This window comes from Ovis aries, chromosome 6 (assembly GCF_016772045.2).
Source record: "Ovis aries strain OAR_USU_Benz2616 breed Rambouillet chromosome 6, ARS-UI_Ramb_v3.0, whole genome shotgun sequence".
NCBI classification, from domain to species: domain Eukaryota; kingdom Metazoa; phylum Chordata; class Mammalia; order Artiodactyla; family Bovidae; genus Ovis; species Ovis aries.
The window spans coordinates 9,793,749-9,937,927 of record NC_056059.1 but is presented as its reverse complement, the minus strand read 5'-3'; positions in this window follow the sequence as shown (position 1 = coordinate 9,937,927).

The window sequence follows — 144,179 nt, the reverse complement described above, 5'->3', positions numbered from 1 at the left end:
CAGTATAGCTGGTATTATTTCACAGGTATTTCCAAAATAGTTCTCCTAATATTTGAGTAAATAAGATGGTTTAAATTAATGATAGTATTGATTATTTTATTCTCACTGATAATTAGCATTCCCTTTAGTTATTAATATTATGTATTTCCTTTTTATAATCAATATAATGTCCTTTGTATGAAACAATGCAATTATTTCTGTAACTTTGTATTTTCCAATGTGTATGTGGATGAGATTTATCCTGGGATATATAAAGAATGATTAATTTAATATATGCATACTTATGCAAATGTTAAATTTTAGTACATATTATATTTTCACGTTTACAGGTATTAAGTTTTGCCAGTTTTATAACTATAAGCTACATTTTACTTTTGCTTTAATTTTAATTTACTTTTACATGAGTGTCAACATATATTCAAAGTTAGTATTCAACTAAATATTTTATTACTTATTGCTTATTCATGGCTTCTCAGTCGTGTCTGACTCTGTGATCCCATGGGCTGTGGAGCATCAGGCTCCTCTGTCTGTGGGATTCTCCAGGCAAGAATACTGGAGTGAGTTACCATGCCCTCCTCCAGGGGATCTTCCCACCCCAGGGATCCAACCCAGGTCTCCAGTATTGCAGGCATTTCAGTTCAGTTCATTCACTCAGTTGTGTCCAAATCTCTGCAACTCCATGGACTTGTGGCATGCCAAACCTCCCTGTCCATCACTAACTCCCAGGGATTATTCAAACTCAAGTCCATCGACTTGTGATGATATCCAACTATCTCATCTTCTGCCATCCCCTTCGCCTCCCGCTTTCAGTCTTCTCCTGCCGGCATCAGGATCTTTTCCAATGAGTCAGTCGTTGCATCAAGTGGCCAAAGTATTTGAGTTTCAGCTTCAGCACCAGTTCTTCCAATGAATATTCAGGACTAATCTCCTTTAGAATGGACTAGTTGGATTTCCTTGCAGTCTAAGGGACTCTCAAGAGTCTTCTCCAACGCCATAGTTCAAAAGCATCAATTCTTCAGCGCTCAGCTTTCTTTATAGTTCAGCTCTCACATCCATACATGACTACTGGAAAAACAATACTTTTGACTAGATAGACCTTTGTTGGCAAGGTAATGTCTCTGCTTTTTAATATACTGTCTGAGTTGGTCATAGCTTTTCTTCCAAGGAGCAAGCATCTTTTAATTTTGTGGCTGCAATCACCATCTGCAGTGATTTTGGAGACCCCAAAGTAAAGTATCTCACTGGTTCCATCATTTCCTCCATCTATTGCCATGAAGTGTTGGGACAGGATGCCATGATCTTAGTCTTCTGAATGTTGAGTTTTAAGCCAACTTTTTCACTTTCCTCTTTCACTTTCATCAAAAGGCTCTTTAGTTCTTCTTTGCTTTCTGCCATAAGTGTAGTGTTATCTGCATATCTGAGGTTATTGATATTTCTCCAGGAAATCTTGATTCCAGCTTTTGCTTTATCCAGCTTGGCATTTCACATGGAAATGGAAAGATATACCCATTTGAATTCAAGTTTCCTAAGAGCAGCAAGAAGAGATAAGAAAGCCTTCCTCAGTGATCAATCCAAAGAAATAGAGGAAAACAATAGAATGGAAAAGACTAGAGATCTCTTCAGAAAATTACAGATACCAAGGGAGCTCTTCATGCAAAGATGGGCACAATAAAGGACAGAAATGGTATAGACCTAACAGAAGCAGATATTAAGAAGAGGTGGCAAAAATACACAGAAGAACTATACAAAAAAGATTTTAATGACCCAGATAACTACGATGGTGATCACTCACCTAGAGCCAGGCATCTTGGAATGTAAAATCAAGTGGGCCTTAGGATGCATCCCTATGAACAAAGCTAGTGGAGGTGATGGAATTCCAGTCGAGCTATTTAAAATCCTAAAAGCTGATGCTGTGAAAGTACTGCACTCAATATGCCAGCAAATTTGGAACACCCAGTAGTGGCCGCAGGACTGGAAAAGGTCAGTTTTCATTCCAATCCCTAGAAAGGGCAATGCCAAAGAATGTTGAAACTACCGCACATTGCACTCATCTCACACGATAGCAAAGTAATTTTGAGTCTGGCTCAAAATTCTCCAAGCCAGGCTTCAACAGTACGTGAACCATGCCTATCCCGATTGCAGGTGGATTCTTTACCATCTAAGCCACGAGGAAGCTCATTATTTATTCATAACTTTACTCTATTTTATATTTCTTTTCCTGTGTGAATTGTGGAATTGTTTTCATATACTTGTATATGTGTTGTATGTATATATATCTGTATATGCTAATATATTTGCATATTATATTTATAATGTCTGTGTTTATGTTGCAAATATCTTAACTCTGTGTTATCCTCATATGTTTTCTCTATCAGTTTTTACTAGCAAGGCATGCTACTTTATCAGTGTTCTTTATTTGTGGTTTTTGAAGTTTGTGTATTATCTACATATTTCTTTCCCCAGAACATTTTAACTTTAGTCTGCATATTTAGTTTTGTTGCTACACCATTCATTCAGTTCATTTCAGTTCAGTTGCTCAGTCGTGTCCGACTGTTTGTGACCCCATGAACCGCAGTACACCAGACCTCCCTGTCCATCACCAGCTCCCAGAGTCCACCCAAACTCATGTACATTGAATTGGTGATGACATCCAACCATCTCATCCTCTGTCATCCCCTTCTTCTGCCCTCAATCTTTCCCAGCATAAGAGTCTTTTCCAATGAGTCAGCTCTTCGCATCAGGTGGCCAAAGTAGTGGAGTTTCAGCTTCAACATCAGTCCTTCCAATGAACACCCAGGACTGATCTCTTTTAGAATGGACCGGTTGGATCTTCTTGCAGTCCAAGGAATTCTCAAGAGTCTTCTCCAATGCCACAGTTTAAAAGCACCGATTCTTCTGTGCTCGGCTTTCTTTATAGTACAACTCTCACATCCATACATGACCACTGGAAAAAACATAGACTTGACTAAATGGACTTTTGTTGGCAAAGTAATGTCTCTCCTTTTAAATATGCTATCTAGGTTGCTCATAACTCTCCTTCCAAGGAGTAAGCGTCTTTTAATTTCATGGCTGCAGTCAACATCTGCAGTGATTTTGGAGCCCCCTAAAATAAAATCTGACACTGTTTCCACTGTTTCCCCATCTATTTCCCGTGAAGTGATGGGACTGGATGCCATGATCTTAGTTTCCTGAATGTTGAGCTTTAAGCCAACTTTTTCACTCTCCTCTTTCACTTTCATCAAAAGGCTCTTTAGTTCCTCTTCACTTTCTGCCATAAGGGTGGTATCATCTGCATATCTGAGGTTATTGATATTTCTCCTAGCAATCTTGATTCCAGCTTGTGCTTCTTCCAGGCCAGTGTTTCTCATGATGTACTCTGCATATAAGTTAAATAAGTAGGGTGACAATATACAGCCTTGACATACTCCTTTTCCTATTTGGAACCAGTCTATTGTTCCATGTCCAGATATAACTGTTGCTTCCTGACCTGCAGAGAGATTTCTCAAGAGGCAGGTCAGGTGGTCGGGTATTCCCGTCTCTTTCAGAATTTTCCACAGTTGATTGTGATCCACACAGTCAAAGGCTTTGGCATAGTCAATAAAGCAGAAATAGATGTTTTTTCTGGAACTTTCTTCCTTTTTCCACGATCCAGCCGATGTTGGCAATTTGATTTCTGGTTCCTCTACCTTTTCTAAAAGCAGCTTAAAGATCTGGATGTTCACAGTTCACGTATTGCTGAAGCCTGTCTTGGAGAATTTTAAGCATTACTCTACTGATGTGTGAGATGAGTGCAACTGTGTGGTAGTTTGAGCATTCTTTGGCATTGCCTTTCTTTGGGATTGGAATGAAAACTGACCTTTCCCAGTCCTGTGGCCACTGCTGAGTTTTCCAAATTTGCTGGCATATTGAGTGCAGCACTTTCACAGCATCATCTTTCAGGATTTGAAATAGCTCCACTGGAATTCCATCACCTCCACTAGCTTTGTTCATAGTGGTGCTCTCTAAGGCCCACTTGACTTCACCTTCCAGGATGTCTGGCTCTAGGTGAGTGATCACACCATCGTGATTGTCTGGGTCGTGAAAATATTTTTTTGTACCATTTTTTCTCTGTATTCTTGCCACTTCTTCTTAATATATTCTGCTTCTGTTGGGTCCCTGCCATTTCTTTCCTTTATTGAGCCCATCTTTGCATAAAATGTTCCCTTGGTTTGTCTAATTTTCTTGAATAGATCTCTAGTCTTTCCCATTCTATTGTTTTCCTCGATTTCTTTGCATTGATTGCTGAGGAAGGCTTTCTTGTCTCTCCTTGCTATTCTTTAACCATCTGTTTTTGCTTCAGTTCAGTTCAGTTCAGTTCAATCACTCAGTTGTGTCTGACTCTTTGTGACCCCATGAATTGCAGCATGCTAGGCCTCCCTGTCCATCACCAACTCCCGGAGTTCACCCAAACTCATGTCCATTGAGTCAGTGATGCCATCCAGCCATCTCATCCTCTGTTGTCCCCTTCTTCTGCCCCCAATCCCTGCCATCATCAGAGTCTTCCCAATGAGCCAACTCTTCGCATGAGTTGACCAGAGTATTGGAGTTTCAGCTTTAGAATCGGTCCTTCCAAAGAACACCCAGGACTGACCTCCTTTAGGAAGGACTGGTTGTATCTCCTTGCAGTCCAAGGGACTTTCAAGAGTCTTCTCCAACACCACAGTTCAAAAGCATCAATTCTTTGGCACTCAGTTTTTGCTTCACTGATATTCTAATGTCCTTGTTTTATATGGTTTCTTCATAGATATTTAAATCTGCTACTGGGCTCCATCCGTGCATCTCACTTAGATATAGTAAATATCATGCTACTATTAGGATTTTTTTTTAAATATCTTCCTTTTTAGGAAAAAAGTCGCACTTATGTATGAATTTTATCATTTACTTTTTAAGTTAGTTGAATAATTATTTGGATAATTTTTTGGAATTAAATTAAATAAATGTCATATTTATTATGTAGAACTTTATTTTATTTTTATTTTTTAAGCATCATAATGCTTTTATTAAGCAACAACTTTTTAAAATTTTTATTTTTACTTCGTTTTGCTTTACAATACTTTATTATTTTTGCCATACATTGTCATGAATCCACCACGGGTGTACATGAGTTCCCAATCCTGAACCTCCCTCCCACCTCCCACCCCATATCAAATTATGTCTCTTTTGTGAAGTGATCAACTGATTCTATTTATCTCAATAGTTATTTTTCTTAAAGTCTAATATAAGTATGTTGACTTCTTTTTAGTTATTATTTCTCTTATTTCCAAATATTCCTGTTCTTATACATAGTGGTTCCTTCCTTTTTTTTTTTTTTTTTGGATCTTTTTTATTATCTAATATAGTGGGAAAAGGACATGGCAACCCACTCCAGTATTCTTGCCTGGAGAATCCCATGGACAGAGGAGCCTGGCAGGCTACAGTCTATGGGGTCGCAAGAGTTGGACACGACTTAGCGACTAAATTACCACCATAGTTGATATACAATATTGTGTTAGCTTCAGGTATGCAGAATTGTGATTTAGTTTTTTTTTTCTGATTATATTCCATTATGTTGTTACAAGATATTGAATATAATTCCCTGAGTTATACGGTAAATACGTGTTGCTTATCTATTTTATGTAGAATAGTTTGTATTTGTTAATTTCATACTCCTAGTTACCACCCTCACTCCTGACCTTTGTTAACCATAATTTCATTTTCCATGTCTGTGAGTCTGTTTCTGTTTTGTATATAGATTCATTTGTGTTCTTTTTTTATATTCCACATATAAGTGATATCATGTTTGTCTTTCTCTGACTTATTTCACTAAGTATAGTATTCTCTAGGTCAACCCATGTTGCTGCAAATTCAATATTTTATTCTTTTTTATGTGTAATATTCCATTGTGTTTGTATAGCCCACAGCTTTTTAAGCCAGTTTCCTGTTGATGGGCATTTGGGTTGTTTCCATGTCTTGGCTGTTGTAGATAGTGCTGCTATGAACACTGGGGTGCATATAGCTTTTTGAATGAGAATTTTTGTTTTCTTTCTGGACATTTATGCAAGGTTGGGCTTCCAAGATCACACAGTTGTTCTGTTTTTAGTTGTTTAAGAAAGTTTCATACTGTTTTCCATCGTGGCTATACCAATTTACATTCCCTCTAAAAGTGTAGGAGGGTTTCCTTTTCTCCACACCCGTTCCAGCACATATTTGTAGAGTTTTTGATGATAGCCATTCTGACATGTGGAGTGATATATCATTGTGGTTTTGATTTTCATTTCTCTAACATTTAAGGATATTGGATATCTTTTCTTGTGCCTGTTGGCTATTGATATGTCTTTGTGGGAAAATGTCTATTTAGGTCTTCCGTCCATTTTTTGAATAGGTTGTTATTGTTACTCTCATTGAGTTGTAGGAGATGTTTGTATATTTTGGGTATTAACACTTCGTCAGCTGTAACATTTGCAAATATTTCCTCCCATCACATAGTCTTTACATTTTGTTGATGGTTTCCTTGGTTTGAAAAACACGTTTAGCTATGATTAAGTCTCTGTCTCTGTCTCTCTCTCTTTTTTCCCTTTTATTACTGTGAGTTTAACCTAAGAAAATATTGCTACAACTTATGTCCAAGGATATTTTGCCTATGTTCTCTTAGAATTTTTATGAGGTTCTGTCTTATATTTGGGTCTTTAAACCATTTAGTTTTTTTTTCATATAATATGATGAAATGTTCTAATTTTATTCATTTACATGGGTGTTTAGTTTTCTTACACCATTGGCCAAGGAGACTGTCTTTTCTCTATTCTTTATTCTTGACTCTTTTGTCAAGATTAATTGACTGTAGGTGTTTAGACTTATTTCTGGGCTCTCTATTCTGATCTGTTGATCTATATGTCTGTATTTGTGCCAATAATGTAGTGCTGTTTTTTTTTTTTTCAGTTCCCAGGTATTTTTTTCTATGGTTATTACAATATTTTTATTACTTTTTATTGGAATATAATTGCTTTACCATATTTTGTTAGTTTCTGCTGCTGTGTGAATCACCTGTATGTATATATTTATCCCCTTCCTCTTGGGCCTCCCTCCCCCTGTACCCCTAATTCCATGCCTCTAGGTCATCACAGAGCATCAAGCTGAGCTCCTTGTGCTATACAACTTCCTGCTAGTTACTTATTTTACACATGGTAATGTTTATATGTCAATGCTTTGATTACTGTAGATGAGTAATATACTCTGAAGTCTGAAAAGGTTTTACCTTCAGCTTCATTCTTTTTCCTCAGGATTGTTTTGACAATTATGGATCTTTTGTGTTTCCATATAATTTCAGAATTATATGTTCTAGTTCTGTGAAAAGTGTCATGGATATTTTGATAGGGGTTGGTTTGGATAGTATGGCTTTTTTCTTTCTTTCTTTTTTCACTTTAATTTGCTTTACAATACTGTATTGGTTTTACCATACATCAACATGAATCCACCACGGGTGTACATGAGTTCCCAATCCTGAACCCCCCTCCCACCTACCTCCCCATACCATCTCTCTGGGTCATCCCAGTGGACCAGCCCCAAACATCCTGTATCCTGCATCGAAGCTAGACTGGCAATTCGTTTCTTACATGATATTATACATGTTTCAATGCCATTCTCCCAAATTATCCCACCCTCTCCCTCTCCCACTGAGTCCAAAAGTCTGTTCTATACATCTGTGTCTCTTGCTGTCTCGCATACAGGGTTATCATTACCATCATTCCATATATGTGTGTTAGTGTACTGTATTGGTGTTTTTCTTTCTGGCTTACTTCACTCAGTACAATCGGCTCCAGTTTCATCCACCTCATTAGAACTGATTCAAATGTATTCTTTTTAATGGCTGAGTAACATTCCATTGTGTATATGTACCACAGCTTTCTTATCCATTCATCTGCTGATGGACATCTAGGTTACTTCCATGTCCTGGCTATTATACACAGTGCTGCAATGAACATTGGGGTACACGTGTCTCTTTCAATTCTGATTTCCTCGGTGTGTATGCCCAGAAGTGGGATTGCTGGGTCATAAGGCAGTTCTATTTCCAGTTTTTTAAGGAATCTCCACACTGTTCTCCATAGTGGCTGTACTAGTTTGCATTGCCACCAACAGTGTAAGAGGGTTCCCTTTTCTCCACACCCTCTCCAGCATTTATTGCTTGTAGACTGTTGGATTGCAGCCATTCTGATTGGTGTGAAATGGTACCTCATTGTGGTTTTGATTTGCATTTCTCTGATAATGAGTGATGTTGAGCATCTTTTCATGTGTTTCCGGAACCTTCTCCAGGATAGATCACATCCTAGGCCATAAATCTAGCCTTGATAAATTCAGAAAAATTGAAATCATTCCAAGCATCTTTTCTGACCATAATGCAGTAAGATTGGATCTAAATTACAGGAGAAAAACTATTAATAATTCCAACATATGGAGGCATTTTAAGTATTAATTCTTCCAATTCAAGAGCACAGGATGTCTTTCCCATTCTTTGAAACATCTTCCTTTATCAGTGCTTTATGTTGTTTATTATGTAGTCTTTCACCTCCTTGGTTAAGTTTATTCCTATGTATTTGTTTTATATGCAGCTTTAAATGGGATTTTTTTTAACTTTCCTGATCTAATGTTTCTAATATTGAGTAAAGAAATGCAACAGAATCCTATGTATTAATCTTGTATCCTAGTACCTTGCTAAAATCATTTATTAGTTCTAATAGGTTTTGTGTAAGGAATTTAGGATTCTCTATATAGAGTATTATATCATCTTCTAATAGTGATAGTTTTACCTTTCTCCTTCCAATTAGAATACCTTTTTATTTCTTACTCTTCTCTAACTGCTGTGGCTAGAACTTCCAATATTATGTTGAATAGAAGTGATGACAGTCAGCATCCTTGCTTTATTCCAGAATTAAGTGGAAAGTCTCTCAACTTTTCTCAACTGAGTATCGTGTTGGCTGTAGGTTTATTATAAATGGCCTTTGTCATGTGGAGATATGTTCCTTCAGTATCCACTTTTTTATGTTTTTATTTAGATAATAAAAAGTATCATTTACAATGTTGTGTTGGTTTCTGCCATACAGCTACACAAATCAGCAATAATTATATGTACATCTCCTTCTTCCCCAGCCTCCCTCCCTTCCCTTCATCCCATCCCTCAGGTCATCACAGAGCACAAGACTCAGCTTCCTGTGCTACACAACTTCTCACCAGCTATCCATCTTACACCTGGTAGTGTATATACTTTGAGGCTACTTTCTCATCCAACTCTCTCCATTCCCAACTGTATCCACACGTCCATTCTCTTCATCTTCATTTCCATTCCTTCCTTGCAAATAGGTTCATCAGTATAATTTTTCTAGATTCCATGTATATGCATTAATATAGTACATATTTTTTCTCTTTCTAATTTGCTTCACTCTGTATAACAAGCTCTAGTTTCATCTACCTCACTAGAACTGACTTAAGTTCATTCTCTTTTATGGCTAATATTCCATTTTATACGTGTACTACATATTCTATACCCACTTTAATGAGAGTTTTAATCACAAATTTTGTCAAATGCTTTTTCTGCACATATTTAAAAGACCATGTGCTTATTCTCTTTCCTGTTATTGATGTGATGTATCACATTGATTGATTTGCATATGTTGAAGCATCCTTGTAACTCTGGGATGCATCCAACTTGTCATGGTTTGTGATTCTTTTGAGGTATTGTTGGACTGAGTTTGCTAATATTTTGTTGAGGATTTTTGCATCAATTTCATCAAATATATATATATTATATTGGAGACAGGAGAAGGGGATGACAGAGAATGATGTGGTATAATATATATATGTAGTGTCTTTACCTTGTTTTGGTGTCAGGGTGATGCTGATCTCATAGAATGAATTTGAGAGTTTTTGCTTCTCTTCATTTGCCTGAAATAGTGTAAGAAGGAAAGATATAAGTTCTTCTTTGTATATTTGGTAAAAATCTCCTGTGAAGTATCCCACCCTAGACTTTTGTATGTAAATAAGTCCGTCTAGTCAAGGCTATGGTTTTTCCAGTGGTCGTGTATGGATGTGAGAGTTGGACTGTGAAGAAAGCTGAGCACCGAAGAATTGATGCTTTTGAACTGTGGTGTTGGAGAAGACTCTTGAGAGTCCCTTGGACTGCAAGGAGATCCAACCAGTCCATTCTAAAGATCAGCCCTGGGTGTTCTTTGGAAGGAATGATGCTAAAGCTGAAACTCTAGTGCTTTGGCCACCTCTTGCGAAGAGTTGACTCATTGGAAAAGACTGATGCTGGGAGGGATTGGGGGCAGGAGGAGAAGGGGATGACAGAGGATGAGATGGCTGGATGGCATCACCGACTCGATGGACGTGAGTTTGAGTGAACTCCGGGAGTTAGTGATGGACAGGGAGGCCTGGCATGCTGCGATACATGGGGTCGCAAAGAGTCGGACACGACTGAGCGACTGAACTGACCTGAATTCTTTTATTACAGATTCTATTTCATTTCTAGTGACTGATCTATTTCCATTATCTGTTTCTTCTTAACTCAGTTTTAGCAGGCGGTATGTTTCTAGAAACGTGTCCATTTCTTTTAGGTTGTCCAGTTCAGTTCAGTTTAGTTGCTGAGTCATGTCTGACTCCTTGTGACCCCACGGATTGCAGCATGCCAGGCTTCCCTGTTCATCACCAACTCTCGGAACTTGCTCAAACTCATGTCATTGAGTCGGTGATGCCATGCAACCACATCGTTCTCTGTCATCCCCTTCTCCTGTCTCCAATCTTTCCTAGCATTAGGGTCTTTTCCAATGAGTCAGTTTTTTGCATCATGTGGCCAAAGTATTGGAATTTCAGCTTCAGCATCAGTCCTTCCAGTGAATATTCATAATGTTCATTGCAGTCACCATCTGCAGTGATTTTGGAGTCCAAATCAACTAGGATGTCCATTTGTTTGGCATGTAACTGTGTATATTTTTGCCTTTTTTTTTTTTTTGATAGTTCTGCACTTTTGGTTATTATTTCTTCTGTTTCACTTCTTATTTTGTTTACCTGAGTCCTCTCTTCTTTGTGAGCCTAGCTAAAGTTTTGTCAATTTTATTTATCTTAAAAAATAAAAAGCAGCTCTTTTCTACTTTTTCTTGATCTCTATTTTATTTATTTATTTCCTCTCTGATTTTTTTTATTTCCTTCCTTCTGCTGAATTTGGATTTCCTTTGTTCTTTTCCTGGTTCCTATAGGTGATAGGTTAGGGTATTTATTTGATACATTTTTTTTTTGTTTCTTGAGAAAAATATCTATTCCTATGGATTTCCCTCTTAGAACTGTTTTTGTTTCATCCCACAGATTTTGTAAAGTTGTCTTGATGTATGTATTTTTAAATTTCTTCTTTGATTCCATTGTAACTCATTTTTTTTTTCTTTTTTTGGTAACATCTTTTTTAGTCTTCATGTGATCATTCTTTTCGTGTTTTTTTTCTCTGGCTGATTTCTACTTTCATAATGTTGCAGTCAGAGAAGTTGCTTGAAATAATTTCTGTTTGCTTAAATTAGTTGAGGTTTATTTTAAATCATTTTATAATTTACATTTTAATAAATACCCTTCCAGCCTCTTCAAATATTTATTTTAAAAAATTTCTCTCTGGTACTAAATAGTATTCACGGCTATGAAAGTGAAAGTGAAGTTGCTCAGTCATGTCTGACTCTTTGTGACCTCTGTAACTATAGCCTACCAGGTTCCTCCATCCATGGGATTTTCCAGGCAAGAATGCTAGAGTTGCCATGCTGGGTTGCCATGTCCTTCTCCAGGAGATCTTCCTAACTCAGGGACTGAACCTGAGTCTCCCACATTTATGGGTATATATGTCCTTTTATTATGCTGAGGTATAATCCCTCTATACCCAATTTTTGAGAATTTTTATCATAAATGGATGTGGAATTTTATCAAATGCTTTTTTTTTTACAACTATTGAGTTGATTATATGATTTTTATCCTTAATTTTGTTAATGTGCTGTGCTAGCTTAATTGATTTTCAGTTGTTGAATCATCTTTGTATCCCTGAAATAAATCTCACTTGATGATGATGTGTGATCTTTTTATTGTATTGTTAAATTTGGTAAGCAAAGTTTTCTTGTTGAGAATATTTTACATTTATGTTTATCAGGAATATTGACCTATAATTTTCTTTTCTGGCTTTGTCATTGGTTTCAGAATCGAGTAATGCTGGCATTATGAAATTAATTTGGAAGTGCTTCGTCTTCTTGTAATTTTTTGAAGCATTTAAGAAAGAGTGGTATTATTCTTTGAGTGTAAAAACTCATCACTGGTACTGGTACTGGGCTTTTGTTAATTGGAAGATTTTTGGTAAATGATTCAGTCTCTTTACTAGCAATTGGTCTATTTTGCCTTCTTTAGATAACCTTTACTTTAGTGAGTTAACTATAGCATTTATGTTCTGCTAAATAGCTAGTATTTTAATTGTCAATATTATATTCATAGTCATTCATAAGTGGTTTACAGACAAGTTTCTTAATTTTTTAAGTGAGTAATCAGGTTTGTACAATCAGCATTTTGCTAGTTTGATTCAGTACATTATGAATTTTCTTTATTTTGGCTCTCTGAAATAATTTATGCAAGGAAGTTATAGTGTGTTTATGAATGATGAAATCATTCACACTAAAAATAATCTGTGTTTAAGGATTTTAATACAATTCTTTCATATCCTTATTTGTTCACAATTATTAGGCTATTTTATTCAAAAAGTTAGGATACATCTATTTTTCTCTAAAAACTTGTCCCTTTATCAAGATTCTCAAATTTAGACCATAGAGTTTACTTTTCTTTTTATCTGTATGTATCACTACCTCTTATTTATTTCTTATGTTCTCATATATACTTTTTCTTAGCTTATAATAGTTTTATAATTAAAAGTAATAATTTGGTTTCACATTCTCCTCTGCCTAAACACCCACAATGGTCTAACAAAATATATCCACATTTGGTGTTTGGATTCAAATTAGTTTTGGATATAAGCCAAGTTTCAGTACTCATATTCTCTCACTGTTTTTAGTTTAACCCATATAAATTGATAGTCTTTAAAAAAAATTATTTAGCTTATAACACCACTGTGATCCTGTTTAGAAAGACTTAAAATTTCACATAAATAACAAGAAAGGCAAACGAAATCAGAATACTATGAGATTAAAACAGTGCTGTTTTCAGTAAAATACAGTATCATACAGAAAATAAATGTGATTAGTAGTGACTAATATTCTTTAGAGTCTAAACAGGAGCACACATCCTTCCTTTTAAAATATCTAAGTTCAAATTACTGCATTTTAAATCATAACCATAAATGCGATAGTTTTACTTCTACATCTCTAAACTTCAGTATTAAGTTTATGCTGATGCCAACTTGTAAGTCGTTCAGGCAGAAAACTACGGCTTTTGCCTGAAATACCCAGATGCTGTAAGAAAACTTAAGTCTTTGCCCTGAATTATCAAGAAATGTAGAGCTGTGTGTACTGGACCATAAAATCAATTAACAGATGTTTTTCCTCAGCTCAATAGTTCATTCTTATTTGCATACAAAGTGTTACATATCCTGTTATATAGGATATGTCTTTTCTGATTACAGAAAAAAATGTATTTTGGGGCTGGTGCACTGGGATGAACCAGAGGGATGGTACGGGGATGGAGGAGGGAGAGGGGTTCAGGATGGGGAACACGTGTATACCTGTGGGGGATACATGTTGATGTGTGGCAAAACCAATACAATATTGTAAAGTAATTAACCTCTATTAAAATAAATAAATTTATATTTTTAAAAAATAAAAGAAAAATATTTCAGCTTTAAGTCTTTATTCATTTTGCTGCAAAATAGATCATTTCTTTTTCCACTAAAATATTTACTTTCTTCTCATATCTTCTATGATCATGAGCATCATCATAAGACTATAAGTTAAATGTTGTATCTAAATATTTTTTAATTCCAAATATATTCCAGAAAATATACTATAATTTTCACACATTTTAAAAGCAAATATTTTCATTAAAAGTTTTATTTAAAACATTATATCCAAGAGTATTACTTCAATCCAGATTCATTAATATTAATGTTTTCACATTTATCATTTCTCCCATTTTACTGTTCTTTCTCTCCATTCTTCTCTTTCTCTCTCCTTCTCTCTCTGACACACATAAACAACTCACAACACATATACAGAGTTGTTTGTGTACATATTCTCCAGTGAGAGGTACTTGCCAAACCATATTTCAAAGATGCGATATTTATCTTTGGAATGAGAATATGTAAATGTATAACTGATCATCTTTATTTTTATCAAATAAATGCTAGTTATACACCCATTTTGAGATTTGGAGGATAACTAAAGAACTTAACTTAGGAAAAACAGTAACAACAGATTGTTAACTAAAGAACAATAAACACAGATTCATGGAAATCAGTGTATATGGCTAATGCTGTGGGGACTGAATTGTACCTATTATAATGAACCAATTATTTGTAAAACATAAATGATTTTACAGCAAAAATAGGCTTGAACACACCTGATTAAACTACTTATATATATTTTATTATATATAAAATTAGTTTAATGTAACAATTAAATTACATTATAGTGGCAACCCACTCCAGCGTTCTTGCCTGGAGAATCCCAGGGATGAGGGAGCCTGGTGGGCTGCCATCTATGGGGTCACATAGAGTCTGACATGACTGAAGTGACTTAGCAGCAGCAGATATATATATATATATATAACTCTTATTTTATTTCTTTAACAAATTCAGTTTTATAAAGTTATAAAATTTTATAGTTCTCCATGTATTCAGGTCAAGGTACACTGTTCAGTTCATGATTATATTCTTGTAAGATATGCAATAGAAACTTTTGAGCTTCCTTTCAAAAATCTAAAGATGTGATTCAGTGCATTAAATGTGAAAAACTGGGGAACTCTGATAAAAATCAGAAGCCATCTGGCAAATAGTGAAATAATTGAAGAAAAGAGAGGCTTGAAGAAGTTAAAACTTCAATATGTTTACCAGCATGTACCCAAAGAAGAAACTTAAGCTTCCAATTTGTAAAGATAATAACACATAATAGATGAGGAAAACAGCTTTTTTTTTTTTAAAGGACATTATTTGATCATTCAAAAGTTTTAAAAGTATATTATTTAATTGATTTCTTTTGTTTATACAGACAATACACAATCATTGAGACTATCTATTCTCAACGTTTAGGTGACATTGACATCAAATTTTCCACATATTCTTTCAAGATTCAAGAATATACATTTAATAATACAAACTCTTTTAAAGAAATTAGATTAGTACTGGTTCTAGATCATGTTTACTGTCAATTTTCTTTCTTTCCCATTTAATAGTTTCTTTCTGTAATGTTCAGTGATTGTTCAGAACTTATGCTAATGAAAGCTGCCTCCTTGAAAACCTAGAACTGAAGAGAAGCAGAAAACATTAACAATTTACATATAAAAGCAAACAAAAAAACCCATGCTCAACCACAAGATGTCACTGTAGTTCAAGCAAGATATAGCTTTCTCTAAATTAAATAGAAAAGGGAATATATTGGACTTAATTTGTATATTTAATCTGCTTTGGTTATATTCCAGATATATTTAATAATGGGCTATAAAATGAAGATAGAGCAAAGCATAATTTGCACCTGGAGTTTTTAATTTTCATCTAATTTTCTGGAAGTTGCAGTGATAGATGTTAGAAGAAATAAGTCAGTTCTTTAAACTTTATGCAAAAATAATATAAATGAATAGTTAAAACAAGGACTAATGAGTTATAGACTTTTAGCCTTAACTTTTATATGTGTAGGGTAGTACAATATTCATGGCATGAGATCTGAATTTAGATTGCAAAGGATCATAACTTTGTGTCTTCCCAACTGCTCTTAGACCTACCTATCTCATTCAGCTGTAAAGTGTGAATAATGTTTGTGATTATCTCAGAGGGCTCCCACAGATTAAATAGAAATGGTTATATCTAGGATTTACTATACAGTTAGGTTTTAGAGATTGTTATCTTGTTCAGTTCAGTTCAGTTGCTCAGTCGTGTCCGACTCTTTGCGACCCATGAATCACAGGACGCCAGGCCTCCCTGTCCATCACTATCTCCTGGAGTTCACTCAGACTCACGTCCATTGAGTCTGTGATGCCATCCAGCCATCTCATCCTCGGTCGTCCCCTTCTACATATATACTCCAACTACTTTTTTTAAATTTACATTTTAATATTTTAGTATATTATGCCTTCAATTTTCAGGTATGTGGAATATAAAGCCCCCAGGGTTATGAACTTTATCTTCTTCTACTTCCCTCCTCCCCAAATTACCTACTAATGTGGTAAGAATCAGAAGTTATATAATGTTCAATTATGACCATGAAGTCACCATGGAATTTTGAGTAAGTTTTAACTGACCTTTGTGACAAGGAAAGTGGTAGATGAAAAAGTTTTTCAGAAGTTTTGAATAATTTTTCAGGTTGGTTTATTTCTCTCCCTTAGTTCTTATCTTGTAGTAAAGATTTGGAGTGATGGACTAATTACAGCTCTAACAGGCAAATTTCTTGGCTCTTGTCTCATAGTAGGAAAGATTTGAAACAATAGACCAGTTACAGCTCAGTTACAGCTCAAGCAGACAGAACTTATATTAAAAAACAGGAGATAGTACACTCCAGAGATGTGGGAGCAGACTAACCCCAAAGGAGTCACAGTAATACCTCTTAGCTTCCCCTTTTATACTTCCTATCTCCTCCTGTTGGTTGTGCCCTGTGCAAAAATAGGGCTTGTACCTGCCACCAATCAGGAAAGGAAATGGCAACCCGCTCCCAATTCTCTAAAGTGAAGACTACGCCCATCCTCTATCTTAAAAGCATGGAATCTCAGGTTGTGCAACTTCTTTCAAAATAACATTGGGATTGGAGAACAAAGGTACCTGAGAACAAGGTAGAAAATACATCACTTCTTATTAGCTAGCCTCAAAACTAGTGTCACTTCTGTTGCATGGTATAGGTTGAATTAGTCACAAACCTTCCCAGGTTCAAGCGGAAGGGATATAAATCCTGTTTTTCAATGGAAAGGTTGTTTTAAAAAAGTGCCATTATGTTTTAAAACCTTCATTCATGAAAAATTCTATTTGTCCATATTCCATCCAGTGTGCCCACAGAGCAGGGAAAACCTTCCATCCAGCTACCTCAATTCTCAGGGAATCCCCAGAACATTCCCATTCTTGGAGTTATTTATTTCAAAAACTTAATCTTGCATATGTTGACCATATTGTATGCCTAACCAACTTTATCTTGGGCAAACCCTGGGAGATGGTGAGAGACAGAGAGGCCTGGCATGGTGTAATCTATGGAGTCGCGAAGAGTCAGACATGACTGTCCACTGAACAAAACCAAAAAAAGCCAACTTTGTAACTTTAGAAAGTCAGCTTCCTCTGGTAGAGTCTCAAATTCTTTACCCTCTAAAATAATTAGTATTATATCTTTCACTTACTTTACAGGCTTGTTCAATAATGCAGTATTGTGAGTAAAAGTGAACTAAAATTGTAGAGTACTATATAGTCCAAGCTTTACCAAGTTACTGGGCATTTGGGGGAAATTGTGACTATGAATAATATTAATGAATTATATTTATCATCAGTAAATATGTTAATAGGATGTGATATTTTCACTGTAACAGTGTGAAATTTTTAGAAGACCAACATAATAACTGCAATATAGAAAGGAATCTGATAAGTACTCTGCATTTGATTATTTTAACAAGTTCTGAATGATAATAAGAAACTCTAGAATTATGTAATGTATAGTAATTTGAAACTAAATAATTTTCCTAAAAGTTCATGGAATTGCTATTTAAGGATACATGAGAATATATATATATATATATATATATATATATATATTTCCAAGAGATTGTCACAACCCAGGGATCTTCCCAAAAGAGGCATCTTCCCTGCACCTCCACGAGACCCAGGAGGAGGGAACCCAGGGACTGAACCCAGGACTCCCTCATTGCAGGCAGATTCTTTACCATCTGAGCCACCAGGGAAGCCCCTTAAAACTAAATAATATTCCTAAAATATCATGAAATTGCTATTTGAGGACACATGAGAATATTTGTTTATTTTCATAGGTTTTAGGCAGATCCTCAATAGAACAATTATATTCCAGTATTTTTAAATCATACATTATTTCTTTGCATGACGTTAGATTGAAAACAAAATTAAGAGAATTCATTTCCCTTGACTTCAGAGTATGTCATATGTAATCAGTAGATATACAAAAAAAAGTATTTTACTTATAGAATTTATAGACTGAAATATAACTATAGTATGCTCTTTAAGTTTGGATAAGTTCTGGCATACTTATACAGATATATATCCTAATTTATATTTCTCATTTTATGTTTAATTTCTCACTAGGGTCAAACTTAATCACTCAAGAGACAAAGTCGGGTAGAGGCTATTACACTTCTAAGCATAGTTATAACTTCAAATTTTACTCATACAATTTTTACAGCTAATATCTTGGTAAGTAGAAATAAAACCTCCAGAATTTAAATAAAAGTAATCATCATAATGTGATAATCATGCAGAACAATGATCATGGGATTCTAAAATTTTTACTGTGTGTTAACTTCCCATGGTACTATCATGTTAAAAGAGCTTGGAAAATATTTAGAACCATCCCATTAAACAAAATTAAGTTGTGCCTAAGTCCCAGTTTCACAAATCAGTTATTTTCCATTTTTAAGGAATATCAATATCAGATGCTGTTTAATTAATTTTTGCAGAAGTATAGTTGATTTACAATATTAGTATCAGGTATAGAAAATAATGATTCAGTAGTTTCAATAATATTTCTTATAAATTTATGCTCCATTTAAAGTTATTACAGAATATTGTCTATATTCCCTATGTTGCATAATATATATCCCTGTAGTTTTTTTAATTTTATGCACTGTAGTTTGTACCTCTTAATTTCCTATCCTTGCCTTTGCCCTACCCCTTTCCTATCTCTACCAGGAGCCACTAATTGATTCTCTGTAACTGTGAATCTGTTTCTATTTTGTTATATTAATTCATTTCTTTTGTGTCTTAGATACTACATATAGGTGACAACATACAGTGTTTGTCTTTCTTTGAATGAATTATTTCACTAAGCCTAATACCCTCCAGGTCCATCCATGTTGTCGGAAATGAAAAAATTTCATTTTTATGGTTGAGTAAAATTCCATTGTATATGTATGTGTATAAATATTTACTATTACATATAAATAATATATAATATATGTGTATATATAATATATAAATATATGTATATATTATTTTGTGTATATGTATATGCATATATATATATATATATACACACACATAATATGCTGCTGGGAATGTTGAAGTTCATGTGTCATTTCAAATCTGTATTTTTGTTTTCTTCCAATATTTACTCAGCAGTGGATATCAGGTCTGAGGTGGTTCTGTTTTAAGAGTATCCTATCCCCCTGCCCAGTATTGACTCCTTTGTCCCAGAGGTTAACTTTGCTGACACAAGAAGGTCAGAGAGAGCACTTTCTATGGGTCAGGGCTTGGGTTGGGGTGGTCCCAGCACCAGTCAGAGCTCTAGACCATTCCCAATCTGCTAAATGTATGAACACCAGCAAAGGCTGCCCTCACCCCATTCAGAGGCCCTGCTAGGCCTGAGCTAGTACCGTCCCCTACAACGGTGTATTTTGCTTGGCCACAACAGCCTTTGCCCTAGTGTGATGCTGCACCATGTAGCAAGAGTGGCAGGAGAGGCTCAGCTCAGACTGGGGCATGCACTGAGGTGATCGTGAGAAGTGGGCCAGAGTTCAGGGCATTTTCAATTTGCTTCTTCTGCCTTGTTTTGGGAGTAAGGAAGTGTGTACACAATGCTTACTAGCTGAGACTAGATTCACTGTCAGTCCCACAAAAGAGGGAAAGAATGAAATGACTCAGAGTTCCTCCCTGGAGAATGATTAGCTCAAACCATAATTGGGCACCCCAGCTATGGGGGCCAACACTGGAAGGACAAGTCCTCTTGTGTGTCTTCGTCCATAGGAACAGGCACTAACCTAATTGCTTCTCTTCCCTTTCTACCCAATTCCCCATGAATCTTTCTTACAACTTTGGTTATATGAGTCTGCCTGCCAGTATACAGTTTGTTTTCAATGAAAATTGCTGCTTGTATAGATGTATTTCCGATGTGTTCGTGGAAAGTATGTGAACTCTGCATCTTTCTAATTGCTGCCTTGATCTCCTTCCAAATACCATTTAAAATAGTGTAGTTCACAAAGGAAAGTAAATCTGAAATTGTTTTTACAAAGCAAACACAAACCCAGAATTCAAGATAAGAATGTACCAAAAAAAGGAAACTAAAGGCAATTGGTACTTGTGAATACCTATGAAAAGCAGCAGTGATTTTCTTATATTGTTCCTAAGAGGGTGAATTATCATCATGTGTTATAGAACACATGATCCAATTTTGGTTCATTCAAAATTTTTATTTATTACATTAATTAGACTTGTAGACATTTTCCTAAATGTCGTGCTATTTCAAAATGTTCAGGAAGTTCAGTCTAGCATTATTTGTAACTGTAAGCACAGACAACTAGAAATAACCTAATAACCATCAGTTGTGAAAATTGCATAAATATATCTCATTCATAAATTGACATTATTTTCTCCAGCTGAAATAAATTAGGTAAATCTATAAACACTCTTTTGAACAATGTTCAAGGTGGATTGGTCGTAAAGGAAAGATGTCTTTACTGGGACATGACTGAGCTCTAAGTGTATCAGTCTAAGGATATGTATTTTATGCGAGCCACATGCCAAAGAAAGACAGAAAATTACTCTTGGCCAAACTGCACCCTATTCTCTCCTCTCCTGTTTACCTTGAGAAGCAGTAAGACTTCCACATAAGACAGCTGGAGGTGAACAAATAAATGCAAAGGTAAACAGAGGTCATTGCAGGTTGTTAGAGTTGAGTATTATCTACCTGTAATGAATCTAAAGATGAGAGAGTCCTTAAAGGAGGAGAGAATGTTAAACTCCAGGAACAGTGATCTTTGATAGCAGGCATATTTCCTATCCTACTTCATCCTCCAGAGTCAAAACAACCAATTTTCAAAATCTGGTAGGTAAAGAAGACAGAAGAAAAAGAACTCTCGCTCTTCAACTATACTCTTTTTGTTTATAACAATTACAAGTTAAGGGAAATAATACAATTTAACATATCATATTGATTTTTATAATTATACAAAACTAGATATTCTGATTACTGGCCTGTTTTTCATTTAATTCTTAATTCCTAAGAATACTAAAATTTAGTGTTATCAAACCTTCATCCTGATAGTAAGATGAAAAAAGAGAAACAAACTAAGTCATAGAATATAAATTCTAAGTTACCACAAGAACAGAAATAACATTGGTCATAACGATGGCTTGCAGTTCTTGTGTGATGAAAATTTAATTTACGTGCATAATTGTGAATAATTACATGATAATATTTCAATCGATAGGTGGAGTTATAGCTATGTATTATCATTTAGCCCTAAGCCTGTATATTACTGTTAACTTTTAGAAGAATAAATATCTCCAGGGATTTGGATATGTAGCAGTATGAATGTTAAAGGGTTAGACATTGTAATTTTCTCTATATAATTCTAAACTCTTTAGTCTTTGGACTTCTTCACTATATCTTGGATGTCTCTTACACTCTTTTCAATATTGTATATTATTTATTAACAATGATAATGCCTCATTAACAAATTTGTTTTCTTCATCCGAAATACAGTCTTAATTTCTATATTTTAGCCATCTACTGCCTATTTATATTAGAATTTTGAAAACGTGCTACCCTCATAAACTGTTTTACTTTGATGCATTTATTTTATTCTAGTCTGTTTCAGTCATTCTTAAAAAGATTTTTGTTTAATCTTATTTAGGTACAGATATTGCTCATTTTTGCTTACTATTATAATATTGTAACAGTGATTGGACAGAGCTTCTCATCACAAATGCACATTCTGCCTGTTTTAGAATGTCAGTTTTCTCAGATAAAATTGTCTCTGTCATGGTCTAAACAGATTTAATATATCAACTATTTGATTCCTATCAGTTACACTATAGGAAAAGAACTGTACCACTGATGATATTGCTAATTATTAGGGAATATATTAATAATTGTAAGGAAATGCTTATACAGATTCAAATTTGTTAAGATTATTTTAAAAACTGAAATGTTGAAAATCACTACCATAAAATCAAAATGTTAATAAAATAAAAAGTAAATACTTCTTATTAATCAGAGAGTAAGTAAAACACATGTTCAATAATTAATCTACAAGGTATATTGTCAGCCTAAATGAATTCTATATCACTCCTCTGGCAGGGATTGAGCTCCGCTGAATGGCTTCCATTAAGGATGCTTTCTTGTAGGGCCTCACCAGCACCACATTCCTTAATTACAGATTCTCTGTGTTTTGCCTCAGTATTTGCTGGCCATCACCTGTTCTTCCCATTGTGTGATCCAAATCTGAGTGACGATAATAAACTAACCTGCTACAAAGGGTGGAATTGTGTTAGTAACTTTATAGTTTATAATAGAAGAACACATTAGTAAAATATCCAAAAGATGGAAGTTGAATAAAATGTATGAAACATGATGTGTATTACATTATCATTTTTATTACATTTACTTTAATTAATACCAGAATGATAGCTTAATAATATTTCTGTCATTTAAAAAAATATAGTATATTTCAAAGCCTGAATCAAAATTAGAGAATATTCTCATTAGTTTAAGAAAGTACATTGTTCCTTTGGATAATGAAATTTAATAAATTATCATTTGCCTGTAGACTTTATTGTGAATTCAGGTAGTTCTAATGGCTTTTTGAATGAATGAGCCCTAACAAGAGATTTGAATGGTAATATAATTAAAGAGGCAAAGAAAAGTCTTTTCAGTTTAGAGTGGTGTAAAATGCTGTCAAGCTGATTCATGGAGTAATATTAGAATAAGGCTCTATTCCAGACTAACAAAGATCTGTATTGTAACAAAGCCAGCTAGGTTACTGTGATCTTTCGTGCACATGATTTGCAACTTGATGTGATAATAAGAAGAGTACAATTGGTAGTATTTGAAAAAGAGCAAATAGTATGGATTGAAAATACCAGTGTACTTGAAAGTTGAAATAGTTAGTCTCACAGTCGTATCTGACTCTTTGCAATCCCGCGGACTGTAGCCTGCCTGGCTCCTCTGTCCATGGAATTCTCCTCCCAAGAGTACGGGAGAGGGTTGATATTTCCTTCTCCATTTGATCATAAAGCAACAACCACAACACAAAAACTTGCTAGGGAAAAAGACGATCATGGTCAGAATGATTAGGTATGTGAATAAATTAGATTTATGTCTTTCAAAACAATGCTTTGGAAGACATACACATCTAAAAACAATGTCTACAAGCTTCATATATATATATATACCTTCTACCCATTGAATCATTAAATAAACAGAGCACTAACTATATATTAGGAAATATGTTTGGATATTTAAAATGCACAGTCAATCTCTTTATTTAATAATTAAGTTTTCAATATGTGACTTTCTACTGTAGAAAACAGAACTTTCCAAATAGTCCTAGTTACAAAGTATCTGTTTGATCCCTGAACAAATTCTATTTTCAGCATTTCTAGTTCAGATGGTATTGTAGGTCTCCATTAGTTTTAGTTATAGAACTTGAGGTTACAAATAGTAACTTTCTGTTTCTGTTGAATAAATTTTATGTATATAACAAAAGAGTTAAAGCAGGGGAAGTTCACTTTAGAGATCAACTTAAGAAGTATATGATTTATATTTTTTTAACTTGAGGGTTCCTCAGTTTTCACCCATGAAGACTTGTAAGGAAAATAAAAATTATCACTGATTACATCATTTATATAAATATGAACATCATTTATATAAATTAAGAAAAAGTGAAGACCATTAAGGCCAATATCCTTAACAATGTTTATGCAAAGGTATTAGGTTTTATCTATTTTTCTAATGGTTTTGTCAGTGGTTTATCTTTAATAAACTCACTCACCAATTTGTACATAAACATATGCACATTTCTACACATTGCTACAGGTTTATCTTTTTAAAATTAAGCTATAATTAAATCCTATAGAAACATTTGAGGTTTCATTAGTTACAAAATTAGTTGCTTCCTGAAGTTGACTTCCACATAGTTTGGAGTGACACTGAAAGATGTTATACAAAATATAAGATCATTGACATTGATATGAAGTGTGATTTTAAAAAGGTTTTATTACCAATATATTTAAGGAAATAGAATAAAATGATCATGAGTGTGAAGTCAATTCAGTTGTGTTTGACTCTTTGCAACCCCATGCACTGTAGCCTACCAGGTTCCTCTGTCCATAAAATTCTCCATAGAATAGGTTGCCATGCCCTCTTCCAGGGGAACTTCCTGACCCAGGGATTGAACTCTCCTGTGTCTCCTGCCATGCTGTTGAGCAACAAGAAAAACTCCCTAAAATGATCATATATCATGTTAAAATGAATGTATTCCTTAAAAAAACAAGAGCTGTTACCACACCTAAATGTGAGTAGGTATATACCAACAAAATGCTTCACTGAACCAGAATTGCTCACAATCAATAGTGATGTATAGGCATAAATGTTTGTTGAAAAATGAGTTTCATCACTAAAAAACTGAAAACTTTCAGATGTGAAAGTCAGTCAACTGAATTTTAGGGATATCAGCTAATATATTTTAATTTTATAAAACATTAAGATACGAATAATGCTGAGGTGGGAGGGGGGTTCGGGATGGGGGGATACATGTATACCCATGGCTGATTCATGTATATGGATGACAAAAACCACCACAATATTGTAAAGTAATTAGCCACTAATTAAAATAAATAAATTAATTAAAAATAATCAGGTTTTCTGATAGTGCCCTATTAAAATATTTTCACTACTTTAATGATATTCATAAATTTATATATTGAATAGGTCAATGAGGAGGAGGAAATATTTAAATATATATGTATACATGTATAGCCACACACACAGCTTTATTTTATCAGTAGTTTTAATTGATGCATGGTTGACTTACAATGTATTAATTTATGTTTTATGGCAAAGTGATTCAGTTACACATATACTGTTGTTCAGTAGCTAAGTCATGTCCAACTCTGCAGCCCCATGGACTGCAACTCCCCAGGCTTCCCTGTCCGTCACTATCTCCTGGCGTTTGCTCAGACTCATGCCCCCTGAGTTGGTGATGCCATCTAACCATCTCCTCCTCTGCCACTGCCTTGTCCTCTTCCCCTCAATCTTCCCCAGTATCAGGGTGTATATGTATATATTCTTTTTTAAAAATATTCTTTTCCATTGTGGTTATCAGGCTTCCCTGGTGGTTCAGATGGTGAAACATCTGTCTGCAATATGGGAGACCCGGGCTCAATCCCTGGATTGGGAAGATACCCTGGAGAAGGAAATGGTAACCCACTCCAGTACTCTTGCTTGGAAAATCCCACGGATGGAGGAGCCTGGTAGGCTACAGTCCATGGGGTCTCAAAGAATCGGACATGACTGAGCGACCTCACTGTATCATTGCATTGTGATTATCATAAGATATTGAATATGGTTCTTTGTGTTATAAGTAGGATCTAGTTGTTTATCCATTCTATATATGAAAGCTTGCATCTACTAAACCCAAACCTCCACTCCATCCCTGCAGAATTCCCTCCCACTTGGTAACCGCCAGTCTATTCTCTATATCCATAGCTCTGTTTCTTTTTCGTAAATAGGTACATTTATATCATATTTTAGATTCTATTTATCAATATAAATAATATCATGTGGTATTTGTCTTTCCCTTTCTGATTTACTTAGTGTGATAATCTCTATGACCATCCACGTTGCTGCAAATAGCATTATTTCATACTTTCAGTGGCTGAGTTTCCCTTGTATATATATACTACATATATGCATATATGTACCTGTATTCATGTACTTGTTTATATGTATTCTGTTGTATATATGCATTACATCTTCATTCTCCATTCATCTGTTGATGGACATTCCATGTCTTGGCTATTGTGAATAGTGCTGGTATGAACACAGGGGTGCATGTATCTTTTTGAAGTATAGTTTGGTCTGAATGTATACCCAAGACTGGGATTGCTGTATCATATGACAAACACTAATTTTAGTTTTTTGTGAAACCTTCATAATGTTTTCTACAGAGGCTGTATCAACTTACATTCCCATCAACAGTATTAAAGGGTTCCCTTTTCTCCACAACCTCTCCAGCATTTGTTATTTGTAGACATTTTAATTATGGTAATTCTGACTGGTGTGAGGTTAATATGTCATTGTAGCTTCAATTTGCATTTCACTAATAATTAGTGACATTTAGCATCTTTGCACGTGCCTATTGATCGCCATACTTTCGTGAGCTTTATCTTCCAGAACTCTAAGAGCTTCTCACAATCAAAATTAGGAATATACCCTCATGTTTTGTCAGGGGAATGGAAACAGTAACAATTTTGAATTATGTCCAGGTTAAAAATGCCATTTTGAAATGTTCCAAGAAGTAAAAGAATAATTTTTAAGTAATCCTAGAGAATTCTCCACAACTAAGTCCTACTCAGCAGGACTTAGTAAAGACATTATGTGCCTTATTCAATTTGGGAAGAGAAAATTGCATAACACAATTTCAGTCTAGCATTTGTATCTCTTCCTGGTGGCTCAGATGGTTAACAAACTGCCTGCAATACAGGACACCTGGGTTCTATTCCTGGGTCAGGAAAATCCTCCCACTCCAGTATTCTTGCCTGGAGAGTCCCATGGACAGAGGAGCCTGGTGGGCTAGAGTCTATAGGGTTGCAAAGAGTCAAAGGACTGAAGCGACTTAGCATGCAAGATTAGGGTGAAAAAAAGAGACCGAGAAGCACTTGTGAATGTCACAGCCCCAGAAAGCATCACTGAGACTGAGACTTATAGAGGATTATTGAATGCTTCCTCTCCACAAATACTTTATCACCACATCAACAAGTCCACAGGGCTCCTGTTTAATAACAGTGGACTACAGCTACAAGGGACATCAAGCAGGATAAATAACAAAAAAGTGTACACCCAGAGCTATCATTTTCAAACTGCAAGAAACCATAGAGAGAAAATCTTAAGCCAAGTATGTGTGTTGAGGGGGAGCCTTGCCTATAGTGTAGCAAGGTTAAGAATTATATCAGTCTTCTTTTCACCATCTGTACACACAAGAATAGAATTGAATGAAATATTAAACTAAATAAATATTAAAAGTTAAAATATTAAACTAAAATTAAGGGCAAACAAGCAAAAATTTCAACTTTGAATTCTGTATTCAGAAAAATTATCTTTCAAAATGATGGAAAAATATTTTCTCAGATAAACAAGACTGACAGTTTGAGAACTGTTTTCAACTAAAAGTGAAAAGGAAAAGATTGCCCTGGGGATATCAGTCAACCCTGAGTATAAACAGCAGTACCTGAGACCCAGAAACAAGTGCTATTGAAGGCCAGAGAGAACGTGATCATATTATTTGCAAAGAGTGAAAGTCTTATTTTCCCCCTTCTTTTTGTTTTAGTAGCTCTTGTTTATTTTGTTGTCTAAATGTGCTATTTAAAGAGAAAAAAAATGTATCTGGTGATATTGTAGAGCTTTTTCCCCTTACAACTACATAAAAATTATAAATGCTTCAATATACTATCCAATTAATACAGAGATAAAATAATATTCCTTTCAAGACAGATGTAACTGGGAAATAGTCAATGCACTATATCACTAAATATCTATGATATATCCAAATTCATTCTCTTTGTTATTTAAGAATATTCTCAAATAACCAGACATACTTACCTCAAAAGCATGAAGTTAGTTATTCTAATTTACATGGCACTTAAAACAATTTTGGGTACTTGCATTGCTGTCTATGTAATATATTTCATTATAAATATTAATCTAGAGTTTAAGAGGTTTGCAGTGCTACAAGTATGTAATACATGGTGTTCCTGTGTTTTGAGCTTATTTGTTTAAAAGTCTCTAATCAACTTTCTCACTAATATCAATATAATGCATTTAATATAAGAATGAACAACTTGAGGTAGATTAAGTAATATGTGTCATAAAATTACAAAATGCAATTTTAATCTATGATCCAGTGAGTGTATATGGAAAACCATATTTTTATTAAAGTCATTAATCTTGTTAATGGCTTATTGAACAACTACAGTGCCCAATGTATGATAAAAATTGATCCAAGTACCTACTTTAATAGTTTCATTGAACATCACCTCTTTAACACAAAATAATTATTTTTTATACAATGTGGCATTCATAATATTTCAGGGGTTATGCTTATTACTAAAAGTTATAAAAATAGGATTATTATATTGATTTTATAATGAATTCATATTCATCAATTTTTAAAAACTACTTTACCCTATACAATGGGGTGGGGTCTGAAAGGTCATGTCATAATATTTGTTTGATGTCTGGAACTTAGAAATTCATTCTAAAAATGCATATGATGCCTATGGCTTACTTGTGAACTCTGTCACATTCCAATGAAATAGAATTATAACACTAGCATATATTTTTATACATTCAACTAGATTTTTTTCCCAAAGTCCTGTGTTTCTGTTATTCAGAATATCTTTACTTTATATTGTTCGTTATGATATATAATTTAGAGTTGTGGTTTTAAGTTTCATTTAAACTTTTAATAAATAAGAAATATTTTTTCAAACTAATTGACACAGAATAAGCAATTATGCATGTTGTCCCTCAGTCTCACCCTAAAAATAATGTTGCCTAAAATTTCAGAAATCTATGAGTTGATGACATTGGTTTAATTCTCTTTATTTATACTAAGCACAGGTGATATAACATGATATTTGAAAATATCTGTTCAATTTTGGGAAAGAGAAATAGGTAGATTTGTGGAACAATTATACTATAAATTAGCTAGACTTCAAACCAAAATTAATGTTAGTATCAGTATACAGGAGATTCTCCAGTGGCTTTTATAAGATTTGTTCCTTGTTCTTTTCAAACCAATACAACTATCAGGAAGTCTCTTATACAAAGCTCAGAGAGTTTACAAATACATCTGTACTCATTACCTAGTGCCATATTGATATCCCATCAAAATAAAAGTTCTCTAAATACAGAGTTGTCTTTCTGGTATGGGTTCTATTGTATCCTTGAAATCTGATAGTTGGTAGTAGATTCTCATTTTATTAAACATTTGTTATAATAATAAGTTATTTAGCAAAGACAGTAGGAATATAAAGGGACTTAACATATGTCATGTCACCAGTGACAAAGGAGGTCTAATATATTTGAGAGGGAAAGATTTGGAAGAGCATGATGTTTACTCCATAAGATCCAGGAGGGAATTCATTAAGGGAGGAATTAAATATTTCTGTTGCTCCCTTTTAAATAGTTAATAGTTTTAATAAAATATTTTAATATGAAGATACATTTCCTAATAGAATGAGCTTACAAAATTGCATACATGCCTTATATTATAATAAATTACTTATATTAAATGACACGCAAGGACAGTCCCTTGATCAGACATTGTATAAGCTTCAAACATTGGATTGTGGGTAAACTTGGCCTTTGTGTTCTTTACATTCCTGAAATGATATGATTATAATAGTCTTGCAAGATCCCTTTAACTCAGGAAGCAAATATTGATTTTATGAACCCCATAGCAGTGTTTCAATTAAATTATAATTTTTGTACTCATATGTATTTAATAAAATACTTTGTTATATTTTTTAGTATTGCTCTCCTATTATAGTTAATGAACTTATATCTTCAACTATCTAACTGCTAAACCAAAACAAAGCATGGTGCCATTATTTAGAATACTGAATACTAATAATTAAAAGGCAGTGTAATAAAGTGAAACTGGTGATATTTTGAATACTCAGGAGCCAAATTATTATTTCTATAAATATTAATAAATATCCTGATAAGGAGATTGACTTTTAATGCTTGGATTATTTCTGTGAGGCTCTTAATTAGTTGATGTCCAGCAGAATAAAAAACAACGTTTGATTAAGAGTTTTATGTGCAAAATTCTAAGATTCCAAATACAAAATAACAAGATCATCAATTCATCTGAATAGTGTCCTATTTCGTTTAATTTTGTTTAAGATTAATATTAATCTTAAAAAAGATTAATATTCTTATTTTTACTTGGCAGTGATAGTATTAATCCTTTTTAACCTGAAAATTAAACAAAATAGGACACTATTCGGATGAATTAATGTTCTTATTATTTTGTATTTGGAATCTTAGAATTTTGCACATAAAGCCCTTAATCAAACTTTCTTTTTCCTTTTGGACTCTGTGGGAGAGGGAGAGTGTGGGATGATTTGGGAGAATGGTATTGAAACATGTATAATATCATATAAGAAATGAATCACCACTCTAGGTTCGATGCAGGATACAGGATGCTTGGGGCTGGTGCACCAGGATGATCCAGGGGGATGGTATGGGGAGGGAGGTGGGAGGAGGGTTCAGGACTGGGAACATGTGTATACCTGTGGTGGATTCATGTTGATATATGGCAAAACCAATACAATATTGTAAAGTAAAAATAAATAAATCATTTTTTAAAAAATGATTAATATTCTACTTTGCCAACAAAGGTCCATCTAGTCAAGGCTATGGTTTTTCCAGTGGTCATGTATGGATGTGAGAGTTGGACTGTGAAGAAAGCTGAGTGCTGAAGAATTGATGCTTTTGAACTGTGGTGTTGGAGAAGACTCTTGAGAGTCTCTCGGACTGCAAGGAGATCCAACCAGTCCATTCTAAAGGAGATCAGCCCTGGATGTTCTTTGGAAGGAATGATGCTAAAGCTGAAACTCCAGTACTTTGGCCACCTCATGCGAAGAGTTGATTCATTGGAAAAGACTCTGATGCTGGGAGGGATTGGGGGCAGGAGGAGAAGGGGACAACAGAGGATGAGATGGCTGGATGGCATCACTGACTCGATGGACATAAGTGTGAGTGAACTCCAGGAATTGGTGATGGACAAGGCGGCCTGGTGTGCTACAATTCATGGGGTTGCAAAGAGTCGGACACAACTGAGTGACTGAACTGAACTGAATATTCTACATCTGCTTTTAAATCAATGATGGGAAATTAGAAGGTATTTGTTAGTTTACTAGTTTGCTTACTATAAACTGCCAAGCATAGTAATGTTCTTGTTGATGGTGTATACGGTACATTATAGTAAAATATTTTAAAATTATTCTAAATTATATTAAAGATTCAAAGAACAGCTTTTTGTATTTTTATTAATATAGCTATCAGTTCAGTTCAGTTCAGTCGCTCAGTCGTGTCTGACTCTTTGCGACCCCATGAATTGCAGCACGCCAAGCATTCCTGTCCATCACCAATTCCCGGAGTTCACTCAGACTCACATCCATCGAGTCAGTGATGCCATCCAGCCATCTCATCCTCTGTCGTCCCCTTCTCCTCCTGCCCCCAATCCTTCCCAGCATCAGAGTCTTTTCCAATGAGTCAACTCTTCGCATGAGGTGGCCAAAGTACTGGAGTTTCAGCTTTAGCATCATTCCTTCCAAAGAACACCCAGGGCTGATCTCCTTTAGAATGGACTGGTTGGATCTCCTTGCAGTCCAAGGGACTCTCAAGAGTCTTCTCTAACACCACAGTTGAAAAGCATCAATTTTTCAGCTCTCAGATTTCTTCACAATCCAATCTTACTAAATATCAATATGTCTATCACAGTAAAGACAGTGGTAAAATTTAATGTATCCAATTATCTAAAATTTCAAATACAAATGCATGCATTAATTTTCAATCTGCCTCAGCTATTTTGTGTACTAACATATGCACAGTAGTTTTAAAGAGAGGAAGAAACCACATTGGTTTGAAAGAACGTTCACAATGCAGAATTATCACCTAAAATTTGAGAAAATTTACACTTTCATACAAAGATTAAAAAATTCCCTAAGGATAATAAGCTAAGAATGCGTAGAATTTTTGACCATACTATTAATAAAATAAAACTTCAAATGTAAAAATTATTTGATTACTTTTCAAACTGAAAGAGCTAAACTGGACAATTGCTGTTATTCAGTCTCTAAGTCGTATCTGACTCTTGGAGACCCCATAGACAGCAGCATGCCAGGATTCCCTATACTTCACCATCTTCCAGAACTCAGTCCATTGAGTCCATGATGCCATCTAACCATTCCATTCTCTGTCTTCCCCTTCTGCTGCTGTCTTCAATTTTTCCTAGCATCAAGGTCTTTTCCAAAGAGTTAGCACATCGCATCAGGTGGCCAAAGTATTGGAGCTTCAGCTTCAGCATCAGTCTTCCCAACAAATATTCAGGGTTGATTTCCTCTATGATATTTGATCTCCTTGCAGTCCAAGGGACTCTCAAAAGTCTTTTCTACCACCACAGTTTGAAAGCATCAATCCTGTGATGCTCAGCCTTCTTTATGGTCCAATTCTCACATCCATACATCACTACTGGAAAAACCATAGCTTTGAGTATATGGACCTCTCTTGGCAAAGTGATGTCTCTGCATTGTAATGTGCAGTCTAGGTTGGTCATAGCTTTTCTTCAAAAGAGGCCAAGAAAGAAAAAAATCTGTCACTGTTTCCAGTATTTTCCCCATCTATTTGCTTAAAGTGATGGGACTAGATGCCATGATCTTAGTTTTTCTAATGTGTTTTAAGCCAGCTTTTTCACTCTATTTCATCTTAAGATGCTCTTTAGTTCCTCTCTGCTTTCTGCCATTAGTTGTATCATCTGCATATCTTAGGTTGTTGATATTTCTCAGTCATCTTGATTCCAGTTTGTGATTCTAGCCCAGCATTTCGCACGATGTACTCTGCATATAAGTTAAATAGGCAGAGTCACAATAGACAGCCTTGTTGTACTCCTTTCCCAGTTTTGAACCAGTCTGTTGTCCCATGTCCGGTTCTAACTGTTGCTTCCTGATCTGCATACAGGTTTCTCAGGAGGCAGATAGGGCGTCTGGTATTCCTGTCTCTTTAAGAATTTTGCAGTTTGTTGTGATGCAGTCAAAGGCTTTAGTGAAGTCAATGAAGCAGATGTTTTTCTGGAATTCTCCTGCTTTTTCTATGATCAAATGAAAGTTGGCAACTTGATCTCTGGTTACTCTGCCTTTTCTAAACCCAGCTTGTACATCTGGTAGTTTTCAGTTCCCATACTGTTCAAACCTAGCTTGAAGGATTTTGTGTATTACCTTGCTAACAGGTGAAATGAGCACAGTCTGGACAATGCAGAGTATCAAATTATATTTTGGGGACCAAGTGATTGAATTTGATAAATATTTGAGAGTGCATGTTAACTATTACTTTAAAGATCCGTTGCCTGATTCAAGGTGCAGTTCCAGGACAATATAATCCAAAAAGTTAAGGTTAACTCTTCAGAGGATCACCTGAGATACTGATAATTATTGTGACCATATTTAAGGAAAGAAGGTTTTCTGGATGCTCTCAATCCCAAAATACAGGGACTAATAGTTTTTGTGAACCAGCTTTTCTCTGTGATTATATTGTTCATAATAATGACAAATAGAATATAATAAATTTTATTTTATTTAGTAACATTAATTTATTTGCACTATTATTGTAACAGTTGCTACATATTGAGTGATTGTAAACATCTAGGGGTATTTTAAGGGCATTAGCTATTAACCATTTGTGGATGATGCACTGGAAACCTAAAGATTTTGTATAAATTTTCCAAGGTTGCAAAATTAATGAATAAGTGACTTTAAAAATTATATTTAATGTAAATACTTTAACACTTCAGTGCTCTATCTCTTATTTCAATCAGGTATTTTATAATACTATATATATGAACACACTCTGTTGGCAGAAACACATGTTAATATATAACCTTGATATGTTTTGATATTAATTTTAAGCACAGTATTTAATCATATTTGTCTGAATAATTTAATCACATTTCCTGTAGTGGTGACATTGGTAATTATCTTCATGGCTTTACTTATTCCTTCAGCATATTTTATCTTTATAAAATACATTAAAGCACATCTAGTTTAAATGAAGCATTTCACATACTTGAAAAAGGAGATAAAAAAGATAGAGTAACTTATCAAAGTTCTGCTAATTACAATTGCCAAGGGCTCCTGACTCTTCTATAGCTTTATTAACAGCACTAAAAGATTTTATAACACCTTGTGAATACACACATCCCTGAGTTGAATTCTACATTAGAAATTAAGAAAATATCTAGAGTATATGGTACACAATAAAAAAACTCCTGCTTTTTAAGGGACGTAGAAATTATTGTTTGAACTTAAAATGAGTATTTTTCTTATAAATGAAATAATTAATATTGGTATTGAAATGATCAAATTTCATAATATGTTATAACCAGGCATATTTAATTTGCTTTAGAATTTTCAGTATTATAAAGTAAAATAAAGTAAAAGAAAAGAAAAATAACTATAAAAGAAGAATTTTACTGTATCTGTACTACATGGTAGTAAATTATGGCATGGCTATAACTTCCTGGAAATAAATATTTCTTATGGATAATCTAGGCTCCTTGGGGAGCTGTCACTAGGCAGAAGAGAAGACCCCATAGACTCATCTTCTTCTAGACCACAGCTCTGCCTTCCTTGAAACCTCAACCTTGTGTAAGGAGAAAGCTGTGAGAGTTCCTACAGCCCAGGGGTGGATTTTACCCTGTAAAAGATATCCTAACACCTTAATGATACTACTGCTTATTGACGCAGAGAAAGCACATGCAAACTGTTTATATTCACATGTCCTATGTAAATTGTAAACATAAAATTCAGAGGAAGAGAGCAGGGAAAAATCATTTAGAAGAAAGAGGAGGTATGCTTATTTAATTTGCTAACTGCCATTTATTAACATTTTATTTTAGCCATGAAATTAAAAGATGCTTGCTGCTTGGAAGAAAAGCTATGACCAACATAGGCAGCATATTAAAAAGCAGAGACATTACTTTGCCAACAAAGGTCCATCTAGTCAAATATGTAGTTATGTAAGGATGTGAGACTTGGACAATAAAGAAAACTGAGCACTGAAGAATTGATGCTTTTGAACTGTGATGTTGGAGAAAACTCTTGAGAGCCCTTTGGACTGCAAGGAGATCCAACCAGTCCATCCTAAAGGAAATCTGTCCTGAATATTCATTGGAAGGACTGATGCTGAAACTGAAACTTCAATATTTTGGCCACCTTATGTAAAGAACTGACTCACTAGAAAAGACCCTGATGCTGGGGAAGATTGAAGGTGGGAGGAGAAGGGGACGACAGAGGATGAGATGATTGGATGGCATCACCATTTCAATGGCCATGAGTTTGAACAAGCTCTGGGAGTTGGTGATGGACAGGGAGGCCTGGTGTGCTGCAGTTCATGGGGTCACAGAGAGTTGGACATGACTGAGCAACTGAACTGAATTGACCAGTTTATTTATTAACTCTATTTTCTTAAAAATTTACTTAAACTATTTTTGCAATCACCTCAAATGAATAATGGCTAATAATTGGGATCATACATGTAATGTTCTTAAAATATTTCTTGGACAGTATGATCAGAAAACTGATCTTATAAATCAGTAAAAATACTGATCTTACTGATATTAGCTCATAAAATATTAATACCCATTATGAACTTTACACTATGAATGGAAAGATACATCATATCCACATAATGTGAGATGTGGATTCATGAAATGTATGGAAAATATGATAGGGAGACATAAAAAAAGCTGACATTGTTTATTCAATGTTGAAGAGCTTTGACAGGCATGGGTAATGAGAAGTTTTCACTGATAATTTAACACTTGATCAAAGACTTGACAGGGGAAAAAAAGCTCTCCAGATGATGGAATAGTATTATTGATAAACATAAATATGTGATTACAAGATCTAATTCAGAAATTATATGTCCATTACTTGAACTGTTTGGGAGGAAGGAATTGAATATGAAGTTAGGTTAAGATCAGATATTAAAGCATTATGAAAATAATTCTCACAAATTTTTAGTCTAATTTTCTGAAGAACACATTTAGAGCCATTTGTATTTACAATAAACAACACAAGCACATTATTGAAAAATAAAATGAGAAGCAAAACATGAATAAAGGGGAAGACTTCCCAAATGAAGAACTTAACAGAAATTTTCCCTGGCAAAACAATCTTCAATGCTGAAAACTTTTTAAAAACACCATTTAGAGAGATCTTTGGTTATTATCCAAAAATAGAAAGCAGATAAAGAAACTTTATTCCTGAAAATGAAGTCAATCTCAGAAAAAGAGTAAGAGTTTAAGGCATTTGAGCCTTGCTGCACCCTCAACCCCCCCCCCCACCACCCTCAGATCAGCATGATGGAAACTCCACTACAAGTAGTTATTGCCAGAAACACAATTCTCCCTCTCATCTGCCATGCAAGGGCTGCAGTATCTCCCAAAGAGGAGCAAGCCTCCAGCATTTCACATCCCCAACTCTGTGAACAGCTGAGAAGTCTGGGGCTCTTTTCATCCACCCAATCCCCAACTGTAAGAAGGCAGCTCTGTCTAAGTTGTGGCAGACTGAAAATACTAGGCCCTTGGTCACTCTCACAGCATCTCACTCTCAAGGTGGTTCTAGTCCTGCAGAGACAAGCCAAGAACACCAGAGGCTTGACCCCATACTCAGCACCTTGTTCATGAAGCAGGGTTCTCAATTTAGAAAAGCAAGCCATGTGTTGTCTCTAGCTCCAGAAAGATGGTCAGAGGTTTTAACCACGAGGGAAAGGCAATCTGTAATAGAATTCTGAAGCTTTCTCCAAGTAAACAGACTTATTTGGAACAGAGTGTGGAAAAGGTCAAACCTGAAACCATAAAACAGCTGGAAGTTTTCCAGAAAGAACCAGGGTAAGAGCTAGCTAAGAATAAACTTCCGTATATCAGAAGAAAAAAAAAAAAATCCCTCAAAATTGGCCTCAAGGAAAGGGACAAATGTAACTGGTTCAGACTGTGCAGTGATGCATGTCTTCTGGTCTTACCAAACACAATACAACACTCTGCTAGAAATCAGTGGAGGCTAATAGTTGGGTATGATTGTCAGAGAGATCTAGGAAAGACACAGTAAGAGAAAGTGTTGGTAACCTTCTCTCAACAAAAGATGATTCCAAGTAAGCCTGAGGATGCATCCTCAGAGTACTGGCAACAGATACTTCACGTTAATGAAAAAAATAAATTAGCCAAGTCACTGACCAAATAGCCAGAATATAACAAAGGGAAATATTGGGAAAGTAGGTCAATAGGAAACCAGAGTAGCTACTGTATTGTCTAAAATGTCCAATATTTTAAAAAAATGTACAAGATAAGAAAAGCAAAGTGTGATAGATACAAGGAACCTTCCCCCCACTCCCACATACACACACATGTACCCATTGTAATGTGATTCTTTCTTAGGGATATATATATATGTATGTATATATATATATGTTTATATCTGTGGAATATTGGCTCCTGAAATAAACCCTTATATTTAAAATCAATTGGCTTTTGACAAGGATGCCAAAAAAGTTTAGTGGGGGAAATATTGGTCTTTTCAATGAATTGTGCTCAGGCAACTAGATATCCACACATAAAACAATAGATTAGACCCACTTTTCACACCACCCATGACAATTACATGAAAATAAATTATGTGCATAAATGTAAGAGCCAACACTATAAAATTCTGAAGTCATAAGTGTGGGAGTAGGTCAGTGTGAGTTTGGCAAAGCCCTCTTTAATAGACAAGCAAGAGCATGAGAATCGACAAAAAATCTGATACACTGGACTTCATCAAAATGTAACACTCACTGTATTATCAGTGTTTCACATAGTCACTAGAAATCTTAAACAAAGAACACTCACTGTTTGCAGTTTTTACAGAGAAAAGATAAAATATATTAAGGAATATAAAAGAAGGTTGGGAAAAATACATTGGTAACAAATGTCCATGGATTTAAATTATTTGTTTAATAATTGAAAATGTCAATTCCCTCAATTTAATTTATACATTGAAAATATTTAAATTATTTTAAAATTTTATGATATATTACCAGATGCATTGGTGACTGAGACCAATAAGCATGTATTATATTTCCTGAATGACTCTCCCCTTCTGGTTTGGTTTGGCTAATTTTAGCAGCTGACTAGAATTGGATCAGCTGAAACATTTTGGCTCTGCTCTGTGTGGTCTCTCAGCCTTCATGACGTGAAGCAGAAAACAAGATGAATCTTGCAAGGTCTCAAGTCTGAGGCGGTGAAAATGTACATCATCCTATCTGTTGTATTCTACTGATCTAGCCAAGTCACAAGTTAGTCTTAGAATCAAGAAATAGGAAAGTAGGCTTGAAATATTGAAGAAAGTAGTTATAATACCATTTTGAGATAGGTGTGGATTCAAGGAAAGACAAAATTGGAATATTAATAATATTTGCAATTAAGCTGCCACAAAGGAAATAATAAAAGTTTATGAGTAGCAAAATAAAGTATGAACAAATAGTAGGAAGTACACTGGGAACTTATACCACATGATAAAAAATAATTTGCAATTTCATTATAATGATAAAACTATGATTATTCTTAAGAGTGCATAGTAAGTCGCTTCAGTCATGTCAAACTCCTTGCAACCATATGGACCCTATAGCCTGTCAGTCTCCACTCTCTGTGGATTTCCAGGCATAAATACTTGAGTGAGTTGCCCTACCCTCCTCCAAAGGATCTTCTGACCCAAGAATCAAATCTGAATCTCTTATGTCTCTTGCAGTGGCAAGTGGGTTCTTTACCACTAGTGCCACCTGGAAAGCCCTATGATTATTTTTATTGGCCCCCAAATATACAAATAAATGTATATTCTTATCTGTTTCCAAATTCTCTATTTCAAATACATGTTATACATGTTCAGTTCAGTTCAGTCACTCAGTCGTGTCCGACTCTATGCGACCCCGTGAATTGCAGCACACCAGGCCTCCCTGTCCATCACCAACTCCCAGAATTCGCTCAGACTCAAGTCCATCGAGTCAGTGATGCCATCCAGCAATCTCACCCTCGGCCGTGCCCTTCTCCTCCTGCCCCCAATCCCTCCCAGCATCAGAGTCTTTTCCAATGAGTCAACTCTTCGCATGAGGTGGCCAAAGTACTGGAGTTTCAGCTTTAGCATCATTCCTTCCAAAGAAATCCCAGGGTTGATCTCCTTTAGAATGGACTAGTTAGATCTCCTTGCAGTCCAAGGGACTCTCAAGAGTCTTCTCCAACACCACAGTTCAAAAGCATCAGTTCTTTGGCGCTCAACCTTCTTCACAGTCCAACTCTCACATCCATACATGACCACAGGAAAAACCATAGCCTTGACTAGACGGACCTTAGTCGGCAAAGTAATGTCTCTGCTTTTGAATATGCTATCTAGGTTGCTCATAACATATATATATATATATATATATATATATATATATATATCACTCTGAAGTGTTAGTTGCTCAGTCATGTCCAATTCGTTGTGACCCGGTAGACACTAGCCGGCCAGGCTCCTCTGAGCATAGAATTCTCCGGGCAAGAATACTAGAGTGGGTTGTCATCCCCTTCTCCAGGTTATCTTCTCGACATATATGTACGCATGACAGAGATAGAAATATGACATTATATCTGTAATTAACATGTGTTAACATTGCATTGTCAATCACTATCATCTTTTCAGTTTTGTTACACTTGACTGATTGTTAGCATGTTTTTATCTTCTCCTTGAAAACATTACTTAAAGTTTTTTACAACCAAGTAAAAAAGCTGGCAACATATATCTTTCTTCATTATTTTGAGTGCTTTATAATATATCCATGTCATTTATCTGACATATTTGCATGTAAAACATGACTATCAAATAGTGGTTAAATCCACTTAAAATCCAATTAAAATTTCACTATGGCATTTATTTAAATCTTTGGTTTAGTGACAATACAAAATAAAACATGCTATTACCAGAAAGCAATATTTAAACCATATAGGTTCAGTAGACTTTCATCTCTAGGATTCTTTAGTTGTGTGAGAGTATAAATGTTTATATAATTATTTAATAATTGTACTTTATTAGTAAAAATATATAAATAATATACTGATTGCAGGCATAACACACACCCATATAGGCATCCATATATTCTTGAAGAAATGTGATCCACTAAAAGTAATATGGTAGATCTGTATTCCTCTTCATGGATCATAGCCTTGTCATGGTGAAGAGGCTTGCATAACTCAATGCAGCTATGAGCCATGCCATGCAGGGGCACTCAAGATGAATGGGTCAGAGTGAAGACTTCTGATAAAACATGGTCCTCTGGAAGAAGAAAGTGCAACCCACTCCAGCATTCTTCCCTGGAGAACCCCATGGACAGTATGAAAATTCAAAAAGATATGACACTAGAAGGTGAGCTCCTGAAGATCAGAAGGTGTCTAATATGCTGTGGGGAATAGTGGAGGACAATTACTAACAGCTCCAGAAAGAATGAGTGGCTGGGCCAAAACAGCACAGGCACCTGGAATGTTAGGTCCATGAATCAAGGTAAATTGGAGGTGGGCAAACAGGAGATGGTAAGAGTGAACTTCGACATCTTAGGAATCAGTGAACTAAAATGGACAGGAATGGGAAAATTTAATTCAGATGACCATTACATCTTTTATTATGGGCAAAAATCTCGTAGAAGAAGTGGAGTATCCCTCATAGCAAAAGAGTTCAAAATCCAGTATTCGGGTGCAACCTCAAAAAGGACGGAATGGTCTCAGTTCCTTTACAAGGCAAACTATTCAATATCACAGTAATCCAAGTCTGTGCCCCAACTAATAATGCTGAAGAAGCTGAGGTTGGCCAGTTCTATGAAGATCTATAACACGTTTTAAAACTAAAGCCAGAAATGATGTCCTTTTCATCATAACCTGGAGTAACAGGAAAAATTGAGCTTGGAGTTAAAAATGAAGTGGGACAAAGGCTAACAGAGTTTTGTCAAAAGAAAATGCTGAACATAGCAAACACCATTTTCCAACAACCCAAGAGACTTTTCTGTACATGGGCATCATCAGATGATCAACATTGAAATAAAATTGATTATATTCTTTGCAGCCAAAGATAGAGAAGCCCTATAGAGTTAGCAAAAATAAGACCTGGAGCTGACTGTGGCTCAGATTATGAGCTCCTTATTGCAAAATTCATACTGAAATTGAAGAAAGTAGGAAAAATCACTAGGCCATTCAGGTATGAACTAAATCAGATGCCCTATGATTATACAGTGGAGTTGATGAATAGATTCAAGGGGTTAAATCTGGTAGAAAGAATGCCTGAAGAACTGTGGACAGAAGTCCATAACATTGTACAAGAGGCAGTGATTAAAACCACCCCAAAGATAAAGAAATGCAAGAAGGCAAAGTGATTGTCTAAGGAGGTTTTACAAATAGCTGAAGAAAAAAGAGAAGCAAAGGCAAGTGAGAAAGGGAAAGATAAACCCAACTGAAAGCAGAGTTCCAGAGAAGAGTAAGGAGACATAAGAAGGCCTTCTTAAATGAACAGTAAAGAAATGGAGGAAAACAATAGAAGAGAAAAGACTAGAGATCACTTCAAGAAACTTGGAGATTATCAAGGAATAGGGCACAATAAAGGATAGAACAGGGAACAATAAAGGATAGGAATGTTAAGGACATAACAGAAGAAGAGAGATTAAGAAAAAATGGCAAGAATATGCAGAAGAACTGTACAAAAAAGGTCTTAATGACCTAGATAATCATGATGGTGTGGTCTCTCACCTAGAGCCAGACATCCTGGAGTGTGAAATCAAGTGGAACATAGGGAGAATTTCTATGAACAAAGCTAGTGGAGGTGATGGAATTCCAGCTTACTTATTTATAACCTAAAAAAAAAAAAAAAGATGCCGTTAAATTCTGTACTCAATACATCAGCAAATTTGGAAAACTCAGCAGTGGCCATAGGACTGGAAAAGGTCAGTTTTCATTCAAATCCAAAGAAGGGCAATGTCAAAGAATGTTCAAAATATTGTATAATTGTGCTCATTTCGCATATTAGCAAAGTTATACACAATCCTCCAATCTAGGCTCTAGCAGTACCTGCATTGAGAATTTCCAGATGTAAAAACTAGGTGTAGAAAAGGCAGAGGTAGAAGAGGTCAAATTGCTAACATTCAAAGGATCATGACGAAAGCAAGAGGATTCCAGAAGAAAAACCATTTACTTCTCTCTCATTGACTATATGAAAGACTTTGACTATGTAGATCACAACAAACTGTGGAAAATTCTTAAAGATATGGGAATACCAAACCACTTAATTTCTCTTCTGAGAACCTGTATGCGAGTCAAGAATCAACAGTTAGAACATGGAACAATGGACTGGTTCAAAACTGGGAAAGAGTACAACAAGGCTGTCTATTGTGACCCTGCTTATTTAACTTATATGCAGAGTACATCAAGTAAAATGCCAGGCTGGATGAAGCACAAGCTGGAATCTAGACTGCTGGGAGAAAAATCAACAACCTCAGATATGCAGATGTTACCTCGCTAATGACAGAATGTGAAGAGAAACTAAAGAGTCTCTAAATTATGGTGAAAGAGTAGAGTGAAAAAGCTGGGTAAAACTCAACATTCATAAAACTAAGATCATGCATCTGGGTCCATCAATTAATGGTAAATAGAGAGGGAAAAAATGAAAGCAGTGACAGATTTTATTTTCTTGGGCTGCAAAATCACTGCAGACAGCATCTGCAGCTATGAAAATAAAAGATGCTCTCTCCTTGGAAGGAAAGATATGACAAACCTACATTCAGTTCTGTTCAGTTCAGTCTCTCAGTCATGTCCAACTCTTTGTGATCCCATGGACTGCAACATGCCAACCTTCCCTGTCTGTTATCAACTCCTAGGGTTTACTCAATCTCATGTACATTGAGTTGGTGATGCCATTCAACCATCTCATCCTCTGTTGTCCCCTTCTCCTCCCACCTTCAGTCTTTCCCACTATCAGGGTCTTTTCCAATGAGTCAGTTCTTTGCATCAGGTGGCAAAAGTATTGGAGTTTTAACTTCAACATCAGTCCTTCCAGTGAACACTCAGGACTGGTCTCCTTTAGGATGGAGTGGTTGGATCTCCTTGCAGTCGAAGGGACTCTCAAGAGTCTTCTCCATCACCACAATTCAAAAGCATCAATTTTCAGCTCTCAGCTTTTTCTGTAGTCCAACTCTCATATCCATACATGACCACTGGAAAAACCATAGCCTTGAGGAGATGGACCTTTGTTAGCAAAGTAATGTCTTTGCTTTTTAATATGCTGTCCTCTACTGCTACTGCTAAGTCACTTCAGTCGTGTCCAACTCTGTGCAACCCCATAGACAGCAGTCCACCAGGCTCCCCCATCCCTGGGATTTTCCATGCAAGAAGACTGCCATTTCCTTCTCCAAATATGTGGTCAAGGTTGGTCATAAATTTTCTTCCAAAGAGTAAGCGTCTTTTAATTTCATGGTTGAAATCACCATCTGCAGTGATTTTGGAGCCCCCCAAAATAAAGTCAGCCACTGTTTCCATTATTTCCCCATCTATTTGCTATGAAGTGATGGGACAAGATGCCATGATCTTAGTTTTCTGAACACTGAGCTTTAAGCCAACTTTTTCACCCTCCTATTTCACTTTCATCAAGAGGCTCTTTAGTTCTTCACTTTCTGCCATAAGGGTGGTGTCATCTGCATAATGGAGGTTATTGATATTTCTCCCAGCAATCTTGATTCCAGTTTGTGCTTCATCCAACCCAGCATTTCTCATGATGTACCCTGCATATAAGTTAAATAAGCAGGGTGACAATATACAGCCTTGATGTACTCCTTTTCCTATTTGGAAGCAGTCTGTTGTTCATGTCCAGTTCTAATTGTTGCTTCCTGACCTGCATACAGATCAAGTCAGGTGGTCTGGTATTCCCATATCTTTCAGAATTTTCTGCAGTTTATTGTGATCCACACAGTCAAAACTTTGACATAGTCAATAAAGCAGAAATAGATGTTTTTTTCTGGAACTCTCTTGCTTTTTTGATGACCCAGCAGATGTTGGAAATTTGATCTCTGGTACTTCTGCCTTTTCTAAAACCAGCTACATCATCTGGAAGTTCACGGTTCACGTATTGCTGAAGCCTGGCTTGGAGAATTTTGAGGATTACTTTATTAGCATGTGAGATGAGTGTAATGTGCAGTAGTTTGAGCATTCTTTTGCATTGCCTTTCTTTGGAATTGGAATGAAAACTGACCTTTTCCCAGTCCTGTGGCCACTGCTGAGTTTTCCAAATTTGCTGGCATATTGAGTGCAGCACTTTAACAGCATCATCTTTTAGGATTTGAAATAGCTCAACTGGAATTCCATCACCCCCACTAGCTTTATTTGTAGTGATGCTTCCTAAGGCCCACTTGAGAAATAGATTTAAGGGACTAGATCTGATAGACAGAGTGCCTGCTGAACTGTGGATGGAGGTTAATGACACTGTACAAGAGACAGGGATCAAGACCATCCCCAAGAAAAAGAAATGTAAAATGGCTGTCTGAGCAGGCCTTACAAATAGCTGTGAAAAGAGAAGCCAAAAACAAAGGAGAGACGGAAAGATATACTCATTTGAATGCAGAGTTCCAAAGAATAGCAAGGAGAGATAAGAATGCCTCCCTCAGTGTTCAGTGCAAAGAAATAGAGGAAAACAATAGAATGGAAAAGACTAAAGATCTCCTCAACAAAATTAGAGATAACAAGGGAACATTCATGCAAAGATGGGCTCAATAAAGGATAAAAATGGTATGGACCTAACAGAAGCAGAAGATATTAAGAAGAGGTGGCAAGAATACACAGAAGAACTATACAAAAAAGAGCTTCACAACCCAGATAATCACAATGGTGTGATCACTCACCTAGAACCAGACATCCTGGAATGTGAAGTCAAGTGGGCCTTAGAAAGCATCACTATGAACAAAGCTAGTGGAGGTGATGGAATTCCAGTTGAGCTATTTCAAATCCTGAAAGATGATGCTGTGAAAGTGCTGCACTCAATATGCCAGCAAATTTGGAAAACTCAGCAGTGGCCACAGGACTGGAAAAGGTCAGTTTTCATTCCAATCCCAGAGAAAGGCAATGCCAAAGAATGCTCAAACTACTGCACAATTGCATTCATCCCACATGCTGCTAAAGTAATGCTCAAAATTGTCCAATGGAGTGTGTCTATTTTTATATAGTTCTCCCTTTGTTCAAACAACTCAAGATCTAGCGGAAGAAGTAAATGTTATTGCTGTGGTCATCTTATCATTTCCCTCTTCAAGCCTCTGTTTTTTTTCTTTTTCCTTCCCCTTCTTTATTGTTTAAATTTTCTATATAGTCACAAGCACATATTTCAATGTGAAAATTCTCTTAGAGAAAGTTCAAATGTAATTTATGTGGCTGGTACATTTTAATCAATATATTTTTATTTTTGCTGGTGGTAATTTGGAGCAGGTTCCTCATTTATATTTTCTGAATGTTAGAAAATTCTATCCAGTTCTCTTATAAATGTTAGTATCTACAAGAGTTTTAACACTTGCTATTAAAATTCAACTATTTTTTGATATTTTGTTTTACACTGATGATTTAAAATTAAAATAACTAGTCTGGTTATCACGCAATTCAAACTATGAATCTTTATTTTCATCCAAATTGTATACTATACAATGTCTTTACTATACAATGATAATAGATTGGAAGAATTTTCTAAGTACTTTCCTTGATCCTTGAGGAATTACAGAAGTACTTGCAAATTAAAAGTAGTTTACTTGTTTTTCTCTGGTTTATATATATTACTAAACCTACATTGTTTATTTCTTATGTCAGTGTTGGATGGCTTTCTACCCATGTCTCTTACAGTGGTTCATTGCTCCCTAGAGGTAAGTATGTGTTAGTGCCAATAGGTCAGATGAATCAGAATAATGAAACTGCATTATATGTATTTTTGCCAAGCTTTCCTGGTGAATATCATGTTCAGGGAACAATGAGAACCACTGTACCTATACAGCACAGTCATTTTAAAAAATTGAATAAAAGTGAGAATTCAGATACAAAGTATCATCAGATACTCAGATGAAATCATGTTTTCAGGGAATTTTGGGCCGGGTGTTACTAAAGTATGTACATGTCCTGAGGTGATTATTGTTTTCTCTGCCAATTAGGTTTATCAATTCTAGCTCCAAACTTGCCTTTTTTGTCTCATTGTGTGATACTGAAACTGGGCCCTCTATTTATCATTTGCTGTTGGCATAATGCTAATCTTTGTCATTAAATTATACCTCTCTTCGTATTCCAGAGTGTTTATTCCTTCTTGCTCATATGGTCTGTGGTAGTCATCCACGTGTGACACCTGTGCTGACACTCACTCTTCAGCAAGCTTTAGTGGCACTCATGTGGGTGATTTATTAGCAAAATGAATTGATATGCTAGTATTCTTCCCAGTGAACTCAATCAGAACCCCATGGCTATTTCCCAAGTGGTATGCAGCCAGTGGTTTCCTTTCTGCTATCCAAAGCCTCATTCAACTTTCTCATCCAATTTGTCATAGTCATGCCATTTCTGATGAGGTATGAATCTCAGCCTTGGAGGAAGACCCTCTTTCAAATTTCTTCCTTCCTGTGTACTCTCAGGCTGATATATATAATGGCAGATCCTATATTAGCTACTTTTTAAAAACACACCTCTTAATCCTCTTTCACTAATTAATATGACTTTATACTGAATTTCCCTATTCAAGTTACCAGTGTGATTTATGTCTCCTGAAAAACCCAGATTAATACAATTCTCATATAAATGCAATTAATCAATACAACCCAGGTTGATATAATTCTCAATTCTCTACAGTTCCTTCTCGTTGGATTTCTTGAGTTCTGCGGTGATTGCAGTAGTAATAATGATAATTTCAGGGCCTGCCAGTCCTACACATAAACGAAATTGATTCCTGAGACCTCAATCAAACTCTATCCCAGGATGGTGATGAGTTTTTTAATACAAATCATTTTCCATGGACCGCATTATCTTGACAGCACAAATATATTACCAAATTAAGTTACAAATATGTTAACCAAAGAAATAGCAAAGGAACCTAAACTCTTTTACTTATAGTAATTTTTCACCATATTTTGCTCCATTCACTTTTCTGCTTTTTTTTGGGGGGAGGGGCATTTTACAAAGTGTTATTCTTACTTTCAAAGTTAATTAGAAAGACATTTCTAATGCTACATGTTAATAATTTTCTATGTACCAGATACTATTTTTAGCTGATAAGGATACTGTGGAAAAATATATAGAATGTCAACCCTTATAATGTATGTATTTTTATGAGTCAGATAATAAAATGGTAATAAATATGTGCATTCTATAATGCTAAGTGATTTGTTCAATTAAGAAATTTAAAGCAGAAAGATGAATAGAGAATACAAGAGAGTGAGTTACATACCACTTTAGGTAGCATGGTCAAAGAAACATTCTTCAGGATGTAATATTTGAGCAAGGACATGGAATGAGGAAGACATCCATGTAAAAGAGATTTTTCTTAGCAGAAAATAACATAAAAGCATTGAGCTAGGCATATTTTAATAATAATTTAAAAACCAAGAGGTTTTATAACTATAGACAATGGTGGTCATAGGCAAATCAAATGAGATGTGTAGTCTTTGAATATAGTATCAAATAGAGAACTCTTTCGGAGACAGCAATGGCACCCCACTCCAGTACTCTTGCCTGGAAAATCCCATGGATGGGGGAGCCTGGTGGGCTGCAGTCCATGGGGTCGCAGAGTCAGACACGACTGAGCGACTTCCCTTTCAATTTTCACTTTCCACTTTCATGCATTGGAGAAGGAAATGGCAACCCACTCCAGTGTTCTTGCCTAGAGAATCCCAGGGATGGAGGAGCCTGGTGGACTGCTGTCTATAGGGTCACACAGAGTAGGACATGACTGAAGTGACTTAGCAGCAGCAGCAGCAGCAGCAGAGAACTCTTTATAGAAATGGGAATACAGGCAGATATCAGTAGCTCACCTGATGCTCTTAAGTTGGGTGGCCAATTAGAAAGCTAAATACTGGTTGTTAAGTAGGAAATTGGTGCAGAGTCAAGGTTATTATTATTATGTTAAATATCAGAGGCATATAAAATTATAAAAGTGACATAGTTAAATTGTTGGAAATTAATAAGCAATCAGGGTTTGTGGCAGTTAAAGAAAAGAATATCCATCTGATCTTGGATAATTCTAGCACTTATAAGCAGAAAATGGAAATATTCAACAGGAAATAAAGAAAGCCAATAAAGTGCACATAATGAAAACAAGTAGGTATGGTGGTCAGAAATTCATGGGAAGCAATAATTTCAAGAATGTTATTTTCATCTGTGAAGTGATCAGGTAAACTGAAGTCAAAGAATTGGTCATTTGATTGGGCAAGATGGAAGATGTAGATTTGGTTGAAAGTTCCAGTGGGATGACAAAGATAAAATCTGCTGTTAGTAGAAGAGGAAAAAAAAAATCTTTATAAACAGAGAAATAAGGAGGTATCTGAAATTGGTAAATTAAAAATACTATAGCCTAAGACTTACATAAAATAAACATAAGACATTTAGGATGCAGGAAAATGAGGATATTAATTTAAGAGAAAGTAGTTGAATACAAGAGAAGATGGACTGAACTGAAAAACTGGAGGAGTTTATCATCTTACAATACAAGAAGCATACCTTACAACAGGAAGAGTTCAGGAGGGGACTTTGGGGCTCCATGTAGATGAATGAGTAGAGTTTGTACTGAAAATATGAGTCAGTCTTTTCAAATGGCTTCTGTTGTTTGTTTGTTTGGGGGGATTTTTTGGGTTTTGGTGTTTAGTGAAATAAACGTGATATGTGCAGATGTCATGTTGCTGTTTTGTGAACAGATATGAAGTATAATATATTAAAATATTATTAACAATGAAGAATACAAGTATGAAAGGAAACATAGAAAAAGATAGCGAAGTAGATGGTTGTGCGCTCATCTTCTCCTGTAAGAGCTCCAAAATTAAAACCTGCTGCTGGACAACTTTCAACGGGAGAATGTTGGATCCCACCAAAAAAAGATACCCCACATCCAAGGACAAAGGAGAAGACCCAGCAAGATGGTAGGAGGGGTATAATCGCAATTAGAATAAAACCCCATACCTGCCAGAGACACTTGAAGGGCTAAAACAAACCAAGTGCACACCAGGACCCAGGGACCCCACAGAGACTGAGCCAGAACTGTGTATGAATGTCTCCTGTGGAGGTCTGGGTCAGCAGTGGCCTGCTGCAAGGGCAGGGGCTCTGGGTGCAGCAGACCTGGGTGTGGTATAAGCCATCTTGGAGGAGGTTACCATTAACCCTACCCATAGAGCTGCCAGAACTTCCACAGGACTGGAGAGACAGGCTCTTGGAGGGCACAAACAAAACCTGTGCACACCAGGACCCAGGAGAAAGGAAAAGTGACCTCACAAGAGACTGACCCAGACTTGCCTGTGGAGTATCCAGGAGTCTCTGGTGGAGATATGGGTCTGTGGTGGGCTGTTCATGGTTGAGGGCACTGCTACGTATTGAATGATCTTTGCTTGTTTCAAAGGCAAACCATTCAATATCACAGTAATCTATGTCCCAACAAGTAATGCTGAAGAAGCTGAAGTTGAATGGTTCTATGAAGACCTACAAGACCTTCTAGAACTAACAAGGGGGCTGGAATGCAAAAGTAGGAAGTCAAGAGATACCTGGAGGAACAGGTAAATTTGGCCTGGGAGTAAAAAACAAAGGCTAACAGAGGGCAAAGGCTACCAGAGTTTTGCCAAGGGAACTCACTGGTCATAGCTAACACCCTCTTCCAACAAAACAAGAGAAGATTCTACACATGGACATCACTAGATGGTCAATACTGAAATCAGAATGATTATATTCTTTGCAGCCATAGATGGAAAAGCTCTATACATTCAGTAAAAACAAGACTGGAAGCTGACGGTGGCTCAGATCATGAACTCCTTATTGCCAAATTCAGACTGAAATTGTAGAAAGTAGGGAAAAACCACTAGACAATTCAAGTATGACCAAAATCAAATCCCATATGATTATAAAGTGGGAAGTGACAAATAGATGCAAGGGATTAGATCTGATAGACAGTGTGCCTGAAGAACTATAGACGGAGGTTTGTGACACTGCACAGGAGGCAGTGATTAACACTATCCCTAAGAAAAAGAAATGTGAAAAGGCAAAATGGTTGTCTGAGGAGGCCTTATGTATAGCTGAGAAAAGAAGAGACATGAAAGGCAAAGGAGAAAAGGAAAGATATACCCATTTGAATACAGAGTTACAAAGAATAGCAGGAAGACATAAGAAAGCCGTCCTCAGCGATAAGTGCTAAGAAGTAGAGGAAAACAATAGAATGGGAAAGACTAGAGATATTGTCAAGAAAATTAGAGCTACCAAGGGAACATTTCATGCAAAGATGGGCACAATAAAGCACGGAAATGGTACAGACCTAATAGAAGCAGAAGATATTAAGAAGAATTGGCAAGAATACACAGAAGAACTATACAAAAAAGATCTTCATGATCCAGATAACCATGATGGTGTGATCACTCATCTAGAGCCAGACATCCTGGAATATGAAGTCAAGTGGCCATAGGAAGCATCACTATGAACAAAGCTAGTGGATGTGATGGAATTTCAGTTAAGTTATTTCAAATCCTAAAAGATGATGCTGTGAAAGTGCTGCACTCAATATGCCAGCAAATTTGGAAAACTCAGCAGTGACCACAGGACTGGAAAAGGTCAGATTTCATTCTAATCCAATCCCAAAGAAAAGAAATGCAAAAGAATGTTCAAACTACAACACAGTTGCACTCATCTCACATGCTAGCAAAGTAGTGCTCAAAATTCTCCAAGCAAGGCTTCAACTGTGCATGAGTTTTGAACTTCCAGATGTGAACTTCCAGGTTTAGAAAAGGCAGAGGATGCAGGGATGAAATTGATAACATTCACTGGATCATCAGAAAAGCAAGGAAATTTTAGAAAAACATCTACTTCTGCTGTACTGACTACACCAAAGCCTTTGACTGTGTGGATCACAACAAACTCTGGAAAATTCTTCAAGAGATGGGAATATCAGACACCTGACCTGCCTCCTGAGAAACCTGTATGCAGGTCAAGAAGCTACATTTAGAACTGGACATGGAAAAACAGACTGTTTCCAAATAGGAAAAGGAGTACATCAAGGCTGTATCATCACCTAGCTTGTTTAACTTATATTCAGGGTACATCATGTGAAATGCTGGGCTACATGAAACACAAGCTGGGATGCAGATTGCTAGGAGAAATATCAATAGTCTTAGATATGCAAATGACACCACATTTATGGCAGAAAGTGAAGAAGAACTAAAGAGCCTCTTGATGAAAGTGAAAGAGGAGAGTGAAAAAGTTGGCTTAAAGCTCAATGTTCAGAAAACTAAGATCATGGCACCTGGTCTCATCACTTCATGGCACATAGATGGGGAAACAATGGAAACAGTGACAGACTTTATTTTCAGGGGCTCGAAAATCACTGCAGATTGCGACTGCAGCTATGAAATTAAAACACACTTGTTCCTTGGAAGAAAAGCTATGTCTAACCTAGACAGCATATTATAAAGCAGAGACAATAGCTTTGCAACAAAGTTCCATCTAGTCAAAGCTATGGTTTTTCCACTTGTCTTGTATGGATGTGAGTTGGACTATAAAGAAAACTGAGTGATGAAGAATTGATGCTTTTGATCTGTGGTGTTGAAGACTTTTGAGAGTCCTATGGACTGCAAGGAGATCCAACCAGTCCATCCTAAAGGAAATCAGTTCTGAATATTCATTGGAAGAACTGATGCTCAAGCTGAAAAACCAATACTTTGGCCACCTGATATGAAGAACTGACTCATTTGTAAAGACCGTGATGCTGGGAAAGACTGATGGTGGGAGAAGAAGGGACGACAGAGGGTGAGATTTTAGGATGGCATCACTCACTCGATAGACATTAGTTTGAGTAAGCTCCCGGAGTTGTTGATGAACAGGGAAGCCTGAGGTGCTGCAATTCATGGGGTCCCAAAGACTTGGACAAGACTGAGCAACTAAACTGAACTGATGTATATATGTATTTTTTCCATCTATTCCCCTCTCTTCCCTCTACCTTGATAGCTTTAATTAGGCTGCTTGAGTCATCCCATATCTTACCATCTTCATTTACCTCATTTCTTTTTTTCTCTGTTTCCTCTCCAGTTGCTGCTATTTTGCTTTCAATTTCCATAATATTTTTCTATATTGCATAATCAACTTTTAATTATATGTAAAATATTTTAAATTAGATACATTGTATTTTTAATCTTTAAAATTTCTAAAAAGGTCTTTTTTATAGCTGTTGCCTCTAATTAAAGTGCTCAGTCTTTACCTTTTAACACTATATAGCACAATAACTATTTATACTTACCATCTGTGTAAATTCTGATTTTGTTTATTTTGGTAGATATTTTTTCCTTTTCCTTCTTCTTTGTAATTATTTTTGTTGGACGCCAGTTATTATAAATTATACTTTGTATGATGCTGGATATTTTTATATTCCTAAAAATATTTTTGAGCAATTAAATTAGTTCTGGAGAACCAAAGCAGTGTTCTAAGGGTCATTTTCCTCATTCCTGAGGCAATACATTTCTGATATTTCTACCACATGAACTGTGATTTTTAGATCCTCCATGAATTATAAGTTTTTTTCTTTTTTCATGCATACCATTGGGGAAATAAACTATTCCTACAACTGTATGAGGACTTCCCAAGTGGTGTTAGTGGTAAAGAATCTACTTGACAATGTAGGAGTTGCAGAGATTTGGGTTTGATCCCTGGGTTGGGAAGATCCTCTGAAGTAGAAAGTGGCAACCCACTGCAGTATTCTTGCCTGGAAAATTCCGTGGACAGAGGAGTCTAGTGGGCTACAGTTCATGGGGCCACAGAGTTGGACAAAACTAAGCAACTAAGCAACTAAGCACAGCACAGGACTGTGTGAGCTCTGGAACTTTTCACATTGTTTCTTTTGGGTGGTCCTTCTGCCAGCTTTGAATTGTATGAACATGCATGAACTAATCAGTACTCAGCTGAAGACAAGGGGGATCCTCTGCAGCTCTACAGACCTCTCTCATCCTTTCTCTCCCTGTGTGTGTCTCTTTCTGGGTGTGTGTCTCTGAAGCTCTCTCCATTGAATTAATCTGCCATTTGAATGCTATCTTTCTTAGACTTTCAATCTAGTCATATCATGGAGGATGCCAGAAACCACTGGGATTTGTCCTCATTGTGCTAGACTATTCTTTTTATATGTTCTTTTTACTCAAAGAATAATTTGTCCTCACTGTGCTAAAGAATTCAGGAAATTGAGTAATTTTAAGGTTCAACTTATTTGTTTCACTTCTCTCAAGGATCATTCTTTGGTGTCACCAAATTTTTTCACCTATTTTATATACTTTATCATTAATTTTGGGTTATAGGGTAAATCCAGTACCTATTATTCCATCTTAGCCACAGGCAAAAGTCAAGTTACTCATTGTTAACAGTAGTTTTTAGTCTGCCTATTACATGGAGGTTTCCTCTGTACCAAAAAAAAAAAAATCACACTTTTAAAAATAAGCCAATATTAAGTTCATTAGTGAACAACCTGGTTTGACTTTATATTAATACTCTTACTATTATTCTAGCTTATTAATTTATAATTTGAAAAATCTAGATATTTCAGCCTATTTTATGTATTTGTTTATTTATATATTATATTGTCATTTTCTCAGGTTTCAACAACATAATATTACCTCCAGTGTATATATTTATACATTATTTTTTGCATTTTTTTTCCTGTTTAGTGTTCCAGTTTATGTCCTTGGCATTTGTCAACTCAGACAATGAACTCCTCAATTCAATTTTAAAATTATTGATCACTATTTTGGACAATACTAGTCAATATTTAACAAAGAAATCTTGTTTTAAATTGGGTAAAATTTGTTCTGTGCAAGTACTTTTAAGATTGAATTACTTTATGTACATTTTTAAAATGGTATGATGTGTTATAATAAAGCATAAAGACATTAAATAATATGTGACATTGGGCTGCCCTAAGAATAGTGTTCCAGTCCATCATATAAAAATACATATATGATACATGGTACAATAGTTAATTAAAAAAAATTAGGAACCATAGAAACTAATTAATAATGCTGAAAAGAGCTCTACTTTAGTACCTTACTACATTCTGAGTATTGTATTTAAAGTGCTAATAACATTGGCTGGGATTTTTAATATGTGATTAATATCTTCAGTGAGATACAGTAACTACTTAATATTTATTGTCTATCCTAAAGGAAACCAGTCTATCCTAAAGCAGTCTATCCTAAAGGAAACAAGTCTATCCTAAATTGTCTATCCTAAAGGAAAACAGTCTGTTCCAAACCAGTCTTTTCTAAAGGAAATCAGTCCTGAATATTCATTGGAAGGACTGATGCTGAAGCTGAATCTTCAATACTTTGGCCACCTGATGCGAAGAACTGACTCACTAGAAGAGACCCTGATGCAGGAAAAGATTGAAGGTGGGTCGTGAAGGGGATGACAGAGGATGAAATGGTTTAATGGCATCATTGACTCAATGGGCATGAGTTTGAATAAGCTCCAGGGGTTGGTAATGGACAGGGAAGCCTGGCCTGCTGCAGTTCATGAGGTCACAAAGAGTGGGACACAACTGAGCGACTGAACTGAACTGAATCTTTGCAGGAGACCTGGGTTCAGTTACCTAGTCAGGAAGATCCCCTAGAGAAGGAAATGACAACCCATTCCAGTATTCTTGCCTGAAGAATCCCATGGACAGAGGAGCCCGGTCAGCTATAGTCCATGGAATTACAAAGAGTTGGACAAGACTGAGTAACTAACACAACACAATACAACATAACAATTGTGCACTCCCCTTGGCTGCTGCAGCCCTTGCCATATTATGGAGCAGGAGGGGAAACCAGCCAGAATTCCTGGGCCATTTCAGTTTCCTTCCTTTGGCCTGTTTTGGGTGTAATCAAGAGTTATACACGCTCTTCACCAGAGAGACCTTGGTTTCTTAAAGCCCTTCTGTTAGTCTCAGTGATGTTCAAGCCACAAAAGGAAGCTCATCTTATAGGTATTGGAATCCCCAAGGCCTGGGGTGCCCAACATGGGGACCAAACCATTCACTCTCCAGAAAGCATCCTTAAGCCGACATAATCCCTTCCTCTGACTATGTCCCTTTCCAGGGGCCCACATACAAATCTAATTGCTTCTCTCCCTTTCTTAGCTGATACCCATGTAGATAGTTCCTACAGCCTTGGTTTTACCAGAGTCTTTCTATTAGACATGTTTATTTTCACTGAGAATTGCTCTACATATAGATGTATTTTTGCTGTGTTCAATAGAGGAGGTGAGCCTGAATCCTCCTATGCTGCCACCTTGATATCCTCTTTCTCACTCATAATATTTTGTGTCAGTTAATTCTAATATATAAACTCACTGGAATGATAATTATGTTGCCTTGCTTCTGTTGAAGCTCACAGTAGTACTTTCCTTAGAATAATTTTAAGCCACACACAGTCACATATTTTTTTCTCATGTTTTACATTTTATAGTTATGTCTATGATTCATTTTGGGTCAACTTTTTAAGGTATAATTTTAGTTTAATATAATATTTGTTTAGATATTAAAATATTTAGTGCCATTTTAGAAAAAAAATCCTTTTCTATTGAATGGCTTTATACATTTTCAAAACATAATTGATTACATTCATGTGGCTCTTTATATGGACTCTATGGTAATTTATTGATTTACCTATCTATCCTTTCACCCTAACAGGAATTACTTTCCCTTATGGAAAAATTTAAAAACAGATGATGTGAGCTTTCAACTTTGTTCTTCTTAAGTTCCTTGTTTAACAATTAATTTTGAAAAGTATATTGTTTTACTTCTAAATGTTAAAAATAATTTTTCTGATATATTTCCGTCATTTAGTTCTAGTTTAAGTTTACTTTTACAGCATTTAAATACGAAGATATCCTTTATGGCTGAAAACATAGTCCATCATGAGAATGCAGGTGCTAGAGGATGCACTGGAGTAGAGTGGATGTGATACCTAGGCGGTGCATGCATACTCAGTCATGTCCAACTCTTTGAGACCCTGTGGACTCTAGCCCACCAATCTCCTCTGTCCATGGACTTCTCCAGGCAAGAATACTCGAGTGAGTAGCCAATTCCTTCTCCAGGGGATCTTCCTGACCCAGGGATCAAACCCACGTCTCCTGCATTGCAGGCAGATTCTTTACCTGATGAACCAACAGGAACCCCACTTGTGCAGCAGGAAACAAATAATAGTTGTTGAAGAATGGGATGGATTTCAAGGCATTGGAAGCCTTGGGAAAACGCTCTAAGCTCAGGAAAGGTGACTAATCTCAAGAAAACCTATGAAATTCATAACACAGTTATGGAACATTTTAAGAAGATATTTACCCTGTGTATACAAGGGAATAATAATTTTCAGTCCAATATCTGAGAATAAACCTCAGAATACAATTATATGCAAAGATACAGAAATTAGAATGTGCTTGCTACATTGACTTAATAAGAAAAAATTTAAGACACTCAAAGTTTGACCAAAAGCTGCTTCCATTATAAACCATGAGAAAACTACCTCAGTTTGTGTTTTCCGCTTTGGGAAGTCAAAAGATATCTTGTGATTCCAATATTTCATTTTGCATTTCCATGGGAGCATAAGAGTTTCTGCCTGATTCAATATGTCTCAATATTTTCATCCCTGTCTTTGAAAAAGTTACATATATATATATAGTATCTAGTTATTTAATGTATCTAGATTTGTACTTCATTATAAAAGAGAAGGTACAAATCTCCCTCATTTTACTCAAAGCACGGTTAGTGACTAAAAAACATTTTCAAGTTAAATTAAAATTTTAAGTTTACTAACATTTAAATTAACATAGCTTTACTTATTGACAATGTTTAATATGCTTGGAAAAAATTATACCTCTTGATGAAAATTAAAGTGAATAATTAGATACAATCTGGAACCAAATGGTTTGTCAGTTTTTCTAGAAGTAATTCTATATTTTTGGTAAAGTACATCTCTTGGCTCTTCCTTTTGTTCATAGACTACTTTTTATGATTCAATTTATTTTATTATAATAATTGTATAATAATTCAACAGTTTCAAGTGAAAAAATTGAGCTATCTTTGGAATATTGTTGTTGTTTAGTCATTCAGTCTTGTCTGACTCTTTTGTGACTCCATTGACTTTAACCTGCCAGGCTCCTCTGTCCATGGGATTATCCAGACAAGACTATTGCAGTGGGTTCCCATTTCCTTCTCCAGGGGATCTTCCTGAGCCAGGGATCAAACCCACGTCTCTGTGTCTCCTGAATTGCAGGCAGATTCTTTACCCTTGAGCCACAGAGGGAAGCCCATCATCGGAATAGCCAATTATGGTAGCTTATTTAGTTAGTTCAGTCGCTCAGTCGTGTCTGACTCTTTGTGACCTCATGAATCACAGCATGCCAGGCCTCCTTGTCCATCACCAACTCCCAGAGTTCACTCAGACTCACGTCCATTGAGTCAGTGATGCCATCCAGTCATCTCATCCTCTGTCGTCCCCTTCTCCTTGCCCCCAATCCCTCCCAGCATCAGAGTCTTTTCCAATGAGTCAGCTCTTCGCATGAGGTGGCCAAGGTACTGGAGTTTCAGCTTCAGCATCATTCCTTCCAAAGAAATCCCAGGGCTGATCTCCTTCAGAATGGACTGGTTGGATCTCCTTGCAGTCCAAGGGACTCTCAAGAGTCTTCTCCAACACCACAGTTCAAAAGCATCAATTCTCCGATGCTCAGCCTTCTTCACAGTCCAACTCTCGTATCCATACATGACCACAGGAAAAACAATAGCCTTTACTAGACGAACCTTAGTCAGCAAAGTAATGTCTCTGCTTTTGAATATGCTATCTAGGTTGGTCATAACTTTTCTTCCAAGGAGTAAGCGTCTTTTAATTTCATGGCTGCAATCACCATCTGCAGTGATTTTGAAGTCCACAAAAATAAGTCTGACACTGTTTCCACTGTTTCCCCATCTATTTCGCATGAAGTGATGAGACCAGATGCCTTGATCATCGTTTTCTGAATGTTGAGCTCTAAGTCAACTTTTTCACTCTCCATGTTCACTTTCATCAAGAGGCTTTTTAGTTCCTCTTCACTTTCTGCCATAAGGGTGGTGTCGTCTGCATATCTGAGGTTATTGATATTTCTCCTAGCAATCTTGATTCCAGCTTGTGCTTCTTCCAGCCCAGTGTTTCTCATGATGTACTCTGCATATAAGTTAAACTAGCAGAGTGACAATATATAGCCTTTCCTATTTGGATCCAGTCTGTTGTTGCATGTCCAGTTCTAACTGTTGCTTCCTGACCTGAGTACAGATTTTTCAAGAGGCAGGTCAGGTGGTCTGGTATTCCCATCTCTTGAAGAATTTTCCACAGTTTATTGTGATCCACACAGTCAAAGGCTTTGGCATAGTCAATAAACCAAAAATAGATGTTTTTCTGGAACTCTCTTGCTTTTTCCATGATCCAGCAGATGCTAGTTTCTTTAAGTAGATATATTCCTAAGTATTTTATTCTTTTTGTTGCAATGATGAATGGAATTGTTTCCTTAATTTCTCTTTCTATTTTCTCATTATTAGTGTATAGGAATGCAAGGGATTTCTGCGTGTTGATTTTATATCCTGTAGCTTTATATTCATTGATTAGCTCTAGGAATTTTCTGGTGGAGTCTTTAGGGTTTTCTATGTAGAGGATCATGCTATGTGCAAACAGTGAGAGTTTTACTTCTTCTTTTTCATTTTGGAATCATTTTATTTCTTTTTCTGTTCTGACAGCTCTTGCCAAAACTTCCAAAACTATGTTGAATAGTAGTGGTGAAAGTGGACACCCTTGTCTTGTTCCTGACTTTAGCAGAAATGCTTTCAATTTTTCACCATTGAGGATAATGTTTGCTGTGGGTTTGTTGTATATAGCTTTTATTATGTTGAGATATGTTCCTTCTATTTCTGCTTTCTGGAGATTTTTATTATAAATGGATGTTGAATTTGTCAAAGGCTTTCCCTGTATCTATTGAGATAATCATATGTCTTTTATTTTTCAATTTGTTGATGTGGTATATTACATTGATTGATTTGCAGATATTGAAGAATCCTTGCATCCCTGGGATAAAGCCCACTTGGTCATGGTGTATGATCTTTTTAATGTGTTGTTGGATTCTGATTGCTAGAATCTTGTTTAGGATATTGCATCTATATTCATCAGCAGTATTGGCCTGTAGTTTGTTTGTTTGTTTTTGGTGACATCTTTGTCAGGTTTTAGTATTAGGGTGATGGTGGCCTCATAGAATGAGTTTGGAAGTTCACCTTCCTCTGCAATTTTCTGGAAGACTTTGAGTAGGATAGGTGTTAGCTCTTCTCAAAATTTTTGGTAGAATTCAGCTGTGAAGCCATCTGGACCTGGGCTTTTGTTTGCTGGAAGATTTCTGATTACATTTCAATTTCTGTGCTTGTGATGGGTCTGTTAACATTTTATATTTCTTCCTGGTTCAGTCTTGGAAGGTTGTACTTTTATAAGAATTTGTCCATTTCTTCCAAGTTGTCTAATTTATTGGTATATAATTGCTGATAGTAGTCTTTTATGATCCTTTGTATTTCTGTGTTGTCTGTTGTCATCTCTCCATTTTCATTTCTAATTTTATTGATTTGATTTTTCTCCCTTTGTTTCTTGATGAGTCTGGCTAATGGTTTGTCAATTTTATTTATCCTCTCAAAGAGCCAACTTTTGGCTTTGTTGATTTATGCTATGGTCTCTTTTGTTTCTTTTGCATTTATTTCGGCCCTAATTTTTAAGATTTCTTTCCTTCTACTAACCCTGGGTTTCTTCATTTCTTCCTTTTCTAGTTGTTTTAGGTGTAGAGTTAGGTTATTTATTTGACTTTTTTCTTGTTTCTTGAGGTATGCCTGTATCGCTATGAACTTTCCCCTTAGCACTGCTTTTACAGTGTCCCACAGGTTTTGGATTGTTGTGTTTTCATTCGTTTCTAGGCATGTTTTGATTTCTTTTCTGATTTCTTCTGTGATTTGTTGGTTATTTAGCAGCATGTTGTTCAGCCTCCATAGGTTGGAAATTTTAGTAGTTTTTCTCCTGTATTTGAGATCTAATCTTACCTCGTTGTGGTCAGAAAAGATGCTTGGAAATATTTTAATTTTTTTTTTTAAATTTACAAAGGCTAGATTTATATCCCAGGATGTGATCTATCCTGGAGAAGGTTCCTTGTGTGCTTGGGAAAAAGGTGAAATTCATTGTTCTGGGGTTAAATGTCCTATAGATATCAATTAGGTCTAACTGGTCTATTGTATCATTTAAAGCTTGTGTTTCCTTGTTATTATTGTGTTATTGTTAATTTCCCCTTTCATACTTGTTAGCATTTGTCTTACATATTGTGGTGCTCCATGTTGGATGCATATATATTTATAATTGTTATATCTTCTTCTTGGATTGATCTGTTGATCATTATGTAGTATCCTTCTATGTCTCTTTCACAGCCTTTGTTTTAAAGTCTATTTTATCTGATATGAATATTGCTACTCCTGCTTTCTTTTGGTCTCTATTTACATGGAATATCTTTTTCCAGCCCTTCACTTTCAGTCTGTATGTGTCCCTTGTTTTGAGGTGGGTCTCTTGTAGACAACATATATAGGGGTCTTGTGTTGTATCCATTCAGCCAGTCTTTGTCTTTTGGTTGGGGCATTCAACCCATTTACATTTAAGGTAATTATTGATAAGTATGATCCCATTGCCATTTACTTTATTGTTTTGGGTTCGAGTTTATACACCTTTTTGTGTTTCCTGTCTAGAGAGGATCCTTTAGCATTTGTTGGAGAGCTGGTTTGGTGGTGCTGAATTCTCTCAGCTTTTGCTTGTCTGTAAAGCTTTTGATTTCTAATTCATATTTAAATGAGATCCTTGCTGGGTACAGTAATCTGGGCTGTAAGTTATTTTCATTCATCACTTTAAGTATGTGCTGCCATTCCTTCCTGGCCTGAAGATTTTCTATTGAAAGATCAGCTGTTATCCTTATGGGAATCCCATTGTTTGTTATTTGTTGTTTTTCCCTTGTTGCTTTTAATATTTGTTCTTTGTGTTTGATGTTTGTTAATTTGATTAATATGTGTCTTTGGGTGTTTCACCTTGGCTTTATCCTGTTTAGGACTCTCTGGGTTTCTTGGACTTGGGTGATTACTTCCTTCCTCATTTTAGGGAAGTTTTCAGCTATTTTCTCCTTAAGTATTTTCTCATGGTATTTCTTTTTGTCTTCTTCTTTTGGGACTCCTATGATTCGAATGTTGGGGTGTTTAACATTGCCCCAGAGGTCTCTGAGATTGTCCTCATTTCTTTTAATTCTTTCTTCTTTTTTCCTCTCTTTTTCATTTATTCTATCATTCTATCTTCTACCACACTAATCCTATCTTCTGCCTCCTTTATTCTACTATTTGTTCCCTCCAGAGTGTTTTTTTAATCTCATTTATTGAATTATTCATTATATATTGACTCTTTTTTATTTCTTCTAGGTCCTTGTTAAACCTTTCTTGCATCTTCTCAATCGTTGTCTCTAGGCTATTTATCTGTGATTCCATTTGATTTCAAGATTTTGGATCATTTTCACTATTATTAATAGGAATTCTTTGTTAGGTAGATTCCATATCTCTTCCTCTTTTGTTTGGTTTGTTGGGCATTTATCCTGTTTCTTTACCTGCTGGGTATCCTCTATCTCTTCATCTTGTTTATATTGCTGTGTTTGGGGTAGCCTTTCTGTATTCTGGCAGTTTGTGGAGTTCTTTTTATTGTGGAGTTTCCTGGCTGTGGGTGGGGTTGGACAGGTGGGTTGTCCAGATTTCCTGGTTAGGGAAGCTTTTGTCAATGTTCTGGTGGGTGGAGCTGGATTTATTCTCTCTGGAGTGTAATGAAGTGCCCGGTAATGAGTTAGGAGATGTCAGTGGGCTTAGAGTGACTTTGGGCAGCCTGTATATTGAAGCTCAGGGCTGTGTTCTTGTGTTGCTGGAGAATTTGTGTGGTATGTCTTGCTCTGGAACTTGTTGGCCCTTGGGTGGTGTTTGGTTTCAGTGTAGGTATGGAGGTGTTTGATGAGCTCCTGTAGATTAATGTTCCCTGAAGTTAGGAGTTCTCTGGTGTTTTCAGGATTTGAACTTCAGCCTCCTGCTTCTGGTTTTCAGTCTTATTTTTACAGAAACCTCAAAACTTCACCATCTATACAGCACCATTGATAAAACATCTAGGTTAAACATGAAAATTTTCTCCACAATATGGGACACACAGAGAGGTTTTCAGTGTTACATGGAGAAGAGAGGAGAGCAGAGGGAGATAAAGGTGACCTAAATGAGATGAGATGGATTTAAAAGAGGAGAGAGCAAGCTAGCCCATAATCACTTCCTTATATGTGCTCCACAATCTGGACCACTCAGAGATGTTCCTGGAGTTATACAGAGAAAAGAAGAGGGAGGAAGAAGACAGAGGTGGCCAAGAGGATAAAGGGCAGAAATCAAAAAGAGAGAGATAGATCCAGCTAGTAATCAGTTCCCTAAGTGTTCTCCACCATCTGGAACACACAAAGAGATTCACAGTGTTGGGTAGAGAAGAGAAGGTGGAGGGAGGAGATAGAGGCGACCTGGTGGAGAAAAAGGAGAGTCCAAAGTGGGAAGAGAGCAGTCAAGCCAGTATTCTTGCTCCCAAGTAAAAATGGGTACTGACGATTGGGTTCTTAAAGGAACAAAATTGATAACAAATACCAAAAAGCAAAGATTAAAAATCTAGAGTAGAGGTTGAATTTTCAAAAATACTATATTAAAGAAAAGAAAAAGAAAAAAGTCATAAAATTTATTTTGTATATGTATATATTTATATATATATGAAGTTTATTTTAAAAAATAGGGTCTCTCTCTCTCTTTTTTTTTTTTGCAAAGTAATAGTAGGTTATACAAATGAAAATTAAAGGAGTAATAGAGGACTTAAAATTTTTTAAAAAAATTAAATAAAATAAAGAATGATAGTAAAAATAACAAAAATATATCCAGGACTTTCTCTGGCGTTGTTGTGGGCAGTGTGGGGTCAGTTCATTTTCAGATAGTTCCTTGATCTGGCTTATATTTCTCAAGATCTATAGGCCCCTTCCTATGTAGTTGGTACTAACTACAGGGTTTTAATCTATTGCACCTGTCACTTCCAAGGCGGTTCCCTCTGTTTTAGCTTCTTCTGTTTGCTGGTCTCTTCAGTGTCTAATTTCCACCCTGACACAAGGAGGCAGAGGTGGACGCTTTATTAGGCTCACTTGTTCATTCATGCGGGCACCAAAAATAACTTTACAGATTTCCACTCTTTTTCATATTTTTGTTATTTATGGCTGTTTCATAAGGCTGGAATTAAGGCTTTGGGATTGGGATGAAAACTGACCTTTTCCAGTCCTGTGGCCACTGCTGAGTTTTGCAGATTTGCTGGCGTATTGAGTGCAGCACTTTCCCAGTGAGTATTTGTTTCTTCCATATTGAAAGCCAGGAGAGAGGAAGCAGAGGGAGGACACAGATGTGATTAGAAGCATAGGCTCCGGAAACAGAGCTGTGCTCAGATTTCCTCTTGCCAGTGTGCTTGCCTGTAGTGTTGTGGGCCAGCTCCCTCATCTTTAAGAGAGGAGCTCTCCTTCTTATGCCTGCTTCAGAAGGGGGGTGAGTTACATGGATACTGCTTAGCACGGCGCCTGCCGTATGATAAGCGTTCAGTAGAGGTAACTGGGATCGTGAAGAGTTGGACACGACTAAGCGACTTCACTTTCAGTTTTCATTTTCACCCACTGGAGAAGGAAATGGCAACCCACTCCATTGTTCTTGCTTGGAGAATCCCAGGGACAGGGGAGCCTGGTGGGCTGCCATCTATGGGGTCGCACAGAGTCAGACATGACTGAAGCGGCTTAGCAGGAGCAGCAGTTCATTCATGCTGTGGGGAGGGAGGGGCACTACAAACAAATAACACTGGCATATGTTCCCAGTGTCTCGGACACACTGGGTTTGCCCCTGTTTACAGCGTGTGTGCTTTCCCTGTCTACACTGCTCAGGCTCTAGGTTGCTCCACTGGGAAGTGTCTGAGGCCGGCCCTAGGCTACATGCACCTCCCAGGTCTAAGCCACTCAGGTTCAGGCACTCAGGTAGTCCTCAGAGGCGCAGACTCCATTGGGCCTGCGTTTTGTGCCCTTCCCAGGTCCGAGCAGCTCAGGTGATCAGGTGTTTGGCAGGCACAGTCACTGTGACTTATCACCTCTCACGTCACTGCTGCTTGGTTTTCTGGGTGTACAAGTGGATGTTGATTGTCCAGAATCCCAAGAAGTCTTAGTTAGCAATGAAGCCTACATGTACTTTGGTAGATAATGCCTTCTCTGGGGCCGTGATTGCCCCCTTCCATCTCTGGCTGCCTGTCACTGGAGGGGGGATGGTCTGCCACCAGCTAGGTCTGTTCAGTCCTTTGTTCTGTGAGCGGGCCTGACGGTGTCTTAGGTTAGGGCTTTTCACGTAGCTCTCATCAGTCCTTTGTTCTGTGAGCGTGCTTGGGCTTTTTGCATGGTAGCTATCCCACAGTCTGGTTCGCTAGCCCAAGTTAGTTCCCTCAGATTGCCCTTGGGGCATTCAGGCCCGGTCCTTACTCTAAGCAATGCAGCCCGCACCTCCCTGCCCAGCCCCTGGTTGCTAGTGGTGGATGCAGGCATCTGTGCTGCTTCTCTGCTGGGGGAGTTACCATTGTGTATGTAATCTGCGGGTTTTAATTCTTTATTTATTTTTCCTCCCGGTTATGTTGCCCTCTGTGGTACCAAGGCTCGCCACAGACTTGGCAGTGACAGTCTTTCCTGGTGTTTGGAAACTTCTCTCTTTTTAAGACTCCCTTCCCGGGTTGGAGCTCCATCCCTACTTCTTTTCTCTCTCTTTTTGTCTTTTATATTTTTTCCTACCACCTTTCGAAGACAATGGACTGCTTTTCTGGGTGCCTGATGTCCTCTGCCGGCATTCAGAAGTTGTTTTGTGGAATTTACTTAGTGTTTAAATGTTCTTTTGATGAATTTGTGTGGGAGAAAGTGGTCTCCCCGTCCTATTCCTCCACCATCTTAAGACCACCTCCTGAAATATTTATTTCTAATGGAAAAATAAAAGTTTTTTTTTTTTTTTAAAGAATGACTTCTAGCTTTTTCAAAAACAAGTCTCATCATTTTACAAGTGTGTCTTATATATGGGCTTCTTCTATCCAGGAGTAGCTCATTGTTTTGTACAACACTCTTGAATTTCTTGGGGTTTTCCTGGTGGCCCAATGGTAAAGAATCCACTGCCAATCCAGGAGACACAAGTTCAGTCTCGGGATTGGGAAGATTCCCTGTACAAGGAAATGGCAACTCACTCCAGTATTCTTGTCTGGGAAACCCCATGGACAGAGGATCCTGGTGGCCTACAGTCCATGGGGTTGCAAGAGTCTGACCAGACTTAACAACTAAACAACAACAATAGCATTCATTTCTTGATGCAAAACTTTTCATGGCAAATACTCAAATCAAATAATTGAAAGATTAAGTGAATGCAGCACACACTTCCTTGATAAAGGCTTGTTCTCAGTAACCTTTAGATATTTGGCCCCATTTTTGTTGTTGTTGTTGTTGTTGTTGTTGTTCAGTTGCCCAGTTGTGTCTGACTCTTTGCAACCCCATGGGCTGCAGCGTTCCAGGCTTCCCTGTCCCTCACCATCTCCTGAAGCTTCCCAAGTTCGTATGCATTGCATCAGTGATACCATCCAGCCATCTCCTCTTCTGATGCACTCTTTTCCTTATGCCCTCAGTCTTCCCCATCATTAGGGACTTTTCCAATGAGTTTGCTGTTCACATCAGGTGACCAAAATACTGGAGCTTCAGCATCAGCATCTGTCTTTCCAATATGTTTTCAGGGTGAATTTACCTTCAAATTGACTGGTTTGATCTCCTTGCTGTCCAGGAGTCTTCTCCAGAACCACAGTTTGAAGGCATCAATTCTTTGGCATTGTGCCTTCTTTACAGTCCAGTTCTCCAGCCATGAGTGACCACTGGGAAGACCATAGCCTTGACTACACAGATGTTTGTTGGCAGAGTAATGTCTCTGCTTTTCAACATACTGTCGAGGTTTGTCATAGCTTTTCTGCCAAGAAGCAGTTGCCTTCTGATTTCTTGGCTGCATTCATCATCAGCAGTGATTTTAAGGCCCAAGAAGAGGAAATCCATCACTACATTTGCATTTTCCTCTTCTATTTGCCATGAAGTAATAGAGCCGAGATCAGTCCTGATTGTTCATTGGAAGGACTGATGTTAAAGCTGAAACTCCAATACTTTGGCCACCTCATGCGAGGAGTTTACTCACTGGAAAAGACCCTGATGCTGGGAGGGATTGGGTGCAAGAGGAGAAGGGGACAACAGAGGATGAGATGGCTGGATGGCATCACTGATTCGATGGACATGAGTTTGAATGAACTTGGGGAGTTGATGATGGACAGGGAGGCCTGCCGTGCTGAGATTCATGGGGTCACAAATAGCTGGATATGACTGAGTAACAGAACTGACTGAATAGAGCCAGATGCCAGGATCGTTATTTATTTATTTATTTGTTTATTGTTAGTATTTAACCCTAAGCCGGCTCTTTCACTGTCTTCTTTCACCCTTATGAAGAAGCTCTTTGGTTCCTCTTTGCTTTCTGCCATTAGAGTGGTATCATCTGCATATCTGAGGTTGTTGATGTTTCTCCTGCCTATCTTGATTCCAGCTTGTAGCTCATCCAGCCTGGCATTTTTCATGATGTGCTCTGTTTAGTTCAGTTCAGTCACTCAGTCGTGTATGACTTTTTGTGACCCCAAGAACTGCAGCATGCCAGGCTTCCCTGTGCATCATCAGTTCCTGGAGCTTGCTCAAACTCACATCCATCGAGTCAGTGATGCCATCCAGTCATCTCATCCTCTATCATCCCCTTCTCCTCCTGCCCCCAATCCCTCCCAGCATCAGAGTCTTTTCCAATGAGTCAACTCTTCACATCAGGTGGCCAAAGTACTGGAGTTTCAGCTTCAGCATCATTCCCTCCAAAGAAGTCCCGGGGCAGGTCTCCTTCAGAATGGACTGGTTGGATATCCTTGCAGTCCAAGGGACTCTCAAGAGTCTTCTCCAACACCACAGTTCAAAAGCATCAATTCTTCGGCACTCGGCTTTCTTCACAGTCCAACTCTCACATCCATACATGACCACTGGAAAAACCATAGCCTTGACTAGATGGACCTTTGTTGGCAAAGTAATGTCTCTGCTTTTCAATATGCTATCTAGGTTGGTCATAACTTTCCTTCCAAGGAGTAAGCGTCTTTTAATTTCATGGTTGCAATCACCATCAACATATAGGTTAAACAAAAATGGTGACAGCAGAAAGGCCTGTCATACTCCTTTCTCAATCTTGAACCAGTCAGTTGTTCCATACAGAATTCTAACGGTTGCTTCTTGACTCATATGAGTCAGGATTCAGGAGACAGATAAGGTGGTCTAGTATTCCCATCTCTTTAAGAGCTTCCACAGTTTGTTATCCACACAGTCAAAGGTTTTAGCATAGTAGATGAAACAGAGTTAAATGCTTTTCTGGAATTCCCTAGCTTTCTTTATGATCCAGAAAATGTTGCAATTTGATCTCTGGTTCCTCTTTCTTTTTCTAAACCCAGCTTGGGCATCTGGAAGCTCTTGGTTCACATAATGCTGAATCTAGCAAGCAAGATTTTAAGCATTACCTTACTAGCATGGGAGATGAATGCAATTGTCTGATGCTTAGCACATTCTTTAGTACCTTTCCTGGGAATTAGGATAAAGATTGGTCTTTTCCAGTCCTGTGGCCAACTGCTAGGTCTTCCAGGTTTGCTGACATATTGAATGGAACCACTTGATGGCATCATGCTTTAGGATTTTGAATAGTTCTACTGGAATTCCAGTTCTACTGGAATTGGTCCCATTATTGAGACATTAAATTAGGAATTTACTCAAAGGACCAAGGAGGGGATATAAATGTGCCAGATTTTGTTTTTCTGCTTATTGTAAATAATTATTTGCTTTAAAAATACTTTATTTTCCAGAAAGACTCAGAGGAACTCCCTTAGGTAATCAGCTCTTGAACTACCATATTAAATCTTCTGAGTGTGGGCTTATGAAAGACCAAGTGATAAATTAACGTTTGGCCCTGATATCACTCTCACTGAGATCAATGAGGTTGTTCAAAAACTGTCTTTATTTTCTTCATTCCTAAGTGGAGAATTGAAATAGTCTAAGGAGCTGGCAAGCTTCCCTGGTGGCTCAGATGGTAAAGCGTCTGCCTGCAATGCGGGAGACCCAGGTTCGATTCCTGGATCAGGAACATCCCCTGGAGAAGGAAATGGCAATCCACTCCAGCACTCTTGCCTGGAAAATCCCATGGATGGAGGAGCCTGATAGGCTACAGTCCATGGGGTCGCAAAGAGTCAGATACGACTGAGCGACTTCACTTTCACTTTCAAGGAGCTGGCAAAGCTCACACATTGGTTTCCTGAGTTGCCGCTAAATGGTCATTATGGTAAAAATGGCAAAATGTAAATCTCTAAAATTGTCCTATGCCAAATATTAAAGCAAATGCAGTGCGGTGTTCAAGGCGGAATTGCAGAAAATGTGGCATCATAAATAATGTATGGGTGGTGATAACTATTATATTTTCTTTTAATCCATCCATGTTACCCCATGGAAAATCAATTGCATTATCTTAGATAACAGGGAATTATTGCAAACTTGACAAAATGGTTGCCCCAGTTGCAATTCCCTGTCCTGGATGTGGTTCATTAATTGGGTGGATCTATATGGCCCCTGGATGTTGAAGATCACATAAAGTCTTTAATATCTGAGTGGAGAAAAAAAAAGTTCTTTAAAGGTATAGAGATACACAAGATGAGTTATTTGTTTCTTTAACCTCAGGCTTTAATATTTCCTTCTGCTTCTTTTTATAGGTCTGCTAAAACAGCTAAGTTTATATAGAGAGTTTACTTTGTAAACTTAATTGACTTTGCTTCCTTTGGCAATGTGGTGATATTAAATTGTTCAAAATAGAATTTTCCCTTTGAAATCAGTAGAGCATAGAAAGAAAATTTGGTTTATTTCCCAATGTGTATATCCAATTTCCAAAGAACTTTCCAAGAACTAAATAGTCATTTAGTGCTTTTGTTCTAGTCACATGCATTGTGTGTGTGCATGCTAAATTGGTTGGTTCTTCATGTCCAACTCTGCAAACCTATGGACCATAGCCTGCCAGGCTCCTCTGTCCATGATATTCTCCAGGCGAGGATATTAGAGTGGGTTACCACGTTCTCCTCCAGGAAACCTTCCCAAGCCAGGGATGGAACTCACATCTCTTATGTCTCCTTCACTGGGAGGCAGGTTATTTACCACTAGTGCCACCCAGGAGCCCAGTTCAGCCCAGTCACATGTATTATCATGTTTTGTTTTCTTTTTTCAATCTTGCCCACCTTTAAATGGCTGACCATCCAGGCCACATGCTATCATTTTTTAACTTAGAGGACAACCTAACAAAGAGATAATGTTTCTGAGAATAAGTGTCACTGTGCGTCTGTATATTTTACAGTCATTTCAAGTAACATTGATCCTAGCTAGCGTGAAAGACCCACAGTTCTAAAGATATCTGTATAGCACTGATGCATTAAAAATTTAAATAGTCCTCCTTGAAATACATTTAGATATGGCTTACATAGATTTGTATTTACATTTAAAATTAAGACTGAACAAAATGCTAACCCTTTTATTTTCTGTTTCAATGTAGTCCCTTTAAATAAAAGTATGCTTCATTGTTAACACATCACAATATGCTAAGGATTTATGTCAAAACAAAGAGAAATTATAGCAAAATATTTTTGTATTGTTAGTAGAAAATTACAGATATACATTAAAATAAATCCAGTTATTTAGTTAATATCTGACAAAGATTAGAGCAGAAAGTTGTCAATCAGGTTTTAACTTTGAAACACTGTAGTCAACTCTAACTCTATGTCAGATTCCTGCTCCATTCTCTAGTTATTAACAATTTATAGATATACATTTTTATAAGATTTACAAAATTAACTAACCATTAGTGCACTGGACAAACAATTTATTAAATAATATCCTAATGACTATAGCCAACATGTATTTCAAATTTTTATTTGCAGAGAACATTAAAATATATAACTTAGTTGTTGCTATAGTAGAAAAAGTAATTGAAAAATAAGATAAACCGATGATGTATTGAAGCAGAAAATATTTTAGGAAGGTCGTGAAAAATGCCTTAAACTGATGTTATTGACAGCTATTAGGGAAGATACAAAAAGAATTAGTGGAAATATATTGAAATTAGTTGCCAGTTAGAATACAAATATTATCATAAAAGGGGTGTGTATTAATTTTTGTTGCCATGTTACAAATTATCACAGATTTAATGGCTTAAACAATGCTCTTTGTTCATCTAAAAATTTCTATAGGTGAGAATTCTGGTCAGAACATAATTGAGTTCTCTGTTCAAGGTCTCAAAGCCTGCAATCACAGTATCTATCCACTGGACTGAGTTCTAACATGAGCTCGGGATAAGTCACTGGTTATGGTGCCTTATTGAATTAGTAGAAAAATAGGCAGCTTTCAAGGATGGCTTTTCATGACTCTGCCTTGTGGTATGTGTGCACAGTATTAGGCAATAACCATTATTTTGAAATATGAGCCCAACTCAGTGACTTGCTGCTAACAAAAAATAACAAAAAGAGGGAATTATCATTCCCACAATTATGTGACCAAAGCAAAATTTAAAGAAAATTGTGACAATGTGCCTTGGTAGCTCTCTCTTTTGCTGAATATCTGATGAAACACAGTGTCATGTTGAGAGATACTCTTTGTGGGGGTTCACATGGCAAGGGACTGAAATATATCCCTGGCCAAAGTCTCATGAAGAAAATTCTTCCAACAAGGCTGCCGATCACATTTTGATTTCTGAAGCCCAGAGACTGTGAGATAACAAGTATTCTTGTTTTCAGTTCAGTTCAGTTCACTTGCTCAGTTATGTCCAACTCTTTGCAACCCCATGGACAGCAGCATGCCAGGCTTCCCTATCCCTCATCAACTCCCAGAGTTTACTGAAACTCATGTCCATTGAGTTGGTGATGCCATCCAACCAACTCATCGTCTGTCATCCCCTTCTCCTCCTGCCTTCAATCTTTCCCAGCATCAGGGTCTTTTCAAATAAGTCAGATCTCTGCATCAGGTGGCCAAAGTATTGGAGTTTCAGCTTCATTAAAAGTCCTTCCAATGAATATTCAGGATGGATTTCCTTTAAGATGGACTGACTGGAAGTCCTTGCAGTCCAAGGGACTCTCAAGAGTCTTCTCCAACACCACAGTTCAAAAGCATTAATTCTTTGGTGCTCAGCTTTCTCTAGGGCCAACACTCACATCCATACATGACTACTGGAAAAACCATACACTTGACTAGATGGATCTTTGTTGGCAAAGTAATGTCTCTGGTTTTTAATATGCTGTCTAGGTTGGTCATAACTTTCCTTCCAAGGAGTAAGCGTCTTTTAATTTCATGGCTGCAGTTAACATCTGCAGTGATTTTGGAGCCCCCCAAAATAAAGTCAGCCACCATTTCTCCATCCATTTGCCGTGAAGTGATGGGACAGGATGCCATGATCTTAATTTTCTGAATATTGAACTTCAAGCCAACTTTTTCACTTTCCTCTTTCACTTTCATCAAGAGGCTCTTTAGTTCTTCACTTTCTTCCATAAGGGTGGTGTCATCTGCATACCTGAGGTGATTAATATTTCTCCCAGCAATTTTGATTCCAGCTTGTGCTTCATCCAACCTAGCATTTCTCATGATGTACTCTGCATATAAGTTAAATAAACAGAGTGACAATATACAGTCTTGATGTACTCCTTTTGCTATTTGGAACCAGTCTTTTGTTCCATGTCCAGATATAAATATTGCTTCCTGACCTGCATACAGATTTCTCAAGAGGTAGGTCAGGTAGTCTTGTATTCCCATCTCTTTCAGAATTTTCCACAAAATTTATTGTGATCCACACAGTCAAAGGCTTTGGCGTAGTCAACAAAGCAGAAATACATGTTTCTCTTGAACTCTCTTGCTCTTTTGATGATCCAGCAGATGTTGGCAGTTTGTTCTCTGGTTCATGTACCTATTCTAAAACCAACTTGAACATCTGGAAGTTTGCAGTTCACATATTGCTGCAGCCTGGCTTGGAGAATTTTGAGCATTACTTTTCTAGCCTGTGAGATGAGTGCAATTGCGTGGTAGTTTGAGCATTCTTTGGCATTGCCTTTCTTTGGGATTGAATGAAAACTGACCTTTTCCAGTCCTGTGGCCACTGCTGCATTTTTCAAATGTGCTGGCATATTTAGTGCGGCACTTTTGCAGCATCATCTTTCAGAATTTGAAATAGCTCAACTGAATTCTGTCACCTCTACTAGCTTTGTTCATAGTGATGCTTTCCAAGGCCCACTTGACTTCACATTCCAGGATGTCTGGCTCTAGGTGAGTGATCACACCATCGTGATTACCAGGGTCATTATGATCTTTTTTGTACAGTTCTTCTGTGTATTCTTGCCCCCTCTTCTTAATATCTTCTGCTTCTGTTAGGTCCATACTAGTTCTGTCCTTTATTGAGCCCATCTTTGCATGAAATATTCCCTTGGTATCTCTAATTTTCTTGAAGAGATCTATAGTCTTTCCCATTCCCTTATTTTCATCTATTTCTTTGTACTGATCACTGAGGAAGGCTTTCTTTTCTCCCCTTGATGTTCTTTGGAACTCTGCATTCAAATGGGTATATCTTTCCATTTCTCCTTTGCTTTCAGCTTCTCTTCTTTTCACAGCTATTTGTACGGCCTCCTCAGACAACCATTTTGCTTTTTGCATTTCTTTTTCTTGAAGATGGTCTTGCTCCTTGTCTCCTGTACAGTGTCATGAACCTCTGTCCATAGTTTATTAGGCACTCTGTCTTATCAAATCTAGTCCTTTAAATCTATTTCTCACTTACACCGTATAATCGTTAGGGAGTTGATTTAGGTCATACCTGAATGGTCTAGTGGTTTTTCCTACTGCTTCAATTTAAGTGTGAATTTGACATTAAGGAGTTCATGATCTGAGCCACAGTTAGCTCCCAGTCTTGTTTTTGCTGACTGTGTAGAGCTTCTCCATTTTTGGCTGCAAAGAATATAATCAATCTGATTTTGGTGTTGACCATCTGGTGATGTCCATGTGTAGAGTCTTTTCTTGTGTTGTTGGAAGAGGGTGTTGACTATGATCCATGCATTCTCTTAGAAGAACTCTGTTAGCCTTTGCCCTGCTTCTTTCTGTACTCCAAAGCCAAATTTGCCTATTACTCCAGGTGTTTCTTGACTTCCTACTTTTGCATTCCAGTCGCATATAATGAAAAAGACATCTGTTTTGGGTGTTATTTCTAGAAGGTCTTGTAGGTCTTCATAGAACCGTTTAACTTCAGATTCTTAAGGATTACTCTTTGGGGCATAGACTTGGATTACCGTGATATTGAATGATTTGCCTTGGAAACGAACAGAGATTCTGTCGTTTTTGAGACTGCAAGTATTTGAGATTCCAAGTATTGCATTTTGGACTCTTTTTTTGATCATGTTGGCTATTTCATTTCTTCTAAGGGATTCCTGCCCACAGTAGTAGATATAATGGTCATCTGAGTTAAATTCACCCATTCCAGTCCATTTTAGTGCACTAATTCCCAAAATTTCGATGTTCACACTTGTCATCTCCTGTTTGATCACTTTCAATTTGCCTTGATTATGGACTTACCATTCCAGGTTCCTATGCAATATTGCTTTTTACAGCATTGGACCTTGCTTCCATTACCAACTGTGTGTTGCTTTTGCTTTGGCTCTGTCTCTTCATTCTTTCCAGAGTTGTTTCTCCACTGATCTCCAGTACCGTATTGGACACCTACTGACCTGGGGAGTTCATCTTCCAGTGTCCTATCTTTTTGCCTTTTCCTAATCTTCGTGGTGTTCTCAAGACAGGAATACTGAAGTGGTTTGCCATTCCCTTCTCCAGTGGACCATATTTTGTCAGAACTCTCCACTGTGACCCGTGCATCTTGGGTGGCCCTACACGGCATGGCTCATAGTTTCATTGAGCCATTTTTTGTTTTACTCCACTACATTTTGGAGTTATTTATTATGTAACAATAGATAACTACTAATGGAAGAGTTACACCTTCTTTCACATAGTAACAGTTACAGTCAGTTTAATATCTGAGTGATCTGTAATATGACATTTTGGCATATATGTATATAGAATGTTTTATTTAACTTTATGATATCTGTGTGGAAAGAAAAATATACCTTATAGTTGATGACAAATTACTTCCTAAAACTGTTATATTTGTTGTTTCACTGAGCAGTTTTAAGGATAAGCATATCTTTTAGAAATGCATGAATTTTGGAATACGCTATACCATTTTTTTCCCTATTGTGATGTAAGGACCATCTATATTTAAATAACTAGGAGTGAGACCTGAGAAAAGAAGGCTAAAATTCAGGGCAAGCTCCCTGGCAATCAGTCGGAGCTTCTAGGTCTGGATGATATGAATCATGAATTAAAGCATTTCAAGGAGATGAAAATCAATGCAGCATATAGTTTTGAAAGTCTCCAGTTTGGTCCTTTACTCTCCATAGGCAACCACTTTAAAATCTTTCAATATACATTTTAAATTTATTTACATAATTATATATGATACATGTATTCTGTTGATTCATTTTTTCCAGCTTTGCACAATATTTAGTGATTTTCACCTATGGTAAAATGTAATCAATCTATATTACAACAACTTCCTGCTCCAGTCAATTTTCTATCCCCTCCAAAGCTCTCAGTAAAAAAATATGTCATAATTTGGCATCTATACTTGATGACTACATAAGTACTGCTATCAGTATCATACAATGTTATAGTTACTTTTCAGTTGGGTTTGCCATCACCCACAACCGTTAGCATTAATACATGGTTGTTTATTGATGTTCTTTAGTATTTAATTCTTCTTATATAGATAATCCTCAAAATTCTTCACTTGTAAGCTTATTTCAATACAGTCCAATGTATAAATTATTAATTTCAGTATACTCTTGCTGGAGATATTTGTCAAGGATCCTTCTGTTGTTGTTGTTTTTTTTTTTTCTTCCATTCAGAACCTTTTTTTTTTTTTTTTTTTTACTATATCTATTGCATAGAAGATAACTTAGATATTTCCTCTACCATCTTCAGGAAAAAGTTCTTTGTTCTGTGTTAAATTCTTCATTAACTGGGTCTCATGTTCCACCTTTAATTTTGTTGGTTTGTTTATTCACTTTGAGCATCACGTGGTGTCCTTTCAAAGGAAACACAGGCGGTATCTTGCAAATTGTTTTTCTTCTGTCACTAAGCTGTGTCCGGCTCTTTGTGACCCCATGGACTGCAGCCTGCCAGGCTTCCCTATCCTTCACTATCTCCCCCAGTTTTCTCAAACTCATGTCTCTTGAGTCGGTGATGTCACCCAAACATCTCATTATCTGTCACTTCCTTCTCCTCTGTCCTCAATCTTTCCCAGCATCACGGTCTTTTCCAATGAGTCAGTTTTTTGCATCAGGTGGCCAAAGTATTGAAGCTTCAGCTCAGTCCTTCCAATGAATATTCAGATTTGATTTCCATTAGTATTGATTGGTTTAATCTCCTTGCTGTCCAAGGGACTACCAAGAATTTTCCAGTATCGCAATTTGAAAGCAACAATTCTTTGACTTTCAGCCTTCATTGCATCCAGCTCTCATATCTGTACATACAAATTGTAAAATTCCTTAATTACAGATTTCCTGGTTTGAAATATTTTTTCCTCAGAAAGGTGAAATATTTACCCGTTGTTTTATTTCATATTTTGTTCTGGCAAAGATTTGTGCCTTTTAAATCAGTGATTTGCAAGCAAATATATTGTGTTTTCTTTCTTACTATTCTTCTCGTTTTGTTTTTGTCCCAGTTTCCTCATTGTAAGTTTTAGATTTCCTGTATATATTTGATTATATACATTTTAATATAGATTTTATATTTTTTCATTATCATATTAAAAGTAGCATGGTCTTTCTTGAAATGGACACCTATGAAATTTGGTTCTTATGATTGTATCTATTGTTTATGTGGTGCATTTCTTCATTCCGGCTTCTCTTCCTTTCTCCACCTTTTGTTGGTTGAATATTGGACCTCCTGAAATGATTCTCTCCGTGACTTCTTTGCCACAATACTTTACTTTCTAGGAGGTTTTCTTGCCTATATTTTTCCTCCGAATATTTGCTTACTGATTATTATTTATTTCATGATAAAACAAATTTTTTTCTGGTTAACAATTCATAAAATGGTGAATGGAAGCTCTGAGTTTATGTGTCTCCCTTATGTGAAGAATGCTGAGGGCACTTATATATTTGACTGGAGGGAAGCCCTCAAACTGCTCCAGACACAGAAAAAGAGTGGTCCCAAAGAGAAATATTTTAAAGTTCCACATACAATTTACAAGAACAGCTGTTCTGCTGAGTGTCAGAAGGCGACTAGAATTTAATTTTACATTGTCCAGATCAGAGATCACCAAGTCTGTTCACCATGTATTTTTGTACTGACCATTAGTTAAAAATGGTTTTTACATCTTCTAATGATTGTTTAAAAGGCTATTTTTGGCACATGAAAAAATATATATATAAAGTGCAAATTTCATTGTCTATAAATAAGCACTTATTGTAATCCAGCCAATTTATTTGATTGTGTATTGTCTCAGGCTACTTTTATTCTATACAATCAGTTGTACTAGTTGAATAGTTGTAACTGAGATTGTATGTAACCTCTCAGGGGTTTTTATTGATATTGGGCTTACTACAAATTACAGCAATGTAGTTGTAATTTGACATAATTTAAACTGCCATGCATAACATCATAATACAGTGTATTTTCTTTGTGTTTGTTATTAGTGAATATCTATTGCATCAAAACAAAAAAGAAATGTGCACTTCAAATGCCATGCTTTTAAGGGGTGTAGATAATTTTCTTACATGATTATATGGCAAGACATTTTAGTTATGCCTCTATATTCTGGCTGGACTCAAATAATACAATATATATATAAAGATTCACCAACTTGCAAAAATTAGTTGTAAAAATAGAATTATCCAAGCAGAATATTATATCACCATTGAATTTTTACACATATGCACACACATACACACACACACAAAGGTCAAAATGAGGCTACAACAAAAGTTTAAGTTTCCAGGATATTCATTTGTTAGCCAAGAAGGGTAAGCTATTTACCTATGGTGACTTAATTAAATCATGATTGATAACAGAAGCTGAAGAAATATATTCAGAGAAAATAAACTTTAGACTGTTAACCTTCAGTTGTAACAGTGGATTTGCAAGTCTAGGGCATCAGGAGAAACATCAATAGTCAATTAAAAACAAGAATATTTCCTATTTTTCTTTGGCTCTTGGTGAATTGACAGATATTACTGATACTATTTAGTCGTTTGTTTATTTGAGAAGCCAATGCTGAGCTTGAAGTGACTGAAGAATTAGCTTGAATGAATAGCTTGTGTGGTATAGCCACAGCCAAGAATTGATAAAAACATAATTTAGTTCAACCAGACATGGATTTCACTAAGATGTATTACAAATAAAGGACATATTAATATATGTGGAAGAGAAAAAGGGATGATTGGACAAATATTAAAAGCTTTCAAAAACTTAATGCTTATCATAATGGATTTTTTTTAGTAGCCCATAAATTTGCAATAATTATTTGAATCACAATTCATTCCAGTTCAGTTCAGTCACTCAGTCATGACGGACTCTTCATGACCCAATGGACCAGAGCATGCCATGCCTCCCTGTCCATCACCAACTCCCAGAGTTTACTCAAACTCATCTCCATTGAGTCAGTGATGCCATCCAACTATCTCATCCTTTGTCACTCCCTTCTTCTCCTGCTTTGAATCTTTCCCAACATCAGGGTCTTTTCAAATGAGTCAGCTCTTTGCATCAGGTGGCCAAAGTATTGGAGTTTCAACTTCAGCATCAGTCCTTCCAATGAAAATTCAGGACTGATTTCCTTTAGGATGGACTGGTTGGATCTACTTGCAGTCCAAGGGACTCTCAAGAATCTTCTCCAACACCACAGTACAAAAGTATTGATTCTTCATCATTCAGCTTTCTTTTGGTCCAACTCTCATATCCACACATGACTACTGGAAAAACCATAGCCTTGACTAGACTTTTGTTGGCAAAGTGCTTTATTTGCTTTTTAATATGCTGTCTAGGTTGGTCACAACTTTCTTTCCAAGCAGTAAGTGTCTTTTGATTGCATGGCTGCAAACACCATCTGCAGTGATTTTGGAGCACCCCAAAATCAAGACCATCACCATGGAAAAGAAATTTTAAAAAAATCAAAATGGCTGTCTGGGGAGGCCTTACAAAGAGCTGTGAAAAGAAGAGAAGAGAAAAGCAAAGGAAAAAAGGAAAGATATAAGCATCTGAATGCAGATTTCCAAAGATTAGCAAGAAGAGATAACAAAGCCATCCTCAGCAATCAATGCAAAGAAATAGAGGAAAACAACAGAATGGGAGAGACTAGAGATCTCTTTAAGAAAATTAGAGATACCAAGGGAATATTTCATGCAAAGATGGGCTCGATAAAGGAAAGAAATGGTATGGACCTAACAGAAGAAGAAGATATTAAGAAGAGATGGCAAAAATACACGGAAGAACTGTACAAAAAAGATCTTCCCAACCAAGATAATCATGATGGTGTGATCACTCACCTAGAGCCAGACAAACTGGCATGTGAAGTCAAGTGGGCCTTAGAAAGAATCACTATGAACAAAGCTAGTGGAGGTGATGGAATTCCAGTTGAGCTATTTCAAATCCTGAAAGATGATGCTGTGAAAGTGCTGCACTCAATATGCCAGCAAATTTGGAAAACACAGCAGTGGCCACAGGACTGGAAAAGGTCAGTTTTCATTCCAGTTCTAAAGAAAGGCAATGCAAAAGATTGCTCAAACTATCGCACAATTGCACTCATCTCACACGCTAGTAGAGTAATGCTCAAAAATCGCCAAGCCAGGCTTCAGCAGTATGTGAACCATGAACTTCCAGATGTTCAAGCCGGTTTAAGAAAAGGCAGAGGAACCAGAAATCAAATTAGCGACATCCGCTGGATCATGAAAAAGCAAAATAGTTCCAGAAAAAACATCTATTTTCGCTTTAATGACTATGCCAAAGCCTTTGACTGTGTGGATCACAATAAACTGTGGAAAATTCTGAAAGAGATGGGAATACCAGACCACCTGACCTGCCTCTTGAGAAACCTATATGCAGGTCAGGAAGCAATAGTTAGAACTGGACATGGAACAACAGACTGGTTCCAAATAGGAAAAGAAGTACGTCAAGGCTGTATATTGTCACCCTGCTTATTTAACTTCTATGCAGAGTACATCATGAGAAATGCTGGACTAGAAGAAACACAAGCTGGAATCAAGATTGCCAGGAGAAATATCAATAAACTCAGATATGCAGATGACACCACCCTTATGGCAGAAAGTGAAGAAGAACTAAAGAGCCTCTTGATGAAAGTGTAAGAGGAGAGTGAAAATGTTGGCTTAAAGCTCAACATTCAGAAAACGAAGATCATGGCATCTGGTCCCATCACTTCATGGGAAATAGATGGGGAAACAGTGGAAATAGTGTCAGACTTTAATTTTGGGGGGCTCCAAAATGACTGCAGATGGTGACTGTAGCCATGAAATTAAAAGACTCTTACTCCTTGGAAGGAAAGTTATGACCAACCTAGACAGCATATTCAAAAGCAGAGACATTAGTTTGCCAAAAAAGGTCCGTCTAGTCAAGGCTATGGTTTTTCCAGTAGTCATGTATGGATGTGAGCGTTGGACTGTGAAGAAGACTGAGCGCTGAAGAATTGCTGCTTTTGAACTGCAGTGTTGGAGAAGACTTGAGATTCCCTTGGACTGAAAGGAGATCCAACCAGTCCATTCTGAAGGAGATCAGTCCTGGGTGCTCTTTGGAAGGAATGATATTAAAGCTGAAACTCCAGTAGTTTGGCCACCTCATGTGAAGAGTTGACTCATTGGGAAAGACTCTGATGCCGCAAGGGATTGGGGGCAGGAGGAGAAGGGGACGATAGAGGATGAAATTGCTGGATGGTATCACTGACTCGATGGACGTGAGTCTGAGTGAACTCCGGGATTTGCTGATGGACAGGGAGGCCTGGCATGCTGTGATTAATGGGGTTGCAAAGAGTCGGACACGACTGAGTGACTGAACTGAACTGAACTGAAAAATAAAGTCTGCCTCTGTTCCCACTGTTTCCCCATCTATTTCCCATGAAGTGATAGGGCTAGAGGCTTTGATGTTAGTTTTCTAAATGTTGAATTTTAAGCCAACTTTTTGACTCTCCTCTTTCACTTTCATCAAGAGGCTCTTTAGTTCCTCTTTGCTTTCTGGCACAAGGGTGGTGTCATCTGCATATCTGAGGTTATTGATATTTCTCCTAGCATTGTTGATTCCAGCTTGTGCTTCATCCAGCCCAGCATTTTTCATGATGTACTCTGCATATAAGTTAAATAAGCAGGGTGACATTATACAGCCTTGACATACTCCTTTCCAAATTTGGAATCAATCTTTTTTCCTTGTTCAGCTCTAACTGTTGCTTCTTGACCTGCATACAGATTTCTCAAGAGGCAAGTCAGGTAGTCTGGTATTCCCATCTCTTTCAGAATTTTCCACGATTTATTGTGATCCACAGAGTCGAAGGCTTTGGCATAGTCAATAAAGCAGAAATACATGTGTTTCTGGAACTCTCTTGCCTTTTAGATGATCCAGCAGATGTTGGCAATTTGATCTGTGGTTCCTCTGCCTTTTCTAAATCTAGCTTGAACATCTGGAAGTATACAGTTCTTGTATTGCTGAAGCCTGCCTTGGAGAATTTTGAGCATCACTTTTCTAGCCTGTGTGATGAGTGCAATTGTGTAGTAGTTTGAGCATTCTTTGGGTGCTTTTCTTAGGGATTGGGATGAAAACTGACTTTTTCTAGTCCTATGGCCACTGCTGCATTTTTCAAATGTCCTGGCATATTTAGTGCAGCACTTTCACAGCATCATCTTTTAGGATTTGAAATAGCTCAACTCGAATTTCATCACCTCCACTAGCTTTGTCTGTAGTGATGCTTTCTAAGGCCCACTTGACTTCACATTCCAGTTTGTCTGGCTCTAGGTGAGTGATCACAGCATCATGATTACCTGAGTCGTGACAATCTTTTTTGTACAGTTCTTCTGTGTGTAATCTTGCCATCTCTTCTGAATGTCTTCTGCTTTAAATCTTGTATATAGTTAAACCAGTAGATTCAATACTGATCTTCATTTGGTCTTATGAGCTTAACCAACATTATGCATTTTTGTCAGAAATAATAGTTAAGTTTTTGGACTTAGTTATAGGTCTTTATTGGAGTAGATGTTATAATTTAATTGCAACTCTCTGGGCTCATGGCTGACATTGAAATTTTTATGAGAGAAAACTATCCTCAACTGCTATTAACATTGAGTAGCTCTGGGAATTAGCTTTTGCTAAAGACTTGAGATGAGTGCATGCTGAGTCACTTCATTCCTGTCTGATTCTTTATGACTATATGGACTTTAACCCACCAGGCTTCTTTGTTCTTGGAATGCTCTAGGCAAAATTACTGGAGTTGGTTGCCATGCCCTCCTCCAGGGGTTCTTCCTGACACAGGGATAGAACCCACATGTCTTATGTTTCCTGTATTGGCAGGTGTGATTTTTACCATGAGAACAACCTGGGAAGCTCACATTCTTGATAATGTTCTTTAAATGGATTTAACCTAAATTTGCAAGGCAAAAAAGTGCTGATATGCAAAATATATATGTTGACATTTAGATGAAAATTAATATCGTTCAACCACCAGTAATATTAAACTGCTCTCTATACTTGCTGTACTCTCAAAAGTAAGATATAAAGTGAGAACACCACTACCCCTCCCACCCCAGTTTTCAGCAGATGTATTTTCTGAGCTCAAACCACAGTTCTAGCAGCTTTTTTTTTTTTTCAGACCTCAGTAGAAATGCAAAGGAAAATTTCATATTTCAAAATGTATTTAACTATTCAGTGAAGACCTTTCACCCAACCTGCAATTGGAAGTGATTAATCTGCAAAATAATCATACACTGAGGCAAATATCAATAGAAAAGTATAAGAGAATTTGATGTTTCCTCTAAGCCTTGAATAATCTCAGTTAAAATCATATATTCTTTGATTTCTATCAGTATTTGTCAATACTTATCATAGTGAAAAGACATTTTCAAAGATGAAATACAAAAAATCTCATCATGTCCCATCATTAACAGATAAGCATTTGTAAGTTTTGGATGATAGGTAATACTAACTTCGAATTTTAATTAAGTGAAATGTTATTTATTCCCTATTTTAGTTTGCTAGGGTACCATAATAATTATGACAACCTAATAGCTTTGAAAACAGTTTTGTTGTCTCATAGTTCTGAAGGCTAGTAGTTCAAGATCAAGGCTTTACCATGTGTATCTTTCTGAGGGATGGGGAAGAATCTGTTCTCAGTTTGTCTTCAGAGTGATTTAGTAGTGGTCTTCGGGATCCCTCTATTTGTTGACACATTGTCCCAGTCTCTGACTGATGATCATAGTAATGATCAAGGTAAATGAAGGCATTTACCTTGTGTGCATATCTGTCTCCAATTTTTTCCATTTTATAAAGACATCAGTTATACTGAATCAGGGCCCATCCTAGTGACCTTATTTTAGCTTGATTACTTCTGTGAAGACAGAAATGGAGAATGAGCCCACATTCTGATGTTTAGGACTTCAACATAGAAATTTTTAGAGAACAGAATTCAACCCATAATTTCTTTGAAAATGAATTTCATTCTTCTTATTAGCAAAATTATACTATAAAATTTATTATTTTTTATTTGAATATCAGGCATTATAGTTTGTGTAAATGGATTATATATTAGTTCTACTCCTTTGCTCACCAATCTATGTGGTGAGTCAGATTTTAGTTTCTCTATGTGTCAGTTTATCCAGATATGCATCCTCCATTTGTAGGAAAGAATTGAATACATGCCTGGAAGGTTTTGTGGAGAAGACTCAGTAGGCTAATTGTTCCCTTATGTTCAGCCCTTTTCCTGATTTAAACTCAACTCCTCCAGCTTTCCAACTATTGTACTTGGGATTTGTAATTCTCAATATTTTCTTAGGTTCTTATATATAAAACATATTCATGATTAGTAATCAAAAATAATTTTTTCTTCCCGTTCTAAGTTGTTTACCATCTATCCATCTACTGCTTATGTCCATCTTGTCTGTTGTACCTTGAGTCCGATTAAGTGTTCAGTGAAGAAAACTGAGATTAGGAGTGTACAGAAATGGCCAAGCCCTCATTCTCAGTCATTGTCTAGGGGTAGACTGGGAATAACAAGGTTTCAGTGTAAATGCTGAGACAGATCCTAAAGACAGTGTAGCTGAAGGTTGTAGGCTAACTGCACTCCCTGAAGTTAAGTGGTAATTTCTTTTTTGAAAAGATATTTAAATAATACATCCCCATTGTTGATGCAGTTCACTTCATAGTGCTTCTTAGAATTACTTTTTTTAAATTCTTTCTTTAAATTTTTTAAAGGAGTTTTCAGTTCACAGGAAAATTAAAGGGAATGTAAAGAGATATCCCATTTATATCCTACCATCATATATGCATGTATTAGTGAACTCAGGTCCAGTTGCCAGCTGCTCTTAAATCAATACCCAAGGGGCAATTGTTGATAGAAAGGAAAGTTGCTTTTAATCAGAATGTTGGCAAACTTGGGAAATAGTGGACTCATTGTCCTCCAAAAACTGTTTGCAAAGATTCTGCTCAGCTATGAATTTTCTGAAGGGAGAAAGGGAAGTAATCTCTTTTAATCTTTGAGATGGGGGTCAGAGTCATCACCATCCCCCAGTGCATGCAGGCTTGTTAACTTCTTGTCATCTTTCTTTATATGCCATCTTGTTCACACAGTTTATTCACACAATTTGATTGCAAGGTTACTGAAGGGGAAGCTAGGAAAGAGATCGATCATCTGTTAATTACTTGTCCTTCATTTCTACGTCTTTGATCTACAGAAAGAGCCAACAGGTTAGGCAAGATCAAAAGATCTGAAAGGTTTGCTAGGGCCAAAAAGGAGTAGAAACTGTGTGTGGGGGGTGGGGGGGGGGTGGTGATGGTGTTGCCTGGTTTAATAGTTACAATGTAGCTTGCCTTAAATTTGCAAGAAAAGAGGTTTCCTGCAAAGAGCTGCTTACAAATTATTAGCATTCTCCCACCAGAGTGAGTATATTTATTACAACTGATAACACTGAGGCATCATAATCAAAGTACCTTATTTGCCTAAAAGCTGAGCCTCCCAAAAGAACTAGATTGTCATAAGTCTTCTCCCCAAAAGTTTTGCAGCTCTTATCACTAGTGAGAAGTCAACAGCACAACAAAACAGACATTGTCACAAAAGCATCATGCCACTCATGACTTTGCTATCACATGAACAATTTGAGTATAGTTCCTCCTCTGTTCTAGTTGAGTTTTGTGCTGACAGGAAACTTACAAGATGAGGTAATCTTAAGAAACAATGGGCACTCCTCATTGCCCTTTGTAACGGTCTATTCTAAACTGCCTCATTCTTTTGAGTGGTCTGAGCCTCTGGTGCCATACTTTTCTCAGTCAGGATTAAGGCTGTTGGGGAAGAAAATTTTTCCTCTGTCCTCTTACATTTGATGCCTGGGGCCTGAAAATTAACAAATTACACATCAGTGAGAGGTAAAAGGACAATTCTGTCATGCGAATAATATGCCCTTGTTTCAGAACTGAAAGCTAAGGGTTATGTTATAATTCTTCCAATAGTGCATAAACTCCTCACTGAAATTTCTCTACAACCAACACTATAAATTCTGAAGATTTTAAGTCACAGATTTCAGGGCTACTTGCATCAAAATCTGAAACTACTGTAGATCTCTTTCTTGTTTTAGTTCCGTTCAGTTCAGTTCAGTTCAGTCACTCAGTCATACTGAACTCTTTTGACGCCATGGACTGCAGCACACCAGGCTTCCCTGTCCATCACCAACTTCTGAGCTGACTCAAACACACGTTCATTGAGTCAATGATGCCATCTACTATCTCACTATCTGTTGCCCCCTTCTCTGCCTGCCTTCAACGATTCCCAGCATCAGGGTCTTTTCCAATGAGTCACTTCTTCCCTTCAGGTGGCCAATGTTTTGGAGTTTCAGCTTCAACATCAGTCCTTCCAATGAATATTCAGGACTGATTTATTTTAGGTTAGACTAGTTTGATCTCCTTCCTGTCCAAGGGATTCTCAAGAGTCTTCCCCAACACCACAGTTCGAAAGCATCAGTTCTTCAGTGCTCAGCTTTCTTTATAGTCCAGCTCTTACATCCATACATGACTGCTGGAATTACCATAGCTGGACTAGATGGAACTTGTTGGCAAAGTAATGTCTCTGCTTTTGAATATGCTATCTAGGTTGGTCATAACTTTCCTTCCAAGGAGCAAGTGTCTTTTAATTTCATGGCTGCAGTCACCATCTGCAGTGATTTTGGAAGCCCTCCAAATAAAGTCTTTCACTGTTTCCATTGTTTCCCCATCTGTTTGCCATGAAGCAGTGGTACAAGTTGTAATGATCTTAGTTTTCTGAATGTTGAGCTTTAAGCCAACTTTTTCACTCTCCCCTTACACTTTCATCAAGAGAATCTTTAGTTCTTCTTTTTTCTGCTGTATGTGTGGTGTCGTCTGCATATCTGTGGTTATTGCTATTTCTCCCTGTAATCTTGATTCCAGCTTGTGCTTCATCCAGTCCAGCATTTTTCATGATGTACTCTGCATTTTAAGATAAATAAGCAGGGTGACAATATACAGCCTTGACATGCTAATTTTCTGATTTGGAACCAATCTGTGATGGAACCAATCTGTCCAGTTCTACTGTAGCTTCTTGACCTGCATACAGATACCTATGGTGGTCGGATGTTCCCATCTCTTTAAGAATGTTCCACAGTTTTTTTTTGCTCCACACAGTCAAAGGCTTTGGTATAGTCAATAAAGCAGAAATATATGCTTTTCTGGAACTCTCTTGCTTTTTTAATGATCCAACGGATGTTGGCAATTTGATCTCTGGTTCCCCTGCCTTTTCTAAAACCAGCTAGAACACCTGGAAGTTCATGGTTCATGTACTATTTAAGCCTGTCTTGGAGAATTTTGAGAATTACTTTGCTAGTGTGAGAGATGAGTGCAATTGTGTTGTAGTTTGAGCATTCTATGGCATTGCCTTTCTTTGGGATTGGAATGAAAACTGACCTTTTCCAGTCCTGTGGCCACTGCTGCATTTTCCAAATTTGCTGGCATATTGAGTGCAGCACTTTCACAGCATCATCTTATAGGATTTGAAATAGCACAACTGGAATTCTATCACCTTCACAAGCTCTGTTTGTAGTGATGCTTCCTAAGGCCCACTTTACTGCACATTCCACGATGTTTGGCTCTAGGTGAGTGATCACACCATCGTGATTATCTGGGTCATGAAGATCTTTTTTGCGTAATTTTTCTGGATATTATTGCCAATTCTTCTTAATATCCTGTGCTCTGTCAGGTCCATACTATTTCTGTCCTTTATTGAGCACATCTTTGCATGAAATGTTCCCTTGGTCTCTAATTTTCTTGAAGAGATCTCTAGTCTTACCCATTCTATTGTTTTCCTCTATTTCTTTACATTGATCACTAAGGAAGGATTTTTTCTCTCCTTGCTATTCTTTGGAGCTCTGCATTCAGATGAATACATCTTTCCTTTTCTCCTTTGCCTTTCACTTGTCTTTTTACAGCTAATTGTAAGGCCTCCTCAGACAAGCATTTTGCCTTTTTGCCTTTTTTTTTTTTTCTTGAGGATGATTTTGATCACTGCCTCCTGTACAATGTCACTTCCATCTATAGCTCTTCAGGCACTCTATCAGTTCTAATCTCTTGAATCTATTTCTCACTTCCAGTGTATAATCATAAGGGATGTGATTTAGGTTATACCTGAATGGTCTACTGGTTTTCCCTACTTTCTTCATTTTAAGTCTGAATTTGGTAATAAGAAAGAAGTTCATGATTTGAGCCCCAGTTCCTATTCAAATCTTTGGTTCTTTTCATTAGGTATATGGGTTGGTGACTTATTCTTAGGTGAGAAAAATGACTTACCTGCTATAGTGGTCCCTTGTTATGGCAGAAAATTCAAGTTGTAGCTGTATACCTTTTAGTTTTGAGGGAATTTGCCTGGTATGACCCCTTCCCTAAATCCCTAGAAAATTTACTGAAGGAACTGTTCTCTGATTTTTCATAAAGTTTGCTTCTACCTTCTAGAGCACATGGCTGTTACTGAAACCTACAATGTGTTAACCTCCTCCTATTTAGTTTCCCTGTCTGCAGATATCATGAGGTAATGAATTTCTTTAATGCTTTTCAGGATTTTTAGATAGCTCAGTTTTTTAAAGACCATATTATGGCAGAAAATGAGAACATTAACATAGACCTGGAACAAATTATGTTTTTGCCATTCTATGTGAATTTGAACTGTTTCTGATCTTTCTTTCTTTTTCTCTTTTTTGGGGAGGGTGGCATATAAAAGGATGCATTTGACAAATCAGTGAAGGTATATTATATACCTGAATTTTCAATCTGTTCTTGCAAAAATTCTATCTCATGGATGGTGGGCACAAATGTGTCTATGGCTTGCTTGAGCCTGTGGTATTCTGCAGTTCTTGTGTTAAGACCTGCCTGAACTATACAACATAGATATGATTTGTATGAATTATGACTACGCCCATCCCCTTTAGATTTTTAAGCTGTCATTAGTCTCTTCTATTTCCCCAGATATAATGATGATGATGTTATTTACTACAGAGGTTTTCCTCATGTAATAGCTTTTGGCCATTAGTCCAAAGACTTTTATGGGTGTTATCCCAACTTGCAAGTATATAGGTTTCAATTATACACACATGGCATTGACAAGGTGGCTTCCCCACTGGTACTAATGGTTAAATAACCCATCTGGCACTGCAGGAGATATAAGAGATGCGAGTTTGATTTGTGGGTCAGGAAGATCCCCTGGATGAGGGCACGGCAACCCACTCCAGTATTCTTGCCTGGAGAATCCCTTGGACAGAGAAGTCTGGTGGGCTACAGTGCATAGGGTCACAAAGAGTTGGACACAGCTTAGCACAGGGTAGATAAGTGACATTGGGTGAGTAGATGGAAACAGTAACAACTGTAAACTAGATTTTGACTTGGATGTTCATTATCTAGTTTCTGTTTGTTTTCTAAAAGAGGGACCATGGTGATGCTCTAGGTATCTGGGATAAATATCACATTATAACCTGTGGCCAACAGTCATTGAAATTTCTGGGATTTCTCTTTTCCCATTGTATGTGAACTGAATTTTATCCTTTTAGGAAAAAGATTAGAGGAAGGATTATACTATCCACGTGCCTTGGTTTTGTTGGTCCTTCCTCTGTATGTTCCTACATTCACAATCACTTGTTGCTATGTGATTATTTGTTCCTATTTTGTATAGAACACCCACAAACACACACACACATTCATGGAGTCCATTCTTTGCAGAGTAATGCAAGACCATAAAAATAAATTTACAAGCTGAAATCATACGAAGTATTCTTAACTGAATCAATAGAAAAATATGATTTTCCATAAACTCTAAGATCATTTTTCAAACTTTAATTTTTTCTTACCCTCAGTTGTGTTTTTAAGGAAATGGACAAAGACTGATAAAACTAATATTTAATGTGCTCAGTCACTCAGTCCTATCTGACTCTTTGAGACCCCATGGATTGTGGGATTTTCCAGACAATAATACTGGAGTGGGTGCCATTTCCTACTCCATGGGATCTTGCTGAACCAGGGATCAAACCTGTGTCACTTGCATTTCCTGCATTGGCAGGCAGATTCTTTACCATTGTGCCACCTGGGAAGCCCGATATTCATTTACTACATTGTAATTTAAAATATCAGAATTAACATGTCTTACTTCTTTGTAGAAAAATGATCAAGAATATGCTGAACAGCGGTTGCCTTTTTCTCACTGTATAATCTACAGTTTGGAACAAACATTTTTTATGTCATGAGGAAGTGACATGCTTCTTCCTGTGTTTGGATCAGCTTCCAGTATATTATAGTTTGCACTTTCAGTGTCATGAAATACCTCCTAGACTTCCTTTAATGACTTTTCCTGGCTGGTGTCATTTCCTCTGGAACTTCTTTATTCTTTTCATCATTACCATATTTTTTATACTGATAAGTTTATCTTCACTCCAATCTGCTGGAGTTTCTTCAACTGTGATAACTCAACATTCTGACAGTCATTTGTTTCTTCTCTAAATCCAATTCATCTGATTTGAATTTCATTTCCAGAATAATCACATTTTTTTATTGGCTACTTCCCTCTTTTGATTATGGATTATTATATACATGATAGGGGCTTGTTGTTCAGTCACTGAGTTGTGTCCAACTCTTTGAGACCCCATGGACTACAGGATAGGACACCAGGCTTCCCTGTCCTTCAATATCTCCCCCAGTTTGCTCAAAGTCATGTCCATTGAGTCAGTGATGCCATCCAACTATCTTATCCTCTGTCACTCCCTTCTCCTTCTGCCCTCAGTCTCTCTCAGCATCAGAATCTTTTCCAATGAGTTGGCTCTATGCATCAGGTGGCCAAAGCATTGGAGCTTCAGCTTCCGCATTAGTCCTTCCAAATGAACATTCAGGATTGATTTCCTTTAGGATTGACTAGTTTGATTTCCTTGCTGTCTGAAAGACTCTCAAGAGTCTTCTCCAGCTCCACAGTTTGAAAACATCAATTCTTTGGCACTTAGCCTTCTTTATGGCCTAGCTCTCACATCCATACATGACTACTGGAAAAATCATAGCTTTGACTATATGGACTTTGTTGGCTAAATGCTATATCTGCTTTGTAATATGATGTCTAAGTTTTACACAGTTTTCTTCCCCAAAAGCAGGTGTCTATTAATTTCATGGCTATAGTCACCATCTGCTATGATTTTGGGGGCCCAATGAAATAAATTCTGTCACTGTTTCCAATTATTCCCCATCTTTTTGCCACGAAGTGAGTGATGGGACCACATGCCATGATCATAGGGGCCATTCAGTGGGAAATAAGCAGGAACCACAGTTACATGCATTGCTACTTATGTGTGGTTTGGATGATGAATGTGCATTCACAGACTCTGAGAGAAGTAAAGTGATTGGTCACTGGTCACAGTATGCACTTGTCACTCATGTGAGATTTGAAGACTGGAGACCTAGAAGTGACACTAGTACTTTTTACAGTCACTCTCAGTGGAACTGCAGCATCTGAAACTTGAGTGTAGATGTTAGGGGGAAACTCTGGTAACTGAGATTCACACACTTCAGATCCATGTTAAGTGAAGACTGCTTCTGTCCTTGTGTTGACTGTGTGTGTGTGTCCTGTTCTCCCCCATCCAAGATCTATTGAATTAGAAACTCTAGGATAGAGCTCAGTGATGTATATTTCTCTATTTTATCAAGCTTCCCAAGTGATTTTAATAGATGTAGGTTACATGCACACGCAGACACACACACACACACAGACACACACACACACAGGAGTAACTATCATTGCCTACCCACCTATTTTGTTCTTAGAGATGTAGCCTTTACAACTTTGTGCAGATCAAGCCCCCGTGCATACTGTGATAATCACAACACTCTGGATTGCTCCTAGTAGCTAGGAACTAATACTTAGCTCCACTGCTCCAGGTTCCATCATTTCTAATGATGTTAATAAGCCTAGCTTTGTAATGCCTTCTTCTGCCCTCACCCCTAATCTGCAGAGGGAAGTTACCAGGGAACTTAGTAATGATAGTGTCCCTCTAATTATACCATTTCTGATGGACTTGGTGGAAGGATGTGTCTTCTTGTTCTTCTCTTGAAACTTAGTACTCTATCCTATCTTTTTAAACTCATAGATTCTTTTTCAAAGAGTAAAGGCACAAAAGTATCAATGGAAAACTAAGAAATTTGCAAGGGAGATGTATAACATGTATCATTATAGTATAGCTCATGTCTAATAGAATAAATATTTTCAAATATTCGATCTAGTAACATAGATATATTCTTTCTTTATTTTTAAATACTTATTATAATTTTTAATTTTATGAAAATTTTGAATATTTTCCATTTACAGTTATTACAAAATATTGGCTATACCCTGTGTTGTACAATATATCCTTGATGGGTATCTTACAGCAATAGTTTGTTCTTCTCACTCTTCCATCCCTATATTGATCTCCCCACACTGGTAACCACAAGTTCATTCTCTGTATCTGTGAGTCTGCTTATATTTTTGTTATAGTCAATAGCTTGTTGTATTTTTTTAAATTCCACATATAAATGATATGATACTTTATTTTCTTAGACAAATAGACCATTTTTTAAATTGAAGTGTAGTTGATTTATGCTGCATTAATTTCTGTTATATAGCAAAGTGATGCAGTTATACATATACATATATATTTATACACATTCTTTGTAATTCTTTTCAATTATGGTTTATATTTAACTGTATTAAATATAGTTCCCTGTGTAATACAGTAAGACCTTGTTATTTATCCATTTTATATACACGAGTTTACATCTGTTAATCCCAAACTCCCACTTCATCCCTTCCCACTCTCTGCCCTTGGCAACCACAGGTATGTTCTCTGTGTCTGCGAGTCTATTTCTGTTTTGTAGGGATGTTCTTTTGTGTCATATGCTAGATTCCAAGTGTAAGTAATATCATATGGTGTTTATCTTTCTCTTCTGACTTTCTTTAGTTAGTATGAGATTCTCTAGACCCATCCATGTTGCCACAAATTTGTTGTTGTTTTAGTTGCTAAGTAATGTCTGACTCTTTGCAATCCCATGTACTGTAGCCCACCAAGCTCCTCTGTTCATGGGATTTCCTAGGCAAGAATACTGCAGTGAGTTTCATTTCCTTCTCAAGGGGATCTTCCCTATTCAGGAATTAAACTTAAATCTCCTGCATTGAGAGGCAGATTCTTCACTGTCAAGCCACCAGGGAAGCCCATTGCTGCAACTGGTTTTATTTAATTTATTTTCATGGCCAAGTAGTATTCCACTGTATATATGTGCCCCATCTTCTTTAGTCATTCACCTAACCATAGACACTTAGGTTGATTTCATGTCTTGACTACTAAGAATAGCTCTATTATCAACATCATTCTGTCAGTCAGTTCAGTTGCTTAGTCATGTCCGACTCTTTGGGACCCCATGAATCGCAGCATACCAGGCCTCCCTGTCCATCACCAACTCCCGGAGTTCACCCAAATTTATGTCCATTGAGTCAGTGATGCCATCCAGCCATCTCATCCTCTATCATCCCCTTCTCCTCCTGACCCCAATCCCTCCCAGCATCAGGGTCTTTTCCAATGAGTCAGCTCTTCACATGAGGTGGCCAAAGTACTGGAGTTTCAGCTTCAGCATCAGTCCTTCCAATGAACACCCGACTGATCTCCTTTAGGATGGACTGGTTGGATATCCTTTCAGTCCAAGGGACTCTCAAGAGTCTTCTCCAACACCACAGTTCAAAAGCATCAATTCTTTGGCACTCAGCTTTTTTAAGAGTCCAACTCTCACATCCATACATGACCACTGGAAAAAACCATAGCCTTGACTAGACGGACCTTTGTTGGCAAAGTAATTTTTCTGCTTTTCAATATGCTATCTAGGTTGGTCATAGCTTTGCTTCCAAGGAGTAAGCATCTTTTAGGTTCATCGCTGCAATCACCATTTGCAGTGATTTTGGAGCCTCAAAAAATAAAGTCTGACTCCGTTTCCACCGTTTCCCATCTATTTTCCATGAAGTGATGGGACCAGATTCCATGATCTTAGTTTTCTGAATGTTGAGCTTTAGCCAACTTTTTTACTCTCCTCTTTCACTTTCATCAAGAGGCTTTTTAGTTCCTCTTCACTTTCTGCCATAAGGGTGGTGTCATCTGCATATCTGAGGTTATTGATATTTCTCCCAGAAATCTTGATTCCAGCTTGTGCTTCTTCCAGCCCAGCGTTTCTCATGATGTACTCTGCATATAAGTTAAATAAGCAGGGTGACAATATACAGCCTTGACACAGTCCTTTTCCTATTTGGAACCAGTCTGTTGCATGTCCAGTTCTAACTGTTGCTTCCTGACCTGCATACAGATGCCTCAGGAGGCAGGTCAGGTGGTCTGGTATTCCCATCTCTTTCAGAATTTTCCACAGTTTATTGTGATCCACACAGTCAAAGGCTTTTGCATAGTCAATAAAGCAGAAATAGATATTTTCTGGAACTCTCTTGTTTTTTCGATGATCTATTGGATGTTTGCAATTTGATCTCTGTTTCCTCTGCCTTTTCTAAAACCAGCTTAAACATCTGGAAGTTCATAGTTCACGTACTGGTGAAGCCTGGTGCCGGGAGCCAGCACGGGAGATCCCACCCATGACAAGGTCATGCGGAGAGGCCTGATGGGCAAGGCGAGTCAGGTCTCAAGGGGTCCTCTGTCTGAGCATCTACCCCGAGAGCAAAATCTGTCTGTTTACTATCTGCTACACTATACTCTTCTGACATTACCACCTTTTCTCTGGAAAGAGTTAATTCAGAGCTCCAGTTAACAGTCTCCTGCATATGAAAAGAAGGTCTCAGCTTAAACCCCTTTGATGGCCTTCTAACTTATCTGATTGGTCTGCCTGACTTTACAATTTGCGGATTGTTTGCAGCCCCCAACCGTGAGAGGCACGAAGCTCAAAACATCTTAAAGATATAGAGCCTTTTAGAGTTAAGAATTAGTTTGGTGAAGAGTTTGTTGAGTTAATGTTTGCAGCCAGGCCTCCATATCCTTTATCTTTTAGGCACCTGGGAGGATATTAATTAATGTAAATGGGATGCAGAAATAGGAATATAGTAGTTTCGATGTTAGCAATACTAGACTTTTGAGTTAATTAATTTTCTCTTTGTTATAAATCACTGTACTCCTTTTTCCTTGTTATAAATTGTTGTATCCTTGCTATGTAAGAATGTAACTTTATTTAGTGCTTTCTGAGAGTGGCACCAGACTTTGGGAAGAACAACACTTTTAAGACAAATAAGTCTTCTGGTTGACAAACCCTTGTCAGAAAAGGGCCGTAAAATGTTAATTGGCCTTCTGGCCAGAAGATGATGTAAATCACCTAAGACTTATGTATACAACTAGGTATGCAGAGAGAAAGCCTGGTCTCGATAATAGTCAGGGTGGCTGACGCTGCATAATTTTGTATTATCCATTGATCCCTATGTAAAATTAAAAGGTATATAAGGCCTTTCTGGACAATAGAGGATGGGCCAGTCACTGGACTGGTTTCCCCCGTGTCTTCTTTACTCTATTTTCAGGCTGAATTCCCATCTGGAGTGGGGAGGCTCACCATGTCTACTTACTTACCCTGGCTTCTAAGATCCGTGAGAGAGGGAGCCCAAGGCGGGCACCCTCCACTATTCAAACGGGCACCGGTGGCCCAACGTAGATGGTGCAAATCTCTTGTCCTGAGGTTTTATTAGCTTTCCCCGTAAACCAAGTTATTCAGCCTCTTTTCTCCACTAAATTTTCCTACTATACTATTTCTTCTTAATTTCTTTTGTATTTCTAAATAAATAAAATTTCCTCACTTACGCCGTCTCCCCTTTGAATTCCCTGGATCCACTGGGGCAGGACCCCGGCAGCCTGGCTTGGAGATTTTTGAGCATTACTTTACTAGAGTGTGAGATGAGTGCAATTGTGCAGTAGTTTGAGCATTCTTTGGCATTGCCTTTCTTTGGAATTGGAATGAAAACTGACATTTTCCAGTCCTGAGGCCACTGCTGAGTTTTCCAAATTTGCTGGCACAATGAGTGCAGCACTTTCACAACATTATATTTCAGGATTTAAAATAACTCAACTGGAATTCCATCACCTCCACTAGCTGTGTTCATAGTGATGCCTTCTAAAGGCCATTTGACTTCAAATTCCAGGATGTCTTGTTCTAGGTGATTGATCACACCATCGTGATTGTCCGGGTCATGAAGCTCTTTTTTGTACAGTTCTTCTGTGTATTCTTGCCACCTCTTCTTAATATCTTCTGCTTCTGTTAGGTCCATACCATTTCTGTCCTTTATCGAGCCCATCTTTACATGAAATGTTCCCTTGGTATCTCTAATTTACTTGAAGAGATCTCTAGTCTTTCCCATTCTGTTCTTTTCCTCTATTTCTTTGCATTGATTGCTGAGGAAGGCTTTCTTATCTCTCCTTGCTCTTCTTTGGAACTCTGCATTCATATGCTTATATCTTTCCTTTTAGCCTTTGCTTTTGGCTTCTCTTCTTTTCACAGATATTTGTAAGGCCTCTTCAGACAGCAATTTTGCTTTTTTGCATTTCTTTTCCCTGGGGATGGTCTTAATCCCTGTCTCCTGTACAATGTCATGAACCTCCGTCCATCGTTCATCAGGCACTCTGTCTATCAGATCTAGTCCCTTAAATCTATTTCTCACTTCCACTGTATAATCATAAAGGGTTTGGTTTAGGTCATACCTGAATGTTCTAATGGTTTTCCCCACTTTCTTCAATTTAAGTCTGAATTTGGCAATAAAGAGTCCATGATCTGAGCCACAGTCAGCTCCCGGTCTTGTTTTTGCTGACTGTGTAGAGACTCTCCATCTTTGGCTGCAAGTAATAGAAGCAATCTGATTTTGGTGTTGACCATCTGGTGATGTCTATGTGTAGAGTTTTCTCTTATGTTGTTGGAAGAGGGTGTTTGCTATGGCCAGTGTGTTCTCTTGTTAAAACTCTGTTAGCCTTTGCCCTGCTTCATTTCATACTACAAGGACAAATTTGCCTATTACTCCAGGTATTTTTTGACTTCCTACTTTTGCATTCCAGTCCTCTATAATGAAAAGGACATCTTTTCTGGGTGTTAGTTCTAAAAGGTCTTGTAGGTTTTCATAGAACCGCTCAACTTCAGCTTCTTCAGTATTACTCGTTGGGGCATAGGCTTGGATTACTGTGATACTGAATGGTTTGCCTTGGAAACAGACATCATTCTGTCGTTTTTGAGATTACTTCCAAGTACTACAGTTTGGACTCTTTTGTTGACCATGATGGCTACTCCATTTCTTCTAAGGGATTCCTTCCCCCAGTAGTAGATATAATGGTCATCTGAGTGAAATTCACCCATTCCTGTCCATTTTAGTTTGCTGATTCCTAGAATGTCGATGTTAACTCTTGCCATCTCCTGTTTGGCCACTCCCAGTTTGCCTTGATTCATGGACCTGACATTCCAGGTTCCTATGCAATATTGCTCTTTACAGCATTGGACCTTGCTTCTATCACCAGTCACATCCACAGCTGGGTATTGTTTTTGCTTTGGCTCCATCCCTTCATTCTTCCTGGAGTTATTTCTCCACTGATCTCCAGTAGCATATTGGTCTCCTCCATGACCAGGGCAGTTCCCTTTTCAGTATCCTATCATTTTGTCTTTTCATAGTGTTCATGGGGTTTTCAAGGCAAGAATACTGAAGTGTTTTGGCATTCCCTTCTCCAGTGGATCACATTCTGTCAGACCTTTCCACCATGACCCTCCTGTCTTGGGTGGCCCCACATGGCATCGCTTAGTTTCACTGAGTTAGCTGAGGCGGTGGTCCATGTGATCAGACTGGCTAGTTTTCTTTATGTTTTCAGTGTGTCTGCCCTCTGAGGCCCTCTCGCAACACCTACTGTCTACTTGGGTTTCTCTTACCTTGGACGTGGGATATCTCTTCATGGCCACTCCAGCAAAACGTAGCCGCTGATCCTTACCTTGGACGAGGGGTATCTCCTCACTGGCTGCCCCTCCTGACCTTGAACATGGTGTAGCTCCTCTTGGCCCTCCTATGCCCATGCAGTCACTGCTCCTTGGACGTGGGGTTGCTCCTCCTGGCCACCGCCCTGACCTCAGGTGGGGGTAACTCCTTTCAGACACGGCCCCTGACCTCGGACGGGGGGGAGGGTAGCTCCTCTCGGTCACTCCTGTGCTGATGCAGCCTGGCACTCTCAGTCGCTGCTCCTGATCTTTGGCAAGGGGTAGCCCCTCTCAGCCGCTCTTCTGTGCGGTCTATCACAGCCAGCACACTTCTATGAACATAGGGGCACATATATCTTTTAAAATTGTAGTATTGTCCAGATATATGCCAATGGGTGGGACTGCTGGCTCATATGGCAACTCTACTTTCAGTTTTTGAGAAGCTTTCATACCGTTTTCCATTCAGTTCAGTTCAGTTCAGTTGCTCAGTCCTGTCCGACTCTTTGCGACCTCATGAATCGCAGCACGCCAGGCCTCCCTATCCATCACCAACTCCCGGAGTTCACTCAGACTCACGTCCATCGACTCCGTGATGCCATCCAGCCATCTCATCCTCTGTCGTCCCCTTCTCCTCCTGCCCCCAATCCCTCCCAGCATCAGAGTCTTTTCCAATGAGTCAACTCTTCGCATGAGGTGGCCAAAGTACTGGAGCTTCAGCTTTAGCATCATTCCTTCCAAAGAAATCCCAGGGTTGATCTCCTTTAGAATGGGATGGTTGGATCTCCTTGCAGTCCAAGGGACTCTCAAGAGTTCTCCAACACCACAGTTCAAAAGCATCAATTCTTCAGTGCTCAGCCTTCTTCACAGTCCAACTCTCACATCCATGCATGACTACAGGAAAAACCATAGCCTTGAGTAGACGGACCTTAGTCAGCAAAGTAATGTCTCTACTTTTGAATATGCTATCTAGGTTGCTCATAACTTTTCTTCCAAGGAGTAAGCATCTTTTAATTTCATGGCTGCAGTCACCATCTGCAATGATTTTGGAGCCCCCAAAAATAATGTCTGATGCTCTTTCTACTGTTTTCCCTTCTATTTCCCATGAAGTGATGGGACCAGATGCCATGATCTTTGTTTTCTGAATGTTGAGCTTTAAGCGAACTTTTTCACTCTCCTCTTTCACTTTCATCAAGAGGCTTTTTAGCTCCTCTTCACTTTCTGCCATAAAGGTGGTGTCATCTGCATAACTGAGGTTATTGATATTTCTCCTGGCAATCTTGACTCCAGCTTGTGTTTCTTCCAGCCCAGGGTTTCTCATGATGTATTCTGCATATAAGTTAAATAAGCAGGGTGACAATATACAGCCTTGACACAGTCCTTTTCCTATTTGGAACCAGTCTGTTGTCCTATGTCCAGTTCTAACTGTTGCTTCCTGACCTGCATACAGATTTCTCAATAGGCAGGTCAGGTGGTCTGGTATTCCCATCTCTCTGAGAATTTTCCACAGCTTATTGTGATCCACACAGTCAAAGGCTTTGGCACAATCAATAAAGCAGAAATAGATGTTTTTCTGGAACTCTCTTACTTTTTCCATGATCCAGTGGATGCTGGCAATTTGATCTCTGGTTCTTCTACCTTTTCTAAAACCAGCTTGAACATCAGGGAGTTCACGGTTCATGTATTGCTGAAGCCTGGCTTGGAGAATTTTGAGCATTACTTTACTATCATGTGAGATGAGTGCAATTGTGGTGGCTGCACAGGCACAGGAGGGCCTAGAGGAGCTATCCCACGTGGAAGGTCAGGAACGGCAGTGGTAAGGAGATACCCCTTGTCCAAGGTAAGGAGCAGCATCTGTGCTTTGTTGGAGCAGCCGTGAAGTGATACCCCACACCCAAGGCAAGAGAAACCCAAGTAAGATGGTAGGTGTTGCAAGAGGACATCAGAGGGCAGACACACTGAAACCATACTCACAGAAATATAGTCAATCTAATCACACTAGGACCACAGCCTTGTCTAACTCAATGAAACCAAGCCATGCCCGCGGGGCAACCCAAGATGGGCAGGTCATGGTGGAGAGGTCTGATAGAATGTGGTCCACTGGAGAAGGGAATGGCAAGCCACTTCAGTATTCTTGCCTTGATAACCCCATGAACAGTACGAAATGGCAAAATGATAAGTTACCAAAAGAGGAACTACCCAGGTCGTTAGATGCCCAATATGCTACTGGAGGTCAGTGGAGAAATAACTCCAGAAAGAAGGAAGGGATGGAGCCAATGCAAAAACAATACCCAGTTGTGGATGTGACTGGTGATAGTATCAAGGTCTGATGCTGTAAAGAGCGATATTGCATAGGAACCTGGAATGTCAGGTCCATGAATCAAGGCAAATTGGAAGTGGTCAAACAAGAGATGGCAAGGGTGAACGTCAACAATCTAAGAATCAGTGAACTAAAATGGACTGGAATGGGTGAATTTAACTCAGATGACCATTATTATCTACTACTGTGGGCAGGAATCCCTCAGAAGAAATGAAGTAACCATCACGGTCAACAAAAGAGTCCGAAATGCAATACTTGGATGCAATCTCAAAAATGACAGAATGATCTCTGTTCATCTCCAAGGCAAACCACTCAATATAAAAGTTATCCAAGTCTATGCCCCAACTGGTAACGCTGAAGAAGCTGAAGTTGAATGGTTTTATGAAGACCTACAAGATGTTTTAGAACTAACACCCAAAAAAAGATGTTCTTTTCATTATAGGGGACTGGAATGCAAAAGTAGGAAGTCAGGAAACACCTGGAGTAACAGGCAAATTTGGCCTTGGAATGCAGAATGAAGCAGGGCAAAGACTAATAGAGTTTTGCCAAGAAAATGCACTGCTCATAGCAAACACCCTCTTCCAACAACACAAGAGAAGACTCTACACATGGACATCTCCAGATGGTCAACACCGAAATCAGATTGATTATATTCTTTGCAGCCAAAGATGGAGAAGCTCTATACAGTCAACAAAAACAAGACCAGGAGCTGACTGTGGCTCAGATCATGAACTCCTTATTACAAAATTCAGACTCAAATGGAAGAAAATAGGGAAAACCGCTAGACCACTCAGGTATGACCTAAATCAAATCCCTTATGATTATACAGTGGAAGTGAGAAATAGATTTAAGGACCTAGATCTGGTAGATAGAGTGCCTGATGAACTATGGAATGAGGTTCATGACATTGTACAGGAGACAGGGATCAAGACCATTCCCATGGAAAAGAAATGCAAAAAAGCAAAATGTCTGTCTGGGGAGGCCTTACAAATAGCTGTGAAAAGAAGAGAGGCAAAAAGCAAATGAGAAAAGGAAAGATATAAGCATATGAATGCAGAGTTTCAAAGAATAGCAAGAAGAGATAAGAAAGCCTTCTCAGCGATCAATGCAAAGAAATAGAGGAAAACAACAGAATGGGAAAGACCAGAGATCTCTTCAAAAATATTAGAGATACCAAGGGAACATTTCATGCAAAATGGGCTCGATGAAGGACAGAAATGGTCTGGACCTAACAGAAGCAGAAGATAGTAAGAAGAGGTGGCAAGAATACACAGAAGAACTGTACAAAAAAGATCTTCAAGACCCAGATAATCATGATGATGTGATCACTCATCTAGAGCCAGACATCTTGGAATGTGAAGTCAAGTGGGCCTTCGAAAGCATCACTACGAACAAAGCTAGTGGAGGTGATGGAATTCCAATTGAGCTGTTTCAAATCCTGAAAGATGATGCTGTGAAAGTGCTGCACTCAGTATGCCAGCAAATTTGGAAAACTCAGCAGTGGCCTCAGGACTGGAAAAGGTCAGTTCATTCCAATCCCAAAGAAAGGCAATGCCAAAGAATGCTCAAACTACTGTTTTCCATAGTGGCTGCATCAACTTATGTTCCCACCAACAGTGTAGGAGGGTTCCCTTTTCTCCACAGCCTCCCCAGCATTTATTTGTAGACATTTTAATTCTAAAAGGTAATAGAATTGTCCACTTTTCCTTTTCTCAGGTCACATAGTGTCTGGCAAAGTAGATTCCACTGAGAGTATGCCCTGGTTATGGAGAATGTTGTGAGAATGTTTTAAAATGATTACTTTCCTGTTCTTCCTACTTGAAACAACAGGAATTTTTTCTCCAGTCTCAGTAAGGAGAACCTTATGAGGTTTCTGGTAGTGATCCCTAATACTCGGTCCCTAGAAAATTTTAATTCTCAGGGTAGTCCTCAGCCTCCAACACAGTCAGCCTCCAGCAATCTGTCAAAACCGTTTTAAATATCTCTATCAATCGCTAGCCCCAGTGACTTCTGCTACAGATAAGCTGATGATGACTGTGGCTCTCTGTATTTGCCTCCCTCTCCATTTTTCAGACTAGTGGTTTGCCCTGTTATTTCAGTTCCCTGATATATCTAAGAAAAGTTAATGATTTTTAGTTTGTTCAGCCTCCTTTTTTCTTGTTTTAATTATGAAGACAGGATTGATGACTTCTAAGCTCTTTACATGTTAGTGCGAAAGCTGGAGCAATAATTTTTTAAAGATCTTTTTCTCCTTACTTACAGAATTTAAGCAGTGTGATAAAAATCTTTGATAGTCACTTAACTTTCTAAATTTCACTTCTTTATTCTAAAGTTTGCCAACAAAGCTCCTGGCTCATTTGTTTATATATGTTAAATTTATTCATGTGCTAGCAAATAAAATTGACACATGGTTGTAATATTTATTAAAAATTATGTCTTAAATCACTGTTACTGTTTTACATGGTGTTCTCTTTATTATTATTATTTATATCAATACACAGTTTCTGAGTGTTGGTATTATGCTAAATGTATTGTTTCTGAGCAAATAGAAATTCAGAATATGGATTATATATCTGTTCTATTATGTCAAACTATTTTGAGAGAATTTGTATCAGTTCTCTCAGCAAACATATTTTTAAAATATGTTAATATATGCTGTTTTATATCATCTTTGCTGAATCATTAATCAAGTAATTTTATGCCCCTTGATATAATCAATAATCAACATGAATTTACAGAAAAATAATACTTTTCACTAAATCATCTTTACTCTTTTTTTCAAGTATTGTAATCTATAAGGGAGAATCAATTATTTGTCATTTTAAGTACACTCCAAATCAAGACAAAGTTATATTTTTTCAGTGTCTAGCTTATGCATACTAATAAAGGCACTTAATACATTATGCTTCAGGGGATATTGCTCTCATGTCTGCTGTCTTACATTTGTTATTTTTCTGTGGATACTAATCAGTTTTACACCTTGAGCTGAGGGACTGTGACCTCTTATAGAGGAGAGATTTGACAAACAGGTACATTAAAGTGAAATAACTCAAAACTGCCAGTTATTTATAAACAACTCTATAGCTTCTGAAATATGGCAGAATGTTATCATTCTCAAAGTTAGCACCATTAATTTAATAGACAATACCATTGTATTTCAGTGACAATAGGTTAGTTATATTCTTCAACCTTGAGGATTATGTAAAATCACTAGTATCTTCAGGAACAATTCAGGTGAAAGGAAGAAATAGAATATTAAAAGTGTATATACTTTCATTCCATTGTTGGTATCCTTCTTCAGTCTGCAATTCTCTGGGGTCACACAGAGTCGGACATGACTGAAGTGACAGAATTGCTACAGTATTGCTCTTTGTCCTTTTTTCTAAGCCTGACATCCCCATTAAGACTTTTCCCAAAGCTGCAAGATTTTACCACAACCTATTAGGAGTGATATGACCTAGATGTTGCCTCACTCTGACTCTTTCGTTCCCTGTTATTAATTAATCCACAGGGAACATTTTCCAAATATTTTAAGTTTTCTAGCTTTATAGAGGTATAAGTGATAAGTAAAAGTTTTGTGCATTTAAGGTGTACATCATGATGTTCTAATATATGTACGCATTATGAAATGATTACCACAACAAGTTAATTAACACACCAGTCACCTCCCAGGGTTACCTTTGGGTATGTGTGGTGAGAATACTTAGTATCTACTGTTTAAGCAATTTTTAATAATACATTATTATTAACTATAACCACCATGCTATACATTAGGTTCCCAGAACTTATTCATCTTACTGAAAGTTTATATAATTTGACCAGCATCTTCCAATTTCCTTCACCTCTCAGCCCCTGGAAACCACTGTCCTATTTTTTTTTTTCCTTCTATGATTTCAATGTTTTTAGGTTCTACATATAAGCAACAACATACAGTATTTATATTTCTCTGTCTGATTTATTTTTCTTACTCCAGGTTCTTTTATTCCAGGTAATACACTCTGGCTTCATTTGTGTTTTTGTCATGAATGGCAGGATTTCCTTCTTTTTTAAGGATGAATAATATCCCATTATATATTATGGAATATTATATACTATATATGAAATAGTATATGCTATTCTAATATATATCACATTTTCTGCAAACATTCATCTGTTGATTGGCACAGCTTGTTTGCATATATAGACTATTGTGAGTAATGCTGCAGTAAATATGGGAGTAAAGATATCTGTTTAAGACACTGATTTTATTTCCTGTGAACTTGTACCCAGAAGTGTAATTGCTGGATCATACAGTCGTTCTATTTTTAATTTTTTTCGGGACTCTCCATACTGTGTATCACAGTGGTTGAAAAACAGATTCAGTCCTAGACTTGCCAAGTTCTGGTCCTCCAGCCCCAAACATCCCAGCACTAGCTGTTTTGCTTTGTTTCTACACAACTGCATCAGGCAGCTGTGACTGTTCAATAAATGGCCCAAAATATAATTGTGTACATATAAGAAACCACTTTAGTCTACTACAGTCCTGTGGAAGCCATGAATGCTCTCACCCTGGGCACTAGAGCCAGGTAATCCGGAGACATACTCCATATATGTGGCCAATAACACTATGCCCAGACTTATCCACAAAATCTGTTTCAAGAGATACAGTGATACCTGGACAGGTGGAAGAAGAGACCAAAGATACCACTGCTGAGCTCCACCACCTGCCACTGATGCCAGTTCTGCTCTCAGTCTCTAGCTGTTTTCCTAAATTTCAATCGTGCCCCTCAGGCCATAGCTACAGGCTTCCCTGATGGCTCAGTGATAAAGAATTTGTCTGCCAATGAAGGAGACATGGGTTCAATCCCTGGGCCAGGAAGATCCCCTGTAGAAGGAAATGGCAACCCACTCCACTATTCTTGCCTGGGAAATCCTGACAGAGATGCCTGGCAGGTTACAGGCCATGGGGTGGAATAAAAGAGTCAGATACAATGTAGCGACTAAACAACAACAGCAACAAATAGGCCTCTTGCAGGAAAAGTGTGAAATGTTTCAGCCTGCTGAGTCTGTAATGGACCCTAGGGATTAGCCATGTGAGTCTGGCAAGCCCTTTAAGAACTTCTTAACAGCTTTGTAGGCAGGACCTCTTGGACACAAGCCTTGCTGGCATTTAAGACTAGGCATTTTGGGTATACCTCACTTAAGTGAAAGTCTTAAAAGTTTGGGTGCCTCATGTGGACCTACAGTCTTCACACTTCATAAAGAAGAAGCTCAGGGTTTTGAGTTGCTTCCTGCTGTAGGCCGCAGGACCAAGGGATAGAGTTTTTAGTGATACTGTATCTCAGCTTCCCTCATTTGGATATGCAAGTTTTCTAATTTGTTTGCCAAATGTAGGAGTAGCTCAGGTAGATTTTGGATTTCTTTTAGAAAAAATTATTCCATATTTAGCTGTGGGTCTATGTGTCTGTGGACAGAGGTGGGTTCAGGAGCCTCCTAAACGTCTCTAAACCTGTCAGGAAATTCCACGGTGCAAATAAGTTCCAGCACCATTCACACCCATTTCCTCTGACTCTGAGCTCAGGTTAATACTGTAAATAATTTTTATTATTTTATTATTATTTTTTCTCATGACTTTGTGGTTTGTTTGAAAGATGCTTTTGATCTGTACTATATCAGCTGGGACTGAATGAGCTCCATGAACTGATTCACATATCTGGGTCTTCAGGTATATTGGCTGTCTCATCTGTCACGTCCGTCCTCCTGATCTCTGACCCTTCATGCACTAGCCTAAGCTTGTTTATATAATGGATAAAGGTTCCCAGCAGTGACAGAAGACAAACCTGTATGCACCAGCACCTTCAAACTTCTGCCTGTGGTCAGTCTTGTTATTGTCCAATTGGCAAAATTCAGTTATATGGCCAAATTTGGGCTCAGAATAAATTCCAGTCCTTAATATAAGTAGTGGCAAGGTCTCATCGTACAAAATATACTTAAAGAGATAGAAAGCATTATTAAAGCAATTTTTTACAAACAATCTACCACATCAATCTTCAGGCCTCTTCTCAATTTTGTCTTCCCAAGAGTGATTCCTTCCTAAAAGACCTTCCTTCCTAAGATCTCTCCTATCCTCCTGCATTTACATGTTTTGTGCTTTTGTATACCCTCATAGAGACCCTTGCAATTTTCCCTTTGGAGAATTAACTATAATTCATAATAACACATCTTAGTATATAATTTAATATTTTTATTAACTAATTGATGGTTGTATTTCTTAGTACATTTTATCAGAACCTATGCTTGTTAGCTGCTCATCTCAGTGAACTCAATAGCCATCTCAATGCCAACTGAACTGACAGTTCTCAATATTGTTTAAAAAGAAATACGTCATTGAATGTAGCCAGTGGGTTAGAAATGTAAACTTTCAGTGGAATAAAAACTGTTTAAAAGCATAATGAATTATGATAAGCATAGAATGTTTATCTATGTGTTTGTGTGTGTCAGTGATAGACACATTTTTCCCTTAGTACAAAATTTTGGTTATACAATTTTATTATAATGAGATAAAAACTAATGCATTAAATTGGGAAATGAGAGTTTTCAGAGAGGAGGATTCAGTTCAGTTCAGTTCAGTACAGTTCAGTCGTTCAGTCGTGTCCAACTCTTTGCGACCCCATGAATCGCAGCACGCCAGGCCTCCCTGTCTATCACCAACTCCCGGAGTTCACTCAAACTCACGTCCATCGAGTCCATGATGCCATGCAGCCATCTCATCCTCTGTCGTCCCCTTCTTCTCCTGCCCCCAACCCCTCCCAGCATCAGAGTCTTTCCCAATGAGTCAACTCATCGCATGAGGTGGCCAAAGTACTGGAGTTTCAGCTTTAGCATCATTCCTTCCAAAGAAATGCCAGGGTTGATCTCCTTCAAGAGACTTCCAACACCACAGTTCAAAAGCATCAATTCTTCAGTGCTCAGCCTTCTTCACAGTCCACCTCTCACATCCATACATGACCACAGGAAAAACCATAGCCTTGACTAGACAGACCTTAGTCGGCAAAGTAATGTCTCTGCTTTTGAATATACTATCTAGGTTGCTCATAACTTTTCTTCCAAGGAGTAAGCCTCTTTTAATTTCATGGCTGCAGTCACCATCTGCAGTGATTCTGGAGCCCAAAGAAATAAAGTCTGACACTGTTTCCACTGTTTCCCCATCTATTTGCCATGAAGTGATGGGACTGGATGCCATGATCTTCATTTTCTGAATGTTGAGTTTTTTCACTCTCCACTCTCACTTTCATCAAGAGGCTTTTTAGCTCCTGTTCACTTTCTGCCATAAGGGTGGTGTCATCTGCATATCTGAGGTTATTGATATTTCTCCTGGCAATCTTGATTCCAGCTTGTGTTTCTTCTAGTCCAGCATTTCTCATGATGTATTCTGCATATAAGTTAAATAAGCAGGGTGACAATATACAGCCTTGATGTACTCCTTTTCCTATTTGGAACCAGTCTGTTGTTCCATGTCCAGTTCTAACTGTTGCTTCCTGACCTGAATACAGATTTCTAAAGAAACAGGTCAGGTGCTCTGGTATTCCCATCTCTTTCAGAATTGTCCACAGTTTATTGTGATACACACAGTCAAAGGCTTTGGCATAGTCAATAAAGCAGACATAGATTTTTTCTGGAACTCTCTTGCTTTTTCCATGATCCAGCGGTTATTGGCAATTTGATCTCTCGTTACTCTGCCTTTTCTAAAACCAGCTTGAACATCAGGAAGTTCATGGTTCACATATTGCTGAAGCCTGGCTTGGAGAATTTTGAGCATGACTTTACTAGCATGTGAGATGAGTGCAATTGTGCAGTAGTTTGAGCATTCTTTGGCAGTGCCTTTCTTTGGGATTGGAATGAAAACTGACCTTTTCTAGCCCTGTGGCCACTGCTGAGTTTTCCAAATTAGCTGGCATATTGAGTGCAGCACTTTCACAGCATCATCTTTCAGGATTTGAAACAGCTCAAGTGGAATTCCATCACCTCCACTAGCTTTGTTTGTAGTAAAATTAAACCATTTACGGCAGGTCAAGGAATGCGTCTTTGAGACTCACTTCATATTTTGTACATATTTCATTTTTACTCTCTTAGCACAAAGGATGAAGTCTGTTAGAGCATGAGTTTTCTCTCTTTTTTCTCTGCAAACCAACCTGGCTGTGGTAATAGCTCTTATTTTAGCCCTTCCAAATAATATCACCCCACAAAATATTTACTAGCAATTTAAAATTTTCATCAGAATATTATGTAGAATTAAAGACAGAATAATACAGAGCAAAGAAAAGGGAGTTTTGTTTTGTTTTATGTGTTTGTTTTTTGCAAAGTCTACTTCACAGCAAAGAAATTCCAAAGTTAGTATCAGATATTTATCTCTTCTAATATCCCTTCATGGTTATCCAATGTCTAGGACAAGCTCCCCTCTGTTACCTTAAAAATAATTTTAACTCTGCTTTCATTTCTATTAAAAATGTATATATCCAAACTCATATTCTTTGTTAGCAAAAGCCAGTTGTCCTGTAAATAACAGTGTCTATCTGCCTTAAAAGGCATGTTCCTAATCCTATTTGGTTGTTCATGTTCTTTATGTTCCCCATTGCAAAATACTCACTCATTGAGTATTTATTCTTAAGTATGAAATTAATTTTATTGTAGTAGAACTCTGATCACTAATTTATATCCTCTCTCCTGGTGGCTTAAACTGTAAAGTGTCTGTCTACAATGCGGGAGACCTGGGTTCAATCCCTGGGTCGGGAAGATCCCCTGGAGAAGGAAATGGCAACCCACTCCAGTATTCTTGCCTGGAAAATCCCATGGACAGAGGAGCCTGGTAGGTTACAGTCCATGGGGTCGCAAAGAGTCGGACACGACTGAGTGACTTCACTTTCACTTTCACTTTGGATAGAACAATGTAGTATACTTGTGCTAGATGGAAGAGAGCAATGTCATAAAACACATGGGCTTGAGTATTAGGAAAGACTACCCAGATATGAAAAGAAAGATTAAAACATTAGATTTGGAGAAAATGTTGAAACCAGGATTTCAGATATATATGGGAAAGTCATATTTAAACTCTGAAAAACCAATATCACGAGAAAAAAAAAAGATCCTTGAGTAATTCAATTTTTATTATAAGGAGGAAACAGGAGGAAAAGGGGACAACAGAGGATGAGATGGTTGGATGGTATCACCAATTCAATGGACGTAAGTTTGATCAAGCTCCAGGAGTTGGTAATAGACAGGGAAGCCTGCAGTCCATGGTGTCACACAGAATTGGATATGACTAAGCGACTGAACTGAAACTGAAAGATTATATGATTTTATCAAGAAACAGGCAAATGATATGAGAACTTGCAAAATATGGTATAATAAAGATATAGAAAATGAGAAATACATTCCAGTCTCTAAGTTTTAAAATTTATTTATAATGACTGATTGAAGAACATATATGTACAATTTATAATGAAAGAATATACAACCCATTCTGTATCATCAAAATATTGTCATTATTGTCTAGGAATATAAAATACAATATGTGATTGCAGTCAGAACTTTGAAAACAGTTGTTCCCCCCCACAGCATACAGTAAGTTATTCTTTGCATTCTTTGAAAAGCAAACTGTTCATATTTTATAATAAATCCTTGCCTTTTATTGAAATTCTGGAGATAGCCCATGGCGTAAAGAGCCTTTAAGCAAAAAACCCTCTATCAAAATCTCATTCCTCTTCCTTAGGAGATTAATCAGTTTTTATAGATCCCTACTTGACCCTGATAGATAGTTTACCTTCTATATTCCACCATGCAATATTGCAGAGGTTCTATTATTTCTCATTTTTTTTAATTGACCATATGCAATTCTTGAAGTCCTTATCTAATTTAGAGGCATTGTTTTAAAACTCTTTGGGCAAAATCCACTGAAAATACAGTATAACCTTATATATCTAGTAGAGCTTTATCCAATATGATAAACACATGTTTTCAATTATAAAAATGTACTTATTTTAAAACACTTGAAAAATACAGAGAACAAGAAGGAAATGTAAAAAGCACAAAAATAAGGCCTATATTCCTCTTATCTAGTATATCATTTTCCTTTGGGTGCCATAAGAAAATACTAGAAGCTAGGTGCCTTAAAATAACAGAAATTAATTTTCTTTTGATTCTGGAAGCCAGAAATTTGAGATAAATGTGTTGGCAAATTCATGCCTCTGCAGAAACCTGTAGAGGAGCATATTTTCTTGGTTCTTCCAGGTCCTGATGGCCTCAGGCATTCCTTGGCTGTGATGAAATAGCCTCGATCTCTGCTACTGTTGTCGCATTACTATATCTTCTCCCTGTGTATCTTCACATCTTCTCTACTCCTGACCATTTACATCATCTTCTCTTATTAGCACACCAGTCATATTGGATAAAAAATCTCAACCTAATCCAGTACAATCTCATCTTAACTGATTTTACCTGTAATTACCCTGTTTCCAGAGAAGGCAATGGCAACCCACTCCGGTACTCTTGCCTGGAAAACTCCATGAACAGAAGAGACTGGTGGGCTGCAGTCCATGGGGTCACAAAGACTCAAACACGAATGAGCTACTGAGCACCATGCTCACTTTGTATATTTGTTTGTAATATCCATCAAAAACATATAATTTATCAAGACCAACCAATGCAATAAAGAAATACTCATTTTACACAGCAGAAAAACCCTAAAGCTCACAGGAAATTCTACACAATTTTTTTTTAATTTTTATTTTTACTTCATTTTATTTTACAATACTGTATTGGTTTTGCCATACATTGACACAAATCCGCCATGGGTGTACATGAGTTCCCAATCATGAACCCTCCTCCCACCGCCCACCCCATATCATCTCTCTGGATCATCCCCGTACACCAGCCCCAAGCATCCTGTATCCTGTATCGAACATAGACTGGTGATTCGTTTCTTACATGATAGTATACATGTTTCAATGCCATTCTCCCAAATCATCCCACCCTCTCCCTCACCCTCAGGGTCCAAAAGTCCATTCTACACATCTGTGTCTCTTTTGCTGTCTTGCATACGGGGTCATCATTACCATCTTTCTAAATTCCATATGTATGTGTAGTATACTGTATTGGTGTTTTTCTTTCTGGCTTAGTTCACTCTGTATAAACAGCTCCAGTTTCATCCATGTCATTAGAACTGATTCAAATGTATTCTTTTTAATGGCTGAGTAATACTCCATTGTGTATATGTTTTCCTATCCCTTCATCTGCTGATGGACATCTAGGTTGTTTCCATGTCCTGGCTATTATAAACAGTGCTGCGATGAACATTAGGATACATGTGTCTCTTTCAATTCTGGTTTCCTTGGTGTGTATGCCCAGCAGTGGGATTGCTGGGTCACACAACTTTTTACTCCAAAGTCGTTTTCCATTATACCAAGGCCCTCACAATTTATTAATAGTGCAAAAATGAGTCACTTGTGTGTACATGTTAAAAATGTTCATTTCTAGTAAAAACTAAGAAATTCTAAATCAATAAAGAAAAGGTAGGGGTAAATTAGGTATAATTATTGCCCCCCCCAATTCCTAATATCCTGTGTGCCTAGTTGCTCAGTAGTGTCCAGTTGTTTGTGAACCCATGAACTGTAGCCCACCAGACTCCTTGTTCATGGGATTCTCCAGGCAAGAATACTGGAGTGAGTAGCCATGCCCTCTTCCAGGGAATCTCCTGAACCCAAGGATCAAACACAGGTCTCCCACATTGCAGGCAGATTCTTTACCATCTGAGCCACCAGAAATTCTAAATCAATAAGAAAAGTTAAGTGAAAACTAGGTATATTTATTATTAAAACAAATCCGAACATCCTAGTTGACTGTAAATTTGAGAGACATGGCTCTGCATAAAACATATTCCTTGTATCATAACATTTAGGATCTTATATAATACACACACATAGCAATTATGGAACCATAAAGGCATGATGTGATTTAAATTTCTAAATAATTGTTGCAGAAGCTCAGAGGTGGGAAGATAAAAGAAGACTGAAATCATTAAAGAAAGCTTCACCATCCTGATCTGAACTATGTATGTCACAGGATTAGTGAATAACATACATAAATGCTTTCTATGAAGCTTGAGCATAACATGTACAAGGTTAAGTAAGCACATAATACCTTAGGAACTGAACAGAAGAATTATGGTGGGCAGATAAGATTGAATAGTGAAGCCTAGCTTAAATTTTTGCAAATTCTGAATATCAGTCTGAGATATTTCCTAAGTAGTTACAAGTTCCAAGGTCAATACAGGGCTTTCAAATTTTAATAAATTTATAAAAAAGTATAAAATGGTTTGGAAGGAAGAGAGAATGGAGGAAGAAATACCATACAGACATAAATCTATTAGAGAAAATTATGTAATCATGGGGAAGAAAGAAAAAAATAAAGGGATGTGACATTAGAATGATTTCATCGGGAAAATAAGCGATTTCGTTTACTACACATAAGAAAGTGAATAAAGCCTATAAGGAGGAAAACAGATAAATGTCAAATTAACATTAATAAAAACAATAATTATTTACTGAATAGATTAGTTATAGTTATAATAGCATGAATTAGTTATTGAAATTTATAATGTTCTTTAAGAAACTTAATTATAAGGAAAGCAAATTTGGAAAGGATGACACACTATCAAAACTGCTAGGAGATTCAGGTATAAAGACTCTGTGAATTGAAGATTTTCAAATGGAATAAGTAACAATAGTATTACCAAACTTCTAAGAGCTGTAAACTCTGTGATAAATTTATGCCACTACAATGATAGATATCACTATAACATGAGTGGAGTGTTTCCCATTTTCCCTGAGAGGTAAGGTGGGTGTAGAAAATAGCTTCTCAGTTGAAGTCAGGTCAGAGTAGAGTAGAATCATATGCTTTTACCATTGAAACAAGTTAAAAGCCAAGAAGGCTCTCTGTTCTCCTTGAATGTGAATATCCTGAGTATAGTAAATATGTATTAGCCATTTCTCTATTTGTAAACCTCAAATATTTTGGCTAAATAAATGAAAGAGAACAACAACAACAATATCACTTCCTTGTGACCAGTGATGTTAGATATGTTTAGTTGCTATTACAGTGGCATCACATAAAATGACAAGTATGTTTTACAGAATATAAGTGGAACCTTAGTGATTTTTAAAATATATATTTACATTTGCAGTGACAGGCCTTTTGGAAACAGCAAACCTAGTTTTCTGTGAAAATAAAACATTTGATAGAGAAAGTTTATTAAAGCATTTAGTTGACAGATTAATTCTATAACTTTGTTCTTTGTGAGAAGCATTTCTATGGCTATGTTTCTAAACCCTATAAACTGATATACTCACACCCAATTAAAATGAGCAAGACAGATTGGTTTTTGTACACAATAGCATTTTTATGGACTCTTATTTCTTCATAGACCACTTAGCTGTAAATAATCCATGCAAATAGCAATTAGACCTTTCCTGGTTTATGCATATAAACATAATGGTTATTCAAGGAACAAGGAAATGTTTCAAGCAATTTTCTGTATAAAATATGCATATCTAAAACCATATGTTTGACAGGCTTAGTAAATAGTTTTGAAATGAACTACAAGGAAGTTAATTCAGAATGGTAAATTTCTGTAGGTATATTTCTCATGCAGAACCAAGTTAGTAACCTTCATATACTGTAGCAAACAAGGCAAAAACTGTTGAATTTTCTGTTATTATCTTGAAGAATTATGCTGGTAAATATCTCAATGTGTTTTTCTTAGTTATTGATAAGCGATGAAAAACCAGATGTTCTCTTAACCACAGTGTAGTTATAGAGATTAAGGAATTAGCATTAGATATAGTACCAGTATTTCATTTGATGACCGTATTAAAACTATACATTGTCCCGCTTGTAGAAAAAGAAATCTGGTCCTGCGTCCAGTCCAGAATTTTACCTTGAATTTATTATGCTTCTTTAATTTCTCTTAATATATTCTGATAGCTCCTCAGTTTATTCTTGTCTTCAGTATCATTTGTATTTTGTGGGATGTCTCTCAATTTACATCTTTCTGATGTTTCTTCATGCTTATCTTCCGATTAAACATTTTGATAGGAATGTTTAATCCTTTTATGAGCATGATCACAGGAAGAATATAAATTCTACATATGATTTATTGCTGGCAATAACTTAGTTTATATGTTATTTTTCTAACTTTACTTTGTAATGTTTCTGTATTTCTAATTTATAAGTCTTTTGGGTAAGTACTGTCCTGAAAGTGTAACAAAGATTTATGCCTTATTTTGGCCTTGCAAAGGAGCATCAGCAAAAATGTCTAGGAGAATTTTATGTCCATTGTACAATTAATCACAAAGACATTAAGACTTACATTGAGTAGACTGAGGTGGAGAGTTATGTAGCAAGTGCTCTTGCATAACGGGAGTATAGGCAGAATTTAATAACAGGTGTACATGAGTTGGAATATTGTCTGAAAGAAAATGAATCTTTTTTTCTATTATTCTCTATATTTTTCTGTAAAATAGATGACAGGATATCAACTTGATAAGAGAGAGGAGGAGTTGTTAGAGATTTGATGAGAGAAAATGGTTATCCTAGAGATGATTAAGAGTTCATTGATTAGAGAAAAAGAGTAAGAATGCCTAGGAGAAATAATACTCAACTTGAGATGGATAAGCACCTCAGTTCAGTTAGAAGAAAAAGAGTGAGCATCAGTTCAGTTCAGTCGCTCAGTCGTGTCCGGCTCTTTCCAACCCCATGAATCGCAGCACACCAGGCCTCCCTGTCCATCACCAACTCCCAGAGTTCTCTCAAACTCGCGTCCATCGCATCAGTGATGCCATCCAGCCATCTCATCCTCTGTCGTCCCCTTCTCCTCCTGCCCCCAATCCCTCCCAGCATCAGTCTTTTCCAATGAGTCAGCTCTTCGCATGAGGTAGCCAAAGTACTGGAGTTTCAGCCTCAGCGTCATTCCCTCAAATCCCAGGGCTGATCTCCTTCAGAATGGACTGGTTGGATCTCCTTGCAGTCCAAGGCACTCTCAAGAGTCTTCTCCAACACCACGGTTCAAAAGCATCAATTCTTCAGCACTCAGCTTTCTTCACAGTCCAACTCTCACATCCATACATGACCACAGGAAAAACCATAGCCTTGACTAGATGGACCTTTGTTGGCAAAGCAATGTCTCTGCTTTTGGCTATGCTATCTAGGTTGCTCATAACTTTTCTTCCAAGGAGGAAGCATCTTTTAATTTCATGGCTGCAGTCACCATCTGCAGTGATTTTGGAGCCCCCCAAAATAAAGTCTGACCCTGTTTTCACTGTTTCCCATCTATTTCCCATGAAGTGATAGGAACAGATGCCATGATGTTCATTTTCTGAATGTTGAGCTTTAAGCCAACTTTTTCACCCTCTTCTTTCACTTTCATCAAGAAGCTTCTTAGTTCCTCTTCACTTTCTGCCATAAGGGTGGTGTCATCTGCATATCTGAGGTTATTGATATTTCTCCTGGCAATCTTGATTCCAGCTTGTGATTCTTCTAGCCCAGCGTTTCTCATGATGTACTCTGCATATAAGTTGTTTTATTTATCATTTTCTCCTTGGGAACATTTACTGAGTGTGAAATGATTTGTAGTTGACCCTTGAACAATACCAGTTTGAACTACAAAGTTCCACTCATGAGTGGATTTTTCAGTAGTAAATTTAGTGCTACATACTTCGTGGTTGGTTGAAGCCACAAATGTGGAATCTGGGATATGAAGGTCCCACTGTGGGACTTGGATGTCCACTGTTGTTATGTCCCTCGTGGGTCCTGGAACCAGTCAATCCCCTGGGGATAGTGATAGATGAGTGTAGTTTCAAGGAGAGATAAAAGTTTGACAACCAAGTATTAAAAGTCTACAGAGGAACAGAGAATGATGAGTGAAAGTGAAAGTTGCTCAGTTGTGTCCGACTCTTTGACCCCATGGACTATACAGAATTCTTTAGGTCAGAATACTAGAGTGGGTAGCCTATCCCTTCTCCAGGTGATCTTCCCGACACAGGAATCAAAGCAGGGTCTCCTGCATTGCATGTGGATTCTTTTCCAACTGAGCTATCAGGGAAACCCGAGAATGATGAGAAAGCAAGTGAAAGTGAAATTTATTGGTAGTGTAAATAAATTTGACTAAAGTAGTGGTTGAATAGGTGGTGTGAGAATACTGGAATAAGTCGTTTTGAAAAATGGCAGAAGGTAATCAGTAGTGAAATGTTTAAAATGGTGATCTTGGAGGTGATAACAGTTGTTGATAACATACACATATATATTATATGACCATACATATATGTATATAAAGGTATGTACTTGTATACAGTCATATATACATACACATGTGCTCACACAAACTAGTGTGTGTCATTAGGACAGTTCACAGAAGTAATACAAGATGTGAATGTTCTGATGCCATATTGGTTTTCATTGGAGAAGTAAAAAAACAAAAAAAAAAAAAAGGAAAAGTAAACAAAAGGAGGCACTGTCTGTGAGGAGAAAAAAGAAGTAAGGAGGAACTCAACCTCACCAACACACCTGCAAGTGTTGTGGTCAATAGAATAAAGGAAAACACATATATAATATTTGATAGAATATCAATTATAAATTATATACAGTGTAACTGACATATACTTTGTGTATAAATTGTTTTAATTTCTCATGTGTAACCATCTAAGAGTGAAACTATTTGGTCATATGGTAAATGTATCCTTAAATGCATCTCTTTTAATATTCATTGACTCAGAGTCTATTTTGTTGATATTTATATAGCCACAGTTTAAAATTGAAAAGAGTTGGTTGCTCAAGGATATCAAACCTGTCCATTCTAAAAGGAGATCTGTCCTGGGTGTTCTTTGGAAGGACTTATGCTAAAGCTGAAACTCCAGTACTTTGGCCACCTCATGCAAAGAGTTGACTCATTGGAAAAGACTCTGATGCTGGGAGGGATTGGGGGCAGGAGAAAAAGGGGATGACAGAGGGTGATATGGCTGGATGGCATCACCAACTCGATGGATGGACGTGAGTTTGAGTGAACTCCAGGAGATGGTGATGGACAGGGAGGCCTGGCGTGCTGCAATTTATGGGGTCGCAAAGAGTCGGACACGACTGAGTGACTGAACTGAACTGAACTGAGAGTCTATTTTGTTGATATTTAGATAGCCACAAATTAAAATTGAAAAGAATTGGTAGCTCAGTCATGCCGGACTCTTTGTGACCCCATGGACTATAGCCCACCAAGGTCCTCTCTCCATGGCATTTATAGGCAAGAATACTGGAAGTGGATTGCCATTTCCTTCTCAAAGGGATCGTCCCCACCGAAGGGATCAAACCTAGGTCTCCCACATTGCAGGCTCAGCTTAGCAGCTGAACCACCAGGGAAGCCCATATAGCCACAGTAGTGTTTTTTTTTTTTTTTTTGCTTATTATGTGTGTGCTATATGTTTATCCATTCCTTAGTTTTTAACTTATTTGTATTTTAGAAATTTAAGTGTGTCTTATGGAGGCTTGTATTTGGGTCTTTTTATATATCCAGTCTTGCCTTTTTTATATATCCAATCATACCTCTTTAATTAGCATGAGTAATTCACTTATATTTAATGTAATTATATGGTTGATATGGTTGATACTGATGTGAGATTTTGTGCTGGGGATCCCCAAGATCACACCCACATTTTATGGTTTTCAAGAGAATTCAGAATATAGCCATACTCATGGTTATGATTTATTATTAATACAATAGAAATATACACATCAAAATTAACAAAGGGAATGGGTGCGTGAGGCAAAGTGTAGAGTGCAAGCTTATAAAGAGTCATCTCTGACTGGAGTCACACAAGGCACGCTTAATTCCTTTAGCAAAAATTGTGACACCATATAATATAGTAATTCAGGCCATGGTTTTTAAAGGAGGCTAGTCATATGATCATCCTCTACCTAGTGTGTACAAAATATGAGACTTCCACAAGAAAGTGAGCTGCTCAATACAAGCCACATTGCTTTTACAGACATTTTAGGCACAGTGAGCTACATTTATCAGTTCTGAGAATGGCAGGAATCCTTCCAAATTCCAAGTTTCCAGATGGCAGGTAAAGGCTAAACTTTCAGGGAGGTCATTTTCAGGATAGCAGTCTCAGATCTGCCCTCTTAATCCTTTTTTTTTTTTTTTTAAATATATAGTCCCTCCCTTTGGCACTTAGTCTAGTTATCTTTACAAGAAATTTATTTTCAGTAATACCCTATGTAGGTCAATCTGCATATTGATCTCATTTATGCCCATCAGGATTAGTTAAAACTAATCTCATTAAATATAAAGATCTTTTGTAGAAAGTCAAGTGACTACTTTCTTAGCTTCTGCATTAATCTTTTTACCTGGCCTGAGGTATCTGTCAAAGCAACACTCTGTACAGTATGTTACAGCTGACCTGAAACCCATCCAGGGCTGAGGGCATGCCATGATTGTCAGAAAACACTCATAAGAAGTACAGTCTAGAGCCAACACATGGTGCACCCTAGGAACAAAGAGTTTGCGATTGCCAGGACACTACAACAGGGCATACATTGTTCAGACAGCACAGGGAGCTACCCAGCTCTGCTACCCCAGGGTTCTCAAGTGAGTTTGGAGAGTATTAGAGGGGTTCCCTGAAGCAATCAATTTGAATTCTTGCTTATCTATGATACCAATTCATCTACCTCACCAATGAGAATGGCATCTGAAGTTGTGCTCTGTGTAATCTTGAGTGCCTGTTGTCTCACAGCACTGTCAGCTGTGATCTTGAACTCAGCAGTCCATTTTATTTTTTTTTTTATTATTTTACTTTATTTTACTTTTACAATACTGTATTGGTTTTGCCATACATCAACATGAATCTGCCACAGGTGTACATGAGTTCCCAATCCTGTACCCCACTCCCACCTCCTTCACCATACCATCTCTCTGGGTCATCTCAGTGCACCAGCCCCAAGCATCCTGTATCCTGCATTGAACCTAGTCTGGTGATTCGTTTCTTACATGATATTATACATATTTCAATGCCATTCTCCCAAATCACCCTACCCTCTCCCTCTCCCACAGAGTCCAAAAGTCTGTTCCATACATCTGTGTCTCTTTTGCTGTCTTACGTACAGGGTTATCATTACCATCTTTCTAAATTCCATATATATGTGTTAGTATACTGTATTGGTGTTTTTCTTTCTGCTTGCTTCACTCTGTATAATCAGCTCCAGTTTCATCCACCTCATTAGAACTGGTTCAAATGTATTCTTTTTAATGGCTGAGTGATACTCCATTGTGTATATGTACCACAGCTTTCTTATCCATTCATCTGCTGATGGGCATCTAGGTTGCTTCCATGTCCTGGCTATAAGAAAGACAGCATAGAAATTATCCTTGAGGAAGAGGAGAGAGCTTTCAGGAGCAGTTCTGAGAAGCAAAGATTATTATTGTCTTACGATTTGTCTTATGTCTTCCCTGGTTATGTTTATTCATAGTTTATAAAATCAGTGTGCCCCATTTAGCATAAGCAAATTTTCAGTTTCCCCAATCATAATTTTTTTTGGGGGGGACTGACTTTAAAAGTAAATTAGGATGAATCTCTCTCTGCTTTTGTTTCCCAAATAAGGAAGTTCCTGTGAGAAGCCATAAAGTGAGATAGTCCCTGGCATGTGTAAGGACATGCCTTACATGTCTAACATTCCATGTCCTTACACAGGGACAAGAAATAAAGTTAGTATGTCTGTAGAATAGGTTAGGAGTGTGGTGATAGTGGATACTTTCTAGAGATTATCTTAGGCATAGGATAAATTTTAGGCGAGGCCATTTTTCTTTGTGGCTTCTGTTTCAGATACCACATTTATTTTATATTAATCTTAATCATTAAATAAATTTGCAATGCCTTCTAGCCTGTATATCAACATTAATGCTCTGCTCCTATGCCACTGACCAAATCAAGTCCTATGTCCAAGCTCACCATGAATGTAGAAAGAAGTCTGCTCTTTCCACTGGACAAAGATGTATCACATGACAACATGAGACAGCAAGCTTGATCCTTTTGTAGAAACAATGAGAGAATAAATCTAAATAATAATACAATCCAATGTACTGTCATCCATTCAGTATTTACTAATTCTATATGGTGGTCTAAATGCCTTCCATATGTTTCAAAGGATTTTTCACCATGTTTCAGGTGAAAGTGTAATTTAGTATAATTATTCCTGTGTAATTTGAGCTTGGCATTCAATTAATTTAATATATGCCTGAATTTATTATTTACATCAGTTGTGAGCAATTTATATAATAAAAAGGCATACACATAAACCACTTAGAGACTTCAGTATAATCTCAAATATATATATATTTAAAACTCTACAATTATATAAAATATTTCTTGCTTTATTAGTTTATTTATACAGAAACACATATGTATATGCTCATCATAAAGCCATTTAGCTATATCAATGGTGACATGATGTAACTGTATCAGTGGTACAAGAGGATGGTCAGCAAAGTGAAACAGAAAGTTGTAAACAATTTCTTGATAAAGTACTAGGCATGGAAACAATGTTAGCTATGATGACAAATTCATTATTTAATTTTATGAGTTTCTTATTTTTATTTAAGGAATGTGCTTCAGTTTATAAAATTGGGGTAATAAACAGCAAATTTTGTGGGGCTTTATGTGAATAAAATTAACATATGTAAAGCAATTGGACATTTAGAACCAGACATGGAACAGCAGACTGGTTCCAAATTGGGAAAGGAGTACGTCAAGGTTATATATTGTCACCCTGGTTATTTAACTTATATGTAGAGTACATCATCTGAAATTCTAGACTGGAGGTAGCAGGAGCTGGAATCAAGATTGCTGGGAAAAATGTCAATAACCTCAGATACACAGATGACACCACCTTTATGGCAGATAGCAAAGAGGAACTAAAGAGCCCCTTGATGAAAGTGAAAGAGGAGAGTGAAAAAGTTGACTTAAAACTCAGCATTCAAAAAAATAAGATCATGGCATCCAGTCCCATCACGGCATGGCAAATAGATTGGGAAACCACGGGAATAGTGACAGACTTTATTTTCTTGGGCTCCAAAATCACTGCAGGTGGTGACTACAACGATGAAATTAAAAGACACTTGCTCCTTAGAAGAAAAGCTATGACCAACCTAGACAACATATTCAAAAGCAGAGATATTACTTTGCCAGCAAAGGTCTGTCTAGTCTAAGCTATGGTTTTTCCAGTAGTCATGTATGGATGTGAGAGTTGGACTATAAAGAAAGGTGAATGCAGAAGAATTGATGTTTTTCAACTGTGGTGTTGGAGAAGATTCTTGAGAGTGACATGGACTGTATGAGATTCAACCAGTCCATCCTAAAGGAGATCAGTCCTGGGTGTTCATTGGAAGGACTGATGTTGAAGCTGAAACTCCAATATTTTGGCCACCTGATGTGAAGAGCTGACGCCTTTGGAAAAACCGTGATGTTGGGAAAGATTGAAGGCAGGAAGAGAAGGGGATGACAGAGGATGAGATTGTTGGATGGCATGACCGATTCAGTGGACATGAGTTTAAACAGGCTCTGGGAGTTGATGATTGATAGGGAAGCCTAGTGTGCTGCTGTCCATGGGGTTGCAGAGTTGGACACGATTGAGCAACTGAACTGAAAGCAGTTGGATCATTGTATAGAAATAGTAAATATTTAGCTTTAACACATTATTTTTAATTTACCCTTGTAAAAATATACATGAAAACATGAAAAGAGAAATGCCTAGACTTTTCTTGTGATAGCATTTAATTAATATCATTAAAGATATTTCTCTTGAATATGATGTTTTCCTTAAGCACATATAGTTAATATGTCAAAAGTTTCTCTAGTAGTCATTGAAGTCATTATTGAAAAATACTTGAAGTGAGACAATAAATAATAAATAAATAAGCCTGGCAATAAAATGATGTGTTTGAAAAAAAGAGGAACTAAAATGTATGAAGTGAAGAGAAGTGAAGTGAAGTGAAGTGAAATCAATTTGTGACCCCATGGACTGTAGCCTATGACATTCCTCTGTCCATGGGGTTTTCCAGGCAAGAATACTGGAGTGGGTTGCCATTTCTTTTTCTAGGAGATCTTCCCGACCCAGGGATTGAACCCAGGTCTCCTGCAGTGTAGGCAGACTCTTTACCATCTGAGCCACCAGGAAATGTAAATGTATAAGATGTATAACACTTTGTAGTTAATTGTATAGCCCAAGCAATGAAAAAGATCACTGATTAATTGTAATTTTCTGGCTGTATCTGGAATGGAGGATAATGCCAGAACCAAGATCAGGGAAATGAAGTAATAGAAAAGATTTAATGGGATGTTTGAGATTTGAATTCATACAAGTTTGTCATGATGACAGAAACCTTATTTCAATATGTGCATTTAGCACAGACCCACATACTGCGCACAGTACTATTAAGATACTGCGTCTGACACTTGAGGACACATGTCCTTGCATTAATGCAAAAATAAGACGACCATGTTGCGGTTCACATAATTATGGAGGACAATCAAAATTAATTCAGATACTTGAATGCCGGGAGCCAGCGTGAGGAATCCCGCCCTTGGCAAAGGTCATAAGGAAGGAGGCTTGGCATACACAAAGGCGGGATCGAGCCTCAGGGGTCCCCCTGGAAATTCTCGAGCATCTACCCCCAAAACCAGAGTCTGCCTACCTTACTGCATTATGCTTTCACCAACTCCTCTGACATTAACAGGGGGCTATCCCCCATCACCTTTTTCTGGAAAAAGTTAACTTAGAGCTCCAGCTAATAGTGTCCTGCATATAAAAGGAGTGTCTGAGCTCAAACCCCTCTGGTAGCTTTCTAACTTGCCTGACAAGTCTATCCGGACCTTTTACAACTGCGCATATGATTGCTCACAGCCTCCCTACCTCGAGAAGCACAGGAAGCTTAAAACATCCTAGGAATGTAGGGGCTTCCAAGGAGTCAAAATCATTAGAATAGGACTGATTAAGGGTTTCATTGTTGAGCCAATACTTGCTGCCAAATTTTCATATCTTTTATTTGTTGATATAGTTGGTATATAGAAAAAACAAGTAGCAACATAAATCTTTGAGTTAAGTACCTTCTTTGTTATAACCCACTGCACCTTTGTTCTACAGGGATGTAACTTTATTTAATGCTTTAAGGGTGATGCAGATTAAAGAAAAACACTTCAGGGGAAATGAGATTAACATTCATTAAGGAAGAGAGCCATAAAGTGTTAAGAGGCCTCTTGGCCAGAAGATAATGTAAATCACCTGAGACCTTTTGTATACAAAAAGATATACAAAAAGAAAGCCTGGTATTGATAAGGGTCAAGACTGCTGCCCCTGTATGACTCTGTATCTTCCATTATGTAAAGCCTAGGGTATATAAGCACCTTTTGGACATAAAATTATGGAGTTTTTGCACAAGCTTGGCCTTCCCCGTGTCGACTCTCTCTCTCTCTTTTTTCCTCTCCCTCCCTCTCTTTTTCAGGCTAATCCCTTGGAACACAGAGGCTCTCCGTGTCTACTTGTTTACCCGGGCTTCTAAGACCCACATGAGAGGGAGTCCAAGGCAGGGCACCCTCCACTATTCAAGCGGGCACCTGTGGCCTAATGTAGATGGTGCAAGTTTCTCGTCTTGAGACTTTATTAGCTTTCCCTGTAAACCAAGGAATATCAGCCTCTTTTCTCCTCTATTTTTTCACTCCATTATTCTTCCCTAATTGCCCTTTAAATTTCTAATTAATCCCTCTTTAATCACCAACTCTGTCCATGCTTCGAATTCCCTGGATCCACTGGGGCTGGACCCTGACACTTGAATTTGTAAGAAGTTATATTTCCTTTATGATCCATATTTGTATTCTTAATACAGTGATATAAAGGAATTAAATGGGACATAAAGAAGCATTAAAAGAAATATCAGATGATATATCATAATGAATTGTCTACTTAAACATCTAATAATATAATCTGACTATATATGAATAACAAAGAATACTTGTTCTCTCACTCTCTGGATTTTTATTTTCTACCCACACTTATTATTATTTCTTTACCAGTCCCTCTATAGAAACAGATTAATTTCACTATGATTCACAATATGAATTTGCCTTAATATTCATTACCTGATAAGGACTCCTAAATCTGGTAGCTGCTAACCCAACTCCTAAGTGACCTATGATTTCCATGATACAAAGAAAAATACCTGCATGATAAGGTTTACTCTTTGATGAATATAATATGTTGTCCTGATAAAATTAGATCTCTATTAATTTCAAAATCGTTTTCTGGCTGTGTTTAGGGAGTTAAAAAGATTAAAATATATTGCCAAGAATTTCACAGAAGTGATTTGTTCGGGTGAATTATCTGATAACCTAACAATTATAGGTTATATAATTATAGGTTATAATATCGGAAAACCTAAGCCACTGTTAGAAAATTCTTGACTATTATCTGATGGAAAGTTAATTAAAACATTCAGCTAGCACATTTGTCTTTCTTTGAAGTTCCGATAATCATATTAATGGAATATGAACAGAATATGGGAAAAGCAAAGGCAAGCAAAAGTTAGGAGATTTGGAATACATGAATTAGAATTTTTTATAGGGCAATTTCCTATGCTAAGCCAAATTTTCAATAATTGTCATATAAGAGATTCATTTGAAATTTTCTAAGAAATTCCAGTGAGTAGGTTTTTTTTTTTTTTTTTTATCAAGCATATGAATATAAAAATGAGCATGAAGAGTGACCTTTGCTATACATGTGATTTCAAGCAGCCAATTGTTTAATGTTGACAATCTGGCAAAGAAAACACTAGAAAAAAAAAGAAGAAGAAAGAAATGAAAAATAACCATAGACTAATGAGAAAACAGAGAGAAAAGTGAGTAAGTAACTCATGAAGCATTTTGATTATCACTCACTATATCTGTTTCAAACATTAAATTAAATGCATTTATCTATTGCTTTAATAATTATTATTTAAGAAAAATTAATATAAAAGTGGGGCTTCTCTTGTGGCTCAGCTGGTAAGGAATCTGCCTGCAATGCAAGAGACCCAGGTTCAATCCCTGGGTTGGGAAGATCCCTTGGAGAAGGTGATGGTAACCCACTCCAGTATTCTTGCCTGGAGATTCTGAAGGACAGAGGAGCCTGGCTGTTTGCAGTCCATGGGGTGACAAAGAGTCAAACACAACTGAGTGACTAACATACACATGCAATATAAAAGGAAGAATTGAAGCAAAAACAGATGAATGTGCACATGATATTATTCAACTTAGAGGAGAACGCTATTGCATAACAAAACAAAAATTCTCAATATATTATTTAAATGAATTTGCTGAGTTGTAAAAATTGTACAAATTAATTTATCAAAGAAAAGTATTAAGCGTGATGCATTATATTTCTATTTAGAATAAGCACGAAATGTGTGGATCTTTTAAATGTTTACTGTATGAAATTTTATCATTTACTCAAGATTTCTTCTATCCATAAAGCATAGTATTTAGATGAATAACTATGCTGATGCACTGATTCTGCTTTTCAAAGTTGCTTCAAATAGAAATTACTTTTTCCAAATTAATTGTTAGGAACATACGCTAGCAAAGCAAAATTAGTACTGAATAAGATTTTACATTTTATGCAAAGAGAATACATTTAGAAAGTAATTCCTTGAAGTTGTTTAAAAAAATCCCATTTCATGCGCAAATGATTTTGCCTTTGGGAAGACATAAGATGGAATATATCTTCCCAGCAAAAATACAAACATTAACATTTTGTTTTAGGCAGATGTTGTCACAGATGTACGGGAAGGTTTAGGATGTGCTCTGACCAACCAGCAGAAATTACTCTCTCACAGATGAGTAAGCATCCATACCAAACACACTGTCACCAGCCTTGAATTTCTCTGTAACAGATAATGAAAAGCCATCTGTCCATTGCAGCAACTGGCCAAGAGAACAACCCAATACGCTATTTGATTTCCCTATATTTAAAAGTGAAATAGTATTTTTTTTTTTTGGTTTGAATCTTTTTACTTTAACTCTTTGCTTTTTACAGTTGCTTTACTTTATATCTTTTGCACAACAGTCTACAGGGCAAGTTGCCAAACACCATAATTCAGCGACTATACAGCGCGCAGGTGCAGGGCGAGATAGCCTTTACCTTAACTTATTTACTGCAGCTAAGACTTTGTTTTGGGGAACTTCCTTATCAACTTAGAATCCGTTTTGTCCCTGGGTCGGTTCCTTTTGCGGAATCAGAGAAACGTCCTTGTGTGCAAGAAATGTTCTTTTCCCACGGGAACAAACAGAGGATTCTTAGCTGAACATCTCGTTCGCAAGAATGTTCAGCCCTGGTTGAGAGTCTCGTTTGCAAGCACTTCTCAACCTTCCTTATACCTTGTTCCCTACACTACAGTCCATGGGGTCACCAAGAGTCGGGCACGGCTGAGTGGCCAAACCACCACCACCAGGAAGCCCACTGATACAGTTTATTTTTTTATTTTTTTATTTTTTAGTTTTTTAAATTTTAAAATCTTTAATTCTTACATGCATTCCCAAACATGAACCCCCCTCCCACCTCCCTCCCCGTAACATCTTTCTGGGTCATCCCCATGCACCAGCCCCAAGCATGCTGCATCCTGCGTCAGACATAGACTGGCGATTCAATTCACATGATAGTATACATGTTAGAATGTCATTCTCCCAAATCATCCCACCCTCTCCCTCTCACTCTGAGTCCAAAAGTCCGTTATACACATCTGTGTCTCTTTCCCTGTCTTGCATACAGGGTCGTCATTGCCATCTTCCTAAATTCCATATATATGTGTTAGTATACTGTATTGGTGTTTTTCTTTCTGGCTTACTTCACTCTGTATAATCGGCTCCAGTTTCATCCATCTCATCAGAACTGATTCAAATGAATTCTTTTTAACGGCTGAGTAATACTCCATTGTGTATATGTACCACAGCTTTCTTATCCATTCATCTGCTGATGGACATCTAGGTTGTTTCCATGTCCTGGCTATGATAAACAGTGCTGCGATGAACATTGGGGTACATGTGTCTCTTTCAATTCTGGTTTCCTCGGTGTGTATGCCCAGAAGTGGGATTGCTGGGTCATAAGGTAGTTCTATTTGCAATTTTTTAAGGAATCTCCACACTGTTCTCCATAGTGGCTGTACTAGTTTGCATTCCCACCAACAGTGTAGGAGGGTTCCCTTTCTCCACACCCTCTCCAGCATTTATTGCTTGCAGATTTTTGGATCGCAGCCATTCTGACTGGTGTGAAGTGGTACCTCATTGTGGTTTTGATTTGCATTTCTCTACTAATGAGTGATGTTGAGCATCTTTTCATGTGTTTGTTAGCCATCCGTATGTCTTCTTTGGAGAATTGTCTATTTAGTTCTTTGGCCCATTTTTTGATTGGGTCGTTTATTTTTCTGGAATTGAGTTGCATAAGTTGCTTGTATATTTTTGAGATTAGTTGTTTGTCAGTTGCTTCATTTGCTATTATTTTCTCCCATTCAGAAGGCTGTCTTTTCTGCATTCCTATACACGAATAATGAGAAAGTAGAAAAAGAAATTAAGGAAACAATTCCATTCACCATTGCAACGAAAAGAATAAAATACTTAGGAATATATCTACCTAAAGAAACTAAAGACCTATATATAGAAAACTATAAAACACTGATGAAAGAAATCAAAGAGGACACTAATAGATGGAGAAATATACCATGTGCATGGATTGGAAGAATCAATATAGTGAAAATGAGTATACTACCCAAAGCAATTTACAAATTCAATGCAATCCCTATCAAGCTACCAGGCACATTTTTCACAGAACTAGAACAAATCATTTCAAGATTTGTATGGAAATACAAAAAACCTCGAATAGCCAAAGCAATCTTGAGAAAGAAGAATGGAACTGGAGGAATCAACTTGCCTGACTTCAGGCTCTACTACAAAGCCACAGTCATCAAGACAGTATGGTACTGGCACAAAGACAGACATATAGATCAATGGAACAAAATAGAAAGCCCAGAGATAAATCCACACACATATGGACACCTTATCTTTGACAAAGGAGGCAAGAATATACAATGGAGTAAAGACAATCTCTTTAACAAGTGGTGCTGGGAAAACTGGTCAACCACTTGTAAAAGAATGAAACTAGATCACTTTCTAACACCGCACACAAAAATAAACTCAAAATGGATTAAAGATCTAAATGTAAGATCAGAAACTATAAAACTCCTAGAGGAGAACATAGGCAAAACACTCTCAGACATAAATCACAGCAGGATCCTCTATGATCCACCTCCCAGAATGCTGGAAATAAAAGCAAAAATAAACAAATGGGATCTAATTAAAATTAAAAGCTTCTGCACAACAGAAGAAATAGTATTTTTTTTTAACACAGCTCATTTTTTCTCTAATATTTAAATAAAGGGCTCTCCAAAATTCTTGACAAAATAAGTTATGGAAAAATGAATTTTGTGGTTCATGATGAAAAGCAAAATGTCTAAATTTGACACAGATGAAAACAATGTTTGTTTTGATTAAACTATTTTATATTGAGTTCTCTTTTCTTTTTAAATAATACACACTAGGTTTCAGAGCAGTTTTAGGTTTACAGAAAAGTAGAGCAAAAAAAATGCAGAGAATTTTCATATACTATCTATCTCTCTCCTATTCTTACATTACCCTGTTTTAATAACATGCATTGCTGTGGTATTAGATTGTGAAGAAGTAACTTCAGTTTTAGACTGTGAATTTTAAATCATTGTAACTAGACTCAAACACATCTTTATTAATAAAAATAGGAGCAATTACCAACAACACATTTTGCCAGTGAGAAATAAGTTTTCTTTTTTTTTCCCATACCATAAATATCCATGTTTCAGAATTTGACAAACTCTTGTAAAGTATTTTCTGCCTCCTGCAGGTTGTGGAAGCATTTTCCCCACAAAAAGTTGTCAAGATGCTTGAGTGGTTGGCAAGAGATTAGGTGAATGATAGATGAGGCAAAACTTCATAGCCTAATTCATTCATCTTATGAAGCAATGAGGTCAGGTATTGTCATGGATAGGAACTGGACCCAATATGTTGACCAGTACCAGCTGCAGTCATTGCAGTTTTGGGTGCATCTCATCAATTTTCTGAGCATACTACTCAGACGTAATGGTTTTACCAGGATGCAGAAAGCTGTAGTGGATCAAACCAGCATCAGATCACCGAACAGTGACCATGATCTTTTTGGTGCAAGTTTCGCTTTGGGAAGTGAAAGAGGAGAGTGAAAAAGTTGGCTTAAAGCTCAACATTCAGGAAACTAAGATCATGGCATCTGGTCCCATTACTTCATGGGAAATAAATGTGGAAACAGTGGAAACAGGGTCAGGCTTTTTCGGGTGTCTCCAAAATCATTGCAGATGGTGACTGAAGCCATGAAATTAAAAAAACGCTTACTCTTTGGAAGGAAAGTTATGACCAACCTAGATAGCATACTGAAAAGCAGAGACATTACTTTGCCAACAAAGGTCCATCTAGTCAAGCCTATGGCTTTTCCAGTGGCCATGTATGAATGTGAGAGTTGGACTGTGAAGAAAGCTGAGCGCCGAAGAATTGATGCTTTTGAAGTGTGGTGTTGGAGAACACTCTGAGAGTCCCTTGGACTGCAAGGAGATCCAACCAGTCCATTCTAAAGGAGATCAGTCCTGGGTGTTCTTTGGAAGGAATGACGCTAAAGCTGAAACTCCAGTACTTTGGCCACCTCATGCGAAGAGTTGACTCATTGGAAAATACTCTGATGCTGGGAAGGATTGGGGGCAGGAGGAGAAGGGTACCACAGAGGATGAGATGGCTGGATGGCATCACTGACTCAGTGGACGTGAGTTTGAGGGAACTCCTGGTGTTGGTGATGGACAGAGAGGCCTGGCATGCTGCGATTCATGGAGTCGCAAAGAGTCGGACATGACTGAGTCACTGAACTGAACTGGGAGCTTCTTGTTGGTCCAACCACTGAGCTGGTCTTCACCAGTTGTCTATAGTACCCACTTTTCATCACATGTCACAATCTGATTGAAAAATTGTGCATTGTTTTTGCATAGAATTAAGAGAAGTCAACACTTCAAAACAACGTGTTTTTTTTTTGGGGGGGTGGGGGTATGGGTTAGCTCATGAGACACCCACTTATCACGCTCTTTCACCTTTCCAGTTTGCTTCAATTGCTGAATGACTATAGAATTTTTGATGTTGAGTTTTTTGGCAGTTTCTCATGTAGTTGTAAGAGGATGAGCTTTTATGAACCTCCCCATTGGTCGTTGTCAAATTCCGATGGGCAGCCACTGCTCTCCTCATCTTCAAGACTCGCATCTCCTTGAAGATGGAGGTTCAAAACTTCTTCCACTGCACTATATGTTTGTTAGCAGTTCCTGGGCCAAATGCGTTGTTGATGTTGTGAGTTGTCTCTGCTGCTTTACAACCAATTTTGAATTCAAATAAAAAAATTGCTCAAATTTGCTTTTCATCTAACATAATTTTCCTAGTCTAAAATGAATAAAAAATAAACATCAATTAATGTTATTAGCAAAAACATAAAGTGCTAAATGCCCAGTAAAATTATTTATAACATAACCATATTTATTTAAGAATATATTCCAATATCAAACAGCAAAACTCAACAGTGCAAAACCGCGATAAATTTGCACCAATCAATGGTCACAATTGAATCATTATTATTAACTAACATTTATGCCTTTTGTTACATTTCACTCGTTGTCTGGTACACATTTATGGGTCTTGCTAAATGCATGTCATTGCAGTATCATACAAAATATTGTCACTGCTCTGAAAATCCTCTGCACTCCACCTATTTGTCATCTCCCTCTTGGCTCCTCAACCTCTGGAAACCACTGATATTTTTATTCTTTAGCTTTGCCTTTCCCTAAAGTTATGCAACATGAAGCCTTGTCATATAACACATCGTTTTCCACACTGGCTTCTTTCACTTAGTAATATGCATTTAAGTTTTCTCCGTGTTTCTTCATGGCTTGATGACTCATTTCTTTTTAGCCCTGAGTTTTGACATATTTTATATAACCATGGAGCCATTATCACTATCAAGATAGACAATATACCCACCATTTACAAAAGTTGCCTTATTCCATTTTTGAAAATTAATAGACCAAGACTTTGATTTTGAGAAGTTTGAAGTGTATGAAAAAACTGAATGAAAATATCCAGAATTCCCAAGCTTCCTCACACTCAGCCCCAATTTGCCCCATTATTAACATTTCCTCTTAGTATAGGACATTCTTTTTCACAATTGTTGAGTCAATATTGGCGTGATATTATAAACTAAAGTTCACAGTTTACTTTAGAGTTCACTTTTTGTTTTGTACATTCTATAGGTTTTATAAAATATATAGTGATCTGTATCTATCATTATATTAAATTACAGGATAATTTTCTGGACTAAATATCCCTTGTGCTCTCCCTGTTTTTCCTTCCTCCTCTCTGAACCCCTGATAACCGCTTATCATTGTACTCTCTTTATCTGAATGTCAAACAATTGGAACAATATAGTACATAACATTTTATGACTTGGCTCCTTTCACTTAGTGATATGAATTTAAGGTTACTCTGTGTGTGTGTGTGTGTGTGTGTGTGTGTGTGTGTTAATAGCTCATTTTGTTTTATTGCTGAATAAATCCCTCCAATTATTGCTGAATGAATCCCTCCATTGTAAGGATATGCTACATTTTGTTTGTCCATTTCCTTATTGAAGGACATTTAGGTTGCTTCCAGTTTGGGGAAATAATCAATAAAGTGGCTTAAGAAAAACTGATGTGCAGATTTTGGATGAACATACACTTTCAACTAATTTAGGTAAATAATGCATGATTACTGGATCATATTGTGAGACTTATGTTTACATTTGTAAGAAAATGCCCAACTTTCTTCCAAAAGTTCTGTATCATTTTCCTTTTTCAGCAACAAATGAAAGTTCCTGTTGCTACACATTCAGCATTCAGTGTTATCAGTGTTTTGGCTTTTAGACATTCGAAAAGTTGTGTAGTGGTATCTTGTGTTTTAATTTGGAATTCTCTGAGACCATAAGACATTGAGCTTCTTTTCGTATACTCATTTACTATCTACATGTCTTCTTAGATGAGGTATCTGTTTAGATCTTGTGACTACATTTTAACTGAGTTGTTTTCTTATTGTTGACTTTTAAGAGTTATTTGCCTATTTTGGATACAAGTCCTTTAACAGATACGTGTTTTGCAAATACTTTCTCCCAGTCTGAGGCATGTCTCATCATTCTCTTAACAGTGTCTTTCACAGAGCTGAAGGTTTTAATTCTAATTAAATCTTTGTTGTTTTTTAGTCACTAAGTCATGTCTGACGTTTTGCAAACCCATGCACTGTACCCACCATGGTCCTGTGTCCATAGGATTTCCCAGGCAAGAATAATGGAGTGGGTAGCCATTTCCTCCTCCAGGGGATCTTTCCAACTCAGGGATCAAACCCACATCTCCTGTATTGGCAGGCAAATTTCTTAACCAATGAGCCACCTGGGAAGCTCAATTATGACCTACGTCCAAAAAAAAAAAATTTTTTTTATCATGCTTTTGTTGTTGTCTCTAAAATCTCACTGCCAGATGGCATTACCAGCTCAATGAACATGAGTTTGAACAAGCTCCAGGAGTTGATGAACAGGGAAGACTGGCGTTCTGCAGTCCATGGAGTCACAAAGAGTCAGACATGACTGAGTGACTGAACTGACTGGACTGAAATCAGTAATCAGCTATATTTTCTTTTATATTTTGTTTTTCCAGAATTTTATAGTTAAGTATTTTATGTAAGTATTTACATCTAAGTATTTTAGATCTATTGCCATTTTGAATTAATTTTTGTAAAGTGGTAAAGTCCTTGTCTAGGTTCTTTTTTTTTTTTTTTTTTTATAAACTCTTGAATGCTCAGCTCTTCCAGAATCTTTTGATGAGACTATGGTCACTTCTCCACTGTACTGTTTAATGCTTTTTTGTCAATAATACATTGATGATGTTTATGTGAGTTCTGGCCTCTGTTCTGTTCTACTGATCTACTTGTCCATTTACCAATGCTATACTGTTTCAATCACTGTAGTTTTATTGTTATGAATGTCCTTGTTACATTTGCTTATTAATTCCAGAATATTTTTTGTTGATTCTTTGGGACTTTCTACATAGAAAATCATGTCATCTTTTAAATACGACAGTTTTATCTTTATTTCCTAGTCTGTGTATCTTTTAGTTTTCATGTCTTATTCCATTAGATAGGAGTAGTTTAAATGTATCAATACAATACATTTTAAATAAGAGTGGTGGGAATGTACATCTTTGCTTTGTTTCTGATCTAAGTGGGAAATCTAAAAATAGGCAATATATTGTCACTGAAATACTAAATGTATGTAGATATAAAGTTATGAATGAAAATGTTTTAATTAAAAAAAATGATAGGGAATTCCTGAAACAAAGATTCGTATGGAAGTATGTGTTAAGGAGTTATTGACAATGATTGAAAAAAATGACTAGCTTTTTGGTGAAATGCAATTAGTTCTTTTATTCATTCACAGTATCAGCTTTAGTGCTAACATATGGGTATAAATAGACAATGTGGCAGGTTAATCAAACAGAGACAGTAGAATTGTTTAAAAATAGCCTAAACATTGTTACATTATTTGTTGTTTAAACCTAGGTGTATAAACATATGCATTTAAACAAGTAACTAGGCAAACCAAAATGTATTTATGCATTTAAATTCCCAATTATGATTAGAAAGATATTCTGAACTCTCTCATTCATCTTCATTTTTTTAAACACACACACACAGTATATCTGAGGAATGAATTGCCTTGTACCAGTATACTCCAAATAGATCCCCTTTGATTCATATTTCCAGGTATTTAATTTTATAAAAGATCATTTTTGTTAAACTATATGCTTCATTTGAACATGTCAGATAGGACATTTCATTCATACTGAGAAAAAGAAAGCAGGGTTACTTGTATACTGCATGCAATTCAGTGATGGGCTCTGTTCTTTTTGTAATATTGCTTTTCACCTGTAAGTTGTGACAGTGAATTTATAACCTCTACACATCATTCTCCTTTGAACATAAATTCAATATATGTGTAGGATCCCTATAAATAGGAGGGACCTTTATTGAATTTTTATCACTGGAAAGGGGAATGGAGGGAGGGATGGTGGGAGGAGACAAGAGACAGAGAGAGTGGAGTAAGGACTTCACATCAAAAAAACATATCCCAGTAATGGGCCTTAGTGGAAATTCTACATACATGGAAACCAAAAGACTGAATGAAATATGAGCAAGTGGGATGGGAGTCGTTAAGTGAAGACTTGAGGAAAGCTGAGATGTTCTTCTATCTATGCTAAGGCCTATATATGAGCTTTAAGCTTCTTCAGAAAAAGAATTGAATAAACATTATCTGGAAGCCTCCTACCTTTTACTTAGTCATTACTCTGCCTCCTATTAATTTTAAGGGAACCTTGTAATTAAAGAATGAATATATTGGATTCATAATTAACAATTGTATTTAATTTATGGGATGATTAATACTGTGTATCAACTTGGCTGGGACACAGTGCCCAGATATATAGTCAAACATTATTTTGGCTGTTTCTGGAAGGATGTTTTTTTGTGAGATTAATAATTAAATATGTGAACTTTGAGTAAAGCAGATTGCCCTCTAACATTAGCTAGGTGGACCTCATCTAGTTAGCTGAAGTCCTAAAAAGAAGGAAAAAATAATCTCCCCTGAGCAAGAAGGAACTCTGTAGACAGACTGGCGCTTTGATTCAAACTGCAACATAGACTGTTCCCCTGTGTCTCCAGCCTTAGGGCCTTTGAATCTAAACTGCAGGTTTTAGTTTTACCAGCCTCCATAATCACACAAGCCAGTTCTTTAAAGTAAATCTTTATCTGCTTAAATCCAAATTCTTTTGCTGCTGTTTCTCTACAGAATCCTGAAAAATATAACTTATATTTATGAATTATTTTCATATTCTGTCATATCTTATATATTACCTTTATTTTGAAATATTAGTAATTGTTTATTGATATATACAGATAATATCTGTGAAAAGATAATTCTTGTTGCTGCTATTCAGAAAGTTACAAACACTTTTATATGCATTGGCATATCATGTTTAAAATTTCAAAGTAGTTAAAATATCCAGTGAATTCCTTATATATCATAATATGGGCAGATAAAAAAGTTATGCAAAATTTAGGATTCTTTGGGTAGGTTCTAAAGCTGGATTTTGATACTTAGAATTTGAGTTCATATGCCTGACTTTCAGGTCACTGATCCTTCTGCATTACTGTAATTTCCCTCAATCTAGCTTTGGTAGAGAAAGTTGGATATAAATTTTTCTCTGTGGGGAAAAAAAAATCTGTGCTATTTCATCTTAGTGGTTATTTAACTATTTTAAAGAATTGCCTAAGGTTACTAGATTTCCTCATATGATATTGCCTTAAAATTAAATGTACCTTTCTGAAATTTTCATAATCTCTCTAATAGCATACTATTTAGTGTATTACTGAGCATTTTAATCATGCAATTTTAATTATTATAAACTCTGGTAGTGACCTTATTACCTATATCCATATTAATGGATGTCTTCTTTATAATGACCTAGTTATAAACCATTTAAACTTCAAGATTATATTTTAAACATGCCATTATTACAGAGCTTCTGTTTTTTATAATAAATTATTCAACTTCACTAGTTAACATATAAGTTGATTTTCAAAAATTTTCTACAGGAGTGACCACATAATATTCATTTTGTAGATATTGCATTGATTTTGGAGATGGCTCATTGATATTGTTACAGAGACAAACTGTCCACAAAGAATACATAGGGTGATCAAACTGTCAACATGGTAGTAGTTTCCAACCAATCATCTATTGTAAAAGGGCTAAATTAGAGCTATTGATATTCTTGCAAAACTTCTATAAATTTTATTTACTATTTTATACTTTATTAAGGGAAAAATCCCTGGAGGAGGTTATCACAATCCATTTCAGTATTCTTACCTGGAAAAACCCCATGGACAAATAAGCCTGGTGGTCTACAGTCCATCGGGTTACAAAGAATCAGATATGACTGAACAACTAAGCATACAGCATACTTTGTTAAATATCTACCTAAGTGAAAAAGCTGGCTTAAAACTAAGCATTCAGAAAACTAAGATCATGGCATTTAGTCCCATCACTTTATGGCAAATAGATGGGGAAAGAATGGAAACAGTGACATTTTATTTTTGGGGGCTCAAAAATCATTACAGATAGTGACTGTAGCCAGGAAATTAAAAGATACTTGCTCCTTGGAAGAAAACCTATGATAAACATAGATGGTGTATTAAAGAGCAGAGACATCACTTTGCCAACAAAGGTCTGTATGGTCAAACCTATGGCTTTTTCAGTAGTCATGTATGGATGTGAGAGTTTGACCGTAAAGAAGGCTGAGCACTAAAAAAATTGATTCTTTTTAACTGTGATATTGGAGAAGGCTCTTAACAGTCCCTTGGACTGCAAGGAGATCAAACCAGTCAGTCCTAAAGGAAATCAATCCTAAATATTCATTGGAAGGACTGATGCTTAACCTCCAGTAATTTGGCCACCTGATGGGAAGAGTCAACTCATTTGAAAGGACCCTGATGCTGGTAAAGATTGAAGGCAGGAGGAGAAGGGGATGACAGAGAACAAGATGGTTGGATGCATGCATCACCCACTCGATGGACATGAGTTTGAGCAAGCCCTGGGAGATGGCAAAGGACAGGGAAGGCTGGTGTGCTGCAGTCTATAAGTATAAGATATAAGTATAAGTATAAGTATACTTATAAGTATAAGATAAATTGTAACGGATAAAGGTTAAATTTTTGACATCCTAACTATGAAAATTTTGCAGAATATATAGAATTTTTAGATATCTAATTACTTGAGTTGTTTTGTATGAATCCACAGAACTTTGAACTCTGTAATAAGTTTAAACATTAATAGTGTCATTTATATATCTAATAAATAAATAGAATGTATCTTTCCTTCAATAGTGACTAAATTAGTTGTCCTGGAGATAATTCAGAGTTTAAAGGTATCAGTGACATTTTTGGTGAACACTCTTTTTTGGACAGAGATATTAAAGATTAAGTATAATCTCCTCCTCAGAGAAAAATCAGATTCATGAGAACTTGTCAAGCTCAAAAAAGGAAATAACCTTTTTACCTGGTATTTGGTCTTACTGCATAATAAACCTTTTATCTAAATAAGACTTTATGTATACCTCAACTCTTAAATCCTTTTTTTTTTTTTTCCTATGATAAGCCTATGTGCTTTAAACCTCACCTTTCTGTCTTTAAGGTCAGCTTTACTTTACCCTATGTCGACTTAATTGACCTTTTGATGCTAGTGTATCTGATTTTAATTCTACTCAGTCATGATAGCATCTCGGTCTATATAGCTTGCTAGATTTTACTTGTAATAGTTCATATTATCTTCTATCCCAATTCTGTGGTGTTTATACACTATATGGTGTTTGTTAAGGGGGTTTAAACAAAATCATTTGTATTTCTGATCCAGTCTCTTATGCTAATATGATATTCTAGATGGCACTTTTGTAGTTTTTGTGTAACAGTTACAATATTGAGTATCCTGATTCTTTTTCTATATCAAATTAAATTCATTCAGAAGAGATGTAAAGATGGTTTAATGTATATTTGTAGATTTATTTTAAAAGGCTGGAATCACCAACTTTAAACTAATTACAATAAATATTAAGAGAATGCTGATGAATAGTGGTGCTAATCATTATTACTTCACTTCCTTTGCCTAAGTGCCGTCTGATTGGGTCCCCCTTTTCCCTCCTTACTTGTTTGTTAATCTATGTTGAACTAATTCTGACTGCCCCTATACCCCTCTCAAAGTAAAACTGAACCATGCCCTCAATTAGGTGTTTCTGATTCCGACCACAATTTGGAACTATTATCCTATCCATTCATCATCCATGTGGTGGTTAATTTATGTGTCAACTTCACTGAATCACTGAGTTTCCACATATTTGACTACATACTACTTTTGGATCTGTCTGTGAGGGTGTTTCTGATGAGATTAGCAGCTGACATGGTGAACTCAGCAGAGCATATTGCCTCCCCAGTGTGAAGATCACTATCCTGTAGATTGACAGCCTGTAACTGTGTGTGGTGATGAAATAACAAAACTTATTGTGGTAATCATTTTACATGCAGCATATTATAAATGTTGTATTATAGACTAATACTAATACAATATATCTCAATTTTTTAAAAGGGTTATCAAATAGAAAAAGATGAGATTGAAATTTAGCTGAAGCCAAAGACACTTTTCTACTCTATGAATATAGCTGTACATTAATTTACAGGAAAGATAAATTTTATATATAAGGATAGTAAATCTGGAAAAACATTATACATAGATTTCCCTGGTACAATTTGGATGAAGGAACTGGAAAAATGACAACACAGAGAACTGAAGGCAAGTCAAGTAACAGTCCATGAAATATCTGAGAAATAAGAAATCCTGAATAAGGCAGGGATCGCCAATTAAAAAGAGAGTATTTATTTATTTAATAGAAAACATTTGGGGAGGTGGTTTTGATTTGAAAGAAAAAGTTTGGACTTTGAATCACATTTCTTAAATTTGAATTTTATTATTCATTATTGGTATCATTTTTAGAAGCTAATTATACATTTAATCCTCAAGTTTTCATTTTATATTTAATCTAACCATATTGTAGACATTTGTATTTTTCTTATAGTTGCTCACATTCTTTTCTCTTATATGCATTTCCATAGTTCTTAATATGAAAGAATAATTATGTGACAAGAATAAGTGACACTTTGAAACTAGGCAAGTTTGATCCTATAAGTAAGTTCTTAAAAACAAATTATACTATACATATATATATGTATGTATATATTTATAGCATTAGAAAAACTATCTTCTCAACTAAGAAACCATCAAATGTGTTCTCAGACTAAAGGAATACTTTCTTCATCTGTCTTCCAAGTTATCACACTCTCTTGATCTTCTGCCAAGCTATGTAGTGTCTCAACAGAGAGACTAGGTGTGCTTACTCTTCTTCCTTTCCTTTGGAATAACAAGTAATTACTGAATATAACTTTGGTGAGACCCTTATACTTGATCCTTTTCCCTATCTATAGTAAATTCTTAGTAATATCATTCAGTCTTGTGGCTTTTATAAACTGTCTTATGCCAAATTTGCTTCATTGGTATCTTTTAGCATATCTCTATTCAACCACCTTTATGACCCAAACACTAAGAAGAGTGTTTGGCTATCATCAAATAAATAAATACAATTGAAATATTACATACCCAGTTTGCAGAATGATGAAATAGACAAGTATATGTCTGTTGAGAACTGCCCTCATTAGTCTACAATGAGATAAAATGAAAGATTTAACCGATTAATACAGAAAACATTTGAAATAATATGACATTAAGATAAGGATTATTCTGAGTAAAGAAAAATAAAGAATAAAGTTAATTCTCTGAAACAAATAGTTTCTTTTTATATTCTCCAGTATGCATTGAATAATATAATTTCTTTGAGAGTCAAGTCCACTAGAGGAACTAAAGCTATTCTGTTTTGTGCAGTTTTGCTCTGGACTTGTTACTGGAGTAACAAATGTGTCATTTGTTTACTGATGGTTTGTTGAAGCTTAAATAGTAGCACACATAAGTTGCATGGGAAAAGGTTTATCTCAGAGTGTTAAATAAATACCAATTGTTTTCATGTTAGTACAAACTTAGTTATTATCTTACAGTTATTAACTAAGTTATCAAAGAGCTTACTCTCTATATATGTTATTTTAGGAATGTAGGATTTCAGGTTTTACATTCTGTATTTAATCTATTTTAAATTAGTTTTTTTTGTATGGTGTAACATGCTGAGTCGTTCAGTTTAATTCATTTACACATAGCTGTACAACATTGTCAGTTGAAAAAACTATCCTCTCGTAAGTATGTTTCTGGTTCCTTTGTTATAAATCAATTTGACTGTATATACATTGATTTATTTCTGGGTTTTCTTTTCCATTGGTCTATGTATCTGTTTTTATGCTAGTACCATACTGTTTTGATTCCTATATAGTTGTAATATAGGTTGAAATCCGTAAGTGTGATATTTCCAACTTTGATTGGAAATATCACCAAAGTTGATAGATTTTGCTTTGGTTATTCAAAGTCTTTTACTGCACTATACAAATTTTAGGATCGTTTGTTCTATTTCTGTGAAAAATGTCACTGGAATTTTGACAGAGATTGTGTTGAATCTATAGATGGTTTTTGGTTGTATGGAATTTTAACAACATTAACTTTTCTGATCCATGAACATGAAAAACATTTTCATTTATTTGTGTATTCAGCTTATTTTATAATTATCTTATGGTTTTCAGTGTACAGATATTTTACCTCCTTTGTTAAATTTATTCCTGAGTTGTTTATTATTTTTGATGCAGTTGTAAATTAAGTTGTTCTTAATTTCTCTTTATGATAATTTATGTTAGTATATGGAAATGTAATATATTTTTGTATGTTAATTTTGTATGCTATACATTTACTGAATTTGTCTATATACTAGTCCTCAGAATTTTTGATGGAATTTTTCTGTATAAAATATCATGACATTTGCAAGTTTTAATCTCATTTTTCTTTCATTTTCCCTATTTTTAATTTATATCTCATGAAACCATTTGTACTTTCTCATTATATATTTATGTCTGTATTTTCTATCCCTTTATCTGTAATCCATTTTTAATATGTAAAAATATGTTTTTCAAGACCAAGCATTGCTAGACATCTTCTAAAGTCCTTTTACAATGTACTAACTGCCCATAAGAATGTCAATTTAGTTAACTTCTTTATTCATATGTACTTTATGTACTGTGTATTACAGACATAATCTTTTATTCTTTGGGGGTTTTAAATTTCATGTGTATTTGTCTTTTTTTTTGTTTGTTTGTTTTTTTACTGATTACGTATTCCTCAAGATCTCCTCTTCTCTATGTGCTTAATCATTCAGTTGGGTCCGACTCTTTGCAATCCAATGGACTGTAGCCCACCAGCCTCCTCTGTCCATGGTATTCTCCAGGCAAGAATACTGGAGTGGATCGCCATGCCCTCCTCCAGGGGATCTTCCCAACCCAGGGAACAAACCTAGGTCTCCCACATTGCAGGTAGATTCTTTACTGCCTGAGCCACTAGGGCATATAACAAACACTTAATATACATTTGTTTAGTGAAAAAATTTGCTGAAAGATTAGAAACTATCAGTTGTAAACTATAAAGGATTATGATCACTACATTAAATCTAAGCTTCTATATTTCTTGTTGTCAAATAACAATGCAACTTTATGTGGGAAAAAGATGTTTACAGAGACCAATTTAGAGACAAAGAACTAACATAAATAAGTTTTAAAGATAGTAATCATATGCAGAGGCTAAAATAGAACAAATTTAGAAATTGAAACTAAAGCAAAAGTTTTCAGAAATATGGGGAAATGTAGCTACCTGATATATCAGACAGAACTGAGAAATTTGTTGTAAATATCTGAGAGTAAAACGTTAAGTAACTTATTTAGCTTGTCTTTCATCACTGTCAGCAGGACATTCAATCTGTAAAATATAAAAAAAACTGATTTTCAGCTTATTTGTGACAAGTTGTCCCATCTTTTAGAACAACATGTTCATACTTTTATTTCACATATGTCTGTGTATATAAAACAAGATAAATTGAGGCAGTCTATTTGTAAAATTAAAAAAAAAAAACTTATATTACTTGTAAATAAAATGTTAGAAGCCATGGAAAAGTTTAATTGACCAAAGCCTAACTATTAAAGTTAAGCTTACTTGGGCATGAGTTTTAGTACTAGAATCCTAGAAGGTCATGTGGACTATGCGTATTTTTACTCAGAACTGATAAGGAACCTAAAACTTACCTTATATTATTCTCACTCTACATAAGAAATTAATAGGAAGGTACTGGTGCTGTACAGAAAATAAAAGAAACATTTCTGTAGGTTCTTCTTTTCTCCTTCCTTCCCACTCCATTCTCATAAAATCCATTTCTTCCCAAAATACCATTTTCTCCTTTTCCCTTCAATTGATTGACTTTCAGAGAAACTCTGTGAATTACTGTCATGCAATTAATTCAAATAAACTTGCCAGATAAATATCTCGCCTTATCACTTTTGCAGTATAATGTAATTATCTATGTTTTCATGCTTTTATTTTATAAAATACTTTTTATATTGTATTATAACTAGCTTCATCTGCTTTTCTATGAACCCGTGTTCTCCTATATGGAAAAGAACAGGTTATATTTTCTTTCTAAATTCAATATTTTCGTGGTGCCAAATGCATAAAATAACAACAAATTATTAAACAGATATATGAATAGATTCTCTATGTATTGCATAAATTCTTCAGTGCTTTTGAATCCATCATAAACATTGAAAAGTCAATATTTACAGTGTAAATTCAGTTTCAATTATCCTATTTAATTCAACAGATTATTGGTAAATATCCTTTATATGCAAAGAATATTACTACATTCTAATATACAAATGCATTATATTTTACCTTAAGTGAGCTAAAATATATATGATGTGGATAATAGCTGTTTGGACAGAATATCAACCAAAGGTTAAACAGATGAACACATATGTGAAATAATATTTTAAAAATTATTAGATGAAAGAAAATAAAAATCCACCCAAAAGAGGTATTTATTGAGTCACTTATCTACATCAGGCTTCCCAGGTGACGCTAATGGTAAAGAATCTGCCTGCCAGTGCAAGAGAAGAAAGAGACTCGGGTTCGATCCCTGCATCAGGAAGATCTGCTAGAATGAAAAATGGCAAGCCGCTCTTGTATTCTTGCCTGGAAAATTCCATGTACAGAGAAGCCTGTTAGGCTATAGTCCATGGGGTTGCAAAGAGTCAGACAGAATTGAACACATGACATTGAACATTCAGATAATGCTGCCTAATCAGTTCTTATAGATGTGTAGTTCAATCTATCTTCAACACCTATGGGTGTTACTGGAAAAAACTCAAAAAATGCCATCTTTTCTCTGCACTCTGGCTTTGCTTTATTTACTAGTAGGCTACCTCCAAAAAGTGGCTGGCTCTTAGGCTTAAATTTCATATTCCAATTTGAGCAAAAGGAAATGGGACAAGTCTCTTAGACTTTGCAGAGGAAAAAAGAAAATATTGCAATTACGAACATCTCTGTGCCCTAGCTGACCAGAGTCACTAGAGTGATGATCTGATTTGTCAGAGTGAGTCAGGATATTCTCATAACTGCTTATGGAACAAAACTGAAATGTGGAAATATATGTAATCATGGCTGATTCATTTCATTGTGCAGCAGAAACTAATCAAGCATTGTAGAATAATTTTACTTCAATTAAAAAAGAAAAAAGCAACATTTAACATTGCAGAAGTATCTACAGTATTCTATAAAGGAAGAGAAGATATGCATGCAACGTGTGCTCAATTGCTCAGCTGTGTCCAATTCTTTGTGACCCCATGGACTGCAGCCCACCAGACTCCTCTGTTCAGGGGAATCCATGGGATTTCCCAGGATGGAGTGGGTTGCCATTTCCTACTGCAGAGGATCTTCCTGACTCAGTGATTGAACCCATGTCTCTTACATCTCCTGCCTTAGCAGGCTGATTCTTTACCACTACACCACCTGGGGATCCCAGAAAAGGAGTGGTCATATATTAAAATTAGCTTCCTATGGTTCTTCCTATGGTTTGGCATTTCTAGTCTTCTGGCATTTCCTAGACTATTTTGTCAGCCCCTCTGAGTTATCTCACTGACAGGAACTAAGAATCAACCTATTAAATTCGCCATATACATTTAACTAAGGGTCCTATTAATGGAACTTCAAGGAGCAGCTTGAGGTCAGTCTACAGTTTTAACCTCAGTCATGTTGCCAGGGTCTTGTACTCAGACAACTATTAAACTAAGAATCCAGAATATACAGGTAGTTCTTATCCTATATGGTGAAAGTGTAGGCTGTGGCCAGTCTTTTATCCATTATAATCCAAGCAGGAGAGTTTAGACTAGCTGACATTGTTGGTGTTTTAACCAATAATTAGAGGAGCTAATGGGTGTGCCAACATGCAGCTCATATCCATTAGAGA